Source organism: Erigeron canadensis, chromosome 2 (assembly GCF_010389155.1).
Source record: "Erigeron canadensis isolate Cc75 chromosome 2, C_canadensis_v1, whole genome shotgun sequence".
In the NCBI taxonomy this organism is placed as follows: domain Eukaryota; kingdom Viridiplantae; phylum Streptophyta; class Magnoliopsida; order Asterales; family Asteraceae; genus Erigeron; species Erigeron canadensis.
The window spans coordinates 30,939,486-31,067,707 of record NC_057762.1 but is presented as its reverse complement, the minus strand read 5'-3'; the positions used below and the strand labels follow the sequence as shown (position 1 = coordinate 31,067,707).

Here is a 128,222-nt window from a genome sequence, read left to right as displayed (position 1 = left end):
CTCCATTAGATTCAGATTTTAGTACTCATCACATGCAAGGCGCGCGAAGGTTGCTATCTCATAGTCTCTTATCTCCTTTTGTAGATTGTTCCTCCTAGAATTGCTTTAAAATGCACTTTTGAGTTTTCAAATAAATTGTTTTAATTTAAGTCAAGCTTTTAGTCACCATCCGCTCATTTACTTGCTAAGCAAAATATGGCACCTGTAATTCGAATAACATTTTTTTAACAGAGGTGATGAAGAATGTATACATTTTATTTGTACTATTACTCTATTAGATCGGATATATATAATATGTATACACGAATGCCTATAATATGTATAAAATGATAATCGTAATCATATATTGTAACTTTTACATTTTTAATATTATGTACCCGATCAATAAAAAACTTTTAAACTGACAACCCGACACTAGACATAACAACATGTGTATATATATATATATATATATATACCAGGTAGCTAGATAGACTTGAAGCCATTAATCCTATTAGTACTACTGTACCTTATATGAATAATTTATAATATGATCGATCATTCTACTTTGTCTTCTGTTGCCATGCTAACCATTAATTTCATGAAGTGTTTGAGCAGGTTCACATCCTGTCATTAGGTGCGCATAAGCTAGTCACTGTTCTGAATAAAATTTATTGTGTACCTAAGCATGACAAATAAAATAGAGGTATCATAGATATTAAGATAGGAGAGACTAATTAAGTTAACATTTTAAATGACAAAATTAGAGCACATAAAAGGAAAGGAAATAAGGAATCCTTTTCTATTGACAATAATCTTTATATATCAACTCGGCGGGTCAAAGACACTTTTGATTTTATTTAATGTATTGAGTTTAATTTTCTGGGAGGACAAGCATTAGAGTTTTTTCTACCAAATATTTGTAACGGCTCATGTTCAATATCTTGTGTAGGATATGTGCAAAGTTTATTATTACACGGTAAAGTTTTTTTTATGTCGTGTCTCAACCGAATGTTAGAAAAATAACTCGAATGAGTGTTGGTTGTATCGATCACCTACTTTAAAAAAGATCAAATTAATTGGGCAGTTACCTGAATCAAAAGTAACAAATTACTTTCTCCGTCCTATATTAAATGTTTAATTTTGACTTTTTGCTTGCAACTTTGATCATAAATATCTTTTTTTGTGTGTTAAAAGTTATATCAATAAAAAGTACATTGAAAACTCCATTTGTCCATATATTTTATATGAAGTGTTATATGATATAGACACATATTTTTCACGGTCAACGTTTGATTCAGAAGACTTGACAAGTTAAAACCGGACATTTAATATGGGATGGAGTTGATAGTACACTAGGTTATTTCAAAAGTTTTAAAATGGTAGCCGTGGGTTATGCTTTATATCACGACTCACGAGTAAGAAATAATCATGCTAATACACCAGCTCGACCCATTTGACTGAATACCAACTACAAATAGATTTTTTTAGAAAAAAGTATGACTTTGTTTATGATCCAAGTTATCTTGTCGGCGGGTTCTTGACGATTTTCCATTTACCTTGAAGCGCACAAAATGCTTTTTTGATATCTTTTCTTGCGAGATAATATATAGTCGTGCTCGTTAAATAGTCAGAATGATAGTATATTTATAAAGGTTTTGGGACGGAAAAAAGGCTACATGTATAGCACTTTTTTAGCTGTTACATAATTTTTTGCTTTTTTTTCTATTGTCAAATGTTAGAGGAAGATCAAAAATACGATTAAGCAAAATAACAAAAACAAAGGACCGAACTCAAGGTCCCAAACTCTTCCGTTAACGTTGTACAACTCAATGGTACCGAAGAGTCTCCGTGAAGGCCGGTTCACAGAAGGGGGCAATACATGTGAGATTCTCAATTCGTTATCAATGTTATGATCGATTTGATATAGCATGATATGTTAGTTGCGTGACATTAAAATTTCGACTTTATATGGTATTTAAAAGAAGCTTTGGTACAATGAATTTATTGTTGTAATTGCTCATGAGTGTTGATATAAGCATTTGAGCTTTTCCGATTTGATTGGCCATTTTATTGTTAATATGGGGTGGTCCAAAAAAAAGGACAAGGAGCTAGTCGGTTGTCCGCATACTTTTATTTATTTGAAAAAAAATAAATTAATTAAAATTAAAATACATATATAAATAAGTAACGTCGACCTTAACATACGTTAGGCCGTTCCCAACGGCATCTTTCTCAACTTTTTCTAGCTAACTACTTTTTTAAAAATGTGATTGACTTTTGAATTTTATTGACATGCTTTATGTAAAAAAAAAAAAGATGACTTTTTACTCATTAAAAATGTCTATCATGACTCATGAGAGAAAAATTAAAAGAGGTGGGTGGGGTTGGGTAAGTACAGTGATTTTTTTTAGCTAGTAATACTATAGAAAAGCGGGCCATGTTATTTTTGGCATATTACGAGTATAAATTATCTAATGAATAAATCTGAAAAAAAAGAAAAGAAAGATTGGTAGTGATATTTTTTTATTATGAAATAAGAAAGTGGTGATGTGAGAGTGACCAAAAAAAAAATGAGATAGGTTGGATAAGGTCTTAGCGACATTCTCAAAAATCAAAAGAAACCAAATTATGAAACAAAGTATTTAGTTACCTCAAGTTTTTTAACATGTACAGAAGTTTGTTTGATTTTGCCATTAAAATTCATCAACTAACACTTGAAGTCGTTGACGTTTAGTGGTTAACAATTCATGGTTAGAGGCAGAGCTAGTAGGCGGTTAGGGCCGGGTTTTTGCCTCTTTCCTTCAATACTAGTATACTACTACCTACTTATATAAGTTCTCATCACAATTCTAACTTAATATGACCTTTTTAGTATTGAAAAAAATAAAATAAAAAAATATGACCTTTTTAGTTGATCAGTCTCTCACCCAAACAACCCGACCCTGAATTTCAAATCCTGGTTTTGACTCTACATATGATTGTGACATTTGAGTTTACGGTGCATTAGTTCTGAATTCGATGATCTGATGTGTCATTTATTTGAGTTGTACTATAGAGGGGGGCCAGATATAGAGACCGTTTAACATTTACTTTTTTAAAAGTTACAAAAGATCCACGTCAGAGTTTCTATGGACTATAGCAGGCTGTTCAAATGATCAAATTATACAAATGGGATGAAGCTAGAAAAGTAGGTCCACGAAAATAGTTGGGAGGCTTTGTAATTACATATATCAGTGTTGGATAAGCTCTTCGTTTTTACAATAACGAGAGCAAGTACCCGCGTATTGTGGCGGTGAGTGAAATAGGTCATAGATTGTGCATAACCTTTTTATTATTGAATTCATTGAGAACCTCAAATTAGCATTGCATATTTGATATTCCATGTGCTGTCGTGCTGATGCATGTCTTTAACTGCCAAAACATTGATGCTAGCTATTAATTGGTATATATAATGAGACTGTCGTTGTACGTATTCAAACTTCATTACATATATAGAGTGATTTTTCAAAAAGCGTCATAGACATAAACTTATGAATATGAAAAGTGGTTAGTCTGGCTTACCAAGTGGTCGATATCTTTTGTATCACTTAATTTGTTGATCACTCGTTTAATCAAGTCTCATTGTGGATATCCATTAGTAATATATCATTTTTAAGAGATAGGTTTAACTGTTTTAACCTTATGAACCATTATCCGCATCAAATTAATTATTGTCTATATTTCCATTTTGATATGTTCTAATATAACTCTTTATTTACGAAATTCACCAATCAAAAGCTATTAATTAAGCCGTATATATTAAAAAAATTGGTGAAATAATGTAATAACTATCTACCTATACTACTATTTAAAGGAATTGAAATATACTCATGAGATAGAAAAAAGTTAAGTTGCCTGCCATAAAAAATGTTTTCTTATGTCATATTAATGTCATCATCCAGTAATTATTTTTTTTGTTTTTTTAGTAATATTTGTGTGTGTATATGTAAATATATTTATCATGTGTATGTTTATTTGTTTCTAAGGAAAAAAACTCAAAGGAAAAAAAAATAAAATCTACTGAAAATTTAAAATTTTCCGACGAAATAAAGTGATTGTAGGTCCAGATGAAAAGAACATATCCAGTTACAAAAATAAAAAACATTTTACTCAAATTTTAATTATTTTATCCTATCGCATTATTCAATAGACTCGCGTTTTAAGCGGTATCTACGTCTAGTTTCATTTATTAACTATGATTTTTATCTAGGGTATAATAATTCTAAGACCGATGGATCGAGTATTAACCACATGGTTCAAACTCTAAGATAAAAAGAGGTGCATATATGGTTCTAATTAAATTACTTCATGCAAATCCTTAATCCCTAAATTTCTTTGTTACAAAGATGTGGTTGGTTCGTTTTGTTAAAAGAGCAAAATTATCCTTAAATCATAAAATTATTTTTCTAAATAAATTGGTTAAGTATTTGTGCAGGGATTCAACACAGAGGGACTGATTATGCAATTCTGGAAAGTGTTTAAAAGAAGCTGGAATATGAAGATACAAGTCGAGGGACCAGAAGTGCTACTTTGGAAAGATGAAGGATGATATTGAAGGGATGCTAAACTGAAGATGTATATATACTACCCAACTGAGTATATGAGTTTTCAGTTTTACAATCGATCGATTACATTCATATATTTCTCTCAAATCAGATTCATATACATATATTTTTGTATATCACTTTGATATATTTCTGATTTCTGTATAACTAAACATCATCTGGATGTTTAGTATTTGATTCTTTTCTGTTCAATTTGGTTGTATTATCTCTATTTCAAATAATAATCAATAATAACAATATCATATTCTACTTAATAGTTGTAATTCGTTCATGGTATCAGAGCCAAAGAATCAAATCGGTGGTTATTAATTTCGTTTATTGTATTCGTTATTATTGAATCTAGAGCGTATTCCTCTTGGAACCCTAGATTTCAATATTTGGGGTTTTATGTTCTAAAATTAGGGTTCTAAGATACAAAAAAAAATCGTCAAGAAGGGGGCAATACATAAAATCCCTTTCACATTAATCTGAAAATTTGTATCTTATCTTATAACTAAAAAAGTAAGTAACTGCTCAGTGCCGTCTTTTGCGGGTTTTGAGCCTTAATACCTCGACGGTGTATGGGGAAGTTAAGATGTAGGCAGACCTTACCTCTACCTAAGTAGAGAGGCTGCATTCAGTTTCTACCTAAATGGTAGAAAAGGCCCTCCAACCTTTGCATGGGATGATGATCGAACCCATAACCTCAGTCTCCAGAGGCAAGAGTATTTACCACGGATCCAACCATGTTGCTTTATCTTATCTTATAACTCTCAAAGTAAAAGTATTCGTAATTGATTAGACATATAAATAAGCACTTCATCCTATATATTTGACTTGAAGTCATTCATTAGTTATATTATTGACTAGTAGTTATGACATATATATCTTAGCGAATAATCATATGGATTACAGCTAAGTAGTTACATGCCCCTTTAAAAACGACTTGGTGAGAATACCATTCAAGTTCGAATCTTTACAAAAACATATTTAACCAAGTATCAACCAAGATTTTTGGGGTCTTACCGCCAGACAACATTTTAGGTTAAGAAAAATTAAATAGACTAAAGGGTTTCTCTGACGTTTACTTTTTTTTTTTATATATGTTTTAGCGAATGGACCATGTGTTAATGGATATGAACATGCCTGTTAGACATTGAATAATAATTTGACTATTAATCTATTATTATTGAGTTTCTTTTGGTATTGGACAAATTAACTTTATTATATCTACTAGATGGATGTCCGAGTATTGTGGCGGTTAGACAGTGATAGTTTTGGGAATTTATGGTTGCGGTGGTAATGGACTATGATGATTGACAACAGTGTGTGGTTATGGTGTCTGTTTGTGTGTGTGTTTAGTGTGGGCAACGAAGAAGAAATGGGGATAATAAGGAGTGTGTAAGGTTTTGTTTGTGTATAAGGGTATTTTGGGTAGAAACAAAATGTTGAATTAAGAACTTGCAGCTTGTATTATAAATACTCCCTAATAAAGTAAATGTCATTATTTTTTCTTTAAACTTTTCAGCCTTTAAATTACCAAATATGCCTTTACTCTTATAATTATCACTATCCATTAATCGATTGAATTTTTCAAAATACCCTTATCTTTTAACCAAGGGTTATCTCTCACACAACAAAAAGCACAAACATCCTCTAGAGTTTTCACCATCACACACTCACCAATACAGCCGCCCTCTTCACTCAATCGGCGACGGATCATTTAACTGTCGCTTTTAAAAGATGTCATCGCAACGTGCGGGTATACTTCTATGCTATATATATATATGTGCTCTAACATCACGTTCTTACAATCTTAGCCTCATAGTCATAGGAAACAAAGAGCATGTTGTAAGATATGATGTTGGAAAAAATAAAAGCTATAACTAGAAGAAGGTACAGCAAAATCACCTTTGGAAAATGGAAGTTTTCACAAGTTTGGCCAAGACCAAAATAGAAACTAGTTAGCCTATTGGGCTCCTTGAAAATGGACCATTTACCTTTTTGTACATGTCCTTTAGGATAAAGCCATAAAGGGTACTTCACGTTAAATGTACTCTAACTGTAACACTTCGTTTACCAATACACCTTTAAAATACAATCTACACTAGTTTGAAAGTCTAGACATCCAATTTAACCATTCATAAATTTTACTCTTTCTTTTTCCTCATCTCCGCCTTCAATCTTATCATGTGTGTTGATATTTTTCTTAATCTGTTTTAACTTATAAATTTTAATCATATTGTATCATCTTTTTATATTTTTCTAATACTATGTGATGATGCATCATGCATGTGAATATCATGTATTCGTTGATCCCTCGTCAAATTTTTTTCTTGATTTCTTCAAGTGTCATAATCTTCTTGTTGGAGAAATATTAGAAGGTTACATCAAGATTAATTATGTTATTACCTTTATTAATATAGCACGTTCGTGAAACCTTGATTCTTTTGAGAAAGATAAATAAATACATGCATAATAATTGCATATGCAATAATAAATTTCTAGTCTTCACTTGTTGAAAGAAGGAAATTTATCTATAGCTAGAATAAGAATAGTTAGTACAAATAATTACTCACTTCTTGGTTGTGGTCTTTTTGACCTACGATCATTATGATTGTCCTAATTGGTGAAATAAGATGTTGTATATCTATCTACATTTATTTACATGAAACTAAAGTATGTTTAGAGATCCATGAATACATTGTTGTGAAAAGCCTGTCATTATCCAATTTTGAGTTTTATAATACATAAAGAAGAAATTATATTAGGATGCCATTTATAACTAGACACATAGGCTATAATATCAATCAAATGGCCGTTCAAACAACATCAATGTGCTATTCTTTGACTAATATATATAGAAAAGATATTGAGTCGTATTGTGTAGCATAATACTTAGGGGTCCATTAAGGGTGTCATATGCATGTTGGTGACTAAGTTCTTTTTTCTTATCATTAAAGATGAGAAAGATAACAGCCGTGGTATTAGGTTTGCCATTAAGAAGCCACCTACCCATACATTGTATAATAGTGATCCATTCACTTGATTGATTAGATGGACTAGCAACTTATATACACTTATATATTTGGGACATGCTCAAGAAAACAAAGTTTTGTGCCAAAATTAAGAAGTGGGGGTATATAATTAGTTTTAGTATAAAAATTAGATAGATCGACTACATTATTTGGATGTGACATTGATATAAAAGTTTACATTTAGAAACTTAACATGTACTAATAGGCGCTCCATATTGAAATAAGATAGAAATGTTTAACATGTAATATATAAGCCTTGCCTATTTTTGGGCTGTTAATATCTTTCAATATGGTTTTAATTGTCATTTGAATGTATTGGGCGGGCCATCTCGTTTTTTCGGGTTTTAGGGTGTTACAAAATGAGATCAAAACAAGTAAGAAGAGTTTATAATAACCCAAAACTTAGATTATTAGTGTTATATTTGTTTGACCCGACCCGATTAAGTGTATTGTATGACCATAATATAATACCCGAAACATAGCGATAGAAAAAAAATATAATTTTGGCCCCACCGATAAAAATTTTAAGATTCGCCACTGCGCTTTATAAGCTTGAGTTGTGGGTTCCTATAATAGTTTTCACCTTATAATTTTAGTTAAAATCTTTATACTAGCTTTGAGGCGTTACATAACAATAAGCACGACGGACATATATAGTTTAGTTATATTTAATAGCAGAAATAATTAATGGTTATCTCAATAGTGGTTGCACACATTGCTAGCTAGCAAATATATCGATGAAAGAATAACAGAAATTACAATGTTCTCGGTAATATATGATAAAATAATTTAATCCGATGGAAATTAAGCACAAAATCAGCTCAAATTAAGCTCTTATGAAGATTGGACAATTTTCTTTTGTGTGTGTTTATAATGTGTATGAAATGGGCCGGTGTGTTTATAGTGTGTGATTGGATTAAAAAAATGATGGAAATGGTTAGAATATACACGAGACGGGGTGCCCGTGCGATGCAGCGGTGATGGTGGTAACGACAAAGGTGTGGCTGCGGCAATTGTGGCGATGATGTGCGGCAGTAAGGGTTAATATGGTTATTTAAGGATTGGAGAATCTATGTTGTAGTTTATTTTATTAAGGGTAGGTAAAGATGTTTAAATTAATGAATAAATAAGAAGGGTAATATGGTCATTTCAGGTTCTTAATTACTTAAAGGGGAAAGGCAGTTTGCTTTATATAGTAGTATAGATAATGTAGAATTTAAGGTTAATAACATTATATACATGAGGTCTTATTTTATATTTAGACTCCTGAACTCTTCATCGTTTATAAATACATATAAAGAATTACAAATTGACACTATTTAAAGATAATTGTAACCACCTATAATCCAAATTGAAGCGTATACATATACTTTCATGACCCACCATTTTTAATCATCTATAACACATTACGAACGTTCCCTGTATAAGTTGACATCAATATATTACGCATTGTTATAGGTAACCCATTCACAGAGCCAGAAAATTTTTCGTATGAGGGGAAAATTAAGATTTTTAATTGAGATGGGTATCTATCTCATAACTAAACCAAACTAAATTTACTTAAGCTAAACTTGACGTGTTTTACTTATATATTAAAATAAAATTTGATAAGTACAAACGAGATAAAAAGAAATAAGCAGTTAAATGGAAGGTAGAAAAGTTGTTATCATAGAATTTTGTGAAAGAAAAATACTTTTACTTGAAGAGAAACAATAAAGTAAAACTTTATTGTATCTCTTTTATAATTTATTTAGTTATCATACAATTTCTTAACTAGGCAACCTCGCATCAATAAGAGTAGAATTTGAAGAACTAGCTAGCAAAGATTTGATGAAAACAAAAATAAATAAGGCAAAAGACAAAATAAGGAAGGTTACAAGCAGGGATCGAACTCTAAACCCCATACTTTGAAATTAAAATGAAAACCACTAGACTTCGATCAAAAGCATCATGTTGCATTAGACATCATTACTTATATATATGTAGGGGAAAAGAAAAGTTATTTGAAATATATACGTTACGTTTTTGAAACTTAACGGAGCGGTTGCCCCCGCTGCCCCCTAACTCCGCCCCTGCCCATTCGTCTAGCCCACCTGCTGACCCATGAATTCTTCAAAGTGGGCCGGCACCGCGTGTGACCCGACCCGATCCTGAAACCGGAACCAGTTTTATATCAATGGGACCAAAACCAGGTTTAACCCAACTTGAACCACTTTTTTTGTCAACGGGACCAAACCGGGTTTGACATAACCCAAACCGTTTTGAACCCGATTTGAGTCAAACATGTGTTTTTTTTACTAGGTTTTTTATGCCAAAAGCCAAAACTAGTCCCGATTTCAACGCGGTCTCAACCTAGTCCGAAAACTCAAAAATCCAAACCGGTTTTAAACCGCCGGGTTTTCCAAAACCCAAACCGATTTTGGTTAACCCGGGTTCGGTAATTTTGGGTTAAGTTTTTTGACCAACTCCACGCATTATTGGGAAAATCATAGCATAGATAGTGACTTGACTCTATTATAAAATCATTATTGTTGTGTGTATTCATCATCAATCTTCAAAATCTACTGTCGTACGTGTGTCATGATAGAGATATATGATAAAAGCATATATAGTTAAATGTATATACATTCGAGTGTAATAACTAATAACTGTCCAAAACTTTCGTAGTAAATTTCGCCCAAACAACTAAAGTTTCACGTACATAACGTAATACATAGTTATATACCTTTTATAAATAAAAAAAATGATTAATGTACCTAAATTTTAGGCCTAAAAGTATGGCTAAAAAAATATTAACACATGGCAAGATCAATGATAAAGATTAAAAAAAAATATGTCTTAGGTTCGAATTCTATTCTAGATAAATACATTTAATTTACTACATCAGTCAAAAAGAGACTCATCATCACAAATAACCCGAAAAAGCAAAACCTTCTTTATTAGTTATTTTAGCATATGCTTTAAAACTTTGATGTATAATATATAGACACTATAGAGAATACATACAACACGATAGTATAATTTATATAAAGTTGAATATATTTACTGCAACATATATATAGTTTTCCTGACCAAGGTAAAATGTGTCTTTTAATGTGAAACTAACCACCCTTATATAAAGGCAAGGCCATGGTCATAAACTCAACTCATTAAATCAAAATTATATCTCACAATGGGAACTCTCTATCAACCCCCTATCAAATCTTCTACTCCCAAAATAATTGAAGACCTCAAAGTAATCCTCCATGACACAGTCACTATCTTCCCACCTCAAGAAACCGAAAAACGTTCCATGTTCTTATCAAACATCGACCAAATCCTCACGTTTAACGTGGAAACGGTCCATTTCTTTGTGGCCAACCCTGAATTTCCACCAAATTTGGTGGCAGAAAAACTAAAAACCGCGCTAAGTAAGGCATTGGTGCCATATGATTTCTTGGCAGGAAGGTTGAAGTTTAACAACAACGAGTCACAACGGTTTGAGTTCGATTGCAATGGGGCTGGTGCTTTGTTTGTGGAGGGTTCGAGCGAGTTTGAGTTGGGTGAGATTGGTGACTTGGTTTATCCGAACCCCGGGTTTAGACAATTGGTTCAAAAGAGCTATGAAAATTTGGAAATGCATGATCGCCCTTTATGCATTTTACAGGTACTATACGTACATACATTATTGATCATATATTTTTTGCATCAGTTTAATTTGATTACTTTTGTTATAAACTTTTATCTATAATAATGAAATGATGATGACAATTAATACAAAAGGTATAAAACTCGGTTAAGAAAAGAAATAATTTAAAGATTAGTGGCGGAAAAATACATAAAGCTGATACCCAAAATGGGAAAAATACTAGATTTATTAGTCGACATTAACATGTCATAATATATTTGTTATATATCAACATGATGATGATGATGTTGATGCTTCTTAGCGAAATGGGTTAAATCATGATTTAAAAACGTACTTGAAATAAAACTTTGTAGTCCATATGCAATTAGGAGACAATTATTTTGGACTATATATGGTAAAGACATATGGTATTATGATTTGTTATTGAGAACGACATGGTGTCGCCAGCATCTACCAAACTCGATTTTGTAAATTAATTGCAGTCCTAATTGCAAAGCTCAAAAGTTAATTAATTGTTAAAAGAATGGATTTTATTAATAGTTTACCCTAAAATTCAGATGATAAACTTTTAGTATAAAAAATAAAAGTCTTTTATCCAGATTATTGACAAAGGATATACATTTTTAGTTTATTTTCTTTCTTTTTGTCCTATTATTATAATGTAATTTAGCTAGATAATTAATTAAGGACTTTTTAAACTAAGTTTCCGTACATGACAATCGTGTAAATTGCTGTCCATGTGGGAAGTTTCATGTGATATATACTTTTTAACAAAAATGTTTTTGGCAAAAAGTGGTACATATTTTCAGTAATCCTCTTTTAGAAAAAGCTTATTAGAAGAATAAATAATCGACGTGTGCTAACATCTTACATCATAGAATTAAGTTTCGGGTCCATTAAGGTTTTAAATGATGGTCACGATGAGAAAGGTACATAAACCGCAATATTAGCTAGGTGCATAAATGCATAGCCACCTGTCCCAATTAATTGGCTTTTGCCTTTTAAGTAACTTCACATGCATGTGCCAAGTGCCAACCAAACAGAGGTTACAGAATGAAAATCACAAAATATGTTTCAATGAATTTAACTAAACCAGTATATATGTCTCCTTTTCATTTTATAGCACCAATAAATTAAGTTATAATAAATAGCCAAATAGGTGTGTTTATATTTATGTGTACTACAGTTTCAAAAATCAAAATGTAGGTATTTGGGTCAAGTGACCCATAACTCGTAACGTATTTTAACTCGTATTCACATAATGTAACCCATGCTCGTTTTTAAATCACCAAGATGTCATACTTACCGATTTGACATATAAGTGTACTCTGAGAACCTTGTTACGGTTATATATTTAAGATAAAGTTTATGTAAGAAAGCCTGGCAAAATGGGCGGGTATGGGTAACGGGTTGAAACAGGTGTGGGTCCAAGTGGGTCATTTCAGGAATGTGAGTCAAACGGGTTCGTGTCAAAGAGGGATGGGTGCGGGTAACAATTCTTAAAATGCTAACAATTACTTGGTGTTTAATTATACAGCTGACATCCTTCAAGTGTGGTGGATTTGCACTTGGTGTAGCAACAAATCATGCCACTTTTGATGGCTTAAGCTTCAAAACATTTCTTGAAAATCTTGCTTCGTTGGCAGCTGACAAACCTCTAGCCACCATTCCTTGCAACGACCGCCACCTATTGGCTGCAAGAACACCGCCACAGATCCAATTCGACCACCCTGAACTCTTTAAAATCCCTAAAGGAATGGACATCCCAAACCCCACAGTCTTTGACTGCCCAAAAGGGGAACTTGACTTTAAAATTTTCAACTTGACCTCAGATGATATAGCCCATCTCAAAAATAAAGCCAAAGATGGACCTGGTGCAGCCAATGCGAAAGTCACTGGGTTCAATGTGGTTGCAGCCCATGTATGGCGGTGCAAAGCTTTGTCAGCAGAGCCAGAATATGACCCTGAAAGGGTGTCAACTGTTTTATATGCCGTGGACATACGTTCAAGGTTGAACCTGCCATCCTCATTAGCAGGCAATGCAGTTATTAGTGCTTATGCGTCTGCAAAATGCAAAGAAATTGAAGAGGGCCCTTTGTCAAAGCTAGTGGAAATGGTGACCGAAGGTAACAAGAGAATCACCGGTGACTATGTGAAGTCAGTGATTGACTGGGGAGTGGAGAATAAAGGGTTTCCAAATGGGGAGTTTATGATGTCATCATGGTGGCGGTTGGGGTTTGCGGATGTGGAGTACCCGTGGGGGAAACCGAGGTATAGTTGTCCGGTGGTTAATCATAGGAAAGATATAATATTACTCTTTCCGGATATTGTTGGTGCAGATAACAACAATGAAGTGAACGTGTTGGTGGCTTTGCCCGGCAAAGAAATGGAAAAATTTGAAGCCTTATTTCACAAGTTTTTGGCATGAACACTCGAGGGCTTGCATTATAGCTGGTCATATGAAGTGTTGCTGAAAAGTACTTAAGTTTGGTTTGAAGAATATATACAATATGTAATGTATGTAATGAAGTGTGATATGTCATTATATATCTCTATGCATAACTAGATAAACAAGCTAGAGTGTTGTATATGGTTAAAATTAAAAAGTTTATTTATGGGTGTCGCCTGTTATCTATTCCTTACAATCATGGATATATTGAATAAACTAAAATACATAAAATTTGTTATATAAGAGGTTTTTCTATCCATTATTAAGAACAGATTTAGATGGTTTGTTTTTACCATGCCATACGTAATAAAAGGTTTGTAGTGCATTTGGCTATAAAGTCAGATGCCATCAATTGTTTAAGAAAGGGAAGATGCCATGATATAATTTTGTTTTGCTTTTATCCGAGACTCATATTCATATCTTTGCCCACTGAAAGTGCTACTTACTGGCGAAGTTTCTAATTGTTTCTGGTAAAGTATTGGAATGGTATATACTTCAACTTTTTAATAATCAAACACTTTTCTGTCCTTGTTTCATCAGCTCACAAGCAAGACCCATACTTTGCAGAAAGCCATTTCAAAAATGCCCATTGGTTGGGTTTGTGTCTCCAAAAAAGGGTAAAATTCCCTAGAGGTCACAGGGGTTCAATTTTGATTCATTAAAAAAAGACACCCTAGTGGCTAGAGGCTTACCTGCTCTTACTCTAGGCTCTCAAAGCGAGTCAACTCGTGGGATTAGTCTGCTACGAGTAGGATATACATGATTACCAAAAAAAATCATTGCAAGAGCATTAAAGAAAACAGGTCTAATTGGATCCTCTAAAATAAGCTTGCTCCAAATTTCATCTCCAAATTGCAGAATGAGTTCGCCAAATTTAAAGTAATTGAAGAGCTATAAAACCAACCAATTTATGGGCCAAAAGATATTGGCTGATTTTTTGGACTCTGATTTGCATCTATGCCTTGCTAGACCAAAATTTTGTGCATTAAAGGTATCTAATTGAAACATTTTCTTTGTTGTCTCTCTATATATAGTTTGATCAATAAGCATTAGGAAGCCAAAATAATATATTCTCCTTTCCGTGACACTGATGGAGGTGGCAAAACGAGAGGGCTGGGTCGGTTTGGTCACGGGTTTGGGTTTAAATGAGTAGTTATTTGAGTACAGATGAAGATAGGCCAGGCCAGGGTTGATCCACAAACTTTTGTTTTTAGTTTTTAAAGTTCATAAGTACTAGTTTATGATGTGTTCAAAATGGTTACAAAAGCTATAGAAATATTATAATTCAAGTTTCTTACAAAGTGAATTTTCTATTTTAATGCATTAAGTTCACTTTGAAACCCATTTACCCATTTGGCATGTTCCAGCTTTAGCGAAAAAGTTATTGACCCGTTTGAGATAAAGTCAAAATTTACCCAAATCAACCTATTCATCAGTAAATGAGTTGAAAGTGTCCCCTCTACCCTCAGTTTTGCTTCTTTGAATTATTATTGTATATGCATCTGATCTATCATAAGCAAAATCTTCTACTCCCATAATAATTGAAGCCTCAAAGTAATCATCAATGACACAATCACTATCCTCCCACCTCAAGAAACCGAAAAACATTCTATGTTCTTATCAAACATTGACCAACTCCTCACTTTCAACATTAAAACGATCCATTTCTTTGTGGCCAATCCTGAATTCCCACCAAAATTGGTCGCAGAAAAGCTAAAAGCCGCGCTATGTAAGGCATTGGTGCCATATGATTACTTGGCAGAAAATCCTGCTTCGTTGGCTGCTAACAAACCTCTAGCCACCATTCCATGCAACGACCGACACCTATTGGCTGCAAGAACACCACCACAAGTCCAATTCGACCACCCTGAACTCCTTAAAATCCCAAAACGAATGGACATGCCAAACCCAAGTATTTTTGACCGTGTAGAAGAGCAACTTGACTTCAAAATTTTCAATCTGACCTCAGATGATATAATCCATCTCAAAATTAAAGCCAAAGATGGACCTGGTGCAGCCAATACGAAAATCACTGGGTTCAATATGGTTGCAGCCCATGTATGGCGGTGCAAAGCTTTGTCAGTAGAGCCCGAATATGACCCTGAGAGGGTGTCAACTTTTGTATATGTCGTGGACCTATGGTCAAGCTTGAACCTGCCATCATCATTCGCAGGCAATGCAGTTAAAAGTGCTTACCGACAACAAAGTGCAAAGAGATTGAAGAGGCCCCTTTGTCAAAGCAATGGTGACCGAAGGTAACAAGAGAATCACCAATGACTATGTGAAGTCGGTGATTGACTGTTTAGGGGAGAATAAAGTGTTTCCAAATGGGGAGTTTATGTTGTCATCATGGTGGCGGTTGAGGTTTGCTGATGTGGAGTACCCGTGGGGGAAACCGAGGTATAGTTGTCCAGTGTTTAATCCTAGGAAAGATATAATATTAGTCTTTCCGGATATTGTTGGTGCTAATAATAACAATGAAGTGAACGTGTTGGTGGCTTTGCCAGGCAAAGAAACGGAAAAATTTGAGCCTTATTTCACAAGTTTTTGGCATGAACACTGGAAGCTTGCATCATATATTTGGTCATATGAAGTGTTAGCTGAAAAGTACCTAACTTTTGAAGCATATATACATTATGTAATGTATGTATTGAAGTGTGAGATATGTCATTATATATCTTAATGCTTAGCTAGGTAAACAGAATGTTGAAGAGAATGTTGAATATGGTTAAAATTCAGATGTTTGATTATCGATGTCAGGGCTATTTCTTGCAATCACGCTTGTAAGCTGAAATACATAAAATTTGCTCTATAGAAGGTTTTTCTATCCACTGTTAACAGAGTTAGATGGTATCATTCAAGATCATATCCTCGAACTAAAAGACCCAGCTTTTGTATTTACCATGCAAAATCCCACTAAAAAATCTACCTAAGGTTTTGAAGTGCTTTTGGCAATAAAACAAGACCCCAATTCTATAAGAATATTTATTTACAAAACTAAAATCCTGAAAACTAAAACGATTGTTTTACAAAAAAACATTTACCAAAAGTTTCACCCAAATACAGCTACATACTTTGCCCATTTTAGTTGCGCCATTTGGTAGTGCACAACTAATAATCACTACTAAATGTTGGAGATTTATAATAAAATACGAACAGTTGCAGATATATGTTTAATCTCTAAAGGCGCGAAACTTTAAGATAAAATCAATTCGATAGTTCACCCTAAATTACTCATTCAGATGGTTCACCCTAAATTACTCAATCGGATACAATCAAAGATTCAAAATGTTGTGTAGGTGCTTGAGAGCGTGAAGAACCAGAGAGAAATTATGACCTGAGAATTGTTATGAACAAGATGAATGGTTTTGGGCCCATTAAAAGGAAGTTAATTTCATGGGTATCACCTCATGAATTTTGATCCCTAAGGCCTTTTATGCAGTTAATTTTGTGATTGTTGATGGCAGTTCAGGCGAGGGCTGCCACCCCTTGCACCCCGCTCACATGGGCATTACCCCTAAAATCATAATAAATTCACATAAGTGTGCATTCCACACCACCACACTTATATGATGTCTTAGCATGACTAAACTGGTCAAACAAGTTAATCCAATTACACTAAAGTATTCCAACACTAAAGATTGTGCACAAATCTTAAATGCAAAGTACACAGCAAAGATAAAACATAACACCAAACGAATGAACGATATTATAGTCCACGAAACCAAAAAATGATTTAGCCCACGAGTACAAGACTAGAACTTTTTACATGAGATGGCCAAAAAGGATCATGGTCATATGAAGATACTCATAAGGTCATAATCCATATGGCCAAGTAACCAAAAAAACATAAAAAGGTGAATACAGAAGACTAACTATTATATGTATTGCTCTGCATTTCAACAGCTGGTGAGACTTTTTCCATTGACAGTGGAGACACCTGATTCGGGTTTGTTGTTTTTCCAGTGGGCGGCATACACCTTTTTGAAAAGAAGGCAGCTATAGATTTGGTCCCTCTAGAAGTTTTTTCTGTTGATGTAATGAAAAAAAAAGTTAGAGAATAAAAACTAGAGGTCATCATTTACTTGTAGACAAGTTGCAAATAAGTGAAAGTCACCCAAATATATTTTAGTATAGAAGTATATACCCCTGAATCATAATACTCACGAGCTTGGACTGTTAGTAAAGAAATCATTTTTGTGAACATACTTGATATGCAATTTATCTTTAAAAAATGTCAGACGTTCTTAGACAATAGTGGTGCAGGCTAACTCGACCAAAGATGGCACATGACAAGCAAGTACCTGGTGAATGTGATAAGCCGTATTTTTCAAGAATATCTTTCTTGACCTGCAAAATAAAATTGAAATCATTATTTATCATCTTGACTCCAACAACATATTAATAAGCAATTTTCAAGTCCCAAGTTTTTGCCAAGCCTACAGTTAACATTAAAACAAGTGGCATTCTAAAACTCAATTTAATACTTCACTGAAGCTTAAGCATGAATAAAATACAATTGTTACATACCTGCCAGCGGTTGTCTGCAAATACAGATATCTCACGCACTTTATTTCCCAAATGAGTTTTTAGAATATTTGGGAACTTCAAACGCAATGATTCCACCACTTTGTTAATTCCATGTGGGCATGACTGAATGACAGAAACCTGAAATGTTGTTTCCAACTTTCCATTAAAAACAGTAAAGAACTTTCTGTATTAACACAGTTTATAACAAATGGTTTGAGCCAAAGGTGGTGACATCAATCCAATGATTAATGATTCTGGAAGTTGATTAAGTTTAACAAAAGAAATAGCTTAAAAAAACAATTAAGAGGGAAAAAATGTATATTACTGCAGTTATTAAAATTTTTGTAAAAGTTCTTTTCTTGAATGATATATAACACAGATGAATGTAATATCTAAATCAACCCAACCCAGAGACCCAGACCAGTCAATTTAGACAGATAGCAAAAGCTACCCGTATTAATTTTTCATCAGTCATCCAACCTGTTCAACCTATTCATTTGGCTCCTTCAGTTTAAAATTTAGAGTCTTTGCACTTACAATTTCAGGTAAATCTGAATCTGAGATTGCATTGCCACTTGTTGCCAGCACAACACTGCTTTTGCTGCTAGACGGGCAGTCGTCTTGTACTTCTTCTTGCTTATCATCACCAGTTAATATCTCAATGGCTGGGCCCACAGGGAAAGCACGGAGGCTCAGAGCTTGCAAGCATATTTGTTCACTTTCTGATGTATCTTGATTTGATAGTGTTTTTGACTTCAATTTTTCATGCATTAAATTTGAAATTACAAATGGCCTGTTTTTCCGAAGAGCATGTTCAGTCAAAGTATTAAGATGCTTAAGCTGTCTAAAGATTATAGAAAGCTCTTCAGCTTCTAGATGGGCACAAGTAGGTGAGCTCCTGGCATCCTCAACCAAATCACTGTGATCAATTCTCTCAACTTCAACACCCTGCAGTAATTTTTTTAGAACAGCATAAAATTACTATAAGGGTGAACTAGCAAGACACTAGTCGCCAAAAGTACAAAGAAAAGTACAATTACAAATGCAATCTCGAAAAGAAACTAATACAACGTTTTCTAGACCCTTCCCAAGACATTAACTGCGAGGCCTATAAAATGAGTGAAAAAACTCGTGCCATTTACCCAAAGGAGACACGAGAAAAACTCCCAACCAAACAAGGGACAAGCCACCAATTTTCACCTCGTGTTATTGATATAGACCCAACCATGTCTCAGGGACCTAAACTCAAAATACAAGCATCAAGCTGCAGTAATGAGCATTCATTTATTTAATACGAGTATTATCATATAAACTTTATTTCTTAGCAACATAAATTTAGTCTGCTACTATGTAACAAAGTAATGTTTCAACTTTTACTTCTGTTTAATGATAGATGAGTAAATTAACTTTCTTGGGTTAGCTTAATTGTTCAATTTTCTTCTTAGTAGACTTCAATCTCTTCTGTAGACATCACCAAAAATGCATACAGGAGTCACTTTGGCCATGTATAGCTAAATTTAAGGGGAACAACTTAATCAACCATTAAGAGTAGAATATTCCATCAGTAATTAAAGGACATAATAGTCATTCTAAATGCAATATGGGTGTGCTTGGTTTGAGAGCTTTGGAACAGAGGTACAGGTACGAAAGGGATTTGTAAATGTTTGTTTAAAAAAATAATGGGTATGTAAAACGGTATGTAAAACCCCTTGAAACAGAACTTTGTATAAACTGACCAAGTTGGTGGCTTCTGTAAAACCCATACCTTTCTCTCAGAAACTCGGTGTTTTTATTCTCTCTCATACTTTTTTTTTATTAACTGAAAAATAATCAACTTCACACTGATGTGTCTTTTGGGAAAAAACAATAATTAAATTTGATGTGGACCCATTAAGAAAGATATCAAATGTTATTGCATTTAAAATCACATAAGTAAACAATGACAATCACAAAAATGGAAGGAATGAAAGAGGTGTGAGGTATCTCTAACTAAATCAATAATTACCATCCATATCAGTTACCAAATGGCAAAAGCAATCCATGGAATATACCACATGTAAAACAGAACTCTCTGGTTCAATTATATGACATAACAAAATCAACTGTTAGAAATCTAGATAATGTTGCTACATGAAATTAACAAGTAAAATGAAATCAAAAGGGTTGCAAATGACAAAAATACCTCATTTTCTGAAAGATACCCATCAGGTACAAAAAACCCATCTTCACTTTCATCCTCATCGTCAGCTTTTGTTACATTTTCCTCCATACTTTCTTCTTCTTCCTTGTCACAATCTGATAAGCTTTCACCAGGATCCTCCTATGTCATTTATATTTAATTTAAACAATATATTTAACATCAGTAAAAGTCACATAAAAACAAAACAAAGATTATAAGTTAGAACAAATGTAAACAAACTATTTGTAAAAATAATTTTAAAAAATCCACAAAAATGCTTATAGCTATTTTTAAATCACTAAAGTTCTTTGTATATTTAAACCTTGCATGTTTTGAAAAGTGTCACAATGTTGTAACAGCATAAGCCAAAGAAATACATACCTCTTCCCATTCCTCATCACTGTCAATCTCATAATCTAGATCTGGGTCCTTGACAAGAGGACGACGAGGACGAACAACTCCACTGAAAAAAATTAAATGCAAAACCATAGACAATCAGCTCTCAGATATGACTTTATTTTGACATCTTTTCACAAACAATTACAATCTTTAACCTCTAAATCCCTAGAAATCAGAACTTCAAGGTTTATACATCAATACAATGTTTTTAGTACTTATGTAATATCAAGGATTATTTTTAAAGATAGTATTGATTAACAAATTGCAAGGGAAATATTGAATACTTCAAACTATATTAGAACTTCAGCCTATTATAAAGAGCTGGATGTAGCAGATGATTATACTCATCTGAAAGAAGTAAAACAAAATTTAAGCATTAACCAAGAAATAAAAAATTGAAGACATAGGTTTCCACTTTAAACAAACTTTGACATTCAAAGCCAAGATGTGCATTGTTTATATGTACCTTTTACATGCTGGCTACTTTGAGGGCGGAAAAGAGTGTGGCTCTAAAATACAAAGAGAGATACACCAGGGAAATTGGAAATTCTATAAACTAAATCAGGTTTTTACTTCTAAATCTTTATGATTCATCCCGGCCAAAAAAAAAAAGTTCAATAAAAATCATACAGGCCAATACAAATAAAAGATACTATCTACAACGGCACAACGCAGATACCAGGTATATCAAATATAAATATATACTTTAAAAGCATGTAATGCAGAGATTGGGCAATCAATAGATAGAGATTACTACAAAAACCATAATATACCTTTTCCTGGGCCAATAACCATAAAATGCAGGTCTGTGGCTCTTATCAAACTGCAGCAACTGTGTATGCCGAGCCACCTTCTGGCTACCTAAAAGAGAACTGTCTGGGTCTGTATGAGAATATCGGCAAGAGTCAGCCCAGATGTCGTCAAATTTCTCCACACTTGGATCCTCGTCACCCTTACTAGTAAGCTTAAGCTCCTTGACAACGACTGTCTTTGGGGTTCGCCGCATGCCCCAATGTCGTTTTCTATTACTACAGTGACCCAATTGATGCCAAGAGTCCAAATGTACTCTAAAAATGAACAAAATCCATATCAAGATTGAATTAAGTGGGTGAAGGGGGTAATTTCAACCAAAAATTTTATTAATGAGTGAACTTGTTATAAATTATCTCTAACAAGTAAATCAGAAAAAAAAATATACAAGTAAAATGGTTAAACAGGTCAAACAGCATCCAACAAGTATTGATAATGTATGAAGTCTCCAAAATAATGTAATTCAAAAACTTCAGATTGGCATTGAGGGATAGTTTTGATAAAGCATACTTGACGACAACTTATTAAGAAACTTTTTTGGAGAAGTATTTGTGTTGACCCATTCAACCACGTTCCAACCCTCACTAAAGCTTACATGCTTTGACCCATTACCCAGCCCACCTAACCTGCAAACTTTACCACCATGAGTTAATGACAACAAAAAGAGTATAAATATAGAAAATGGCATACTTCCATAACTCCGTTGCATTGAACTCTTCTTTTAATGAAAGAGCCTTGTCCATTGACTGGGTAACTGATTCAGGTTCAGATACCCTTTGCTCAGATAAAATTCCAGTAGCAGATGGCTTAATAGTTGACTTGTCACCCTGCAAAGGTGAACTACTTTTGCTTTTTATAATGAATCGCTCCAAGATTGATGCTTGTTTTTGCAAAGCCAGTTGTTTTTTATGTTCAGCTTCTTCTTTCTCGCGGCGCCGCTGTTCTTTCTCTGCTTTTTCTGCTTCCTCTTGTTGCTTCTTTAGCTGTTTTTTCATTTCAATATCACGGCGTTTTTCCTCTTTTTCTGCCTCATCTTGCAAACGCTTTTGCTCCTTTTCCTGCAGTCAGATTGCAAGGTCAAAATACTAATATACCAAAAGTTATGATCAACCATGGATCAGAAAACAATCTCATGAAGAGTTTACATGTACACAAATATTCACTTGTAAACTATGAGAAGTTTACATGACAACTATCTTCACAATCACTACTTTTAGAACATTGATCGCAGGTGCACAAAATATTCTCTTGTTAATTAAATAAGTAGGTAATCTATATGACCCATAGCAGATTAAACACAATTAATAACTCTGGTACATTCGTATTTGCTAAAATAAAATCTTACATGATGCAACTTTTCCTTCATCAGTTCCCGCTCCATTCTCACTTTCTCTTTCTCAGCTTCACGTTTGTTTTTCTCCAATTGTTTCACCACTAGCTTTTGTTCTTGCTTCACCTCTTTCTCAGCACTTTAAGCATAAAAGTAAAGATAGAAGCTTTCAGTCTTTCACAATATAGCATCATTGAATAATATAATATTGTATCAACATCACCATAAATACTTACACATCAGAGCCATTTTTCTGTTGCAACTTTTCAGCTAACGAACGTATTTCTGCTTCACTCAACACTTTACTAAGCCTTTCAGACGCTTTCATTACCTTCTGCCCCACATTTGAGGCGCTCTCGGGATTCATTAGTTCATTTATAACCGCTGAAATAAATTAATACAAAGATTTTTATTTCGGTTGGTCAATCGGGTGGGAAACAGGTCAGAACAATTTTTACATGTTGAAGCAGGCTGTATTGTTTGAATGTTAACTACTTAATACATACGCGTCACTTACTTCCTTTAAAAGATAGCTAATGTGTAAGAAATGATTACACAAAAAAAACAAAACTCTTAGAGCAATAATCTAAATTGCATACAAGCAATTTAAAAGGTTTTATGCTAAACTAAAAACAGATGGTTCTCAAATTTGACAAATTTCATCCACATCTGGATTCTTTATTTTCCCCTTTTGAAAATATATTTTTACCTTGGATCAGCCAATTCAAAAGTAAATGGGCCCAAATGCTACCTCTAATGTTAGCTTATCTTCCTCAAACATATACAAAGAAACAACAAATGACACACCGGACAATAGACTGAGCAGCATAGACGCGTCTTAAAAATTTATCAAATAATTTTTATCATTCTTTATTTAACAAGAAAACAAAGACCGATATGGCAACTTATGTTATTGTTCTAAAAAAATAGTCATTAGAAATAATGTGTTGCTTCCTTCCATGCCATAATCTCTATATGCTGTTAAATATTGCATAGTGATTAACCACTGTAATAATAATGATCTAGCACTAACCAGAAACCGCAGTAATTCTTTCATGGATCTTTTTGCGGCAAGTCCGTCGAATTTTAATTGCACCCCGCAAGAACTTTGGAAGTAATTTCACATCTCTTGTCTACAAAATTAATGTTGACCAGAAAATTTAGACCAGTTGGAAAGAAGAAACAAAGAAAAGGCAAAATCAAATAAAATTACAAGTTATGACCACAATTAAATCATATGCATGCAATCAAAGAACAAGCTGAGTGCAAGTTTATGACAAAACCTAAAATCCAGCATATCGCATTCTGAAGTAAATAAGAAATCTAAAAAAACTAAAAATAACAAATGTAAGAACTTATATAATTAAATAATTTGCAAATTTATACCATTCATATATTCCGGATAGCACTCAAACCAAGCAACAAAACTAACCCAACTCTACTACCATTGAATCTTAGCTTCAAATTATCAATAAACATACTCAAAATCAAAACTGCTTGATTCAATACAAACTAAAATGACCAATATACATTTAATACAAAATACTTAAAATGACAAATACTTTAACTAATTCAAAATGCACATTTAACGCTCTTCAAATATTTATATATAAGGCACTCAAAATAACTCGCATTAAGCCACCAAACAAATTGCATTCCAAAAACACAACTTCATCACCATATGATCCATCATTTTACTCGAATATATCAATCATAGTAACATTGATTAAATTAACTACATATGTAAACATATTACATATATATATATGAGGCACTTAAGATCACTCACATTAAGCAACCAAATATTTCATTCCAAAAACAATACTTTATCAACAAATAATCCATCAAAATACCAAAAACCAATCACATTAGTACTAACTAATTAACTATATATGTAAACAAAAGACATATATGTATATGTACAATTAATGTACATGTAAATAAAGTATATATATGTATATACCTCCCAGCACCAAAGACAAGAAGGGGAATCATCTTCCAAAACATCAGCATTCAAATTCTGAACACCATAAAAACACCTCTGACCAACAAGAATCACACTACTCTTCACACTAGCAACTGTCATTTCCCCATTTTTCTCTTTCACCTTGTCGAAAATCGACTCGACTAGTTTCGATAAAGGAAGATTACTTTCTTCCAATAAACAAGCAATAATCGAATTACTCGACACATTTCCTTTCCCCAAACCAGCATCTTGATCACTGATAAACCCTTTTCCATTAAACCCTTCATTATAATATTTAATTAATCCATCAATTTCTTCATTTAAAACCCTAATTTTTTCCTCTTTTTCTTTCTCACTCATTGTAAACTCACTTCTTTTTCTCTTCATTGACTTCTTTACTGCATCTATTACCATCGGATCCCCCATTTTCAAAAACCCTAATTTTTCAAAAATCAACAAACTTTAGTCAAATTCGATCTTAACACCGCTTAAATCTAGTGATTTCGGATCCAAATTCAGGGAAAAAACAAAACTTTTTTGTAAAATTGGAAGGCAAAAAAAACCCTAGTTTTTTCAAAACCCTAATTTGTTCAGAAATTGATGAAATTGAAATGTGAAGATGAACATGCACAGTATCAATTACGTAAAATCAGATGAAAATAATGTAATTATATAGGTGAAATTAGGGTTTTAATTGGGGGAAATGAGAGGAGATTAATGGGACAGATGTGAAGTGTGTTTGTTTGATTTTAGTTAAGCGGTGGATTCGAATACATACAGTGGTTGTGTGTGTGTGTGTGTGTGTGAGGGTGTATCAGTGTGTGTGTTTTTTAAGTGGGGGAAATATAAATTTTTTTTAGGGTGATTGATTTTGATGATTTTCCCGCGTGAGGAAAAAAGGAAAATAGAAAATTGGGTGGGAAATAGATATGTGTTTGCCGCTTCGTGTTTTGGATTTCGAGGTTGGCTGCCTCCGTGTCTTGTCTTGGGTATCCGTTTTATGAAAATGGGTATATGGGTAATTTATTCAATTCATTATTCGTAGTAAATAATTGTCTTTACATGCATTAAAAAAAAAAATCACCTCATTATCCAAATTTTATTGCGATTAAACCAAATTAGCCAAGTTTTTTTGAATTTTCACAAAATAACCAACGTAATCGCAATAAACTGATAAAATCACAACGATAACTTCAAAATCGCAACGAGATTCTGATGATCTCGTAGAGATTTCGCAGGAGAATCGCATTCTCAAGATCTCGTTTCGATTCTTAGAATCTCATTGCGATTCTTCATAATCTCATTGCGATTCCGTTAATCTTATTGTGATTTGATGTTCCCATTGCGGTTTTATCAGTTTATTGCAATTTTGTTGGCTATTTTATGAAAAACCAAAAAAATTTTGCTAATTTGATATAATCGCTGTGAAATATGGCTAATGACCAATGTTTTAAATACCGGCCGGTATTACCGGTACCGGATACCACACCGGTATTTTAAGTCCGGTATTTTCACTATTCAATACCGGCCGGTATTTCCGGTATTCCCGGTATTTTCCGGTATTACCATACCGGTATTTACGATATTTTCAAAAAATAAATTTTGATTTTTTTAAAAAATTATTTTTATGATACTTTAATGTTATTTTTTGTTACTTGTGAACTTTAAAACCTATATTTTGTTATGAAATACATATTTGGTATTATTTTTGAGTAAATTATAATTGCATTTTGACTATTTTTGTTATATTGTAATAAGTTTTGTAAGATTTTTACACAAAAAAATATAATAAATTAAAAATAGTCGTACCGGCCGGTATTTCCGGTATTACCGATAATACCGGAAAAATTTTCCACGTCGGTATAACTAAAATACCGGTTTTTAAAACATTGCTAATGACGTGATTTTCTCTTAAAAAAATAACACTTATATGAATTATTTATGATTTAAAAAGTACATATGTTTTAAGTTTTATTGACGTTGTTATTTTTTATGTCATCTAAATTATTTTTAAAAAATGATCAATTGTTTTAAATTACTCGGAATAATCTAAAGATTTTCTAACCATATAATCATAGCATGGTATAATCAGAAGGGAATATTAATTCTTCTAATTAAATAGCATGAAAATCCTTCTAACCATTAGATGATGACATGTGTAAAAATCAGGAGGGTAAGATTATAAAATAAAAATAAAAAACGCGGATACCACATGTCACTTTCTTATAGTTTTATAAAGATTTTTAGGCTAACTTTTAAATTGATGACGTAGCAAATGAGGTGTCACATGAGCACTAAAAAATACAGGTTTAAATATCAATATATCTAAAAAAATATTAAAATTACTAGAAAATGTCACCTAAACAAAAAGCTTAGTTGACACAAAAAGAAAAGCGTCACGTTATAAGTAAGACTCTAATGGCTTGCATGGTTTGAAAAGTGGATGCTTCCATATATATATATATATATATATATATTTTACAACGCAACAATTGATCATGATAGTTCGTACCCAAAACAACTATATACAAAACTCGAAATAAAAATTTAGATGTAAAATACCTAGTACATACAAAGCAACAAATGATAAAGGCAATCCCACAAAATACAGAGGAGGGCTAGAAGCATAAATAAATTATACGAGTATTAAATTTATGTAAAATAGACATATTAGTGGAGAAAATGAGAATAATACCTGATAAAAATATTATTGCTAGTGTTGTTATGTCAGTTGTAGAAGAGGACGTGGAATCATGGATATATAATGTAACCTACTATAGATACACTCGTTTTCTAAAGGAACTCCCTATTACTTATATTATCAATCAAAGTTTTAATTTATTTCATCTTTTAATACAATTAAACATTAACATTTAATAACTCAAATTAATTGTAATTAATTTTTACAGTAAATGACAGTGGGTTTATATATATGTTTACATTAATAAATCAACCAATTCATTCACAAGTTATCAAAATTTAATTATATATGTGTTATATTATCAGGAGTTATATGTTTTATTATTGTTAGGTTTTTAAATTAATTGTTACGTCGTATATTGTTACACATCTATTATTATTAAATATATTTACTTTTTTTTATAATAAAGTATAATGTTTATCGCTAACTTTTTGCTAATCTTTATTTTCCTTTACAGCTAATTGGAGTGTTCATTTTTGGTATATTTGGCAAAAGTAGTTGTAGCTCATAATTGTAGCTTTTAGTTTGAGTTGTAAGCTGTAACTTTTAAGCAAAGGTGTTAGATAGAGCTTTAATTTTTTTTAAAAGTGTTTGGTATGGTAGTTGTAGTTGCAACTTCAAGAGTTATTTATGTAACTTTTAAAGACTAAAAGCTTCATCGAAAAGCTAAGCTCCTGAAACGCTATTTCAAACGTTTCATTTTAGAGCTTTTTATTTCAATTAAAAAGCTAAAACTAGTTGCATCTAAACAAAACTTTTAACATTTTAGAGCTTTTAATTTAAAATAAAAAGTTAAAACTCTTAAAAAGCTATTAAAAAGCTTGTTTCAAACATAACCTTTGTTAGCTCATTAGAAGCTTATCGGTGAGAGAGTTTTTCTTGATATAAATGATTAGATATATTTTTAATGTCATCATATTAGTTATTTTTATTAGAATATATCTTCATTAATTATGTTATTTTTGAACTTTTAAATAATAAATAAAATTTTTTTGTTGTCAATAATATTTAACAACAATTTATAAAGATAAATAAATATAAATAAATTTGATTAAAAGATATAACTGTATTAGTAAAAATACATTTAATGTAGTAGATAGATGATAAATGACATGGTTAAATAAACACATCTAAGAGATATTTAATGATACAATTAATTAATTAATGATTATATAGGTGTATCCTTAGCATATATAAGGTAACTTTAGACACCCCTATATAATATAATAAAGATAAAGATGTAATTGTAGATAAAATTTGGTTGTTAGGAGTTGGAGTCCTTTTCAATCACTTCGAGGAAACAAAAAGGCATACAACTTCCCACTCTTCCCTCATCTCTTTTCATTTCCTTTCCATCATTTAAAAAAAAAAAAAACTTAACAATACATTTTTAATATTTCCCTCATTAATTTTTTCCTTTCTCTTTAAAAAAATAAACTAAAGAATATAGCGTTATAATCTAACTAAAGATGGTCTATAAAACTTTGACGAGATGACTCAAATGTTTGGCTAAAGGAAAAAAAAAAGACCTAATGCTGATGACAAATAAAAAGTGATAGATTTAAAATTAATTGAATACTTGAGACATTTACTCGAAGTCTTAGTTTAGATGGAAAATCAATTATGTCAAGTTAGAATACGAATAAACAAATAATAAATGTAAATTTAAAAATATTATTAAAGAGACATATGTGACAATGCTACTCCAGTAGATTTCACAATTAAATTTGTAACTTTTTAAAAATAAATAATTTATAGTTACACAAGCCGATAATTCCATAAAAAAACAAAAATGAATTTTTTTTTTAAAGATGTGGATCATTTGCTCGCAACAGAGGATCTAGCTTACAATGTCTTAATCGGGTCCGCGCTAAAGAGCCCCCTCACCTTCAATACCTAGTAGAGGTGAAAACCCCAACTAAACCGCCTGAAGGCACGACATTTAATTGGGATAAAACTTTACTCCCTCTGCATGACTCAAACCTGCTTCATTAAAGGACTTTATTTGTGAAATACTTTGAAATGTCTTTCTCATGTCTCAAACTCGAGACCTCCATCATCAATAGCTGGTGTTCAACCATTGAGCTATAAGGGGAACCATAAGCATACAAATAATAAACTTAAATGAATAAAATTTTTAAAAAACGATATGAAGATTAAAAGAAAATTTTGCTAAATGTAGTTTTAATAACTATAGTTAAGGTGCATTAAATAGTTGTATATTTGTTAAAAATTTACGTGGTGGACTTTTGATATGAAAAGTATAAACTTTTTATGCACATCAAATACAATCTGACTACATTTTGCATTTTTTAAATAAAATAAAATAAAACAAAACAAATAAATATAACAAGTTAGACAAAACTATCAATAAGGCGCGTTTGGTTCACGGAATGTTTTTTGATGGAATGGAATCTATTGAAGGAATTGGAATATGATGGAATGGAATTTGATGGAATGTTTTTCATTTTTTGAAGATTTAAGAGAGAGACGGAATGAGATTCCTTCCCCCATCCATATGAAATGGAGATTCCAACAAATGAGGGAATGTTGACATTCCAACGGAATGATATTCCTTCATCATTGAGCAACCAAACGCACTAAGGAATGGAATTCAATTCCAATTCCATCAAATTTCATCAGACTCTGCGAACCAAACGCGACCTAAGTTATTGTTAAAAGTCTCCAACTCATCATTTCATTGTTCACTCCTGTTCAGTATTAATCTTAATCACAAAACTTCTTAATAAACATCACAATACAATACCAAGTTTTCAATTTCTTCTTCTTAGCAACATCATCTTCTTCTAAAAGGTTTTTTAAACTTTTTCTTAAGTCACGTTTTTAAAATAAGTTCTCAAATATATTTTTTTTCGTAAAGGTGGTCATATTTAAAACCTACATAAATCCTCTACAACTTTAAACGACATGTATGATCATTGACCTTTGAGAAATGTTGCGAAACTCGGGAATCGAGATTGGATCGTAAAGGGGGGGGGGGGGGAGAGTCAGAATTTTTTAAAAATTTGATCGGATCGGTGAATAGTGAGTTTTTTATGTATAAAATAATAGTTTAGCAAGTTATATGTAAGGAAAAATTAAAAATATATATAAAACTTCAAACTTAAACATAACATAATTTTTCAACTTAAACATAATTGTCTAGAAAAAATACATAATTCATAAAAGCTTTAACAAAATTTTTTTGTTGACTTTTGTGACCCGATCCGAAACGGCTAAGGCTTGACCGATACAATCCAGTCTTGACCGATACGGTCGAGTCTGACCAAGCTGACCCGAGTCTAGAACCCTGGCAGATTTTCAGACCGAGTATGACAAACTCGTATCGCCAATCGGCCGATACACGATCCGACTCGACGAAATCGGCTGTATCAACCGAGTTTCACAACCTTGCCTTTGAGACAAACATGCAAGCAATAACCGGTTGGACAATGGGCGTACCCATGGGCAGACTCAATGCATTAGAAGGGGGGAGATAGAAACTATTTGTAGTCCGACAATGGAACTTTGATATGCTTTACAAATTACAATTGATCTTGACTGAAATTAAAGAAAGAACACACCCCTAAAAGGAAAAAAAAAGTCCAACGATAAAAAGAAAAATATTTCGCCTCAACTCGTTAAAAGTCTGGATCCGTCACTTCACTTCCAGTAGTGTCGTGATGCCCACATTGGCCACAACCATTTTAGCATTGCCCGTACCTGATTGAACCATACAATCGGTGGGCCTACATGACCCTTTTGCAGCATCCCTCACAATTCCGCCACACATATATATGCATATTGCTGAGATGGAGATGCAGCAAAACTTGCTCAAGCAGGTATAGCAATATAGAAGCAACGAAATGCAAGGCCGAGAGGCATTGAGTAAGATTAGTGTTGTGGTTGCTTACAATTGCATGGGATATAAAACAGACTATTCACATACATAATGGTCTAGTTTATATACGTTGATAATGTTCTTATGCATTTATAGTGTTGTAACCTTAATTTTCACTGTACTCCAAACAATTCAGACAGTATAAAACATATATGTCTGTAGAAACCAACCAGGTAATTTAAACAAGCATATATCCCATGCCACTTTCATTTCGATCTTTAGCACTATACTATAAATCAGTTAAAACAGGAAGTACTGCAGAAAAGGTTTAAAAAAAAAACACATAACAATAATAAATTAAACTGAAATTTTGAAGTTCACAGGGTAAATCTATATGAACAAAGACCAACTAGTATGTCAAGAAATGGTGACATATACCCTTGCTAATAAGACATTTTTAAATTTTTGTTTCTCAAAAACTGTTTCAAGATGAAGAAGCTACATTGTCGTGTTTAGATTTGTTATGCTAATACTGAAGCTGCGACAATCTTCAATGATTCACACGCTTTCTGCAAGTCGGATTGTGTGTGAGCAGCCGAGACATACATTCTAATCCCAACAGGAAGATTGCATTTATCAACTACGGATCGTTTAGAAGCTGTTACAAAAACTGAGTGTTCCTTCAGTACCTGCAATTTTACACACGCAAACAATTAAAACATCACATCACTCAAGGTCTCAACCTCATTTTATATCATACTCTATAATTGGAGTTACTGGACCCACACTATGGATGTTAAATGACCTATAAAGTATACAGCATAAAGTAAATTGTTACCATAATGCACATATCAAATGTGTGCAACCTAACAATGCATCCTGGCAAGACTTTAAGGCGAAGGTCGACACTTACCCGATCAGAAATATCTTCAAGTAATTGAAGATCACTCTTCAAGGACCCAGTTGATTTCTTGAGCCGGAGGAAAACAAGGGGCGACATTATATCACTCGCAAGTTCAAGGCCATGTATTCCTGACAATCCTGCAATTGCCCAAATAATTGGCAAGAATACTTCACATTAATAAAAAATGAAATACATATTAAATGAAGTCAAGCACCAAATCTAGTACAAGATCATTGTGGTGAATAATATGCAAAACTTCCTTATACAGGGATTAAAAAGAGGCATCTTGCTGTTCAAAAAAAAAATTAAAAAAAAAGAGGCATCTTGCAAGAAAATATAAATGATATTATCTATAACTGTAATTGATCTCAGTGAAAATTCATACATTAGTTGTCATTTCCATGAAACATCCCACAATGAAAATATAGGATTTTGTTTTCTTCAGACAAGGAGAGTAGTTCTAATTAACACCGGAAACCAACCTGTGCTTAATAATTTAGAATTATCTCGTAACTTTGATATTAGTTGAGGATTTTCGTCAATGACATCGATAGCAGCAATTGCAGCACTTGCCAAATATGGAGGGAGAGATGCAGAAAAAACGTAGCCTGAGCTGCTAAGGCGCTACAAAAACATACAGGACATTATGAGCTTCAGAACATCAATCATACATACTGCTTTTTCTTAAACTTCATAAACCCAAATAAAATTGAAAATTTAGTTTTATGTTGATGTAATGGATGGATGCCATAGTGCGAGTACATACTTGGTGATCAATAACTCTGTGACTTCCGGTGCAGAACCCACCTTCTGAAGCCAAGGCATGTCCCATAGCAGCAGTTATGATGTCTATCTTATCAATCTGTAACAGTAAGACCAACATCACCTTTTTCCAGTTATAAATGCATACTAAACACCGAGAAACCGGGGAGGGAGAAAGAGAAATAGGTTGAATACCGGAACTTGGTAGTGTTCCGCAAGACCTCTACCAGATTTTCCAAGCACACCAATAGAGTTGCTCTCATCTAATAGAACACGGAACTTGTACTTCTCCTTTAGTTGGATAATCTCATCCAATGGAGCAATCTGACCAGAATTCTGAACATTGCAGACAAGTTTTATTAAACATCATAATCATATCAATGTTTCCATAAGTGGCTGTAGACAAGATGAGCTGGCTTGTGAACCAACTTATCCAAAAAGCTTGGTGAGCCCAAGTGATTTCATTTTCACTGTCCAACCCCACAAATCCAATATGAGCAGCAACATAATCTAAATTAATTAATCTGACTAGTCTTGGCCTCTTTAAGATTTCTGCTAGTAAATTCTAATTTGATTAATGTATTTACTTCATATAGCCTAGCTAAGAGCCAATACAAGTTAAACCAAACCTGGAGCTCATACGGACAGCTTAACTGAACCAGAACTGAATTCGAGTAAAAAGGACCATAACCATGACCGACTAGAAATACCTGGTATACAGCTTCCACAACGATGTAGCGTCTCAGTTTTTTAGCTCGCTTGTTGTCTTGAGTGACTTTCTCTAGTGTACTTTGTAGAGACTGCATGTCGTTGTGCTTGAAGTAGACAATGGTACTTCTTGACAAGTATAAACCATTCTGTATCCCCCAGTGAACGCCTTCATCTCTAGATTAGAAGTGAATTGTTTAAAGCAGAGATTATTACACAAAGTTTTGCTGAGATGTTTTTTTGAGTAAGCATGGTGAAAATGATAGAACCATAAAAGCAAAAGGCAGCAATTTTAAACAAATTACCTATTGGATTCAGGTTATATTTTAACTTTAGCAGGTAAAACGATTAAAATAAAATTAAAATAGCAAGGGAACAGGGGTAAAGGGTTAAATGAACCAGGTTGAAAGTCACCAAAATGTATTTTTAATGCTCTGGGTCAACTCAAACCGATCCGTAACAACAATACACGGTTTACCTGTGCCCAAATCTTCCCATCTAATATAATAGGCGTTGTTCTGTGATTATGTGCGAGAATTTATATTTCAGTTGGTATTAGGCTAGTCCCGTGGTCTCCAACTCTCTATGGCCAACTTGCTATGTTAACAGTAAAAGAAAATTATGATAATGGCTTCTAGTAGAACTATGGAAGTATTATCAATAACATAATTCAACGCCTTCAAAACACATAAATCAAGCCAATTATGGAAATGATAAACAAACTTCAAAAGTTAGATTTTACTTTGAAGGAACAGAAATTAGTGGAGTATAGCAATGAACAAGAAATCAAACTCGAAGCAAAGAAAATAACAAAACTTACGCGAGAATAAGATCTCCTTTCTTACAAAATGCTGGAATTGCACTGAACATAGTTGAGAGTCCATAAGAATAGAGAATGGAATCAGAGGTACCCAAAAAGTTTGCTATTCTGGTTTCACAGTCAAGGTGAACATCTAGGTGAAAAGAAAGAGTCAAAAGAAGTTATGTAATGGCTTTCTTAAGCTAATAACTTATAAGAGCTTCAAAATTAGTCAAAAAAGGCCTGTAGTGGCTTTTTACAACTTATACCAATGGTTCCATAAAATTGACGAGGACCACAAGAACCAACACCATATTTCTCCAGTGCAGCAGTACATGAATCCTGACATATCGAATTTAAATATAATAAGATTTGCAAATGAGTAAAGTAAAGTAAATTATCAAGGTAGGTTTACTCACAAGTAATTTCTCGTGTCCCATTAATCCTAGGTAATTTGCTGAAGCAAAATTAACCACTTCTTTGCCATTGATAATTGCATGAGGTCCTGCCGCACTGTATATAATGCCAACTATTATGATTATGTAGGGGTTCAACTTTTAAACTTTTTTCGTGTGTATGTAAACGGCATACAAAATTTGTCAGAATGTAACATAAACGAATCATAGAAGTCATTTTGAAATATATTTAGCTGAAAATACAATATGCAATCAGTGTCATAGAACTTGCACAGCTTGTCCGGGTACTCGCGGAGGAATCGCCGCTCAGAGCCCAAGCGAGAAGATTTTTCTCTTGGACTAGAAACTCGGACAAAGGCAGGTCAAAACTTGGAGTCGGACAAATCAGGTCAAACTTTAAAAAGAAAAATTAAAAGAAATTCCAATGAAGAGGAAGTGTGAATCTAGTAACTAATAATTTTATAAATGTTGAACACTTGAACTAGGAAATATTATGTTTTATGTTTGTAAACATTTATGTTTAAGTTTAAAGTTTCTAGTCAACTTCTAATTTTCTATCACATGCTTCCAATGACTCTGAACAATTTTTGCCATAAAGGGGACTAGGGGAGCCCAAATTGCGAGTTTCCCAACCTTACATGCAAATTAAAGTTTGTCATTGACATGATTCACTCTCACAGGACAGCATTTTGGTTGATTAACATCCTACAATGTTATATTGTCTTAAATAACAAGAGGACAGACAAAGTAGTAAAAGCCAGAAGGAAACATAGGGGAACATGGATAACAAATGACATCAAATCCAACCTATAATTTTAAAAACATTTCTTAAGTGGTGGTAGTTCCACAAGGATCCCGAGTCAATAATCAAGATATTAAAAAGAATAGAACCTTGAAAAAATGGACATTTGACCCAAAAGGTCTGCATTGGACCAACGATTGAAAAGATATGTGTGTGTATGCATGTACACATATGCATCATGGCTATAACACATAAAAAACTTACTCAAATACACATACATGTATATATACTTATGTTTCTACATACACGAAGACATATGTGTACATGTATAGTTTAAGCACATGTGTGTGTGTGTATATGTCTGTCTATATGTGGGTATAGAGAGAAAGAGGGAGAGACACCTTAACAGTACTGGAGCTTCCTTTTTCATCTCTTCTGTTACAGGCGGTATAAGAGATTCTGGAACCCAGTCATCACATAGCTCATCCATCTCCTACAAACATCATAACACAAAGTTAAAAACACCAAAATGAGACGCCAGCTGTTATTAAAAAAATAAATAAATCAAACCTTGGTGGTTAAAGGACGTTTAGGTGGCTTGTAACTCTTCTGAGATAATAAAAAGATAATGACAACCAGGAGTAGACCTTCCACAAACAGATGTCCTGCAAGTCAACGTAAATGGGCATAGTCAAACTCAGATTCAGAAGTTTATTGTGACCAGTTAACCAGAATTTCCGTAGTATACATACCTCCAATATTCACACCAAAAACAACAGCCCGAGCAAAAGGAGCATCATATACAAATGTGATCAGTTCAGACGCATTTTTCAAGGAATTCATGACAGCAGTCGGAAAATAATTTGCTAAGTCCATTTCTCAAGTACTTTACACAACAAATGATATCTCATGCACAAAACGCACGTCTCCTTTTTATTGCATCATACCGTGAAAAACAGCTCCAGCTCTTATGACCCGTCAACAAGTTTACTTAATTGTAAACAATGGCGACTGCATAAACAAGCCACGACGGTTAGTAAACGAGATATCTTTAATAGCAAATTCAGTATTGTTATTAGTTTCAATACGTATCTTATCGTTTCTATCTTATAAACATTGGCATCTTATGTAACTATAGCACCACTGGATTTGCACGCAATCGCTAGTCACGTGATCTAACTAACATCGTAACTCTAGAGCTACCACGAATGCTTCATTTCATTCGGTTTGAGATCAACATTAACAGTCATCATATATATAAATATATATCAAAAGTTAACTAATTTTATATTGATCTCAACTCATGGAGATCCTAATTCTGCATTAAATTAAATTATTAATTAAAAATAATATAAGAATAAACACAAGATAAGATCTGCAGTGTCATGATCCATTTGTAAACACTATGAAAATTATATTGCTATTTTAATGAAATAACTTAATTACAGATGTCAAATTATTAGATTGATTATATATGATTTATGAAAGAATCAGTAATTATTTTATAATTATTATTATAAGATAAGATAGAAAATTTGATTAAGGTAGAAGCATCTAAGCATAACAATCATAATTTAAAAAAAAAAAATACAAAAAATCTTACGGTTAACAGGAAAACAGAAGAGAAGATGCCGGTAGCTGGATCAGTAATGGTCAACGGCGATTCGTCGCCGGAGGCTGGCTCAGCGGTGGCTGGACTTGGTTGAGTATGGGAAGGAAGGAAGAAGGTCTGCAAGGGGGAAGATGAGAGATGTGTGTTGTGTTTTGTCATCAAGCATGAGATTGTTTTTTTAAAGGCCTTCATTTTAGTCATCATTTATGAAAAAGGAAAAAAAGAAAAAAGTTAATTGCAATTTTCGTACCCGCTTTCGAAGTTTGGGTATGTTTGGCACCGAAACTTCGATCTGGGTGGCTAGGGGAAGTTGGAGCTTGAAATGGGGCTAGCTAGGAGTTGGGGTATTTATATTTTAACTTTACTTACACAAGTTTTTATTTAAAGATCTTAGAAAATGCTAAATACAGCCGGCACTATTTAACGTGCATAAAATAACTTATATCTTTCATATTAAAAGTCACCCTCTGATTTTCATTGTAAATATACAAATAATTTATACACCTTAAACACAACCCTAAGGGCTATATTTAGCAAACCTCAAAGATCTTTTAAGGGTTTTTTTTTGCTGAGGCTTTTGATTTCAAATGCATGTTCAAACATGGAGACTATTTTGAAAATAGGCTTATATTTAAAAGCTTGAGACAAAGCTCCTAAAAGTCGCTTGCCAAATAGACACTTTAGCTTTCATTTGTCAAAAATTTGGTCTAAATTTTTTGTTCCGTCAATTCTTTTAATAGAAAGAAACTCACCTTACGTGGTTTTGAGCTCCAATACTCTAAGGGTGTATAGAAAAAGCTAAGATGTAAACCTTTACCTAAGTGGATAGACTGTTTTCATTTTCAATCTAAATCATAAAAAGACCTTTCAAACTTTGCATGGGATGGTGATTGAACTCATGACCTCTATCACTAGAGGTCAACGAATGTTAAAAATGGAAACTAAAGATAAAATCTATAAATAACGGTCGACGACATGGACCAAAGTTGTAATTAAGTAAAAACGATTTTCAAGATCAAATGAATTCTATAATCAACTTAACACACAATTTTTATTCATTTATAACAATACATGTTTTATAAATTATATATGTGTATATTTGTTGCAAATGATTAAAAAATTGTTATAAATGTGTCACTACTCATATGTGTATATTACTTTGTAAAGCATTCATATGAAATATTAGCTTTACGATATTTATGCGTTTTTTGAAGTGTTTTTTTTTTCCAAAACCATATCTAAATTAGTACTAATTGGGTCGATTTTTGATTCACTTGTTGAAAACATCCAACCTTAAGACGACCTAATTTTATGGTCGTGTTAGAAGACTTAATTCATAACCACAACCTGCTACCTCAAACCTTACCCACTATCTTTATTTAAAACATGTTGTCAGATTCACGAGTTAGTTTTACGTTAGATCTGTTGGTGGGTTAGCAAGTTGGCTTTTAGGTTAAATATGCTACAGTATAAGATTTAATGGATTCGTGGGCCGGTAGGTTATTTCATGTCAACATGTTGTTATGCTGTCATGATCGTTAAATGAGTTTGTAGGTAATGAATTTCACATCAAAAAAACTAGCACGTAGACATGTTCAATTATTTGTATATATTTTAAAATTATTTTGGGGTTAGCAGATCGACTTGTTAATTTAAGTGATCAACCCAAACCCAACTCAAAAAAATCATGTTGGTGAGTCGAGAAAACACAATCAACCCTTTTTTCTATTTGTTTTAGGTCGAGTTTCGGGATGAACTAGTACTGTCAACCTTGATTGAAAGAATACTTATTTTTATACATGGTTTATTTTTTAAAAAAAAGCTTGAGGTTCTTAAGTTCTAAAAGTACATACTTGACTTAATAAAGATTATTAAAATATTGAATGTCAAGTAAACACTATTCACATCGAATAAGTTATCGGGGAAATAATTCCAATAAGTTGTAAGTCAAGATGCATTTAATTTGAAAGAATAATTTATGCTCCATAAAAGAAACTAAAGGTGTAAACGAGTCGAATTTTCAATGATATCTAGCTTTGTTCGTTCAAAACTTTGTTTAGTTACTCGAGTTGAACAGGCTATTCGAACTTCACGAGTTACATGACCTCAACGTGCTTATTTAAGGTTGGTCGTATGAGTTTTTTTTTCCAACCATAAGGTTAGCTTATTCATGATCATAAAATGAAATAAATCGAGTTGTTTATGGAGATTAAGTTCTTAAAATAAAACAAATTAATAATTCTAAAAAAACATGAAAATGTATATCGAGCACGAATATTATCTCAAAAGGCTAAAAAAACATAAATAAGTGTTGAGCAAATAACTAAAAACATAAAAAAAATATATATAAACAATGAGCTCGAACAATAACAAAAAACACTAAACGACATAAATCAACATTGCGAGCTACCATCTACACGTCAAATGTGAAGCTATATCCCATCTTATACGGAAAATAGAAGCCTACATAGAAAGGGTGGTGATATTTGTACTATTCTTTTTAATCATGTGTACAAAGTCGGGGTGAGTACGGTCCGGATTGAGTCGATTTATGACTAAATCTGAAAACCAAACCGCTCTAATTCGGTTTTTGAAATTTAAAACCATTGAGTTTCAGTTTTTTAAGTTTGGATTCTTTTTGATTTTAGTCGTTTTTTAACCACTTGTTGGTTTGGGTCAACTTGAGCTAAAAATAGATTAAAGTTTATACAATATGATTATACTAAAACTTCAATAACTTATCCAAACAATATTAGTAACAAAAAAAAAAATACAACAATGCCAATAATTCCATCAAAATAAGTTGAATAAACTTCAAATATTTATTTCAAATAACCTTCATATATAACTATTTATATGTTCACGCATTGTTTCAATATGCAATTCATTTAAACCAAATCGATCTTGTTGTGTATTTTGACATAAATGAAATGACTCAACCCAATTAGACTTTAAATATTGAAACACAAATTTTTTATGTCTTATGCATAGAAAAATACGGTCATTTTTTTGCGAAAAATCAAGATGTTCAAAATCAAGAAAAGACACTTGAAATGTTCTTAAAATGATGTAAATAGATTACCATGCAAGTTTTAGGACCCAAAAAGGTAAAACGAATGTTCGGCAAAAAGTAAGCGACGAAGTCCGTAGAGCGCATTCGATGGGTGACTACATTGACCGCGCTTTGTGTCTCAGCGAACGCGCTTTTGACATACAACATGCGCTTTCTGCTGAACTTTAAAAAACTTCCCTTTTTACATTTTAAACATTTCGACTCAAATCCAAACTTCCCATTACCAATCGCTGATACAAATAGGACATAACCACTTCACTAAACATTTCAAAAGCTTTCAAAAAGTTCAAGAGCGAGTTTTACAGTGTATCGGGTCATTTACCCATTTTGCCAATCATCCAAAATCATCAATTCCTTTAAGTTGCAAAAGACCATGACTCTATACTACTATTTTGCAGAAACTATACATTACCAAATCTTACCAAAACAATCAAATATACCATGAGCCAATAGTTCAAAGGGGTTACTAAGGGTTTTATCATCAATACCATTTTACCTCGAATATGATATGTTTCTAGCTTTACAATTCAACTTCACTCTTTATACTCGTATTACTTAGCTTTATTTCCATATCCGAGACAAACTATAAAAAAAAGGTAAACAACTAAAAGGTAAACAAAACTTAGTGAATAATCTTGCATTCGTTTATACATACGAAGAAGGGCAATGCAAAAATGTCTATTGCATGGAGCCTATGGCACCGTCGTGGCATATTTATAATACTCACATTTGTGCCAACACATTACATGGATCCATATAAGCAATATCAACACAGTCAAATGCCACATGTAAATCATAACAATATTTGGGATTCTTAGGCCTATACTCAAAAGATTCTTAGGCCTCATACATCACATCTCAAGAGGTTCTTAGGCCTCATATCCCAACTAGGCCCTACTTAGGCTTAATGCCAAATCGATTGTCATACACGGAATCCATTATCATATGGTAATCGACCCAACGTATATATAAAAGTATTCAAGAATACTCACCTCCTTCGCGACCACAAATCAACAACTCAAACTAATCGCAAGTGCATAAAACAAGTTTTCAACCTATCATAACACAATTTGCATATAAGACAACACTTATATTCTTGGCTAACTCAACTTAGTCATGCTATCATATCACTAGCCTTCCTAACCCGTAACCAACCCATTTTGTCATTGAGTTGCTTTATTTTTTCAAAACTTCATCTGGTTAATTTAAATCATCATCAATATCATCATTTAGCAAAATCACCATTCTTTCATAATATGAATTTTGGTGCCAATACTCATATTCTTAATTAAATTATCAAATAGCTCAATAACAAACAAAAATATACAGGAATTTGGGGAAAAATCATATATAAACTCAATTCTAGCAAAATCCCCAATTGGAATTCTAATGAACCCTAATTCATAAGGATGAATAAATTTAGGTTATGGAATCCTTACCTTGAAGAAATAAGAGCTGAGATTATGGGTTGAAATCACTAATTTTATTCCTCATCCTTTATAAATGTCGACACACACATCACACAACCCACACATTCCTTCATTAGAATTATTAATTGAAGATTATGGTTATTGATATTTCATTTGGAGAATTCTTTGAATGAATTTGAAGATTGTATTCTTATTTTGGAATGAGACTTACAAGAAGATTATAGAAGAAAAAGAAATTAGGAATGGTGACTACGGAAGAAAAATGGGTGGCTGCCTGGCTAGCATTCTCCCCATGTGCCATGCCTCATTCAAACTTTGTGGGTAAATTTATCTGCTATTCGTTAATGTTCTAACTAAATTAACCCATATATAAAAATAAAATATTAAATAATTATTTTTTATTTCAAAACTACAAAAAAACGTTAATTTATTTACTTTAAATTTTTGGGGTGTTATAATAAAACATAAAATCAATATTGTTTAGTACACTAACAAAAGCAAAATATATATATCTATCAATAAACTAAAACAGGATTGAAATGTTCTTGAAATGATATGTGGCGTAATCCTTGATCGACATGTGTTCTTTTAATTTTATTTATTTTATTAAATCTTTTTTAATTTTTTATAGATTCAATTTTCTTATTAGACTTAAAATTAAACCCTCACTTTTGGCTTATTAATACAAAAGAAATTAATAAATTGTCTATTTTTTTCCCTCAATTATTCAACTCCTATTACTTATATTATTTATAATTAGTTATAAAATAAAGACTTCAAAAATTTGAGTTTACGATATGAAATCACAAGACTATTTGTCGTCATCCACTATGCTTACAAGTTCTAATTTTGATATGATTTAAAACTCAAACTAATATGTTATATTTATCATTATTGTTTATCATAATTAAGCTTTGATCATCGGTTTACTTTAACTACAATATATTTCATACATACGAATCATGTACGAGACACATTCAAATTTATTCATGATACAATCTATATAGCCACCATACATCGTACGGGTATTAGGACTAGTTGACATATATAATGAGAATCTTAATCTTAATCTTAATATATACTAAAAGGCAACTGATCTAACTTCAATTGACTAATCACAACTTTCAATTTCTCAAAATTAAGTTATTAAACATGTGACTAATTATATTATTTAAAAACAAAAACATAGATATAAATACAACTTACTTGACCACAAAATTTTTATCATTAAAAGTATACGAAATTAATGAATAGTTAAGAATTCATGAAATAAACCAACTCCACTTAGGTGGATTGGCCAGGGGTATCTTTTAAATCTACTATGTGGGCCTCGGATGTGAGTTTTTTTTCAAGGTCTCGGGTTCGGGTATTGAGTTTCTCATCTCAAGGTATTTTTCATGAAGAGGGGGTTGGGGGTCCAGAGATTTGTTAGTTAAAATTGTCTACAGCACGTCTAAATCGAAACTAACTTTACAAAAAAAAAATTAATAAAATACAAAATAATATAAACAATATATATCTTGGTTCAGTTCAGTTTTTATGGTTTGGTTAACCAAAACAGAATGAAAACTATTGATTTATTCGATTTTTGACTTTTTTTGGGTTCAAATTTTTGTTTATATGTTTTTATTTTTATTTTTTTGTTTGTTTTTGCTCACTCTTAATACAAAGTTAAAGAAAGTGAATGATGCCTAAATAATAAAAGGGTTTGCTAAATACAACCTTTAGGGATATGTTTAAGATGCATAAATTGTTTGTACATTTATCATAAAAATCAAAGGACAGACTTTTAATATGGAAAGTACAAGTTGTTTTAATGCATTTCTTAGACAGGGTATTTCCGGGACAAGACCCTTTCTTTTTCCTCGTATATACCCTTTATTATTGTCTTAGCCACGTGTCTCTTTCAGTTTCTAGGCCCATTTTAGACACAGGTAACCTGGTGACTATAAGATAAAAAAATAGAGAATCTTCGAGCGTTGTCGTCGTCGATTAACAAAATAAAAAGGTATAGCCGCCGGTCAAATTTCCGGCTTATAAACCCTAACTCTTACCAATTACATATTTTCATCAGTATTATTATATACTTTTTTACTTTATTAATTACTCTTACTTTTTGTTTTGCACTATTACATATACAAGCATTTAAACGACATCGTATTAACAAGTTTTTTTTTTAAAACCTAGTTCTTTCTCTTTCTGTAATCTATACATATACATAAAATACATGTGTATGTAATGTTTCTAATTATATATATATATATGCATTACTAATTGAGAAGTGTTTTTATTAGGCTTGATTTGTAAGCGAAGTTTGTTATGGAGAGTGAAGTTGGATGGTATATATTAGCTGAAGATCAGCAAAATTTGGGACCATATGCTGCTTCTGAATTAAGAGGTCACCTTTTTTTCATTTTTCTCATGATTATACTTTATATATATATGTCTGTATGTATCTATATGTATCAGTTACGTATATATGTATTTGTTTATGTATGTATATGTTGCAAAGTGTCATGAGTATATTATGTGATTAGGCGACCTGATGTCTTTACACGAGGTCTCAGGGTCGACCTACGTAGGTATAATATTGGGGTGACCAGGGAAAGGGTTCAAAAACGGCCACGGGATACTCTGGTTAGGCTGCGTGCATCTGAGTGAGAATACTTGGCCTTCTTGGTAACCTGAACAAGCAGAATTAACCCCTTCTACTAGTATTGTTCTACTAGAACGGTACTCGCGCGATGCGGCGGTGTAATGGCGGCGACGATGATGGAGGTGGCAGCGGTCGTGGCGATGTAATGGTGGTGGTGGCATGCGGCGGTGGCGGTGACAGGTGGTGGCGGCGGAGGTAGGCAATTATTGGTGGTGATGGTGGTGGCAGCGAGTAGTTTAAGTTATTGATGTAATGTGGTTTTGATGAATTGTTGAAACTTAAAATTCAATGTGAAATTTAAAACTCAATGTTGAAAGGTGGCGGTGATTGGTGGTGGTGGTGGCGGTGGGCAATTATTGGTGATGGTGGTGGCGGCAACGAGTAGTTTAAGTTATTGACGTAATGTGGTTTTGATGAATTGTTGAAACTTAAAATTCAATGTGAAATTTAAAACTCAATGTTCAAACTCAAAATGAGATTTGCTTTATAATATAGTATGGAAATAGATATAGATGTTGGGTTAAGTGTTATGAAATGTATCTAACTTTGCTTAGAATGACATTGAATGTGTACAAGTATCCATACTATCTAATAAAGCAAACCACCCTTTTTTCCCCTTAAACTTCCTGTTTTTGAAAAACCAAAAATACCCTTCTCCTTTATTCACTAATTTAAACATCTCCATCTGATATTCCTATAATATCCTTTAATGAAATAATTTACAGTTAGATCCCTAACACTTAAAATAACTACACCTTTAACATCAATTACTTTTATATTCACCACCATCATCGCCCCCATCACCGTCCCACTGCCGCCCCCACCACCGTCACCACCACCACCTCTGCCATTACTACCCCACCGCCGCCGCATTGCGCGGGCATAAGTCTAGTTCAACAAAAAATATTGCTATTGTGTGTATTGAACTTTGAATTATTGCCATGGTATGTATCTGGTGACTTCTTAATTATGAGCCGATCTACTTTTCCTATGGAATTTGGTGATTTGTTTTTTTTCCTGACATTTCGACCATTTAAGTTATCACATCATCTAAGTGATGCTTTATTGCCGATTTACTTTTACAACTCTTACAAAGTCAGTGAAATGCTATAGTAACTATTGAAATTTTGACACATTCAACAAAATATATGAATTTGGATATACGTAAGTAGATATTGGGATGAAGTTTGATTTATTTAGACGCCATTAATCCTATTATGTTATAGTTGATATTTCTTTAATAATGTTGAATATTATGTGATGTGTAATTATGTAAAATTTATATTAATATATGATTGCCTAATTTTATTTGTTCGTTGAGTTTTTAAAAGCGTAAAAAGGGATTCTGAATGTTTTGGTGAAGAAAAGTAGAGAAGCCCTGTGCTTATTTTATGGTGAAATAAGCAGTTTGAGATTGCTTATCTTAAACTGATTATTCTTGGTGTGTTTCAATTCCAAATTTACTGCTAGGGTGAAACAATCTATGTGCATAAGTCGTGTTTACATAGTAAAGCACAAAAAGTATCGACACTTTTGAAATTAGCCATGTAGGTTGCTGTAACTTCTGTTTAATGGGTTTGAATCACCTTCAGACGTGTGTTAGTTTATACGAGATGGGTTCAACCAACCGTAAATGTAAATCTTTTTCTATATGATTTTTACATTTTTAAATATTTATTTCCGCGTTTTTTTGAATTTCAGTTGTACCAATAGGCATGATAACCTTGGTTTGAGGATGACAGATCCAAATAATATCGTATTCAGATGTTCATAGAAGCTTTTCAATCATCTACTTAAGATTGTTTTCTTCACATCCACAGAGCATTTTTCTAGTGGATATATTACAGAGAGCACACTTGTATGGGCCGAAGGACAGAGCGAGTGGCAGCCGCTGTCTGCTGTTCCTGGGTTAATCACTGACATTTCTGAACAGGGTACCTTATCTATACTGAGGTTTGTCGTTTTTTATTCACATATGTGATGGTAAGTCTCTTTTTGGGTGAACTTTGCAGTGCCTACCTCAACAGTTGATGATGATGAGTTTGAAAGGTGGCAAAATGAGGTGAAAAAAGCAGAGGCAGAAGTTGAGGCAGAGGCTGGGGTTGTAAACCATGAGCTTGCTTCTGATGAAGGGAGACCTTCAACTCCCCCAGATGGCGAGGAGGAGTTCACTGATGATGATGGGACTGTCTACAAGTGGGACAAGAAGCTTAGGGCTTGGGTTCCTCAGGTTAGTCAACTACACTTTATTTTGCTTTACATAGTGACGTATTAAGCTTATAGGCTCAAACAATAACAAATTTAAAACAATAGGATTTTTATAGTTCCACACAAATATTTTCTTTTTTCTAGGTACGTGTTGTTTAATTTTGTTTGCCAATGTTCCGAATTTTTTTTATTATTTTTTTTTTCAGTTTTTGAGATTTATTGCTTCTTTCATATTAGCTGAGGTAAGATTATTCTGTCATGTGACAGTGTTTAGGACAGGGTACCGTAGTTGTTTTAGTTTCTTATCTGATGATCTAGTTTCTAAACATTGTGAATATAGAAACACTGACAATGAGAACAAATAACCAAAAATAATATAGTCCAAACTAGATGAGCTCCACTTGTATAAAGGGAAGCAAACTAGGACTCTAGGAGTAATATATGCCACATCTCATCTTAAAGACCATGGGCCATTGTTGGAAAAGGTATAGTTTTAACACACTAAAAGAGGCACTTAATATGTGATGGAAAATGTTTATTTTTGTCTACTACTATTCGATAACCACTAAATACATCTTGGCCTCATTACTTCAATCCAGCTTAGAAATATAATTGCAGTATCAAATGCATGTTTCTAGCTTATATGCAGGTGCTTAGCTTACAATTCGTTTTCTATATCAAATTTGAACCGTTACCTGATTTCCTTTTTATCATCTGGATGCATAACCTATGAGCCCATGACAGGATATGGCTGCTGCAAGTGAGCCTTTTGGTGTTGAGATTATGACATATCAGCAGGAAGAGGAGCTTTTTCCTACAATTGGGGCTGATGGTGTTCCTTTGAAAGATGGTAACGACACTTCTGTAAAAGTGAATGTAGCTGCTTCTGCAGAAAAAGATGCACTTAATACAAGTGAAGCATTGGAAGCAAATGGGAAGAGGAAGCTGCCTGAGCAACCTGCTGAGAAGAAGGTTAGTTGAATACAGGGTCTCTTTGCTTTTCTAACGGGTCGTGTTCCACTACCAGTTTTATGATTTCTCGTTTTCAGTAGTTTGTTTCTGTATGCATTGTCATCAGATGTGCATGTGTGATATATGTGTTCTCGTTTATTTTAATTGCTAGGTGGTTGAGGTGGGAAAATGACTGGGTATTATAGAAGGTTCATATGGGCCTGTCAGATTGGGTGACACAGACAACGTCTTTCCTATCTATTGTTTTGAATTTTTAATTAATTACCTCTTACTGTTATGATTTCAATGATCATTCTTTTTAATAAAGTAAGTTTAGGAGGTTTTCGTTCTATCTGAATTTACTTCAGATAAAGTTCAACTCGTTTGATCCATCTAATCAGTTTTTTTCTTGGTAAAATTTTTAGCTTAACTCATTTCAGCCCCAAGAGATTAAACATAATCCAAATCTACCATTTGTACGTGAATGGGTGTAATTGCCACCTTTGGTAGTAGTTGGAGACTAAGACCATGTAAACCTTTATATAGGTTTATAATCTATATATGTTATCAACTTATAAACCTATTGAGTGTATGAACCTATATCCACTAAGCATAAACCTTGCAAAGCTTTAAAAATGTTCTAGAAATAAAATTATTAAGAAGTTCGTAATCTTGGACCTTTCTCATGCCATGTCACGTTGGACCTTTTTTTACTATGTAAATTTGGTTTATAGACCATTTCAGCCCGTTATTAACCTTTTTCATGAACTACCTTTGTAGATGCTCTAATAGTAGCGTTTGGGCTTCTCTATTTTCTAGAATATCTAGTTCATGCTAAAACGTCGAGGCTTATAACTTTTCTTATTTTTCATCTCTAACGAACCTTCTGTGTTGTGCTAGACCTTTCTCATGCCATGTTATGTTGGACCTCTTTTCACTATGTAAATTTGGCTCATAAACCATTTCAACTCGTTATATCCTTTTCATGAACTACCATTGTAGATGCCCTAATAGTAGCTTTTGGGCTTCTCACTTTTCTAGAATATCTAGTTCAATGCTAAAACGTGAAGGCATATAATTTTTCTTATATTTCATCTTTAACGTACCTTCTGTGTTGTGTGTCTCAGGTAGCCAACCAACCTCCTGACAGCTGGTTTGAGTTAAAAGTTAACACACACGTGTATGTTACTGGATTGCCAGATGATGTCACCTTTGACGAGGTGAGATACAATTATGAACTCATTCCATGCGTTGGTACTCTCAATAGAATAGAAATTTGAGGTTTCAGATCTACCCGATTGCCATTTCAACATTTTTGTATTTGTTGTGGATGCATGGCACAGTAACCTAACCTTGGGAGCCACCTATTTTTTATGTATAGCACACATACATATATTTGTGTGAACGATAGTTTTTTTCTCTCTTTGTGTAACGATAATTTTATGGTAACATGCTTCAGGTTGTGGAAGTATTCTCCAAGTGTGGGATCATAAAGGAGGTTCGGAACTTTTAAGATTGTAATCCGTGTCTGTCACTTTTGTTTGCATCTAGTTTTTTAGTATAAATATTGTTATGTCTAGATGTACCAAATTTTACATATTCTCTAGTAGATGTGTTCTCATACGAAATCATGTTTAATGCCGGTGCAACACCAATTAAGTGATTATATGCTCTAAAAATATAGGATCCTGAAACAAAGAAACCTCGTGTGAAGATCTATGTTGACAAGGAAACTGGAAGGAAAAAGGGTGATGCACTCGTTTCGTATATGAAGGTACTTTTTGTATTCTTATAACCATTGTTCTCTTGTTACTTGTCATGCAAATATCACATTTTTGTGCACAATGAGGATGTTCAGCACGTACTTGGGACCTTTCATTTTGCTTTCTCAGGAACCTTCAGTTGCTTTGGCTTTGCAAATTCTTGACGGGTCTTCTCTACGGCCTGGTGACAAGCTTAATATGTCAGTTACACCTGCTAAATTTGAGCAGAAAGGTAAGATAATAAAGGTAGTGGGTCGGGATGGGCAATAAGCTGTACAAGGTACTAGCCAAAACAGGTGTGATTTACCTTACACACCTTTGGTCTTATGATCTTAATGCTCAAGTGTTTCTTTTGTGAAATATCGTTACTAAAATGCTTTTCTAAATAAAAATCAAAATTTTTGAATCAAGTGTATAGGAAGTTCGATGCACTAAATCAATCTAGGGGATGCTTGGCTTGTTTCATAGATTGGATTTGTTGCCTTTCAAATTACTTTTCTAGCTCACTCGTTTAATAGTTTAGAGATAAAATGCAACCTGAATTGATCCATACATAAGTAAATGAGTCGAAATTGACATATTTTGTTAAGATGCATGGCTGTTTGCTATAGCTGTGAAGCATTAGGATTTTTGATGATTCATTCTTGTGTATCTGGCCTGGTGCGGAGTATATTATGTATGATATACATAACACCGTTGTGTAAGTTGCTATAGTATGTACTTTTTCTTTGCTGAACTTGAATTGTTTCTTGCAGGGGAGAAATTCATAGCAAAACAAGTAGACAAGAGAAAGAAGAAGAAACTTGAGAAGGTTGAAAGCAAGATGCTTGGTTGGGGTAGGTTATTCAAACAGGCTCTTTTGCTGGTACATATTTGAGTGTATCCAGATATCTGTAGGAGAAACATATGAGTTGATGTGCTAGTTCGTTACAATCATAATCATCGTTTCATTGAATAAATGCCTTTTTGCATTAATATAGATTTTTTAATTATTATTTAGGTGGCCGTGATGATTCAAAGTTGTTGATTCCAACCACCGTCGTTCTCAAATATATGTTCACTTTAGACGAAATGAGGGTAATGTGTACTAGTAAGGTTGCCTCTTTTAATGTTTTTACCGCTTGAAATACTTCCATTCGCCCATGTCCGGGTGATCATTGGCAGGTGATGGATTTGTATGTCTGTGTTGTCAATTTCGGTGGGATTCCGGTTTTCGGTCCTCTTCTAGAATTTCGGTCCAAATTTTGGCCCTGATATTTTCAGTGAAATTAACCAAAATCCCACCAAAATCGGTCCAAAATTTTGGTGCTATTTCGATTAAATCTATTTTTATCCAAACTAAAACACAACATAATAAACACTATTTTTTGCATGTATTAACCCTAATCTATCAAATATTGACACTTTCAAGCTTGACTTATGAGTTATGATAATTTTATTAAGTATTAATTATTATAACTGATTTTGGACTGATATAACTACATAGTTTATAGTATACCCTTGCTGTCATGACTTCGGAATTTGGAGCCTAAATCTGAAATTATAACCACATTACTCTATCGTACATGAACTTACAAACTTGACACATTAGTTTGCTCAATTCTGGCAGGCTGATGAGAACCTGAAGACCGAATTAGCAGCGGATGTTCAAGAGGAATGTGCAAAGCTTGGCCTCATTGAATCAGTGAAGGTAACATGAGCTAGTAACAGGATTGATGATCTAATAATACTTTCTTCTTTCTTTTATAGTTTAATTGTGATCGCCTCTTAGGTAAGGTGCTAACTGAGACGGACATAGTGTGAGCTCCAAGTTTACTCTGTTCTGAAAAGTAGGCTCGATATTGGCTTTAGCCCTAGGCCTGTCTTGGCAAAACTGACTCTTGGGTGCTGGCTCAACTTGTATATGCTCTACTTTATGGGCTTGTATGGTCTATTATAATTGGAAGCCAATGGTTTGTCCTTGTAGGGTCCTGGTTCTTGTGTTATAAGCTTGGGTCTCAATTGCAATATGATTTTAAGAATTGCATTCTGACGTGCCCAAGAGGTTAATAAGTAATACCTGCACATATGGGCGCATCCGCGCATACGAGAATCAGTTTCCAAGGGAAGTGGATTGCGAAAAAAACATAAGGTGCCATAAGGGGCATGTACTTTTAAAGTATGATCATATATATGTTACATCAATCCCAGTCGTATTATTTGAAATATAATCTGTAATAATTCCACTCCATGCGTAATCTAGTTCCTTTCTGCAAAGTACTACCCCAGTCTTATCTACTAGTCCCTGCTAGCAGAAATTGTTTAATTGTATTTAGGGATCAAAATCTAGTTATACAATGAAGTTGTCTTCATATCTTGGCATGTTTGTCTTTGCAGGTGTGCGAGAATCATCCTCAAGGGGTTGTCTTGGTAAAGTTCAAGGACAAAGCTGATGCACGGAAATGCATAGAGCGGATGAATTCAAGATGGTAATTTTTTCTGTTCTTAGCTTCCTTTTAATGTTCAGAATGGAAGGGAAACCGGTGGGCTTGTAATTGTGGGTAGCTAATAGCATTAGCATCTATGTGTTTGCATACAAATGGGTCAAATTGGGCATGCTTTTCTCTAACAGTTGAAGTGGGGTTTGTTAAAAGATTTGACTACACTGCAACTTGTCAAGTTGGTTGAGCAGGTCAGGCTGGTCGGAAGATATTTTAAATGTACTGGAATGCACAAAACCTCATAGAGCAATTTTCTTTTCTCTAAGAAAGTAGATTGTTTTGCAATAATATCACAGCTTTGTAAAAATTCATAACAATTTAACTATTTACTAGATTAGAATAATGAACTGGAGTTGGTCGCCTGCTGAATCTGACCCAACATGTTTAGAACATGTTCTGACTTCCCTTTCTGCAATGAGTTGTTAATATAGGTTTTTAAATTATATCTGACTTACTAGTGTATTGTAAAAAACGAAGGGACAAAAATTGTTTTGTGTCGACGCAGCCTGACTGATTTGTACCTAGATAATCAGATACGAGTTTTTGACCCAAACCAGTTTTGAATCAATCTGATCTTTTGAATTCCTGTCTCTTATTGAAAACAAGTTTCACTTATAATCTGTTAATTATTGCTGTTTAGGTTTGGAGGTAGGCAAATACAAGCTAGTGAGGATGATGGGAGAATCAAGCATGCTGAGGTTCGGGATACGCAATATGATGATGAGCGGCTTCACAGATATGCAGAAGAACTTGAGGGATGACTGGCTCAACTATTTTAGGGTATTGCATATACATTCTCTGAGTAGAAACAAGTTTTGTACTATCAATGCACATAAATGATCCTACACAAATTGTTTTCCTTACGTATGATATCAAAGAAGTCTAATTGCAAAGAAATCTTCTGGTAGCTTTCTTATCTAGTTGATTGTGATCTGAGCGTTTATTTCTGTTTCATTCATTCCATGTAGATACGCATATGATTGTGCCATAACTTTACGTAGCTTATAAATGGGCCCTGTTGGGTTCATTTGGAGCAACTTACAATTACTAATTAAGGTCCTCTCAAGGTTTGCTAAAACACCACAAGTCAGGTTACGAGTTTTTATGCGTGATCATTTTCTAGTTGGTCAATATGACCAATGAGTTTGAGATGGTCGTACTTTGGTCGTGGATCATAATGACCCGTTTTTCACTATGTGTCAACATGGATTGGACCGGCCTTGACTTTTTGTTCATTAGATGGTTGGGAATTCAATGCACATTCAAAACATGCTCTTGCAAATGATTTTTCAAAAAAGTTAGCAAAAAATCTAACAATAATGTTATCAGAAAAACATATGAAATGAAGTTAACTAAGACGTTTTAAATCAAATGGGCTTCTGTTCATCTTCTGCAGAGTGAATAGTATGCCCCTCTTCTTGGTCTGAATATCCGTTATGTAAATTTTGCATCCCAGATTTATTCTGCCGGAGTAAGTGCTATGCATAGAGGTGCACTTCTTGTGGATTACACCAGCATCAAAAAACACAGCCGTTCCTAAAAGGTTCACCCGAGCTGTCAAACCCAGAGTGTCAGGCTGTATAACCTTTAGGAATATGGATATGGCGTCAGCAGTTCCTTTCCTTACGTAGTCTCCAGGCACACTTAGGAATACGTTTTTAATGGTGTTATTATCTCTAATTTGCGTCTTACATAATACATGAGGTATCCTATTTAATACGAGCTTTTGTGTACATAATAAAAGAAATCCTGTTGAATTCAATTCAATATATATATAAGAGACTATATATAATGATCATATGATAACAACCATAAAAAATAAATGTATAAGTTTTAGGTAAAATAAAACAACTAAATAAAAAAGTGATAATCACCGTGCATCATGAAAATCATCGTATATCAATTGCTTCATGAATCTTCGTACATCAATTTAACCATGATCTAAGGGTCAAGATCTTATTTGTTTTACTTTAATACTTGTTTTATAATACTCAACCCCTGTATGTATATATAGAGATTACCATAACTATTGTTGAAAGTAGTAGAAAACCCACGCTGATGATGAGCTAACTCTTGACGGAAGGGGAAGAAGGATCTGCTGGCCAACTTTGAAGAAGCAAGGAGCAAACATCTAGGATGATGACGATGATCAATAAACTGGAATTGGATATGCAACCCAAATTTACCGTTAAAAACAAAAATAAATAATATTTTAGGTGTTTGGATTTATATATATATTTTTAAATTGATAGGTCATATGTGTTTGGATTTATATTAGAGAATCAGGTATGGTTATAATATCAAGAACCATCATCAGTGCCACATCAGCTTTAAATATTTCACCACTTATTAGCCGTTATGGATGCTGAACAATACAAAACACAAAACACCACTTTATTTAAATTTCTTTTATTAACTTATATAAATTATATAGATTGAGTTCTAAATTACAAAAGTACAATTAATAATGTAATTATACAATTAATCTAAAAAACATAAAGAAATACTCGGTGCCCCATTTTTCCATTTTTTAAAATTAGTTAAATTAACACACATCTAAATTAATTTACACTTTTTGGTTTTCCATCACCAATTTATACTTAAATCTAATTTAAAAAAAAATTAATTCTTTATTGCATAATGTCTGTCTAATAATAAAATATAGCTAAACGCTAAAGAGGTTACAACATTTGGATTAATAAAAATTAATATTTATATCAATATTTTATTTTATATTATCAATTATGATCAAATGTAATCAGGCTATAATTAGAATAATCAGAACCAAACTATATTTAGGATACAAGTTTTTCTTAAATAAACTGTACCTTAAAAATAAAATCTCAACACACGAAATCTTTGAAACCCCACGAACCAATCACTACTTCTATTATTCTTAACAACAATGGTTAACGAAAATAAAATTATTTTTTTGTAAGACATCAATGAAAACTCGGTCAATTGTGTAATCAAAGTTAAGATGCTACTTCCTGGAAGACACACGAAATCTTTGAAACCCCATGAACCAACCACTACTTCTATTATTCTTAACAACAATGGTTAACGAAAATAAAATTACTTTTTTGTAAGACATCAATGAAAATTCGGCCAATTGTGTAATCAAAGTTAAGATGCTACTTCCTAGAAGACACACGAAATCTTTGAAACCCCACGAACCAACCACTACTCCTATTATTGTTAACAACAATGGTTAACGAAAATAAAATTACTTTTTTGTAAGATATCAATGAAAACTCGGTCAATTGTGTAATCAAAGTTTAGATGCTACTTCCTGGAATAGTTTGTATAAAATAAACTTCGATACATCATCCAACCTTGATATGATTTAGCATTCGGTATTAATATTTGAATATCTCAATTCTCTTTTAAGCATATTTTTATATTTAATCTATAAGTTTTTTTTTTCATACTAAATCTTATATTAATAATATTGTAAAATACGTGTATTTTACGCGGGTCTAAAATCTAGTTTCATATATATTTTCGTATTTGGATAAGATTCGTGATTTGTTAAGAACGGGTACACATTTAAGCTTTTTTCAGAAAATTCGTGATTTGTTATAAAACGATCACTCATATCAGCTTTTTGCAGTTCAAAAAATTCTCTTACCCAATTCACACACATTTTCCTCCCTCTAATTCACATTTTGTTCATCCCCAAATTTCATTTCATACGTAAGTTCACAATGTCTCCTAAAAATGAATAACATTCAAGCTCGTCAATTTAAGGCATCGATCGAAGCGTAATTCTAGACGTTAGATGTTTTAAAAGCTAGTGTGTAAATTGGAGGAATGAAAAATCAAAAGAATTTAAATATTTTAAAACATGCAAACACATTTTTTTTAATGTCAAATTATATTTTATTTTTCTTCCTTTTCATTAAACTAAAAAAAAAAAAATAGAAAAAACAAAAAGAGATTATATTATGCTAAATTATATACCCTACTTAAAATACGCATAATAATTCTTTTATATTTTATAATAACTAGCACGTTATTCGCGCAATGCGACGGTGGTCGTGACAATGTCGTTGTAGTGGGGGGCCGAGTGTTGGTGGTGGAGACGGCGTCGAGTGGTGTGGATAATTGATGTAAATGGTTAATAAAAATATATTAAAGAATAAAGGATTGGTAGTATAAACTAATCATTAATGTTATGAGGTAGTGTATGTTGAAATATTTTAAGAGATGCTAAGTGAAAATATTACATATTTTCAACACTTCCATAAATAAAAGGAGCTATTTTCTTTATAATATAGTATAGAAGTATAGATAATAATAATTTGAGCACAAACTTTTGATGTAAAATTTTGGTGTATTATAGTAATTGAGATGAGATAAATAGTAACTTTTGATGCTTTATATTTTGTTTCAAACCTTTGATGTGTTATAAACTTTGGTCAAATTTTTATTCTTTTATTTATGTCACCACCAGAGTTTGGTATTTTATTTTGGTTAGCAAATCACACCCTTCCATTCCAATTGACTGCAACAAGTCATAAAAAAAGACCCTCTTGTCTACATACAGTTTGCTACTAAGTTAAGTAGTTGTTGTGCAGTTGACATTCAGCATCAGCATCAGCATCAGCAATGGAGGATGAGAGAAAGAGATTGAGAGAAGAAGAATGGAAGTCAATGATTCCGGTCAATCACCGCCTCTCTCTTTCTGATTTCCCTTCCGATTTCCTCTTTGGTGTTGCTACTTCCGCTTATCAGGTCCCCCCTTTCCTTTCCTTTCCTTTCCTTTCCTTCCCATTCATTCATTCATATATATATATATATATATTGATTCATAACCTAATAAAATATTCTAATACTCTTCACTTCCTGCAACCAAAATGAGCTGATGAATCACGATTTCAGATTTGTCTCTACTAATTACTTAGTTTATGAATGTTGAAATGCAGTACTGTTTATATTGAAATAGTTAACTGATAACTGATGAATTCACGTTTTTATAAGTTCATATACTAATAATTAAAAGTTTAGAGAAACTGCTATAAGCTTATTGGAGCGGGATACTTGTTCGAATGGCGGTGGCAGTAAAGTAAATAGTTAGATACGTTAACTGATGTACTTTTACAGAAGCTAATACTAGAAGTTTTTTTATATCGAAATGGGTAAACATGTACGTACAAGGGCCATAGATATAACAATTCACGAACAACTGTTGGATATCTAATCTGATGTAAAACACTAAAACGTTCAATCTCAACTAGTCTCTTGCTCATACTTGAGGTACTTGTTATGTATATCAGTATATGTTACACTTCATGAGCAACGCTTGGATCAAATGGAAAAGCCCTTGCCTTTGGAGGCAAAGGTCAAGGGTTCAATCTTTACTCCTTGCAGGCTAGAGGTCCTTTTTCTGGAAGCAGCCTCTCTACCTTAGGTAGGGGTAAGGCTCCTTTCATCTCACCTCCCCCATCCACCGTCAAAGACGGTATTGGGTCCCATAACCTGTGGAAGACGTGTGACTTTACTTTACACTATATGATCAAATAGAGGTTGTTAGAGTGGTTGTTTATTTTCCACATTTGGACCCATATGAAAATTGTACCAATCTAATTTATATTTGTAATTAGTTGTAGTTAGTACTCAGCTGACACTGGGTTGGTATGCATAAAATATTCTATACAAGTTTTTAGAAATCTAATGTGTCTATAGGGCATGCCAATCACATTATCTTGGTTTTTGAGGGAAACATTTGTGAGCTTATCACGCCCTATAGGGCTATAGACGCATATGGATTATGCAAGTTCTAATAGATTGGAAACACTGTCATTCCCTTTGGTGATCAGAGATATTTTGTTTCCTTACATCTTCTCTTGTTTGTTGCTGTATTGTAGGTCGAAGGAGCTGCCAATGAGGGTGGCAGAGGTCCTTGTATTTGGGATGCTTTTTCTCACACAAAAGGTTTGCTGTTTTACTTGTTAACTATAAATGTTTAATGGGCCACGCTAAAACTGCCAAGGAAGTTTATTTTGCTTTTCACTTCTCTTGGTCTACCAGGCAAGATAAAAGATGGGAAAGATGGAGATGTGGCAGTAGATCAGTACCATCGTTACAAGGTTTTCTTTTTGTTTTTTGTTTTATCTTTGTAGCATTGGTATTTGTGAACTGTCGCTCATTTAGGGTTAAATAACTCGTAATTTTATCTTGTCATGAGTCCTTGAGCTTTTTAAGAAATTTGGTGCAACAAACTAAGGTGGTCTTCTTTACTTTTGCCCTGCCATGAGAAAGGCTGGTTAACTTACACAGGATTTGCATTGCGTCTTTCTTTTCAGGATAAGCAGATTATTAACACTCTAATTGCTTACTTCAATAAGATGTTATTTTAGCCTCTTTGTTTACTATTGAGACAATTGATACATTTGCTTACTGATGAGTGGTCAATAATTATGCTATCTACACTTCTACACTATATAATAAAAGAAATAGCCCCCCATGTTGAAAGTTACATGGGGGAAATGTCTAAACTACCCTCCCCATGAAAAAAACCCTATATCTAAAACATGGCAGCCATGAAAATTCTCTTTTTCACACACACCGGCTCCCTTACATGATTTCACACACACCGTTCACACACAAGCTTGTACTATGATATCCGTTGCAACGAGCGGGTACCATGCTAGTTTTAATTTAGCAAGATATGGTTATCTATTAATCACTCGTGTCCTTTTACTTATCCACATTTACATCACTTAAATACAGGAAGACGTTGACCTTATTGCCAAATTGGGGTTCCGTGCTTACCGTTTTTCTATATCCTGGTCACGCATCTATCCGGGTAAGTCCCTATATCATTTCTCAACTATGTCTGCTGTTACCATAATAAGTGAAAAACCGGCTTAAGTGCTTGATTCATAGATTATTTCTCGTGTTGGGTAATTAATTTAATAGTGGGAGTAGTGTGTCTAGATGTTTTAACCAGGACTCACTCTTGACAGATATAAGAGGTCCATTTAGAATAACTTTATACTTGTCAGAACTAAAGCGCATGGATTTGCTATTAACTAAACTCCAATCTCTGGATATAAAGCCCAATGTAGTTTTCAGTTTCTGTTTCTTTTTAAATAAATGCTTGTGAAGTGACTAAAATACAAAAAAAATACAGGAAGCCAACTGGTTTGTAGAGAGAACTTGGTGAATGCTTCATTGTCTTTGTTATTTGAATTGTTTACAGTTGAGGGGGACCTACCCTGATCATAGGGGCTGTCACTTCTCCAAAGATAAGGCATAATAGCATATTGTTGCATAATGTATCTAGGTTATACTCTGAAGATTCTATCTAATGTTAAAAGGGGAGCTCAAGTGGCTCAAACACATATAATTTATGTGGTCTAGATGATAGCGGCCCTTTTCAAGTAAATTAGATTCTGTGCTTAATATAAGTTAGAAGTTAACTAATGGTACCCACATCTGTTGTTACCTAATTAGATCAAGTTTTTGCTACATGTTCCTCTGTGGAGCGATCCCCTCTTAGTTTTGAAAGAAGTGCAATACAGCAAACTGTCAGGCATGGATATCTACCAGAAATTTAAAAGCATGCCTAAGACTGGATTAGTCCTTTCCCACTAATGTTCTACTTTCTTAAGAAAACTATGTTTATGCTGTCTGTCAAACTATTGTTATTAAAGATATTTCTCATACCAACTATGCTCTAGTTATAAGGATCTATGGTGAAAATGGATCCAATCATTATATTGGCTGTATGCTGTCTCTTGCACATACTTCTTCACTTTAGCTGTGTTAATGATGGAAGTGGATCCATGAAAGCTATCTCTTAATTTACAGATGGCCTGGGAACCGAAGTCAACAAGGAAGGGATCATGTACTACAACAATCTTATAAACTACCTTCTTGAAAAGGGTATTGATTAATTAGTTGCTTTCCCTTGTTTTCTGAGGACTAGTTATTTACAAGTACGTCACTGCAGGAGTCGAGCCATGTGTAACATTATACCATTGGGATATTCCTTTGCATCTTGATGAGACGATGGGAGGGTGGTTAAGTGAGTCAATACCGTAAGTTTTTGTCTTTTGTCCTGTTTGTTTTTCTATGTGAATGTTAAATTATCAGAATATGTACATTGTTGTCATGAAGAATCCTGAATTGTTAACATATCTGGCTGACTTATGGCCCAAAAGGACTATAAATAAATAGGTTATCTTTTAGGACACCTCCTCAAGTCTCAAGTGAAACATGGATTGACTTTATAAAAGAACTGAAATAACAGCTGAAATCAGTACCAAAATTCTCGAAAGCATGCATAGAAAGCTCCTTTAACAATCCAAATCTGACCTTGAACTTCGTAACCTTTTCAAAATGCGTCTTTAGTTCTACAGGATGGCGGTTGACTTTCTGGATGCATGAAATTTTCTAAACTTTAGATCTGACAAAAGAAAACTAAACACGCCACAATTTGAACCACGATGACATTTGATAAACAAAAGGGAGAAGAATAGATTGGAAGTCTAGATTATGATGTGATATCTAAGATGAAAGTTAGAGCCATGTTATCATTATTTTTACAAGAAAAACATGGTTATGAATTATATAAGGGCTGGGTAACCATGCCTCTAATTGCAAATTTTACTTAGTCTTCAAAGAGAGCTCTCTTACCGTCATCTATTCATTTATCATAATCATTTTATCGATAATATTATCATTTATATTAATGTATGCTTATGCGAAACATGCAGAAAGTATTTTGCCATTTATGCAGAAACTTGCTTTGCAAACTTTGGTGATAGAGTAAAGAAGTGGATTACAATCAATGAACCTCTTCAGACAGCAGTAAATGGATATTTTACTGGTGTATTCGCGCCTGGAAGATGTGACCGTCAGTCAGCTGAACCTTATTTGGCTTCTCACCACCAGCTTTTGGCCCATGCAGAAGCTGTTTCAATATATAGAACAAAATATAAGGTAACCATTAGACAGTTGTAATTTTTAGTTGTTTCACAAAGTCACAATTATTTGTCAGTTGTTCAAACATTGATAATCAATGTTTATTATCGATTCAAACTTCAATATCCATCTATTCTAATCAGCTTTGTCAGGCTTAAATTTACTTCAGATGCTTACGGTAATGTGTCTACTATAGGACCTTCAAGGTGGTGAAATAGGGTTGGTTGTTGATTGTGAATGGGCTGAAGCCCTAACAGATAAAGAAGAAGATATACTTGCTGCAGGAAGGCGTATTGACTTTCAGCTAGGGTGGTAGGTTCACTGATATTTTATCCCTGTGCTGTTGTAATGTCACACTGTCATCACCTGCCTCCCTTGGTTCTTTATTTGTATTAAATGTTTCATTATGTGATTTAGGTATTTGGACCCAATCTTTTTTGGAGAATATCCCAAATCTATGCAGGAGAGACTTGGGGACAAGCTCCCAAAATTTTCCCAAAAAGATAAAGATCTGCTGAAGAATTCACTGGATTTTGTTGGCCTGAATCATTATACATCAAGATTTGTTTCACATAAAACAAACAAAGATGAAGAAAATTATTATAGAGCACAAGAGGCGACAAGAATATGTATGGTACTTCTATTGCCTAGTAAACGTATGTATACATAAATTATTGTAGGTTTACCTTCCCCCTTTAATTTTGTTTTTCAGCTGACTGGGAAAACGGAGTGATTGGTGAAAAGGTACTCTACTTTTGTCTTTATTCTCAATCTGTCAATAATGCATAATAGTATTTAGTGCCTTGCATAGTCCAGAGGTGTGAAAATGGACGGTCAAGTGGGTCGAGTAAGGGGTCAAAACAGGAGGTTAGGCTGGCCCGCACGTTTATCTTTAAGTTTTTCGAATCACTTACTCTGTTATATAGGATTACAAAATATATAACAATTTAAATTGTTCTTACTAATGATGTCTTCCAAATACACTTGTGAAGTCTTACCACCTGTTTGACTCATTTTCTTTTCAGCTAGTTTACCCATTTGACCCGTTAGAGATAACACGTAACATGAGTCAACCCATTAAGTAAATGGGTTGAAATTTCTACATCTGGGGCATATCATAGTGGTATTATTGCCACAATCTTCTTAGAGACTCGTATCAGCTCTTTCTTTTTTGACTAAAGCAGCACTTGACCTTACATTCTACCCTCTTACAGAACTAAATTTCTTGAACTTTATCACTTTTTAACAGGCTGCATCGTCGTGGCTGTATGTTGTTCCATGGGGTCTCCGGAGAGTTCTTAATTACATAGCTCAGAAATACAACAATCCACCGATATACATTACCGAAAACGGTATGTCTATTCAGAAACACTTGTACAAATTTACTTTGAATATATGTAATCTAGTTAATTTAAAGGCTGAAGCTTTGGATCAAGCAGATGCGTGGGGATAGATTTACTGAATGCTTTGTCAACCATCTACAGGTATGGATGATGAAGACGATGAGATATCTCCCTTACATGAAATGCTGGATGACAAATTGAGAGTCACTTACTTTAAGGGATATCTTGCATCTGTTTCTTTGGCTATCAAGTGAGTTCTACTTGTTAAATTTTCAGTTTTGATGAAATTCCGTTAATTGTAGAAGGGAATTCCGTTCCGAGATGACTTATTATGGGTCATTGGGTGGAAAATTATTTTCAATGGGTCTGTGTTTAAGGTTAAAAGGTAGCTTGACATGAAACTTAAAAGTTGTCCACAGTTACTCAATATTTACAACCTATTGAATTAGTTTTATAAAAATAATGGATTGTTATATTTAATATCAATTAAAAAAAGGAAAAACAACATTGTATTCAACTCATCGTCATGTCTTTCTATGAACAAATAATTCATAACGTATGTAACTCAAACAATCTTCTGCATTATGTTAATCATTAGCTTTTTGGCAATTAACATTTCTTCATTTGGTTTGGTTAAGCCTATAGAGATGAACAAGATTCATTGGGTTGAGTAATTGGTCAAAACCGCTTTAATATTAGTATCAACTAAAATCGCTTGGGTCTGGCTGACCTACAAATACTCCTTTGCTTAATTTTTCTGAAACTTATATATAATAAAATGCGTAGTATTGTTTAGCAAAGTTTGATTATAACAACAATAGTTTACAAACTTATTTTAGAAGCTTATTTTAAGCAACTGCTTTTAAGATATTTTGTGCTTTTATAATTTTGAATAAACTTTGGATAACTTTCACTGGTTGGAAATAAAGAAATACACCAAGTCCATTTAGGTACATGGCCAGTATCTCCATCTTAGGATTCCTGTATATACTACAATTGGTGCTTACAACTACAAAAATCTGATGTTCAGAGAAGGAGTTGATGTGAGGGGATACTTTGCATGGTCATTGGTGGACAATTTTGAGTGGGCAGAAGGTTATACAAAGCGTTTTGGTTTGGTTTATGTTGATTACAAGAATGGTCTTGCTCGCCACCCAAAGTCTTCTGCATATTGGTTCCGAAGGTTCTTGAAAGGGGAAGATGGAAAAAATGGCAAAGAAAACTAACCGGAGCTTGCAAAGTTGAACCATTAGTTGTAATGAAGTTCACCCTGGATGACTTCCTAAATCTCTCTTTTGTGAACCTGACTCGGTGTTCGTATCTAGCAGCTAATGGTTTCTCCCCTAAACATGTTTCTTAAGCTTAGTTCAGTATACGATATACTTTAATAAAGAAAGAGACGATCCATGTCGTTTTTGCAGTTGGATTCGCTTCTTCGGTTGCATTGTACCAAACTCAGTGTTCTAGCAGCTAGTGGATACTTCAAAATTGCATACTCAATCTACTGATATGGTCCATTTTAACACACTTTGTACACGGGCTTCTCTGACTACATGTGTTTCGTCTACTGTTTTAGTTATTTTATGATGATAAATTTAGAAAGTTTAAATACTACCGAGCATTATATTATAGCTAGTCTGATCTAGTAATTGGATAATGGTTGGTTGAAAAAACATGGTTTGTCCACCTCAGATCATAAACTTTTACGAAAGGACAAGTCATGTATTTAGGTTATCAAATTGCTACATATGGTCAACAGGCCAAGAAGAAAAGTCTTGTTGAAGTGAAGGTGATAAAAACACTCGCAAGAGAAGAAAATAAGGTTTCCTTTGGTCGTAATGATCATTTTAGTGGCATCCACACTTTTTGTGGTATTATGTTTTGTTTTTAAACCGAATTGCCAACCATCTCAATGAACAATCTCATACGCAGGTCGTGGTAAACTTAATTGATTCTCATATGCAAATTTTTACTTTGTAATATTACCATTTTATAGAATCAGTGCTCATTATAAATTGCTGAGTATGGTTTGAGTAGTGAGATGACGAGTAGTCGGGACATCTTACGGCTTTGGAATATTATTATTGTGGGTTACGACATGGAAAAAACCGACAGACAGATGACATAATCGATGAAGACTCGGCATTCATTAGTTTGATCATGTGTGGCCTTGCTAGACCAAGTAATCGTCAATTTATTGATAGTGATGTTTTTATAAGTACCGAAAAAATTGCACACAAAATTGAAAGAATGTTTGATTTGAACTTCCAAGATTGGAGTATACTACTACTGCAGTATTGCAGCTGCCATTGCTCCTTCTGCTGCTGCTGCTACCACGTGAAACGAAAAAGTCAAAAGTCACTTAGACATTTCATCAAACAACTTACATGCATACAAACCAAGAACCTAGCAAATGGTTCAGTAAACCTGACAAGTATTCAAGGCTATAATTATTCAAATTACAAAACTTCTTCAACAAGCAAAATTGAAATAAAGCAAAGAAATGTGCTTGTTAAGCATTTTTGTCTAAGGTAGAAGAGGCAAAGATCTTATCATCATCAGCAATAAAGGAATCAGTTGTTTTTGTTTGTTGATTATTAGTATCAGTTGAAGAAGAAGAAGATGATGCTGATGATTCAGATTCAGATTGTTGTTGGGTATCATTGAGGATCTTGTTCATATCTCTGATTCTACTTGTAGCAACATTTGCAACTAGCACTGTTTTTTTTTTTTACATATATACACCGATAGTTAGATAGATACAACATAATTAGTTAGATATATTTAAAAAAAAAGAAAAGAAAAGATGGATAAGGTGGGTGGGGGGTGAAAAGAAAGAAAGAATGAAATGTACCGGCGGCGGTGCCGATGGTCCAAACCCATAGGATCTTCACTCCCGGGCTCTTGTCTTTCCACATTCTACACTTTTGTTTTTGGAGAGTGGGATGTGACTTGTTTTTGGGGTGTTTTACTTGCTAAGGAAAAAATTAAATAAATTTGGAGTATCTTTCAAAGTTACGTCCTTTTTTATTTTTATTATTACTACTATTTTTAGTCTTCAAGTAATATAGGGGGAACAAATAATTCCATTCACTCGGTTCAAAATGATTAAAATCATCAAATTGGACAAAAACCGAATTGGAAAATAAAAGCTGGAAAAAAAAAATTAAAGAATCAAAAACCAAACCTTGGGCACCCATAATTGAATGTATACATTGGATCTTTCGAATATCAGAGGACATCACCTATAATAGATAACCTATCATAGATGTTGTCGGCAGTATACCACCTTTGCTACTGTATATTTTTGTTATGGGTTTTGCTACACAAAACCTTAAGGGTCAAGAGTGTAGTCGGCTAGTTCCTATGGTTCCTTTCATCGGCTCTTTTTGGCCTATCTAACCGACTACCCCCTTTCCATGGCTTTTAGATGATGATCGGTTCCACGCAGCTAATATACATGACCATTAGTAGCATCTAACTTGCAAGCTTTTTTTGTTTTTGTTTTTGTGTTGTCTCTTTTATTGGCAAAAGCTAACAAACTTTGTTACTACACTCTTGCCCTAAGAGTTGCATATAAGGTGCATTTAATAGTTATACACTTATTAAAATTGTGAGACTTTGATATGAAATGTACAATTTTTTTTATATACGTTAAGTTCAACCCTTAACATTTTTATTTTTTTTTATTGATTAAAATATCTATTGAACTCTTAAAATTTGTTTGTCTTGCTGTTAAGAATGAAGAAATTACGAATGGGCTAAATTTGTTTGTCCATGGACTTGTGTTAGATTCAAAACAATTTACATGGACACACCTTAAATCGAATTGAAGAAGTTATACCCGTTTAAGTGGTGGAAAATTTGATCTTGAACATATAAAGAAGATGAAATGGTGAATTGGACCTAAATACATGTTTTTATAAATATAAAAACTAGAGCTGGCTGCCCAAATGCATTTAATCAGGTGATTTTCGGCTATCATTTTTATGAACTTTTGATATCTTTGGGTGGTGGTAGTGATCTAAACAGGTCCATTTGGACAGATTGGAAATGCATTTTTTAAGATTTCCAGGTTAATTGGGTGTAGGTCAAGTCATTGAACGAGCGAGTGGGTGACTGTTATTTCCAAATGAAAGAGAAAATAAAAAGAATCTGTTTTGACCATCAACTTGCTAAATTTTTCCATTTGTATTTCATGTTAAATCTCATTCTTTTAGTCTTGTAGATTTGTTTTAACAACTTTGTACCCGTGCGATGCGGCGGAGCATAAGAAAAAAAAGCTGGTTAATTAGCGGTACCAGCACGATTACCAGATCACCTTACCTATGGCTATGTGTGTTTTAGACGACGGAGACGACGGCGGTTATGGGGGGGGGGAGATGTATGAGTGTGTGTTTTGGTATAATATGTGAGCAGCTGCAGGAGAAGGAAATGGATTGGGCGTAAGGTTTTCTTAAGAGTATTTTTGATATTTCAGGATTAAAGTGTTTGGTGGTAGTGTAAATTAAAAGGGTAAAATAGGGAATTTAAAGGTAGAGTGTTTAATTTGAAGAGGAGTAGTTTGTTTATATAGGGAGTATAGATATCTTATTTATATTCTTTTTAAATTTATTTCAACAATATCAGAATTAGCGTTTGTTGTAACTTTTCGGCAACTTAATTATCTAAAAGGGGCTAATTTTTTTTTATTAAATTAGCATTTTTCTGTTATACAATTTATACTCAATTTTATAATTTGAATTTGGTGAGGTTTAGTAAATAATAATTTTATAGAAGACTATTAGTCTAAGTTAACTATTTATGTTTTGTATATGTCGTTAAATTATAATTTTTTCAATGGCATGAATTCGTTTGATGTTAGGTCATTCATTTTTTCCTTTTTCATTTAAATTACATCATGTAAGTGACCCAGTCAAATCTTGTTATTATGAAACTTGAAAATTTACCGTGATCGACTTTTGGTTGATGAATGCTAATTATGCAAAACTAAAGTTTTGTTCGATATAAGAAACAAATTAAAACGTAAATTTAATTTTTTTTTTTTGAAAGGTAAAAAACGTAAATTTAATTAACCCCAAAAAAAAACATTCAATATATATACAAGAGTAAATAAAATAAAATAAAGAGAAAAAGTACAATTTCAACACAATTTATAAAATAAAGAGAAAAAGTACAATTTCAACACAATTTATAAAATAAAGAGAAAAAGTACAATCCGAACCCAAATCCATCCAATCCGTTTTGACCCGAACCTAAATTGACCCTTTACAAAAATAGCTCATTTCAACCCGAACCCATTTTGACACGATACCCAACCCGATCCGCCCCTCGTATTTTGCCACATTTGGATCCATGTAATATTGTAATCTACTCTACTATTGATCACTAAACTAGAACATGTTATTTGTTTTCTACCCAAAAACATACATGCAACAAATCACTTATATTTCTTATTAATAAATTGTCTGTGACAACCATTGCCAAAATTGGTGACACAATCAACGGGAAAGATACATACCCGCCACATTAGTGAGGACACCGTGTAGCTATATATATTTTATATTTTTTTTAAGGTGTGAATTACTAAAAAAATATCAAAAGTCTAGCATACGTTAAATAGTGAACCCCATAAAGTAAGTTGCCAGCAGCCACAACTATAATATTTCATATACGTATGAAGTATTTCAACTTCAATAATGTTATAATAATCTTGACATCTACAGAACCAACCTTTCTTCATTTTGATTTCAGTTTTTTTCTTCATTTTGATTTCAGTTTTCTGAAAGAATCTTCAATTTTGTATGTCATTCTCTGCTCTAAATTCTAAAAGATCAAACCTTTCAGCATAGTCTCAGTTGGCAATTTGTAATGCATGCGCCATGAACACTAAGTCTTCAAGGAGCCAACACGTATTTTCTCCAAAGACAACAGAACTTGACTTCATGTTCCCGCATAGGTATCTTCTTGCCAAAACATAGCTAATATATAACTAACCTATGTAACAAACGATGCAACAGGGAGGCCTTCAAGCATTGCTCTCCTCATGACCTCCTTCTGCCCAATTACAATAATTCTGTACATGTTAGAGATTCATAACCAAGAATACGGATGCAGCCATTTTGCGACTAAAAGATAAGACCCAAAGAAGAAAAGAAGCATAGTTTGTTAATGCCTTCCAAAAAAGTACGAGTACTAAATTTGTTCCAGGCCACATAAGGATATCATAACCACCTTTATATCTCAATGATTGTTGTTCTTTATTCGATCAAGAAAAGTTTCAAAAACACATAATTCACTGGGATTTTAAATTAGTAATATACAGAGTTATTCTAAAGATTTATATATTTCATGATACTATAATTTCATTCATTACCGACGATTCATACATTATTAAAAAATAATTAGTCCATATTTTACCTGAATTACTGTGGTTACGCTTCCAGGGCCCTCCTGGTGTAAGAAACAACTTTTTCATGAGCAAGAAAATCTAAATCCTCGTAAAAGAAGTCTATATTAACAATAAGAAATTTACACACCTTAAATTGTTTCTCTACCCACGTTACCTCCTTCCAAGTTTTAGAACTCAATGAGTTCCATGAATTTGGAGCTCGAATTGTTTCCACATGCTGCAAAAGCCTCAACCCATCTACAAAAAAAAAAGGTATATATTTCTTTATCAGTCATGCCCCCACTTACAGTGCCAGAATGGGCGGTTTGGGTAACATGCCAAAATGTTTGATATTTTGTCAGGTCTAAACACACTCAGTTGACCCGAATCACTTTTTGCCCCAAAAAACTAGTGGATCAACTATGATCACAAAAAATACTTTATTCTATAATAAAGTAATTATAAGATAAAATAACTTAGAATACATAAACGACATCCCATTGACCCGTTTCACTGAAAGTTATTTCACTTAAAACCTACGTGTCAGAGATAAACCATAACCTAAACAAACCCAGTAATAAGTATATGGGTCCAAATTGCAACCTCTAAAGTAGAAGGCATACTTGTAACAAATGCTTCTTCCCACAAGTAACGCTTTGACCATGATGGAGCAACTTCTCGTACTGGGATTCCAATTTCCAAACATACCCTGCACAACAAGAGATCATATTCATACATCCTGTGAACTACATATGATCTCCGCAAGTTAATAGATAAAAATATCTGGTCAGTCCACTAGATGAAAACAGGGTTATATGCTTACGAACATCTGAATAAACAAACTATAACTCAAGGCAGCAGTAAACTAGTGGATATGATAAAGATAATTACTTTGTATAAAAAGCATATCACATCTAAAACAATAACTTTTGATTGCAATAGATCTTTGACTTTCGTACATTGCAAGGACATTTTTTTACATATAAAAAAGTAATAGAAGATTAGATAGACTTAAGTGACTAAATAGTTTGAGAAATATACGTATACCTCATTACCATGGATGAATTTAGTATAATGCTAAAAAACATTGAATGTTATGTTCTATATATAAAGAGAAAATAAAAAACTTTTTTCAAGTGAAAGGAACTAAAAGTAGAAAAGAACTAACTCAATGACCACTTGGCGTACTACTCCTGGAAGAACACCATCACTTATAGGAGCCGTCTGTAATTCAACGGAATGGCCAGATTTACTTATTAACAGTTTTCTCTCTGCAGATCCTCTGTCTTCTTCTATATTATCCTATAAACATGTCACATAGGAAGATGATAGTTCAGATAGAAGTTGCACAAAATTACGGTAGCTGAAGTCTCGAATACAAATTACGGCTATAGATGACAATGTCGACCCATAACTACAATTAGTTGATCTAACTCATTCGAAACTTAAATTGTTTGATGAAGAAAAAAAAAGTTGGATTACTTTTGTATAATACAGTTTTTTATTATCATGTTCTACAAACTTTTGAAAGTCAACCCGACATGTCCCGTTTTGACCTTAATAAAATAATACATGCTTTGACCCGTTACCCATCTTGCCCTACCACAAAAACTAGCATACAGTTGTGATATCTGAAGCATTTCAAACTTCAATAATGCCCAGTGGATCGTTGACTCACTATATCATATACATTTCATTGCACTACCTCAGCATAGATGCTAAATTAAAAATATCTTATGGAACGTCAATCCTAGTATAAGTACACAAAGTATTCATTAATCTGCAACCAGGTTACAGAAAATACTGTATGTGGTTCCACTACCAGGGCCCACATGAAATGAGAATAATTACCACAAAATAGCAGTAATCAACCCACACAGTTGATTATTGCAAGCATTATCAGTAGCGGTTGTAAGATGGAAGGGGGGTCCGGTAGTTTCGCTGGAATTTTGAAAAGAGGTTAAAGTGAGGCGGGGTTGATTCGCCACCATTATTTTTAATTACTTTCTGAACATTATACATAATCTATGTACTATATACAGTAACAGTATCTAATTTGTTCAAACGAACCAAGTTTAGAGATTGAGTAAATTTGAATAACATTTTGGTCTTAGCCCATTTAACCCATAAGTCCATTACTCTGTTAGAGATGAAAGCTAATCCAAACTGATTCAGTTTTAAGTAAACGAGATGGCTTTGACTTCCCTATTTAACAGCATACCTTATGACAGAGAACGAAAAAATTAGTCAAACAGCCCTCAAGAATCTGATCTCCATCACTCGATAGCAATAACTCAGTAGCTGATGGAGGCCTCAACTTCTCCAAAGGTTTCCTTATCCTGCTTAGCAATGATACCTTCAGATTTTCCGCATCCTGGAAAGTAATGCGTAAACTATGCATAAATCTTACTAGCAGAGGTGGCAAAATAGGGGGTCGGGCAGATTGTGTAACCAGGAAACTACGGTATGGGTCAAAACGGATTGGATGACCTGAAATACTTTTCGTCTGCACCAATTAGTTTATAAATAATAACTAACTTGTTAGACAGATCACAAAAATTATTTTTTTAGAATAAAATCTACTTTCGTGCTAAAAAAGATTTAGAAGGTTTAAGATAAAAAAAACACTTTGGACGACTTTTAACCAATTCGTCCCGTTTGCTTACAATCTATATTACTTTTCGCCAGATAGAGCATATAGCCCCAATCGACGCATTAAGAAGCAATTTGGTCGAAAATGCCACATCTACTTTCTAGCATATATTACCTAACCCAATCTGAGTACTTGGCATTTGCGATATCCCTCCGATTGCCCACAACAGCCAGATGGGCACCATTTGTCTGAGCTCCAAATGCGATAGGAGCATATGAACTAATATGTAGACGGATATCAAAAACCCTACGGATGTCTTCTTCACCTACATTATCAGAAACCAAATTCTCCAAGTTTCCACTAACAAGAGCGGTGACTGCCACTTCTGTTTCACCTTTCCTCTCTTTTAGCGCATACGGTATTGCTTTTTTCATCGAGTCATTAACAAAAGATGGAATCATGGAATCCCAATTCATAACTTTCATTTGTTGCAGGGATTCTGATGACAAACTGATTCCTGGCTGGAAAAGAAGTTTTGGACAGGTATCGAAAAGGATCCTTGCAGAACTAGCCAGCCTGCGCAAATGCCGTTCCCAAAACAACAGCGCTAAGCCGTTGTTATGAGTTCTAAAGGTAGTGTAAGCACCTGAAATGTGTACCACGAAATCATTACTTATAGAGGTGCGGTGGTTTTAACTTTTAACCCATTCGCTTAGTAACGAGCTGATTTTATATTTTCTTTTTATCTCATACTGGTCGAAGGGTCATGTAAAGAACCTGGCTAATACAGAAAGCATCAAACTTGTTTGTTAGGGAGTATCATTTATAAAGGCTTGTGTTTGGACCTATCAGATTTAGTCCTAAGTATCATTTTTCTTATGTTCATATCTTAAGGGCTTAACTATAAGTTGATTTGATCTAGCCTAAAAAACACATTTACAACACACCCAAATACCAACCAATCAGCAAATAAAGAAGATATGGGGGTGACAAATTACCAGGGTGAGATTCAAGCAATGTTGTCACTGGAGGAGTAGGGGTAGGTGAAACGACACCGTTTACAAACAAAAACATCGGACCAGACATCTTCATGCGGAAATCATGGTGTTTGTTTGAGCCTATTTGTTTCTTTTAGGGAGGGGTTTTTAGATCGTAGTAACTAATATTTTCTTAATAGATTTTTTTCTTTATTAAACCATTATTAAAACAATATAATTTACAAAATCTCTTTCCCTTTACTTTCTTTAATTATAAGAAAAAAAGTTTTTGCTTTAATAGGTTGAAGAATGTCAACCTTTTGAAGAAAATAGTCATTACTTTCACTCTCAATGATAAAAAGCTTTTCAATAGCTTTTTTGTATAAGAAAAGTCATCCATCAACCTACCATTGTGGATGCCCTAAGAAAGAAAAAAATAATAAAGACATTGTTAAGTTTTAAAATGATATGGAAAGAAAATGAAAGGAGAAGAGAAGTGGGGGAAGTGGTAGTTATTTTTGCTTTAAAAGTTTTCTTTTTAATTTTGAGGTGATTAGGAAGAAAAACTTCTTTTCACTCTCATTTCCTTTCCATTCTTTAGTTAACTAAAGAATACAGGGGATAAATAGTAGTTACAACGGGGCGATTTGCGGTTTATTTATAAAAGTGAGTTTTTTTTTTTAAATGGCGAAATGAAGAAGAGGAGCTAGCGGGATAGAGATCCGGTAAAGTTTAGAGAATTTTTTACATTTGATTAAAATCAATGGTTAAGATTTAAAGATGACTTTTTAATCTTAACCATTGATTTTAATACAACTAGATTATTTTCCTACGTCATATGCGAGATAAATGTATTAATTATAAATAATATAATTAGCAGTTATAGTCTTAACCAATGTTGTGAAACTCGACCGATACAGCTGAGTCAGATCGTGCATCGGTTCACTGACGATACGAGTTTGTCATACTTGGTCTGAAAATCGACCAGGGTTTCAGACTCGGATCAACTTGGTCAAGACCCAGTTTTATCGGTCAAGACTCGGTTGTATCGGATCAGGTCAACCAAAGTCAAACTTTTTTTTTACTTTTTTTTTAAAGTTCTTATCTATTATATTAGTGTTTTTCTAAACAATTATGTTTAAGTTGAAAAGTTAGGTTATGTTTAAGGTGTAATGTTCATTTGAAAACTAAAATTTCTGTAAAACCTATAAAACTGACCAAAACACACTGTGATCTGAATCTAACACAATGTGTTTTTATTGTGTTATCTAAAAAACATTGTGTTAAGTTTTAAATCACATTGTGTTTTTGATATCATGTGAAAATCAGAAAATTGTTCAAACACAGTGTGATATAAACTTAACACAATATGTTTTTTTAAAAATACATTAAAACACATTGCGTTAAATTAAAATCACAGTGTATTTTAGTAATTTAAACTATATAACATTTATTTATCTAAGTAACACTATAATAACCAAAGTCTCTAAATATTACCAAATCTGTCTCAAAATAAATGCTCATAATCTTATATACATATTTACTGGATGAAAAGTTAACCATTAATTTATATTCATATTTATTGTTTAAAATTGATGATGAATTTTTATTTAATATTTATAGTTTGCTTAGTAAAAAAAATAAAATTGAAACTCATCCAATAATATTTTTTGAAGAATGGATATACATAAAAAAAAAATACATATTTTTTTTCTTTTAATAAAATTGGAAAAACACAATAGTAATAATGCAATTTGCTTTTTCAGAATATGAGGGCAATGAATTTAAGTTTATATCATCGTTTTCTTTACCTTAAGGAATTTGATAAAGATTCTTTGGACATATTTTCACGTATTAAGTCTATATCTAGTGCACACTAAATAATGTTAGGAGTGATACTCTTATCTTTCATAGAGTTTGTTTTTGTATTAAAAAGAGATTGCGAGCACAACTTATATCTAGGCTCTCATTCAACTTCTTTCAAACATAATTTATACGAAAAGAAGATTATTATTATTTCATAAATAATAATAAATAAAATAGTTATTATGATTATTAGGAGTGGATTAGTAGAGAGAGTTTTCAAGAGTCGTAGCTTTCATCCCAGACATGCGTGGTTCCATATCCACATACTGCGCAATAGGATGTCACTATAGTCCCTCGAATGCTAACTACTAACTCGTTGCTCAAAATCTCTATCTCTATATATAATAAAACAAGATTGTTTCCTATAATTATTTTTAGAAAAATTTTGATGTGCCAAATCCATATTTCACCTTAAATTTTTATTTATTTAATTATGATGTCAAATATATATCTATATAAATATTAAAACAGTAGTTAACCGAACGATTTTAGAGCCTCTTCAACTAAAAGAATTATTTACACATTGCCACATAGGATTTTAGCCTATGTGTCATCTCCATACATATTTTTGACATATATATATATATATATAATACTAGGTCTTTTACCCGCACGATATGCGGGTAATTAAAATATCATTAATGGAATATACATAAGAAAAATTATCTAGCTAGATGTGGATATTGATAATTAGTATAAGTGTTTTGTGTTAATTTATACAACCTTATCATTCGTTGGATTGGTAAAAATGTACAGTAATTACAGGATTTTCAATTTTGGCTAAAAAGATAAATTTTTACCTAAAATAAAAAATTTTAGACTTAGAACCGTATAGCTTCAAAATTATAAGCTTTTATGACTTAAATGTATGATGATTCAATATTGGTAAGACACAATCTAAAATCGAGCAAGTTACTATACTTAGACTTGACCATAAATTGAAAAATAATAAAACAGCACGTCTTGATTTTGAATGTATAATATCTTATAGACTATCTTATCAAAGTTTAATATAATTCTAAAAATATATTGGATGGAGTTATTAATTAGTTTTTTAAATAAATATATTGTAATATTTATTTGATATAATCTTTACCTAATTAATTAATTCAAATGTATTTAAATTAAATAGATATATACAAATAAAATATAGAGTTGCCACATAGGATAAATCCTACATGGCAAATTTTTAGCATAACTTTGACTTTGAAAGGTGCTTCATATGGCTCGATTAACTACTGTTTTAATATATATACATATATAATATATAATATAATATATTTAACAAGTTTTAAATGTTGGTAAGATATTCAAATCTATTCACTATGATTAATAATTATATTGGCATATCTTGAGTTTATATTGCGTGAACTTTAGTAAAGTAAATCATGGTAAATGGCTTTTTAATAATAACTAAGATATATAAACATCGAAGAATTTTTTAGATGAACACGGAAGATGTATCTATGATATTAAGATTAAATATTTTATATTTTTGCTCACATATCTATGTTTACAAAAATATATAAGTTTTTATATTGCTTTCTTAATTATTCAAATTGTATGTAATCAGGTTTTTATATTTTATATATTTTTCATGCAAAATAGTTTACTATATTGGTATGAATTGGTTGTATATATAAAATATAGACATCAAAAACCATGCTTCTTGGATGTTTTTCGAAGCATTGACATATAGTTGGAGGTTTAATGTGTTTATATAAAGTTGTGTTCTTGAAATTGGTGGGTTTATTTATATCATCTTCCTTTTTTTTTTCTTATACGCAATTCTTTTTTAAGGGATGAAGATGTCGATTTTAACATAAATAATGGATATAAACAATAAATAGACATAAAAGATGAAGATACTTGATGAATATATATATTTTTTGAAGCATCACTTTAAAAAAAAATGGATACACTCATTTTTGCGAGTAATTGATGTGAAGTTTTTTCTTTATAAATTTTTTTATTTAGTTGATTGTTCTATTCCTTTACATTGTAAATTGTAAAAGTAAGACTCAATTTTTTATTATTATTTTTTTATTTCTATTCACGTAGCTACAAAAATAAACAACACGTTCAAACTATATATTAAAAATTTTTAAAAATCAATTCAACAGTCACGCATCGCGTGGGTAAAAAACCTTGTATATATATATATATAAATAAAATAGAAATAGCCCTTTACATGTTTAATAAAAGATTTAATCATTTATTTAAAGGAAAAAACATTTCTCTTATATAATATTACAAACAAAATGTCTTTTTTTATTTACTTAATGCGTTAGTCATTTCTATTTTAAAATTTTTTATTGTGTTAGTTGATTTATTAACTATATAATTATTGTGTTAGTTAGATTACTATATTTATATCAAGTTATAATGTTTTAATAACAAACATTATATATATTTTTAATATATTTTATAACTTTAAATTTTAATTAACAAGCTCGGGTTAAATCCGGGTTGATTAACTAGTAATAATAATAATAAGTAATGAAAAAAAGGCTGTTCTAAAACATATTAACAATCAAGTAATCAACAGCATTAAGTTTACTAAATTATCTTTTGTTTACATATCAAATTTTGCTTTGGTAAATATTGAATCATAGATAGATGTACGTAATTTTCTTTTTAATAGCCTATATCAACAATCAAAATGCAAAGTTAGGAGATTCTATATTGAATCTTCGTATATCTCTTACGTGAAAGTATTAGGTGTGTTAATATTGAAAAAACTATATGTTAATTGTATAAAGTAAAAGGACTAATATTGTGTTTCTTTCATAGTAAATTTAGTAACAATACTATTATTTTGATCTTAAGGTAGTGATTAAAAGTTTAATCTTATCCAACGATCCTTGTTTCTTTATAAAAGAATTTATGACCTTGTTATATATAGATTGGTAGATGGTTGGAATCCCTCAACTTTACCTATGAAGTACATTTGAACTCGAGAGGATCTTAATCCGAGCTAGCGTTGACAATTTCTCCAAAGTAAATTTTTTAAGGCCTTAGGAGAGTCCTTCAGCTTCTTATATGCTACATCAGTATCACATCACTCAGGACTTCCTCAAGACTCTCTCTGTCTATAAAAAAAGCTTCTTGAAACTTCTTTTTATATCATCAATTATTTTATAATTTTTTTCCCATTCTTAGATGAGAGCCGATCTACTTTTCCTATGGAATTTGGTACACACATATACGAGTATAAAACAAAAAAAAAAGGTGCCGACCCCACCTCCTTGCGTCTTACAACTTCTTGGTGGAGACTATTGGCCAAGGACGCAAGTGAAGGACTCTTCGTGTCCATAACGTCGAGCGTCCTCAAGCACAAGGACTTACCTCCAAGACTCCTATAAGCACCTGTCTAAGAGTTCTTTTTACCTGGAAAAACTACTGTAATATTTACTTTATTTGTTTATTTATAAAAAATGTGTTATATTATCTTTATTAGAACAGGGTATTTAATACTAATGTAACCAACTAACTACGAATGGTTATTGTGTGTATCGTATTTTAGTTTTATTCCTTGTATGAAGAACTTGTTATTTTGTCGAATTTGTATAAAAATACGATGTATATACATATCATGTTTAGTCTGTGTAGAATTGTCGCATATTATTTAAGTATGTTAGTTTGAGACCACAATGACTCTGAACCTTCCCATCCGACTGAGGTAAGATTTTTACATGAATGTATGCTTGTGAATTATGTAGCTAAAGGTAGCAAGGCGGCTCTATAGTCATAAGTGGCTAAGCAATTGCTTTAGACCGTAAAAAATTTAAGGCCTGATTTTCTTTATAATAAGCTTAGTGTTTGCACTTTATGTTAGGTACCATTATACAATTTGCATTACAATAACGCACTTATTCGTTTTTGAATTAACCTCTACACTTTTTTTTTGTTTACTTGAATAAGTATGTTAATGAACTAGGCCTCAAGTTCGGTCTCGCTTAAGGCCTCCAAAAACCTTAAGCCAGCACTGCAAGATAATAGGGATGGATTATTGTTGGCCTCATTGAGTAATTCTGTGATAAAAAGGGATGGATGACAACGACGATCTACAATGGTGACTCTCGCATGCATCATATTGAATGAACTCTTGCTAGCTCTGAAAGTTGGTCTTTGACAATGCGACTTTTAAAAGTATAAATGACTTCAATATGATCCATCATTCGTTCGCGCAGAATTGATGAAATCAACACTTTGTAAACACCATTTGTTTGGCAGATCCGAAAATAGTTTAGAATTTTGTTATTACGTTCTTTTCCCCTGCTAGATACTTTGTAAGTTTGTATTTTCTAATTGAAGCTCTTAAATTTTGTCTAGGATGATGTTTACATAGTCAGATAACAGACTTGAATACAATTAGTTCATAGTGGCTCCGGTGGTGCAATGGGTCAAGTAATGTAATTTTAAACTACAGGTCATCTCAGTTTGGTTCTGGGCTGACTACACTGTTTTTACCTATTTTTTGTTTTGCTATTCCTAATGCACATCCTTATACGATTTGTTGGACACCATTCAAGAAAACAACAATTTTATTGAAGATACATTCGAATTACAATAATTAAATTACAAGTAAATTAAGTACTACTAAACAATACAAGAATACAAAAAAAAAGAACATAACAGAAATAGAAAGAAAGGCAAAAAACGGGCTGAGGATATGGTTAAACCAAGGTCCTTTAAAACTGATTTCGGGCCACCCAAGTGAACTCGACAGTTTCCCAGGGTACAACAGCCAAAGCAGATTGTACTGCCGGAGTTAACCATAACCCGGAATTATACCTTCAAGAACAAAACGAAATGAAGAAAAAGAAAGAAAATCTGGTTGATGATCCAGTCTGAGAGAGTGTTTCTGTAGTTGCTAAACTACCAAAACACCACTAAGTATAGTTTATATACATATAAACTGGTTAGTGGATGTTTTAGTGGGACACATGTTGGTTTGCATGGTTAAACAACATGTGTTACACTTAAGGCTAAGTCAAGTGTCCTGCCAGGTGCAAGGCCTGGAATAAGACCACCCACTGAGCCATAATCAAGTGCAAAGTGCGCCACTAAAACGCCACATTACGCCTCATCGCCCACGCCCCCGGTCCCGGTCTCGGGCACGGGCGCGTCGAGTGCTTCGCACCCTTCTAGCTCACTTGGGGTGTAGCCCCTTATAAGGAATTATAATTCCTCCAACACTCCTCCTTATAAACATGCTTAATGTTTATTCTTCTACCAATGTGAGACAAACTCACATTAGTTAATTATTCTTTCAACTCCTTTTAACATATCTATTAACTTGGATATTCTATGTTATTACATAAAATTTCCAACACGATTTACATTTTAATGTTTTCATGGTCCATGTTTGACATGCGTAGGATACTTGGAATACTTCAAAATGGTATGCAGCTAGCGAGTTATGTTTTTGAAACTAAAGTCATGTTGGATCCTATTTTTAAGTACAATTCGGGTCTTTCTACTAGATCTCTTATATGTTCGCAACAAGCCAACAATACACGAGCACACTACCGCATATATAATTTAAACGAGTCTCACCCATAGTTGTTGAGTCGCAATTTTTGACTTGACTAGATAACATGATTTTTTGACTGGTGACTTGATTCGTAAGAGTCGGGAGACTTTTAAGTACTACATAACATAGTATAACTATATATGTGTGACGTCTTTAGAAGCAAAATAAAAACCGTTATCTAAATAAATTTACCAAAATATTACATATTCAATAGTTTTGAGACATAAACAATTTATCTTTAAATTTGCAATAAAATGATCAAAACTACATAGATAACACACAAAATAATGTAACAAATCAAGTATTATATAATACAAACAAAAATATTTATGGTCAAAGTTGAAACAAAAATACTTTGAAAGTCATTACAAATAAAATGAGACATAGGGAGTAATATATAACCGTAATGTCAAACTACAATAGTTATAATTTTACGACTCGTGACTCGATCCAAGTTTACACAGCGACTCGTAATAGTCTGGACAAAAACGAGTCACCTAACGAGTCGACTTATTTTTGGTGTAAATTGACTAGACTCGTAAGAGTCAACTCGTGAATCGTAAGAGTTTAACAATGGTCTCACCAAGTTTTCAATTTATCCCATTACTAGGTACACATGCTATTTGCAAAACTACCTGCTACTTGTTGTCAAATATATAGAAAGGTTAATGATTAATCAAACCTACCTCATATGCTTAAAAATCAACCTAAAACCTTAAAAATTTGACATGTGAACTCCACTAATTCTCTTTCCTAATCTTGTCTCCTGATTTTTTCACATGTCATCATCTTATTATTAGACCTATCTTTAGGCACACCAATTAGGTTAATTTATCATTATCCATATACAAATTAATTAACAAGAGGGCCGGTGTACTTCCGATACATATAAATATACCTTCTAATTTTGAAAACTTGAAATATTGTATTAATGCACCTAGGAAGGAAACGTTGGTCAAAAATAACTTAAGAACACAATGTAATGTTATTTGACATTATGCACCAGTATGAAATCTTATGATATGGTACATATCACAAGATAGTATTGTACAATTTAATCATAAAATATGTACACATGGAAACTATCATTCGAAAGTAATTAACAAAACACATTCCGACTAATTACTCACCACTTTCACGGACTATACCTCATTGACAAACTGACTCCGAGTCTCCGACCTCCTCGGTAGCTACACTAGCATCTTCATGTCTTGTTACACTCATGCTCGTCGCATCCGACCCTCCACCCATAGCCTTTCTCTTGCTTCTACCTTGTCTCCATCGTTTGAGATTCTCTGAAGTCGGTCTACCTCTTGTGCCAAATGCCCGTGGTGGCTCTTCTAATGAATCATCCGAAGTTGCCAATCTTTGATAGCCAGAGAATGTCGTCATGGCAGGGAACCTGATTGACCTAAAGCAAGATACGAGAAGTACAAGTAGCGTAAGGTAAACATATAAAGATGTCCAAACGTAGAATGTCCACTTCCAGTTTCGGACTAATGCTTTTCTCCATGGTAGCTCGGATCTCACAGTTATTTTTGCTTCATATAATTGTGGAAGAAAGGGCGTCCCTGCCCTCGGAATTATAGAAATTCGGATGGCTTGTGTTCTGGGATGGTAGTGTTCCTTGTATCTCAAGAGGGGCATGTTTACTGTTTGGATTTCGCTTCTGAACCCCAACACTAATGGCGCGCTCCAGAGCAATGTTTGCATAGCTCGGATAGGTTCGCTTCGGAAATGTGGCATGCACGGGTGGCTTGTTCTAGCTATGACATCCCCGTTTGATGATACAGACTCGGCAACTACCTAAAAGACACATCAATGAGTTACTAAAATACGTACAACCCAGGTCGAATAATGGAAACTTGCGGACTAATGTATTTGCATTCATAGTCCAACACGATATGCCAACATATAAGTATTTTCATGGAGTCTTCCACGACATAACCGGCACACCCAAGTGAGATGTTAATTGCTCATACAAGCATAATTACAAATCATATTGCTTAAAAGTTATTCATCTAAAAGACTTGGACATAGTAGGCCCATTATTCTAGTAGGCATGTTTGTAGGATATCAGGAAACTCATTTGACAAATCGCCATGATGCATTCTTCAATAAACTTGACAACTCTTGAAAAACTCCTAACATAGACTACATAGTAAGATACCCCTAAATCCCTTGCAAACTCCCGCAAAAGAAAATGCAAGTCGATGAACTCTACAAATGACCTGTGTAACTTAGTGTGGTAAGTTCCCGAACAAGCCTTTAATTGATGGTCTTTAAAGTTAACAAGCTTACAACAATTTTGGTAGTATCTCCCAAAAACAATGGTTAATTATCTAATATAGCAATCAACCATCAAATAGGGATTGGTATTTGGTTCAAGGCCCAAGTTAAAATCTTGGTGTGAGCAAAGTTCCCCCAAGAATAGAAATGGTGTTTTTTTTTTCCTTTCCAAAAGTGAGTGTTCTCCAAAATTGAAGTTGAGTATACAAAAAGCGAAAAAGGTTGACGTTGAGCCCAAATTTGTCATTCTAAAACATATTATATTACTGAGTAAATAAGAGTCAATTTCTAATGATTTATCTTTTGTACTCCGTATATCTCTAGAGCATTGTACCTTTAAAAGTTGTGTTTTTCAAGCAACATGTGACCTCATAACTAGTAAAAAATTCGATGAAACTAACTAGATTTTTATATTCAACATGACTTTAGATTTTATCTACCTGTGAATTAATTAAAAGGAGAATGATGAAATTAACCCCAGTTTTTGTTTATGTTACCATAATGTACAACTTAAACATAAACAACTACAAGTACCTAGGCGATTTGGTCAGTCGGTCAATAAAAAAAAAATTAGGATACAAAGATTCTATAGATGGATACCTGAAACATGCCAAGATATCGATTATAATCCGAATCGGGCATGACAAAAGCCAAACGAACATCACACATATGTCCAACAGGGATACCTTTCATCATCACTTTATTATTACCATAATAATTATTATAGTTATCAACAAATAACCCAAAATCCAAAACAGCATAAGGATTCACATCAGTATAATCAAAATACAAGTTTTGTTGAACAAAAACCGGTTCTTCAACCCAAAGCCGAACCAAAAACACCCCCAACACAACCGACAACATCATCAAACCCATCAAAAGTAGACACATATATCCAGCAGCCAGAAAACCCATCATTGCTTTCTTGAAAAGCATACTGATGCTGATATTGTTTTCTGAATAGTAATTAGGGGTGGTGGTGTCATCAGAGGTTTGTTTGGTTGCAGGGGATGATGAAAAGATTGAAATAAAAGGTAAAATGATGGAATTAAGTAGTGTGTTTGGTTGTTGGGATAATAACCCTCCTGCAGGGTTTTGTTGGTGTTGGTTTTCCTGTGGATTCATGGTAGTGTTGTTTGATTGTGGTTTGGGGACTAGCAGAGGTTTGATAAGCATGCAATGCAAAGTGAAAAAAAGAAAAGAAAATGAGATCAGTGGTGAAATTTTGATACGTGGCATGCTGCTGTTGTATCATGTGACACGTGTATGTTCCTCTTGGATCACTTTTGACTATGTAGTTTTTTAATGTATTTGTTGTTTGAACATTTTATAAAAATACGCATAATAATGAATAGGGTTAAATGCAAATTTCGTCCCGGCGGTTATTCAAAAAATGACTTTTCATCCTTCTGTTAGTTTTTGAGTTTTTTTCATCCCTGTGGTCAAACTTCCGTTAAAAATCATTCATCCCTGTTGTTAAATCTCTCGACATGAGGGCATTTGTATCATTTTATCCACCTTCATCCTTGTTCTTCTTCAACTTTCAAACACATTTTTCAACCTTCAAGCACAATCCAGAAGTTCTTAATTTGCCAAGATCCATATATTGAATGGATCTAAAAGTACATAATCTAGATATTATTTCACTTTTTTCATTACTAATCTCCCAATCAAATCAATAAATTGAAAGATATCATAAATCTAATACTACGTATATACACATAATTAAAATAGTCTTCAAAAACAAAATACTACGTATATACACATAAACAGTCACAAAGCAAACCCAGTATTATGCTATCAAGATCTAAATCTTATATATATTTACAAACCACTCCCAAAATCAAAATACTAGTCAAAATCAAAAAGAGAAATTGTATGGAAAGGAAAGATTGACAACACCAACCGTAAGTCAGACCACCACTCTATCAACCTACATCCGGCCACCATGAGCATCGAACCTCCTTTCTTGGTTACTATGGCCGGCCACACCGCCGTCAACTACCACCGTCGGTAACCACTCAGATCTTAACACCACCGATAACCACCTTCTTTCTCGCTTCCCGTCGCTTCCATAAGTATTTCTTCATTGTTGAGAACTCCGGTGACAAAGCTTTACTCATTCATATCACTATTAATCATTAGCAATTTATAGCCACAACCGTAAGTTTTGTTTTGATCTGATACTTAATTTAATTATTTTTCAATGATGATTCCAATTCAATAGTGTTGGGCGCTGAGTTAGTTTTTTTCCTGGTGGTTTTATATATATATATATATATATATATATGATTTTAAAGGGCATTTTTAGATGGGAAATGAGATATGATGATATTAAAGGATCTTGAAGAATATATATATTCGGGATAGATAGTAGATTAAAGGGTGTAGATTTGTAGGTTGTATTAATGTGAATTTGGAAGGGTGGAACACCAATTTAAGTTTTTGTAAGTGTGAGTTTTAAGAATAAGTTACAAATTATGAACTACTCGTAATATATATGGAAGAATATATAGATTTAGATCTGGAAAAAGTTTATGGGTTTGGAAGAACATGGATGAAGATGGGTAAAAAGACGAAAATGCCCTTCACGTGACTTGCACGTGGGGGGAGTTAACAAAGACAGAGACGAAGTGTCACCACAGGGATGAAAAAAAATAAAAAACTAACAGAGGGATGAAACATTCATTTTTCGAATAAGCATAGGGACGAAATTTGCATTTAACCCTAATGAATATATATATTTTTTATAATTTTTTTTTTTTGAAAGATAGGATCGTGCATGTACATAACCGGTCTCCATGAACTTTTAAAGTATATAGACCAGTTGGTTTGTAAAACTCATGATTTCTTTTACGTGAATGAAAGTCAAAGAAATTGGGTTGTGTTGTAGTTTGGTTGAAGAAATTGACTAGTCATGTGATTCCAGTTTATGTCAGAAGCTTGAATTTACAGTTTACCCCCTTGCCTTTTTTATTCCCAAACCCATAATGAATTTGATAGTAATACAATAAAACTCATATAATTATCAACCATCAAGTTTTCTACTGAAAAAATATCCTTTTTCTTGAGAAAATGACATGAGAAAATTTGTATGCCTTCCCAAATTCTAAAAAAATACCCAGATAATAGTAAACAAAATCCCCGTTGGGAATGGCCGAAGACACAAATATAAATTTTCACAAGTAGATAGCCAACTTATCTATACAGATAACCTATTCTTTTAAATATAAACGATAAGAGATCTGTCTAAATATTTCACTGGAACGCCAAGTATCAAACAATTAATATCAAGTAATGTTTAACCTTGTGATACATTGGTGGCAAACCAAGCAATTCTGAGCAATCGTAGAGACCAAACACATATTCATAATTACTTCTGTTGACTGCCATCCAAGTCATACTCAAAATAATCACCTAGCAATTCAAATTGCTTATAAAATTTTGCATCTCAGCTAAAAGAGAAATAGTAATATTAAAATCATTGGTAACAATTTGATCTACAAAAGTAGTAACAAGAATGAAAGTTAAATATTGATGATGAAGGAACCAAATTTGTTTTTCATATTGTTCATACACAAACAAACACCAAGTTGAAGGCACTAGAAGCAAGAGGAACATCAGAGCAAAAAAGTAAAATGTTACATATCTGAAGTGGAAACACCAGGGGGCCTTGAGCCGAATGGTATCAAATAAACAAAAGGTCATTTTAGGACATCAGAATGTGAGCTTATTGCACATTTAAGGAAACAGGTCTAAAAGAACGAGGTTACAACATCACCAAGCTCAGCAGCGCAAAAAGGGTTTTGTTCAGTTGCCCTAAGACATCAAATATCAGACTCCATAAACTATCTATCGATAGGGGACCAGAAGCAGATCGACTATAGAAAGAGGGCTTCTTGTGGTGCAACTCGATTCTCATCCAGCCAGACCATATGATTAGGGCTTTGGGATTTTCAGATGGTACACATATAAGACTAGTATAAAGTAATTTTTTTTATGTAACATGTAATCTAGTGCTTCACAAGAGATCATATAATATAATCATATATTGCATCATGTGGCTAAGTTATACAGAACTTTGTAAATCAATCTAAAGAGATCATCATTGGCAAATGTAGAGAAATTATTTAGGAAGCTAATCAAAGAGTAATAAGATAGAGTCTCAGGTTCGGCGACTCAATTTTCCTGAAAGATATTTATTATCTTTGTAGTTTCATGAAAAATATCCTACATCATTTCAGAGAATACAACACTGAAACTAGTCATGTCTACAAATCATAACAAAAAATGATGAAAATGAAACACCAGAAAATACTCTTATCAGATTTTCTAATTGAACTTTGACACAACCAAAACATCGGTTAAGTATACTATCAAAAAATTGAATAATTGCATCAGAATTGATACTGGCAAAAAAGGTCGATATTTAATATCAGAAAGGTAGGAAGGGCCGATATTTTACATCTCTGATTTTCAATGAAAGAATTTTGACACAGAACAAACATAGTCAAAAAGATATGGTGAATCATCAATGTGATTACATGGTGTAAAATCCATTAAATATGATCCTTAGAAGCATACTAGCAGGAAGTGTTGACAGCCTCGAGTCAACTGCTTACATCAGAAGCATACTGGTAAAAAGGGACGACTACTTGCATCAGAAAGCATAATGGCAGAAAGAGTAGATACTTCACATGTCAAATTCTCAGAACTTTGACTAAACTACCATACCATCCTTTTAAATAAATAAAAATTCTGATTACGATGTTGTAAAGATCAATTTCTGACGGAAAAGGTCGATCTTTGCATCATAAAGCATGCTCGTGAAAAAGAGGTCAATTCTTACATCATAAAGCATATGACTAAAAGGGAGTATCGTTTACATCATAAAGCATACTCGCCAAAGGGGTGATCATTTACAAGTCAAATTTATCAGTAGCAGAAGTTTGAAACGAATACCAAACCATCTGAACAGTATGAAGTAAATTATCAATGTGATAATCAGTACTACCATCAAACATTTTTCTCGAAAGCATACCAACAGAAACAGTTCATTGTTAACATTGGTAAGGATACCGTTCATAGATTATATTGAAAAGCGTGCTAACAGAAATAGTTCATCAATTACATCAGAAAACATAGTGACAAAAAGGGTCCATCACATATGAAAGCATACTTGGGTACAGGGTCCATAATTACATCGAAAAGAATACTGGGAGGAAGGGTCTATAGTTGCACCGGAAAGCATACTGACGAAAGGGTCAGATCAGAAAGCATACAGACTGGACGGGTTCACAATTTACACCGGAAAGCTTACTGATGGAAAGGGTCCATAAATATTTTGGAAAAGCATACTGATATAAGGGTCCATATACTATATTAGACAGCATAATGACAACAAGGTCGATTTTTTACACACCATATATAGCAGAGTTTGGACATAGATGCCATACCACCAGTTAAAAATAAAATATAACACTTCATTAGCGTATTTACGAAGTAAACACCATCAAGAAAAAAGGGCCGACTATTATACACAAAGCATATACCGACTACTACCAATGGACCAATAAAAACCAGATACCCCATTAATTTCAAGATAACCAATCAACTATCAAAAGCCTTGGATATTTGGCGACTTCGCTGCTAGACATTTTGATGGTATATATGAGAAAAGATATGGTTGTTAGATACCTAAGCTTGGGTGCAGAACCCCTCATATACTAATTTTTTAATATTTATTGTATAATATATAAATGATTGGCCCCCCATGTTTTTACGGATTAAAAAAAATCAAGATGTGAGGAGTTCTACACCCAAACTTAGGTATCTAACAGCCACAAATTCCCATTCCTCTCTCTCTCTCTCTATATATATATATATATATATATATTTAACATAGATGGTGGGGGAACAGTTACCAGGAAAATTGGACTAAAAAAGCCCTAAATGATGAAAATTTGACAACAATAAATGGTATCAAGTTAACAAACTAACTTTGAAGATCCATACACTTAAAAGAAATCAAATTAGTTACCTTTGACCTCAGTGATAAGTTTGTAACCCGAAAAATAGTGATAAGTTTCTCATCATCCTCAATTTCCTAGCCTTTCATCCTTGACCTCATGAGATCAGACAACTAAAAATGAAAAATGAACCACAAAATTCAATGAGAATGTAACCCCAGCCATACACATATACAAAAAGGGAAGTCCTCAATATTATTAAAAAGCCACAACATCCGTTGGAGGGTACCAAATTTGCTATTATACGCATTGACTAGACAGATACGGACATCAGCACCCCCGTTAGTCATCATAGGAAGGTATCTATGGGATAGAGAATATTATATTACCTAGTTTATTGTCTTTCAGAAACCTTTTGGTAACATCTCCACCAAAAGAGAGGCCCACGCTACGCTTGCTTTGGTCCTCTACCCGGATTAGGGAGTGGATCACTTCATAATATCTCACACCTTAACCTTTAAATATAATAATATAGCACAAACATTAAATTAATGAAACCTTCAATTACAGGTTTGTGAACGGTAGTCCAGAAAACTCGCTCCCTCGATCCGTACCTTCTTCTGGGGGTTCACAAAGCCGTTCAATTGCTCAATCACCACGGCATTTCTGAAAAGTCCCCCATGAACCACAAATATCTTCTCCTTAATAACATGAGCAAGAGATCAATGGCAGAAAACGTCAGCAATGCACTCCACAAATGTATCACTAAACTTAAATCTGACATCCCCCCAAACCCTTAAATCTTGTTCACGTTTTTGCTAACATGATTCCCACGGCAAGATGCATAGCTGAAAAGATCAAAAAAATGTACGTGATTACTTACAAAGGAAAAGATGAGGAAACAACCAATAAGAAGGTCAAAGATATCCTTACCTGACGGGAGACATACACTTGAATGCAAAGAATGTAAGTAACAAATGGACTTGCTAAGTGAACTACCTGACCATTTGTCAACCAGAGATGGCGAAGCCTTTTAAATTTCTCGATGCATATCTAAAACACATTTGATTTGAATGATGTTAAAAGGTCAGTAATAGCAATAAATACTAAAATGAATTAACAATTATAGCAGTAATTCCAAAACTTTTCATATAATATACCGTTTATGTAAAACATTTCTGGTTCTTGAAGTCATCCACCTTTTTCTTCACAAAGTTTAGAGCTATAACTTCCTAAGCTGGTAAATGGTACCTCAACTATAGTGGACAACATACTGACAGAAGGGTCCAACACCAGATATAAGAGAAATTGAACACAAATAACATACCATCGGTTCAAAATAAAATAATAGTTCATCAACGTGATAACCAGCTCACGCTGTAAACACAATCAAGGAAGGGTCGGAGGGTCGATTATTTTACATCAAAGCATATACAGAATGCTAAAAAAGGGCCAATAAAAAACTTTAAAAAATAAAGGAAAATAGGAATCCAGAACCAAATGGCTCACCAAAAGCAGGGATAAAGAGTTCAGTACAGTTTCTTTAAGACGTTGAATAGCAGACCCTATAAACTATCTACGGATAAGAAACAAAAAGCAACTTTGCAAACCATATAATAAATTCTTCGATCAGGTTAAGTTTCTAAGTAACCAAGAGCAACTTTTACAATGATGTACGCATCAGAATACTACTTCGATCAGGTTGAGTTTTTAAGTAACCCGTCTTCGAGTACTTCACATAAGAAATTCATACATTGCATTGTGTGGCAAATCATATAGAACTTGGCAAATCAACTTTCTAACAAAATTTAATGCGAAAATAGCGAGATTATCTAGGATTTACACCCCTTGTTAGTTTACATAGCAGCCAGGTCAGAACTGGTCAATGCATAAAGGTTCGTGAATAAACCATTCAAATACCCAACAATCAGTATCGTTCAGGACACGATGACGCAAGACTAACTCACTCTACAGAATAAATTAGAAATTTTATTTATTAACAAGAAGCGAAAGGACATAGTTGCCCAATTAACGTTTGGAGGTTGACCAAATTACATTATCTCAACCACAGCACGGCCTATAATACTTCCCTTGTTTAGATCCTCGTACGCTTTCCCTGCCTCCTCAAACTTGCATTTTCTCGAGACAGCTGCATCGAGATTGAAGATGCCAGTCTCTGCCAATTTCACCAGCTTTGGAAGATCGTGTCTGGCCCTACCTCCATAGGAGCCCATTACTTTTATCTGTTGCCAGATATAAGAAGGTAAGAATCTATGTAATCAATTTCGGTGGGATCCTAGTGGGATTTTGGTTTCGGACCTAAGGTGGGAGTGGGATCCAAATCCAAAATTGTCAACATTTCCGTCAACGAAATTTTGGGTCCAAATTCCGAAATCATCCACTGTTTTCGGTCCAAATTTCGGTTAAAATTTCCGTGGGATTTGGGTTTGGTTTTTTTTTTTTTATAATAACTTTTTTGGGTCCAAAGTCTAAACTTAAACACAACAAAATAAACACTAATTTTTACAAGTAGCATCACTAATCTATCATATATTGACACTTTGATGTTTGACTTTTGATATTTCTATCAAGTATTAAGCATTAACTATTTATATATATATATATACTGCATAATATTCAATCAACGAAATTCCAGATCCCATAGATATTGGTCCTTGAACGAAACACCAAAATCCCGGTCTTTAACTACTAAGGTAAGAATACAATCATCAGTATGATGCTTTCCATGTAACAAGGCTACGTTTTAATCAGAAATCGAATTTTCTCTACAATTCTGATAATAAGGTTAGGTTCATAGTTAAACCATTGCAGCCAAGCCACTTGAAAAACCCAAATTATCTAAGTGAATACACCAAAAATTGATATATATATATATAATATATATATATTACAACTCATTTTTTCATGCCGTCATATGAAACTTACAATAATTTCCACTTTAAAATGTCTAATAGAACTGAAAGAAAACCGTTACAAACTGATATTACTATCTTCTCTATTAGTCTTGTATTAAACAGAACTTAAACAAAAATCACCATCAGCAATTCATAACTTAATTTCCACACAGAAAGAAAAGAAACTTCAAGCAGCTAAAGAAGCACATGCACATCTCTTACCAGATTTAAAGTATATGTGTGCAGATTATATCAGAAAACATGAAATATATTGGGATATTGGCTCCGTTACCTGTCTACGGACCAAATGGTTTATATCTATTTCTCCTTTGGCTCCAGAAAGTGTAAGACCAATCATTACCGCTTTTCCGCCATCTCTTACACTTTGTACGCACTGCATGAATGTTTTCGGATTTCCCAATGCTTCAACGCAAGTATCAACACCCATCCCTCCAGTTATTTCCTGTCAAAAATATTAGAATTAGATTTCAAGGGAACCAACAAAATAGTGAAAATACACGGATGCTGCCTCTACTGTTACAAAAAATGATTAGAAGAGACGCACGAAACTCTTTATGGTTACAAGAACAAGATTCTGTTGATAACTGAAGGGAGAATGGTCATCATACCGTTTCCAATCAACATTTTGACTGTTTCTGGGTGACTGGTTTTGCTGTTTTTAATAGTTATCATCCAACATGCTAAATGACACATCTGAATTAGTTCAAAGGCTTATAATAAGAAAAGGATATACTTACTTTGATCTTTGCGACTGCATCTTCTGTTCGAGAATTTACAACATGAGTGGCTCCAAACAATTTAGCTTTCTCGAGTTTCTCATCCTGTATATCCACAGCAATAATCTCAGATGCACCAAATGCGCGTGCTATCTGCAGGCAACTGCAACATTTGCCCATTTATACTCTCAAGATAAGATACCGAAGGAAACAAAATTTGTAACCTAATACTAATAGATAACTAATTGAGAGATGTAATATTATCAAAATATAGTTAAGATAAACAAACCCTAAACATAATTCTGCCACGCAAGCCAAGTTTGGGGAACTGTATTTAGATTGTTGAATATAAATTGAAGTTTATTAGTTAAATATAAATTGTTGAATGCTTTGTTGTATACAGAATGCCTAGTTAAATCGTGACTACTCATTATAAAACTGGTAGTCAGGCTGACGTATTCTTTTGTTAGGAACATCCCTTAGCCGTAGCATAGCGGAAGCAATTAAACAACCAGAAAATAGTTAAACAGACACAAGAATTTAACGTGCTTCGGCCCCCATGGGGGGCCTAGTCCACCGGCTGCAACTAGATTATATTATTGATGCTCTGAACCATTTGATTACAATTACATATGAGGGATATATATAGATGACAGATTAGGGTTAATAACTTGGTGAACAAGTTAGGCTTGAACCGGCCTGCTAATCATCCAATAGACAAGCCCATATAGCTAGGACTTCAAACCCAACAATCTCCCACTTGAAGGCCTTGCGATAAACTCAGCCCGCCATTCAAGCAAACAATATCTCGGTTAAACAGTAACTCCAGTAATCTTCATATAACAGAAATCCTTTAAGCCTCGAGTTCCAAGAACAAGCTAAGATTTTCAACAAAAAAGTAGGAACAAAAGTATTCACTCGTCCAACTCCCAAGAACAAACCAAACTTCAATCCATGCATCCCATGTGTACCTAGTTGCAGCGGCCCTTTTCATCAGTCACTCAGTCACCTAAAAGGCCCATTGAAGCTGTAAACCGTCCCAATACCGTTAGACACAGCTGACCAGTCATGGAAATGATCACCAATAAGTCATCCTCAATCTCAACCGGCTCCTACCGATACGAAATACCGGCTCCAGAGATTCCAGAGGAACAACAACACTCTCCACTAGCGGTAGCATCACAGGAAAGATTTCATTCGGAACCTTGGTCTTCAGAACTCAAAGTTGATCTCAACATATGTCCACACACTCCTCATACTCATTGTTACAAAATCCCGTCCAAGTTCAAACCTCCGAATACGCTCAAACAGATTACCTGAAAGTCCCAGAGTCCTCTAACGCGCACCAGACTCGTATAACTCTCGAATCCTTGAGCCTAAGACTTTTCTCTGAAAGTTGGTTCAATTCTTCTGGTAGCGCAGTAATCTGCACACTCCACAAGTCTAAACAACAGACCAGGCTTCACTACAGTAGGTAACATAAAATGAAGCAAACCAGAATTTGTAACAAGAGTCTTCACTGCCTTCTAATGAGCCCCAATGTATCAACCCAGACACATTCTCATAAGTAGAATTTTTATCAACCTCGGGCGACTTTAAAATTCCCACAAGTCAACTAGGCATTGCTCCCACTATCCCTCTTATTCCAAGTTTTAAAATTTCAACCCTTGCTAAACCAGACTTCATGAGACGAACCTCCACTCGTATTCAACTAGTGAAAATCTTCGCTTAATACCAGTACAAAGATCCACTCAAAAGTCAAACCACTGATCAAAACTGAACAAGGAATAACATCCACAGTTAATGATAGCAGTAGAGAAAACAAGCGTTAGTTCCATGACTTGATAGAAACTTTTTTCACTCGTGTCGACACCAACGGAGCACGAATACTCAAAACCGAAGTACTCCAAACCTTCTAGTTCTATTTTCTTCAAAAAACGATACCACATCCAACGATCAAGGTAATATGACAGCAAAACTTAGTAACAACCACCCGCAAAATCACACCCTAATCGTGAATCAGAATAACCCGAGATACAACTCAAACAATAAACTGAACAGAGACAATACCTCAACCTAATCAATGACGAACAAGAATGTCACAGTGGTAACCAAGAACAATAGCTAATACCTCTCGAACAATAAAAACTGAAACAGTGCTTTTATCATCTTCTAATCGATCAATAACACCAAATAACCCCAAAAACCAAAAACCCTAAGAGAGTTCCAAACGGAGGCGGTAGCTGACAGCAGCAAAGGCAGCTGCAACAGCGGCGGCAGTTAACAGGTGATGAAACGCGGCGGAACAGCAGCACATCAGCTGCAAACCAGCTGCAAACCAGACCCAGATCGAAAAGAAAGAATTAACAGCAGCAACAGCAGTAACCAGCAGTGAAACGGGGGAGAAAAAAACCCAAACGCGGCGGCTTGCGGTGGTCTTGAACAGCTGTGATAAACGAGCGAACAAGGAAAGCAAAACGAGCTCCCTAAACGCAAGATCAGCAGCCTCAAGACACACTAGTACAGATCCAATCAGATCTGGAAAAGCAGTAACAGCAGCAGCGAACGACTGCTGAAAACTGTAAGAAAAGCGGCAAACAAAGAAGCATAAACCAGCCCCTTAAACACAATCAACAGCATCACATCAGCAGCGAAGAGCTGCAAAGCAGCAGCAAACCAGATCCGACCAGCAACCAATTCGAACAGCATCAAAATCGAATCAATTCGAACAGGATCAGCAATTGAATCAACTTGAACAGCAACAGCAATCAATTCAATTCGAACAACAGCAATCGAATTAAACCGACCTTGGATCTCAGGAACCAACTGCCTAGCTCTCATGCCATTTGTTAGGAACAACCGTTAGTCGTAGCACAACGGAAGCAATTAAACAAGAAGATAACAACCAGAAAATAGAAAAACGACACACGAGATTTAACGTGGTTCGGCCCAGTGGGGGGCCTAATCCACCGGCTGCAAAATAGGTATTTTATTAATGCTCTGGACCATTTGATTACAATTACATATGAGGGATATATATAGATGACAGATTAGGGTTAATAACTTGGTGAACAAGTTAGGCTTGAACGGGCCTACTAATCATCCAATAGACATGCCCATATAGCTAGGACTTCAAACCCAACATTCTTTTTGGGTAAGAAAGCAAAAATATGCCCTGGTTAGCTGTATTATACCCAAAAACTATGAAGTTCAGGTGACATGACTAAGTGCCATATCGACTATTACATGTACATGCTTAAAAGCAACTGCCAACAAAACAAAAAGCGGGTGACAGGCCACCCCTAAACAAAGCCTATACAAGTAGATAAAACGAAAAGAGTTACTTGGGACTGAGATTTATTATAGCTCGAACTAGCTGGACATGATCAACATATATGCTCCAGCTTAAGCGGTTTTAGGTTGTAGATATACAGCTCTATTTTCATTATTTTCAACATGAGAAACATGTATCTTGAAAGTAGGATTGAGGTTTCCAAAAATGATCATGCTATAGAGTAAATAGATAACTTCATTTTACTTCATATTCCAAATTTGACTATTTGACCCTTAACTGATTATGTATATATTTAGCTCCAAGTGCAACTCCAAACACTCCCAAAATCCAACGAAAAAAAATTGAGAACATATACCACATTCTCACCTTGATCCTACACCACCAACACCAATTACAGCAACAGCATCACCTGGGCGAACCTGGGCTGCATGAGCCATAGCCCCATAAGCAGTAAAAACTGCACAGCCGATTACAGCAGACTTAGAATAAGGAAGCGAATGAGGTAGGACGGCCAACGCATGTGCTGGCACTACAGTATATTCAGCAAGTCCACCCATACTATACATATACACTGGTTTTCCTGCAAATATGACACCAGTCATCCATCCATACGTCAATTATATAGTAGGCATTGACTAAAATGAATACAAAAAATTAGTAAGGGGATGAATAAATCGGCATTGGAGTGGTATAGGCATACAATTAATATACATACAAAAGAAGAACCAGCCATCATGAGAAAGGTTCGATTTCGTACCAAACTTCGACTTTGAGGAGGAATTTGGATGTGCAACATAACACTGATTATCCATTTCTTACTACGTTAAAGTTGTAATATACATTTTCCTTAAAGTTTGGATGATTCTGTTATGATTATCTAAATATTTAGTATTTTACTGGTAAAAGATAGAGTTTTGGATGGTCACTTTTGGACCTACCGTCAAAAAACTGATTTTACAAATTATTATTAATTTATTATCTCTCATTCTCACCCACATTTTCCTTGTTTTAATTATATCACAAAGAAAAATATATTATCATTGGAGTTATATATGATCAGCTTGCTTAAAAGAATAGACCATGTAAATGATAAAATAAGAAAAGTTAGTTATTATAAATAGAGGAAGGGTTATATAAGAACTTACAAATAAAAAAAAAACGCGAGAACAATTTTGGACCACATATTTCTCCCACCTATCTCTCTCTTCAATTAAATAAGAAAATTCATCCAAATCATTCAAAATGGTTTATCTCACAAAATGTAAATCATTAGATGAAAAAAAAAAGTATGGGTAGTCTTAAAATTTCGTCCTCTTTCATTAGGGATGCAATTCGATATACTTTTGACGACTTTTTAGGTTTCGTTTTTTTCCCTTGTACTTGTGTACCAACACATGTGTAGGATCTTTGTTTTCACATTTAAAATAGTAAATAACCATATGTATACAACAATGAAGGTTAAAGGCAGAGCCCGTTAATTCATGGTGGCCAAGGGCGGAGCCCGTCAGTCCATGGTGGAGCCATAGCGGCTAAGGCGGAGCCCGTTAGGTAGATCATCCATCACCGATCACCCCCTATGACCTATCACACTATGACCTATCACCCTCAAGGACCTATCACCCCTGTCAGCTACCCTTTATCAATATCCTTAAGGGCGAAGCCCGTTCCGAATCACAATTTTCATTCAACTTACACATACACATGTGTAGGTTATGTTATGTGTAAGTATCAAAAAGAAAACGAAAATTAAAAATTCGTCAAAAGTATATTGAATTGCATCTCCGATGAAAGATGACAAAATTTTAAGACTACCCATACTTTTTTTTTTCCATCTAACGATTTACAGTTTGTGAGATAAAGCATTTTGAATGATTTGGATAAATTTTCTTATTTAATTGAAAGAGAGAAAGGTGGGGGAAATATGTGGCCCGGAATTTTTCTCGCGTTCTTTTTTAATTGTAAGTACTCAAAATAACTCACCCCATTATAAAAAAGTTTAAACTTGAATGCTTCACATTATGGAAAAATGTGCCTTTTTGGTCATTTTATCCACTAGTTCCTTAAATAATCTGTATAAATGAAAATTATTTTCTGTAAATACAAAAAATTTGCCAAACACACAAACAACTGAGTATCTGAAATTTTCAACTTCAAACTGTATATATGCATACATCTATACATCCTGAGAAATAGATATCATACTTATTGTAACTGCAACATAAGATGATCAAATGAAATGATATGTATTGAGTATTACCACTGCCACGGAGAAAAAGTCGTGTTTCCCCATCATAGAGTGTTCCTTTTGCTCGGTTATAGGCAAAGAAAGCTTCACACAAGTCATCTTGGCCCTATATAGTAGGAATTAGTATCATGGCAACATATTTTGGGTCGAAAAAGGATGAATTGCAGAGGCATAAGTGTATCAAAAACCATTAGGCGGCTCTAAACTAGTGTGTCTGTGTTATTCAATTGTACAGGTGGCAATGTTGATCCATTAAGTCGATTTGGTTTATTTTCATTTCTAATGGGTCAACTGGACAAATTTAAATAGTGGAAATGCATTAAACAGATAAAAAAAGCTACACAAAGTGTATTTCAAATGCTTAGAGCCGCCTAATGGTTTGTTAGAAAAAATTCATAAGTTTTCTAACTGAACTAATATAGGTTTTTGTAATGAAAGCATTTTCGCATAAGTTTTCCATTTTTTGAACTGAGCATGGACATTTTGACACCCTAACCCTACACAGTTACGAATAAAATAAGGTATGTCGGGTGTCACCTTAGTGCAGAAAAAACAGTTACCACAAGGCATAATGAAAGCACCCACAACACGAGCTCCGACTGGAAGCCTGTAGAATAAACATACATCATCATCATGAGATACATATTCAAGAAATAAAGCAAAGGTAGTGTAAATTAAAAAAAAATAATAATAAACCTTTCAATTGTTTTAGAGTCAGTCAATGGCCCGTGTTCAACAACCTCACCAGTGATCTCATGCCCCAAAACGCAGGGGCTAGGAAACGGGAGTTCACCTTTGAGCACATGCAGATCAGAGTGGCAGACACCACAAGCTGTAGATTTAAATGATCTGACATCAATATCTTATCTTCAAACATATATACAAACCTTTTCAAATAAATGCAAAGTATAACAATATTTTCCACCATCAGACCAGAATAAACATTATATCCATGAGAATGTAGGGGGCTTCAAGGCACCAAAATTACATACGGGTAATTTCAATGCTGAATCTTTGAAACCCAATACCCTATAAGGGTTTAAACAAGTTTTTAAAAATGATCTAGTTAGTTTAAGCTGCACCCAATGCATCACTAGCACAACTTAAGCATTTGCATAAGTTGTACTGTGATGCACTTATTCAACACTTCGTATAAAAGATGGTTTGGTGGTGGTGGTGGCGATGAGGTGATATGGGCGGCGGGTAGCGGTTATTAATGTAAAAATAATTGATGTAAAAGGAAGTAATCTAATTATTGTAAATAATTTAATTAAGGGTATTTTTGGTATATAATGTGAAGATATTTAAAGTTGTTAAATAATAATAATAATAATAAAGTAGTTTAGATTGATCAACTTTTTATTTGTTTGGGTTGGGTCAAATCCTTTATAATGTAAAAAATAACAAAAAAAATAAATATAGATATAGATCTATAGTTATATATTATTATATTCTATCTATATCTATATCTATATCTAAAAGCATTTTTTTCCCACTAAGTAGTCATTACCTTAAAATACATCTCCGTTCTATTTATTATTTTACAGATAAAAATATCTTCACTTGAAATAAATGTAATAGTATAATACCATCAATCAATGAAAATTATATACCTTTAATCAATAACCACTGCCGGCACCACCACTTCACTATCCGTCTCTTGGTAAATATAATAGGTGTGAAAATAAATGATAAAAGAATAGAAAATTAAGATTAAATACCTTTGGTTTTGATAAGAAGTTCGTTGACTTTGGGTTTCGGCATTTCAAAATCTTCAAAAGTCAAAGGCTTATTTGGTTCCCAGAAAACAGCTCCACGCATGTATGATGGTCCACCGTTCAAATGATACGATGAATTCGAGATTGTTGAAAACGATGTCGTTTTCATACCATTTCTATTTCTATATCTCATTTCGTTACACCAAGTCTTTGACCGGATCATTACATTTCGGACTAATTTGTTGACACCCATTTCCTGCTCTGCTGCTTTTTACTTTTTAGATGTCGAATAGTGAATGAGTATCAGTTATGTGTTTTTTTGTTTTTTTTTTTCTTTCTGCAAACGACTCAAGTAGTAGAGGAATAGATGATATGTCGAAGAATTGAAAGAGGAGAGAGAGAAGAGAAGAAAGGTAGGCGATATGTTTTAAGCCGAACTGTTTTTTTTTTAAACGTGGAGTCATGGAAATGGATTTATAAACAATAGCCCAAATCTATTTACATTAATTAGAAAGCCCAATCCTGCCACTTCTTCCACCGAACGGCAGCAACTCGAAGCCCTTTTATCTTTGATTTCACGCACGCATCTGACAAACTCTAGTGACACCTGGACATGAAAACTTGACCCCTCTGGATCCTTTACCACCAAGTCTATGCGATGCTGTCTCCAAAATGCAACTTTTGGACCGAGAACCTGGCTTTTTCCATGGAACCATTTGGCACCTCTCAAAGTAAATATCCTAAGATGACGTATTGAACAAAACCGCCTGCCCACGAAAGATTTGCTTCTTCAACGAAACATCGTTGTCGCCTCGCCATCCTGCCCCATTTGTAATAACCATGACGAAACGGCTGCTCATCTATTCCTACACTGCCAACTTGTTGACTCTATATGGACATTTCTTTCCTTATGGTGCCGCCTCTCCTTACCAAAGCCATCCAATCTCCGAGAGCTTTTTGATCTTCACAAGACAACTGTAATTGATACAAAGAAGAAGAAGTTCGTTAACCTTGTAGTTCTCGCCTACTGATGGATTGTGTGTGGAAGACCCGGAATGATATGGTTTTCAGCAATAAAGTTCCATCTCTTCGTTATGCAATTAAAGAACTCAAATCCCTCAGTTACCTTTGGATTGCTCATAGGTCACCAAACAATACTATCGATTGGCATAACTGGAACTCTTTCGGTATGCCCCTTAGCTTACCCTTAGTTTGTAATTTCGCGCTTTATATTATACTATGTACTCCTAGTTTCTCGCTAGTCTTTCCTTTATTAATAAAATATCCCTTTTGACTGTTCAAAAAAAAAAGAAAGCCCAATCCATTTTATTTTTTTTTTATCATTTGTAGTACTCCGTATTTCATTACAAAAAATTATTATTATTTATATATTATAGAATAAATTAAATTATAATTTTTTGTTTGTGTTTGTTTATATTTTAATAATTTATTTTTATACATATAATTTTAAAAATATAATATTCTTTATAATATAAAAAAACCCAATCCGATTTATTTACGATCCGAGTATTCAAAAAATCCTGACTTCCCATCTCGTCGATCCGATTCCAATTCCCGAGTTCCGCAACCTTGTCTAGGAAGCTAAAACTCTTATAGGAAAAAGTTTCACATATGGCGAATCAATTATTCTGAAAAACAAAGTATCTTTCAAAAAGCATACCGACGAGAAGGGTCCATATTTATATCATAATGCATACCAACAGGAAGGCTCCATAATTACATCGAGAAGTTTACCGATAGGAAAGGTCCATAGTTACATCATAATACATATCACCAAGGAACCATAGTTGCATTGTAAAGCATATACATACTCCTAAAAATGGACCATAAAAACATTAAAAGGGAAAAATAAATTAAGATTCAAGAAATAGATAGCTCACTAAAAAAGGGCTAAAGGGTTTGGCTCAGTTATCATAAAACATTGAATATCAGTTTATCAAACCCCATAAACTATATATGGATAAGGAACCAAGACTATGAAAGAGGCTTTTTAATGGTGCATTAACTATATGATTAGGGCTTTGGGGTTTTTTTTCTTCTAAATTTCTGGGTGTAAGAGTTTCTCATCAAAAAGTTTAAATTAAGAATATATTCAGCGATAGGATTCTCCACCATGGCTCCGATTAAGACAACGTATGTTATACCTCCCAATATTTTGAGCAAGTCACACCTTTTAAGTAAAAAAAAAAGGCCCATTAGGACGATTCCATCTAAGACGGTTGGACAGATACTTCTTTATAAGGTTGCACGAAACGCCCTGGTGACCAACTAGGTACCTATATATTTAAAGGGTGATGAGCTCAGTGACAACGGTGGTACCTAGTGATCTCCTCACCATCTCACTCTATATTTTTTGGTTTTGTCTTTTTTTAATCGGAGAGGACATGATATAGAAGTAATGAGACGATTCTTACAAGTATAAAGGAGATGAGAATGGATAGAAAAGGTGAAGAGTAGTAGTGAGTCACTCCCTCCACCCTAAGAAACTTATCGATTTGATCTCCCTAACGATGAATCCGATTTCAACCTTTTGGAGCACATAACCGCCTCGTAAGCTTTCCAAATAAGCCAACGACCAACTAAACAATTGTGTGAATCACCTTAATTTTTCTCTTTAGGGAACCATCCACATATCATGATGGTTTAATATATCAAGATGAGAGAAAACGTAAACCTACAGAATATGACACCATGACATTACAGTGCACCAAATTAAGATGCCGTGTTACATAACGATACAATTAGAATAGCCACCTTACAGTCGGTGATAACTTGATACACTGTGAATTTTCATCCTCTGAGAATCCAAGGATCAACCCACATTTTTCTGTGTGCCTTCCCATATTCTGAAAAAATAGCCACAAAATAGTAGAGAAAATCCCCATCGGGAAAGGCCGAAGTCTTACATAAAGATAATTTTTCACAAGTATATCGCTGACTTATCTACGCAAATAACCTATTCTTTTAAATAAAAACGATAAGAGATCTGTGTAAATATTTCAATGGAATGCCAAGTATCAAACAATTAATATCAAGTAATGTTTAACCTTGTGATACATTGGTGGCAAGCCAAGCAATTATGAGCAATCGTAGAGACCAAACACATTTTCATGATTTAAATTCCATTCGAGAAAGTGTCATGGTTAATGACTTCTGTTGACTGCCAATCTGCCATCCAAGTCATGCTTAAAATAATCACCCTCTGTGCAATTCAAATTGCTTATGGAATTTTGCATCTCAGCCAATAGATAAATCCAAATACTGAAATCATAGGTAACAATTTGATCTACATAAGTATTAACAAGAATGAAAGTTAAATATTGATAATGAAGGAACCAAATTTGTTTTTCATATTGTTCATACACAAACAAACACCAAGTTGAAGGCACTAGGAGCTAGAGGAACATCAGAGCAAAAACGTAAAATGTTACATATCTGAAGTGGAAACACCAAGGGGCCTTAAGCCGATTGGTATCAAATAAAAAAAAGTCATTTTAGGACATCAGTATGTGAGCTTATTGCACATTTAAGGAACAGGTCTAAAAGAACGAGGTTACAACACCGCCAAACTCAGAAGGGCAAAAAGGGTTTTATTCAGTTGCCCTAAGACTAATATCAGACCCCATAAACCATATATCGATAGTGGACCAGAAGCAGCTCGACTATAGAAAGAGAGATTTTTGTGGTGCAACTCAATACTTATCCAGCCAGACCATATGATTAGGGCTTTGGGATTTTCAAATGTGCACAAATATAAGACTACTATAAAGTAATTTTTTTTATGTAACATGTCATTTAGTATTTCACAAGAGATCATATAAAATAATCATACATTGCATCATGTGGCTAAACAATACAAAACTTTGTAAACCAATCTAAAGGGATGATCATTGGCAAAAGTAGAGAAATTATCTAGGAAGCTAATCAAAGAGTAATAAGATAGAGTCTCAGGTACGGCGACTCAATTTTCCTGAAAGATATATATTATATCTTTGTAGTTTCAAGAAAAATATCCTACATCATTTCAAAGAACACAACACTGAAACTAGTCATGTCTACAAATCATAACAAAAAATGAGGAAAATGAAACACCAGAAAATATTCGTATCAGATTTTCTAATTGAACTTTGACACAACCACAACATCGGTTGAGCATACTATCAAGGAATTGAATAATTGCATCAGAATGCATACTGGCAAAAAAAAAAGTAACACAAATCGATGATAACCGAAAACAAGATATATAGGCAAAACACGCTAAAACTTGTATTGAAGAGATCTAACTCAAAACTCCAATATTCATTGTACACAATCCTTAACCCTAACCCGGTTCGGTGTTTATAATCCCTACCCATAACACGATATATATAGACTAACCAATACATGTCAGACTATAACTAGGATTCCACTAATTATCTAGACACATAATTAGATAAACACAAATAAAACCATTAACAAATCCTATTTGAGTTAAACTTGGACTAAACTCCAATCCTTATTGTCGTAGAACTCGATCCACGCTTCAAGCCATAACCGAGCTCAATAAATTCACCAACAAAAAGGTCGATATTTAATATCAGAAAGGTAGGAAGGGCCGATATATTACATCTCTGATTTTCGATAAAAGAATTTTGACACAAAGAACATACAAAGTCAAAAAGATATGGTGAATCATCAATGTGATTACATGGTGTAAAGACCATTAAATATGATCCTTAGAAGCATACTAGCAGGCAGTGTTAACAGTCTCGAGTCAACTGCTTACATAAGCATACTGGTAAAAAGGGACGACTACTTACATCAGAAAGCATAATGGCAGAAAGAGTAGATAATTCAGATGTCAAATTTTCAGAACTTTGACTAAACTACCATACCATCGTTTTAAATAAATCATCATTCTGATTACGATGTTGTAAAGATCAATTTTTGATGGAAAAGGTCGATTTTTTCATCATAAAGCATGCTGGCGAAAAAGAGGTCAATTCTTACATCATAAAGCATATGACAAAAAGGGAGTATCGTACTATCGTTTACATCATAAAGCATACTCGCCAAAGGGGTGATCGTTTACAAGTCGGATATTTCAGTAGCAGTCTAGCAGAAGTTTAAAACGAATACCAACCCATCTGAACAGTATCAAGTAAATTATCAATGTGATAATCAGTTCAACCATCAAACATTTTTCTCGAAAGCATACCAACAGAAACAGTTCATTGTTAACATTGGAAAGGATACCGTTCATAGATTAATATTGAAAAGCGTGCTAACAGAAAGAGTTCATCAATTACATCAGAAAACACAGTGACAAACAGGGTCCATCTAATACATATGAAAGCATACTTGGGTAAAGGGTCCATAATTACATCGAAAAGAATACTGACAGGAAGGGTCTATAGTTGCACTGGAAAGCATAGTTGCACTGGAAAGCATACTGACGAAAAGGTCAGATTAGAAAGCATAAGACTGGAAGGGTTCACAATTTACAACGGAAAGCTTACTGATCGAAAGGGTCCATAAATATTTTGGAAAAGCATAGAAAGCATACTTACAACAAGGTCGATTTTTTACACGCCATATATAGCAGAATTTGGACATAGATACCATACCACCAGTTAAAAATAAAATACAACACTTCATTAGCGTATTTACGGAGTAAACACCATCATGAAAAAAGGGCCGACTATTATACCCAAAGCATATACTGACTACTACCAATGTACCGATAAAAACAAGATACCCCATTCCTCTCTCTCTCTCTCTCTCTATATATATATATATATATATATTTAACGTAGATGGTGGGCGAACAGTTAACCAGAAAAATTGAACTAAAAAAGCCCTAAATGATGAAAATTTGACAACAAATAAATGGTATCAAGTTAACAAACGAACTTTGAAGATCCATACACTTAAAAGAAATCAAATTAGTTACCTTTGAGCTCAGTGATAAGTCTGTAGCTCGAAAAACAGTGATAAGTTTCCCACCATCCTCAATTTCCTAGTCTTCATCCTTGACCTCATGAGATCAAACAACTAAAAAGTAAAAATGAACCACAAAATTCAATGAGAATGTAAACCCAGCATTACACATATACAAAAAGGGAAGTCTTCAATATTATTAAAAAGCCACAACATCCGTTAAAGGTACTAAATTTGCTATTATACGCATTGACTAGACAGACACGGACATCAGCAACCCCGTTAGTCATCATAGGAAGGTATGTATAGGATAGAGAATATTATATTACCTAGTTTATTATCTTTCAGAAACCTATTGGTAACATCTCCACCAAAACAGAGACCCACACCACGCTTGCTTTGGTCCTCTACCAGGATTAGGGAATGGATCACTTCATAATATCTCATACATTAACCTTGAAATATAATACTATATTATGGTTTAGCACAAACATTAAATTAAATTTAATGAAACCTACAATTACAGGTTTGTAACTGAACAGTAGTCCAGAAAACTCAGTCCCTCGATCCGTACCTTCTTCTGGGAGTTCACAAAGCCGTTCAATTGCTCAATCACCATGGCATTTCTGAAAAGTCCCCCCTGAACCACAAATATCTTCTCCTTAATATAATAGCAAGAGATCAATGGCAGAAAACATCAGCAATGAGCTCCACAAATGTATCACTAAACTTAGATCTGACTTCCCCCCAAATCCTTAAATCTTGCTCACGCTTTTGCTATTGTGATTCCCACGGCAAGATGCATAGCTGAAAAGATCAAAAAATGTACGTGATTACTTGCAAAGGAAAAGATGAGGAAACAACCAATAAGAAAGTCAAAGATATCCCTACCTGATGGAGACATACACTTGAATGCAAAGAATGTAAGTAACAAATGGACTTGCTAAGTGAACTACCTGACCATTTGTCAACCAGAGATGGCGAAGCCGTTAAAATTTCCCAATGCATATCTAAAACACATTTAATTTAATGATGTTAAAAGCTCAGTAATAGCAATAAATACTAAAATGAAATAACAATTATAGCAGTAATTTCAAAACTTTTCATATAATATACCGTTTATGTAAAACATTTCTGGTTCTTGAAGTCATCCATCTTTTTCTTCACAAAGTTTAGAGCTATAACTTCCTAAGCTGGTAAATGGTACCTCAACACCTACTTTTCACAACGGAAGAATAATTAATTCAACTATCTAGCAAGAAACAAATACAAAAAATAAACATACACACATATTCAGTTAATGGCAACATTCAGCCACACTAGCCAATGTGTTGACCTCATTTCTCAAAACATCAAATTTATTCACTTACTTCATTTGCTACTTGTTCTTATACGGTAACTTTTAATAGTTTAACAGCTTCTATATCGTATTTTAATTAAATCTGTGATTTGTTATGATCCTTGCTAAGTTCACACCTATGTTGGTTAAGAAGCCATCAGTAAAGCCAGCCCACCAAGCAGTCGTTTTGACCACCAAATACATTGGTAGTGCTTCAAATGCCACCAAAGTGGCCAATAGGACCCACCACCAGCATCAACATAGCCACTAATGCTACTGCCACAGCTGCAGCATTAACATGAGGGAAATGATATGATGAGCCTGTTCTCGTCCCTAAAATGCAGAAGCATCAACATTTGACACAAACTTATACGAACTACATAAAATGCTACTAACCAAACATGACCAGCTGCCCTATCTGACAGCATCCTACAGTCACGGTGGGCAAGGACTAAATCAGACAATTAGCAAATTCCTCTGAACTTAAATAATAAATGATGTTCGTTTGAAGAGCAAAACACGCAGCAAGAGGTGAGATTTATAGAGTTTAAGATATGTACACTACAACTCAGTGTGAGATGGCTGTGAACTACTTCTCTGTAACAACATGAATCCAAGTGGATCGATAGTTGGTGGAGCACATATAGAACCCAAGAAAGAAAACACCCCCACAAGGTTTCTGCAACCATGAGTACTAAAAGAGCATGATGGGATGACAATATTCAACAAAAGTATATGAGAGCTTGCATAGTGAAGCATGAATGGTCCAAGAACTATGGAAGCTTTTTAAAAAAGATATATATATAAAAAAAAAAAGTGACAAAAACAGGGCTATCTGTTATACCTGAAAGCATTTGTATTAGCAGACATTTTTATAATTATGACTGCTTGTATTTTGAGGTTAAAAACTCTAAATTCCTCCAATCTGCCTTTCTCCGTTTTTACCTATAAAATAAATTTAACCATCACTCAACAAAATTCTAAAATCTGCTTAACTTTGATCATATTAGCAAGAAAGAAACCACAGTTGAATAAGATCCTTATCAAATAAGTCAACAACACAAGCTAACTTGTTTCATAAATGGTCATGTTATATTTCAGATATCTCGATATCCCACTAGAACGACCAACCCGTTACTCGACTATGACTAAAACCGGGTCGCCACATGCTAGCAGTGTGAATACCTTTTAACCAAAAAAATAACGACTCATCATTTTGGGACTAAACTGGATAGGGTCAAACACAAGTGTGTATGGTCTGACATGTCTCATCACGGATCAGAAGTTAGGCTGCCTCTCCCAACTTGCCATTAGTATATGCTAGCATTGCGGATAGTTTTAAACCAAACAATAGTAATGCTTCTTAATACAATATAACTTTATAAAGCCGGGTCTCTTGTCCATATAGAATCTGATCCATAACAGTTATGCTTCGACTTTTAGAAGCTACGTAAAGCAATTCATATACCAAAATCGTTAATGAGAAAATGGTAATTTCAGATAAGGAAAAGAAAGTGATCCCCAGTTAACTCACTTTCTTAATTTGTTATCATTGTATCAGTTAGGAGGCATTAGTAAATTCTAGCATTGTGGATACTTTTAAAGCTAACAAATAAATGACTTACTGTTTTGGGACTAAACTAAATAGAGTTAAAAGCAGGACCAACGTCCAAACGATCTGAGATGTCTGTAACGGGTCAGAAGCTAGGCTGCCTTTCCCAACATGTCATTACTCATTAGTAAATGTTAACATTGAGGAAGACTTCTAAAACAAACAAATAAATGACTTATCGTTCTGTAGGAAAAGAGAGATAATCTAGGAGGCTAATCACTTCATATGAAAGAGTCTCAGTTGTGGCGACTCAATTTTTCTGAAAGACATTATTATTGTAGTTTCATAAAGTATATGATACATCATTGGCATCTTATCAAAAAGCACCGACAGAACGGGTCCATAGTTACATCGTAAATCATACCCAGAAGGGTCCATAGTTACATCGAGAAGCATACGGGACAATAAGGGTCGATAGCAACATCGTAAAAGCATACCGACAAGGAAGGGTCCATAGTTACATCGTAAAGCATACACATCGTAAAAGCATACCGACAAGGAAGGGTCCATAGTTACATCGTAAAGCATACTGACAGAAGAAGGGTCCATGATTATATGAAGAAGCATACCGACAAAAAGGGTTCATAGTTACATCGTAAAGCATTCTCACAAGAAGAGTCCAAGAGTCCATAGTGACATCGAGAAGCATACCGAAACAGGGCCCGTAACTACATCGAGAACATACCGACAAAAAGCTCCCATATTTACATAGGTAAGCATACCACTAGAAATGGCCCATAAGAAAGCATACCTACAGAAAGGGCCCATAGTTACATCGGAAAGCATACCCGCAAATAAGGTCCATAGTTACCTCAAAAAGCATACAACAGAAAGCATCCATCATATAAGATAAAGGGTCCATAGTCTAACAGGAAGGGTCCGTAGTTACATCGTATATAATACCGACCAGAAGGGTCCATAGTTACATTGAGAAGCATATTGGGCAGGAAGGGTCTATAGCTACATCGTGAAAGCATACCGACAAGGAAGGGTCCATAGTTACATCGTAAAGGATACCGACAGGAGAAGGGTCCATGATTGCATGAAGAAGCATACCGACAAAAAAAGTTCATAGTTACATCGTAAAGCATTCTGGCAGAAAGGGTCCATAGTTGCATCGAGAAGCATACCGAAACAGGGCCCACAATTACATAAGAGAGCATACCACTAGAAAGGGCCCATAGGAAAGCATACCAACAGAAAGGGCCCATAGTTATATCGGAAAGCATACCCGCAGAAAAGGTCCATAGTTACCTCGAAAAGCATACAACATAAAGCATCCATAATATAAGAGAAAGGGTCCATAACTTTGGAAAGCATGCGGCAGAAAGGGTCCATAGTTACTTTGGAAAGCATATGACTGAAAGGGTACGTGATTTACACCTTTAGCTCACTGGTGAAAAGAGTCCATAAATTCCATCAAGAAGCATATCGATCTATGGGTTCATAGACTATAGTGGACAACATACTGACAAAAGGGTCCAACGCTAGATATAAGAGAATTTGAACACAGATAACATACCATCGTTTCAAAATAAAATAATAGTTCATCAACGTGATAACCAGCTCACGCTGTAAATACCATCAAGGAAGTAGGGTCAGAGGGTCGATTATTTTACATCAAAGCATATACGGAATGCTAAAAAAAGGCCAATAAAAAAGTTTTAAAAACAAAGGAAAATAGGAATCCAGAAACAGATGGCTCACAAAAGGCAGGGCTAATTCAATTCAGTTTCTTTAAGACATAGAATAGCACATCCCATAAACTATCTACAGATAAGGAACCAAAAGCAACTTTGCAAACCATATAATAAATTCTTCTATCAGGTTAAGTTTCTAAGTAACCAAGAGCAACTTTTATAATAATGTGCGCATCAGTCTACTACTTCGATCAGGTTAAGTTTCTAAATGACCCGTCTTCGAGTACTTCAGATAAGAAATTCATATATTGCATTGTGTAGCAAATCATATAGAACATGGCAAACCAACTTTCTAATTAAATTTAAGCGAAAATAGCGAGATTATCTAGGGAGCTATACTCTTAGAGGAAAGAGTCTCAGCTATGGCGAATCAATTATTCTGAAAAACATAGTATCTTTCAAAAAGCATACAAACGGGAAGGGTCCATATTTATATCGTAAATCAAACCGACAAGAAGGGCCCACAATTACATCAAGAAGCATACTGACAGGGAGGGGTCCATAGTTAGATCATAAAGCCTATCGACAAGGAAGGGTCCATAGTTGCATTGTGAAGCATAAGACAAGAAGGGACCATCGTTACATCAAAAAGCATACAGAGAGGAAGGATCCATTGTTACCTTGGAAAGCATACCGACTGAAAGGGTCCGTAATTTACACTTGAAAGCTTATCGATGGAAAGGGTCCATAAATTCCATCACAAAACATACTGATTTAAATACATTGGAGAACATATTGACAAAAGGGTTCAACACCAAATTTAACAGAATATGAACACAGATAACATACCATCGGTTAAAAATAAGATATTAGTTTCTCAGCGTGATACCCAGCTCAGATTGCAGACAACATCAAGGAAAGAGGGTCGATTATTTTACATCAAAGCATATACATACTGCTAAAAAACGGACCATAAAAAGATTGAAAGGAAAAAAGGAAAGAGGGTCGATTATTTTACATCAAAGCATATACATATACATACTGCTAAACAAGAAGGGTATGTAGTTTCATCGTAGTTTCAAGAAGGCCCATCAGAAATCTTACCAGTAAACAAGAAGGGTCTGTAGTTTCATCATAAAGCATACCAGCAGGAAGGGTCTATAATTACACTGAGAAGCATGCCGATGGGAAAGGTTAAAAGTTACATCATAAAGCATACCAACAAGGAAGGGTCCATAGTTACATTGTAACTTTTGCCGACAAGGAGGGGTCCATAGTTACATGGTAATGCATACCGACAGGAAGGGTCCATAGTTACATCATAAAGCATGCCGACAAGAAGGATCCATAGTTACCTTAAGCATACCGACTAAAAGGGCCATAATTTACATTTTAAAGCTTACCAATGGAATGGGTCCATAATTTCCATCATAAAGCATACTGATCTAAAGGGAATATTGGACAGCATACTGTCAAAAGGCTCCAACACCAAACTTAATAGACTTTGAACACATAGAACATACCATCGGTTCAAAATAAAATAATAGTTCATCAGTGTGATAACTAGCTCACAGTGTAAACAATATCAAGAAAAGAGGGTCGATTATTTTACATCAAAGCATCTACATACTACTAAAAAAAGGGCCGATAAAGTAACATTAAAAAAAAGAAAGAAAATAGGACTCCATAAACAGATGGCTCACTAAAACCAGGGATAAAGGGTATGTTTCCGTTTCTTTAAGACGTTGAATATCAGACCCCAGAAACTATCTACGGACCAACTGCAGCTTGACTATAGAAATTAGAAAGAGGGCTTTTAATGGTGCATTATTAAATGCTCATCTAGCCAGTCCATATGATAAGGGCTTTTGAGATTTTTATGATAATGTACAATTATACACATACGACTACTTCGATCAAGTTAAGTTTCTAAGTAAACTGTCTTCAAATACTCCACAAGAGATCACATAAGAATTTCATACATTGCATTGAGTGGCAAAACCATATTTCCCAAACCAACTTTCTAAAAAACAATTCTGTGAAAATAGAGAGATTATCTAAGAAGCTAATTAGTTAATAGGAAAGAATCTCAGCTTTAACGACTCATTTTTTCTGAGAGACATATTAACTTCGTAGTTTCATGAAGCATATGCTACATCATTAACACCTTTTCAAAAAGCATACAAATAGTAAGACGAGTTCATATTTACATTGTAAAGCATACCAACAAGGAGGGTCCATGGTTACATCGAGAAGCATACCGACATGAAGGGTCCATAGTAACATCAAAAGCATACCGACAGGAAGGGACCATAATTACATCGTAAAGCCGATACCGACGGAAAGGGTCCATAGTTATATGGTTAAGCATACCGACAAAAAAAGGATCCATAGTTACATCGAAAAGCATACCACCAGGAAAGGTGGATAGTTGCATCGTAATGCATACCGACAAAAAGGGGCCTTTTTTACATCGTAATGCATACCGAGAAGGGTCCATTGTTACATCGTAATGCATACCGACAGGAAGGGGCCATTGTTATACCGTAATGCATACCAACCAAAAGGGGCCATTGTTACATCATAATGCATACTGACACGAAGGGGCCATTGTTACATCGTAATGCATACCGAGTTACCGACTAGATGGGTCCATTATTACATCGTAATGCACACCCATAGGAAGGGTCATGTTCACATCAGAAAGAGCATACCGATAGGAAGGGTCATAGTTACATCAGAAAGCATACCGACTCAAAGGGTCCATAGTTACATCGTAATGCATATCGACAGAAAGGGTCCATAATTACATCGAAAAGCATACAATGGAAAGAATCCATAGTTACCTTGGAAAACATACCGACCGAAAGGGTTCGCAATTTACCCCTGAAAACTTACCGATGGAAAGGGTCCGTAAATTCCATCAAACAGAATACTGATAAAAACTTTTGTCACAAAAGGGTCGATTATTTTACATAAAGCATATAGGCTGCTAAAAAGGGCCGATTAGAAACATTAAAAAAAAAAAAAAAGAGAAAGAAAGAAAGAACGATACCTCCATATACACCATCGAATGCTATCGATTTTGAAGTGGTCTGTGCTGCACCACATTGTTGATGGTTTATATATATATATATATACATATATATATAGGTTTATATATATAACATAAATGGTGAAGACTGAAGAAGGACAATATGAACAAAAAAAGCCCTAAATCATTACAACTTCATATTGATTACAAACAGATTTTGAAGAACCAATATGTAGAATAAAAACCCTAAATGCGATTACTTCTTTGAAAAAAACCCTAATTGCAAAGAATGATAACGGAGTTGAAGATCAGAACACTGATATAGATAAAAGAAATCTTGTATGTAATAATATAATGTTTATATGAAATCGAAGTCGGTTAATCACACGCGTCAATTTAAAGCTAACGTTATTGACTTATATTTCACGCGGGTTTTAAAACAAAAAATAGCAAATTTCAAATTAGGATGAGTCTTTAACATTTTATTATATAAATAGTTATTGACTCTACGCGTTGCCGAGGGTACGTTTTTTATACGATAAAGTTTTGGCAAATTTATGTCGAATATTCGAACCCAAACTTTAAAAGCTAACCATCTAGCAATAACATTAAAAATTATTTTACAAAAATAATAAGTTGTATAAAAACACAAACAATAACTATATTAATGTTTTAAATGTATCATGATGTAAAACCTAAGCATGATAAAAATTATTATATATTATAAATGTTACATATATGTATAAAAATGGAAGAAAAGTAATAAAAACCAAATCTTTAAAAGCAAAACCATAGCTGTGTGTAAATTGTATGATGAAAAATCTGAGAACCTAAAAGTTTAGTGTCAATAATAAAAATGAAAACGAAAATTTTTGTGGGATACAAGTTAAAACTTAAAAATGAAAATTTTTAATTAAAAAAACAACGTACTAAACATGTAGCAATACAACAAAAATAATGTAAAAGAGTATTAAGATGTATAAAAACAACATGAACGTAAGACGTAACGACGATAAAAGTTATTGTATAATGAAAACGCAATATGTATAAAAAGACAAATGAAAATAGTCAAAGACCAAATGTCTAAAAGTAAAACCGTAATTATGTGAAAATTGTTTGATGAAAACGTGATTAAAGTTTAGTGTGACGAAAATGAAAGCGAAAACTTTGATGTGGGGTAAATGGTAAAAAGTAGAAATTTTAGGGGTTAAAACGAAATTTGGTTAAAATTTAGGAAGTTAAAACGAAATTTAGTTAAAATTAGTATGTGCTTTAAAAGCTTGTACATTTTACGCATAAAGTACTTGTACATTTACATAAGTTTTTAGTATATATATAATAAATTGGAGCGAATGCATAGTTTTTTATATAAAAAAAAAAACTTTAATGCATAGTATTTCTTGACAGAAGTACCAATTTAGAGCATCAAGTATGGTCACATGATGCATAATCATCCAAAATGTCACTTCAGCGGTCAGCGTATTTTCATCATTTTATCAATTTTGGGCTACTATGAACGTAAAACTATCCAGAACGCATAACAACATTCTTTCATATTTATTTACTTTTCTTTATATAAATTAGTTTTCAAACTATTTTTTTCAACACTATATTAATAGAAAGAACATTGATAATAATAAAACTAAAAGACAATAATATCATAAAAAATTACGGAGTACATTAAAAGTTTGAAAACAAAAACTTAATAAATTAAACTTAAACATTTTTAAATGGTATGGAAGGATTACAGCAAACATAATCTATTTATAATAAAAACAAAATAAAATGATTATTTGATAAAAATGAAATAAGTAAGGCTTTAAACTCAGAATATCTATTAAAAATGAGTGTATCTCGATTAATAGTTTATAATACCCGCATAGTTGCAAACCCACCTAAAAAGGTATCACTCTCATATTTACCCTGCTGTACAATATTTTACAAATACATAAAATAGATATATATCTATGAAAGCGACTTTTCACATTAAACAAAAAAAACATGAAAGAAAATAAACCACGAACGCATAACCAAGAATGAAGAGCCCGGTATGGTAAGTTGTTCTTTATCGAACTGCCACATCATCTCCGGGGTCGATATCGACTCCCCATATCGTATGTTCTTATATGTTTGAAAAGATTTTAATAAAAACTATTATGTTTTTGTGGATTAAGAGATAAATTAAAGCATCTAAATATAATTTTGTTTTTGCTTCTTTTAATAGTTTTTATATATATCATATTTTTTAAGACTGCTTTATAAATAATATAAATATAAATAACAATAATAATAATAATAAAATTGATATTGCCAAAACAACAATGAAAAAATATTAAAAAAGTGAAAAGTATAAAAGTATTATCAAAACAAATTAAAAAAAGAACGTCTTGGAACTTATTATCAAAACAACAATAGTATATTGTATTTTTAATAGTTTACTACCGTTGTTACTGTACTGGTAATTAACTCGTTATTGTTTAGAAATATATATGGTAACATCTTTAATAGGTTATTATCAAAATGTTTAGAAATATAGTGACATCTTTAATAGGTTATTATCAAAATATACTTTTATCACTTATTTACACAAGATATATAAGAACAGGACTGATGCAACAACATATAAATTGTCTTAATTATTAATTAAAATAAAATCTATTCAATAACACATTATAGCTTGATTATTAATATCTATTAGCTAAGTTGATAAACTCTGTCCAACTAATTCTATATTAATATCTATTAGCTAAGATGCTAAAAAAAAAAAGTTGATAAACTTTGTCTACATTTTTAACTCCCCCAAACACGGCTTTTGCCGGATTAGGTACCGTTGTTGTTATTGCTATTGTTAGTATGTAATTTGTTGTCGACACATTATAATTTTTGATATGGAGATAGCAACATATTTATAAAGATAAACATTAATATATAAACCTGATTAGGTGATAAAAAAAAGTAAAAATAACTACCATAAATCAGTGGTAAATATAGAATTAAAAATAAAAAGAGCTAGAATACAATCGATCATTTTTCATATTAATTTAAAAAAATTTAAGGTTACAAAAAAAAAGTAAAAAAATAAATAACATAGGGCCTAATATATAAAAAAAAAGTTTTTGAGGTTACAAAAATAATATGTAAAAAAATACTAAATAACATAGGGCCTAATGTAAAAAAATAGTTTTTTGAAAATAAAAAAATTTTTATGACATCATAAATTTGTGAAAAATAGCTTAAGAGAAAATATGAGCATACTACATAGGAAAAAAAGTTCTAGAAACAATTTTGTTTTATTTATATAAGATATTAGCCCAAATATCTATAATACTAAGCTCACTCTACAAAATATGGAGGCCCAACAAAAATGGGGGCCCAAAGCAGTTGCTTATCCAATACTAGTATTAAGTCGGCTCTGTTCATACATGCGATGCCGTTTAAAAAAAAAAAAAGTTCATACATGTGACAAATCCGCATGTATGTGTACCAAACAATAAAGCAATCTCCCTACAACTAATTCTATACCTTTTGTGAAAGGTAGTAAGTATGAGATTATGCGAGACTTGTGTTCAGCAAAATGCCACTCTTTGAAAATACGTATAGATTAAACTCATGTTTGATATGCTGAAATCAGTGATGTTGTTCGTCGGTTGTTAGAATGGAATGTATAATGACATGGAAAGCTATACTAATAATTACAATTTTTTTTACATTTGGGAGTATGTTTGATTAGCTTAAATGGAATCACTGATATATATATATGAATTAGATGAAATTCATACAAAATGACAATTAACTCATCATTACTTGAAGTTTAGTTTATAGGGATTATGGGGGCATCATGAGGAATTCTTGTTCAAAAGAAAAATGAAATTAAAAATAAGAATATAAATAAAAATAGCAGAGTGGTAGAAATGATATTAATATTATATACTCTAATAGTATACAATTTTGATATAGATGTAATCCATACACAAAATAGCAATTAATATATTTTAATATTTTCTTTACTAGCGATTTTACTTGGATTCAACCCGGGAAATTTAATTAAAATTATAAAACTATAAAATATGCATGTAATTTTTGTTATTAATTATAAATCGATATGGAGATAGATGAATTGAAAAACATAATAAGTATAAAAAAAATTTAATAACATAATAGTTATAAAAAAATTTTCTTTGTTTGTAATAAAAGATTAGAAACTTTAAATAAGTATTTAGTGGGCTATTTTTAATTAAAAATATTTTAAGTTATTTATGATATCATAATTAAAATAAAGACCCTTTTTGAAAAAATGTAGACTTGCCACATCACAATTTTTCTAAAAATACTTTTGAAAGACAATTGTCTTTTATTTAGTATAGAGATAGAGATTACTTCCATTTTTATTTTTATTTTTAACATTATTTTGGTTTTTTAAATTTAGATTGGATATAGTAATTCAATATTGATTTATAATAATATTTATATCTTTTTTATATTTATATTATTTATAGCATATTATAAAATAAATTCATATTTGATTTTCAACATTGAACTTAAAATTTCAATATTGATTTTAAGTTTCAACATTTATTTACTCGTCTCTGCTATCTATTCTATATTTACTTAAAATAGCTATAATTTTTTTCTCTCTCTCCTCAAATCTCAACGAATCATTTTTTTTTCTCTCCTTCATAAATCATTTTATTATTTTAATTCATTCAAAATCTTTGATCTCAAACACTGTACATCGATAAATTATAAAAATTATATGGGTGTTTTTAAAATTTCATGCTCTTTTATTAGAGTGGTTATTCGATATACTTTTGACGAATTTTTAAATATGAGAGCGGAGCATGTACGACAAAGGGCGGAGCCCGTCAGGTAGATCACTCATCATCTCCAACGCCGCTATTACATCACCACCCCGCCATCACCTCTATCACCACCACAATGTGTGAATACCGTTATGTAAATAGGTAGACTAACAATGTCATAGTTATATACACACGTTTTCTTAAAAAAGTGAGTTATATACACACGTTTTCTTACACTATATAATTATATATATTATTGTCATAGTTATTAAAAATCCCTTAGCATCATTAAACTTTTCTACCTAATCATACACTAAATATAATTTTTATGCATGTAAATGTATGTATTTGATATTGTAAATTTTCATTTTTGATTTTCTTGCACAAATTAATGTATGTATTTGATATTGCAAATTTTTTTACTTGGTTTTCTCGGTTTTCTAGCTTAAACATTTATGGTTTTCTTTAGGTTATTTTTTTTTTTACATTTTCTTTCTTTTTTAATTTTCAAACAAGTTTAACGCAAGTGGGCTATTATAACAAAACCATCTCAACACGCAATTTAAACCGCATAAAATAGGTCCCAAACCTCACTGGTTATCGATCATTATTACGTATGATTAGTTAGTGTATATATAATACGAATGTAAAATTGTGTATAAAGATAAAAAAAAAAAAAATCATTCCCTATAACAGCTAGAAATTAATGCATATGCACAAATAAATCCAAACCTCCTTTCAATACTTCCCGGGCAGCCATTATCGCTCCATTTATCACGCTAACTGAACACTTCATTTTCTCTCACTGATATCTTTATTAACGTCTTTTATTTTGATCATCATATATTTTTCATTCATACACACACACATTTTTATCCATCTATCTACATGTGCGTGTGTTGAACTTAATTATAATAATTGAGCTAAAAATATATTTCTAAGTTTTTGTTATAATTATTATATATATAGGCCATGCATGCAACAAAGTGTTAATTAGTCAATTCCTTTTGAATTGATGCATGCAACAAAGTTTTTGATTAATTTACACTAGCTAGGGGTTTTGATTTAATAATGTCTGAGAATGAACCAAAATTAATAGGAATTAACAACGAATGTGGTGGTGATGACGACGAATGGGCTGGTGATCTGATCACTACCCCGAATCGTTTGATCTCTGATGAGTTTTTTGTGCTGAAAGCTGAAGATGATGTTATTGGTGATGATCAACAAAATATTGTAGAGAATAGTACATTAGTTGGTGTTGCAGCCGGTGGACCGGTTTCTTTGCTACCACCGGCTAGTACTAATTCTTGGCCTCATCCACCGTATGGACTTGAAAACGATCCGTTGTTTGATTCTCCGATTATGCTCCCTAATTCTCAGGTAACTAATTAGTAAGCTTTAAATTAAAATGTAATTGGCAGGCTAATGATGACATGTAATAAGAATGTACCTTTCACTGATTAGTGTTTAATGTGTTGTGTAAGACAATGAATTTTCACAATATGATATGTTTTATGCAAGATACTTCATGAACTAGTGTTCTATATGACATCTTAATTAATAACAACTAATTATCACTTTCAAAAATATGTTCAAATTTTTATACATGTAAACTCAAGGAATTGGAATAGCTTGTTAATTAGTCCCTTAAACCTCCATCTCATCATTCTAGTTATTTTGATCTAAATAGGTAGAAAAGTCCGAATCATGATCATTTTTGGTAAATGTTTAAGACTAACTATCGCGAATACAGATCAGGAGATCTGAACATAATTATTCTTTCTTATTAAATCTTCCAATCAGTCAATCCTAATATCTGTTTTTGGTTAATTAATATCTGTAAGGTGTTTTAGAGGTTCACATATCATAGAATTGATATCCGGCCATATTCTTTTATTCTGATCAAACTTCTCTGCAACGTAGCCAAACACGTTTTAATATTGTGCAAACTTTCATTTTTATAGGGATCTCCTACCACTGGAAGTTTTCCGTTCCCTCCTGTGAATCATGAAACTTTTGGGATGAATTCTGTATTTGATGACAGTAGCTGTGATAGCAATTCTTTTACGTATCAGCCAAATGGAGGTTCACTATTATGGCCATCCATTTCAGATCTTCAAAATCAGGTTGACATCATGAAAGCACTTGTAATACATAATACCTTTAATGTTTTGTGCATTTTTCAATTTCTAAAATTTTGGTATGCAGCCTGCATTACTCTCTGAGTTCCCTGGAGCGTTACCAAAAGAAAGTGTCCCAAAAGTCTCTGCTAAAGATTTACATTCTTTCGAGAAGAAGGAAGTTTTGAAATCTACAAGTCATAATAAAGCCAATGGTAAAGATAACCCAACGTCACAACCTACAATGCAATCAAGAGACATAGCCATGAGGAACTCAGAGGATGGATACAATTGGAGAAAATATGGACAGAAACAAGTCAAAGGCAGTGAATATCCGCGAAGCTACTACAAATGTACTCATCCAAATTGTCAAGTTAAGAAAAAAGTTGAACGTTCCCATGATGGCCATATCACCGAGATCATATACAAAGGTGCTCATAATCACCAAGGCCAGCGCGACGTTACTGGGTCAACAGAAGCTAACGGGTCATACCTTAAATTTGAAGATGGGGAATTATGGGAAAATATTCAACAAGGAGGTACTAATAATGGTGAAATTTGCCGAACTCCACATGGCATAGAGTTGCCATCTTCAACTACACTTATAACTGATAATTCTCATTCGCTTGTCCAAGGAAAGTCCATGGGTGTTTTTCGTAATCCACAGTTTTTATCGTCGAACAATAAAAATGATGTAAATGAAGATGAGACCCACATAGGAAAAGCGTCACCTGGAGATGAGGCTGATGAAGATAAATCAGATTTGAGAAGGAGGTGTTCTTTCTGAGACCCATGTAGATGCACTTTCTCAATTTGCTTTGTTGATAGAAAAAAAATTGGCACATTTTTAATGTTTGGATGAATATTCATTTCAGGAAGAAAGGGAACTTTTTTATGGAAACAAGTTTGGTAACGAGAGCTATGCGCGAACCAAGAGTGGTGGTTCAAATTGAGAGTGCAGTTGATATACTTGATGATGGTTATCGCTGGAGAAAATATGGGCAAAAAGTTGTCAAAGGGAATCCAAATCCAAGGTAATTGGTTTAAATCTCAGATGATGTTATAATCATATATATATCTGTCAAATTATTGAGTTTTAGTATAAGTGTATAACTCTAATTTATATGGTGTTCAAGAGAATTTAGAGGTTGCTAATTTTGTACTTACAAATGGACAGACTTGGTTCCATCTAATGTGTCAAATGTATAAAAAAAATAAGTTACTAAAAGGGTACAAGTCACATGGGTCGTATGGGTCAAAAGTCTCAAGAACTGTATTTTTAGTACATTAAAGCTCGTAAATCACTTAATACAAAGAATTGGATTATTCAAATAGTATATGATATACTGATGCTAATAAAGAAATATAAGTTTTGGACAGAAAGGGATTGGGTCAACCCAACCTAGTACCAAACAACTACTCGTTAGTTGTTACCAAGCTCGTGCATCTTCCTACCTCAATCAGCTTGCTGGTAGATATTATTGACTGTCCTAGAAAGAAAAATATAAAATGGATACCCTCCTGAAGATGGATAAACTAAGAGGTGGCAAAATGGGTGGGTTTGGTAACGGGTCAAACAGGCAGGCAGGTTGACCAGAGATACTATGCGTAAGAGAAATTCAATTTTTCAGTAAACAAGTATTTCGTCATATATGATTCCGTATATTTTATGTTATTTCAGTAACACAGTAACATAGTTTTGTACTCAATAAAATGATTTGGAAGGTTACCTATTACACTTTGAGTGACCTTTGCTTCCTTCGAGTATAACCATTCTGTCCATTCCAATCTATGCTATTCATAAAGTACGAGTTTGGCTAACTCTAGATAAAAGTCATAAAACATAACCAGATCAACCCATTCTTTAGTGAATGGGTCTAAATGGCCACCTCTAGATAAAACTTTATTGCCTATCAAGGCATTTTTTGTAACTTTAACTCTTCCCCATTTTGATCCATGTACTATTACCTACAGGAGCTACTACAAATGCACAACTAGTGGATGCCCAGTGAGAAAACACATCGAAAGAGCCTCTGATGATCTAAAATCAGTCCTTACAACGTACGAGGGAAAGCATAACCATGAAATACCCGTAGCCCGAAACAGCAGCCATGCCAATATGGATGCTGGGCCCACTTCCAACACACCTAACAACAACAATATACCATTATCCAAAATACCCAATGTACCCAAACCCGAGCCACAAAACCAAGATCTTCCCATAAATTTTAACAGAAAGCTCACCAATAGTTACATGCCTTCCAGTTTTGTTGGGAATTTTGATACTGAGCCCGCAAAATTTGAATCTTCCCCTATTTACCAAGCTAAATTATATCCATTTCAAACTCTATTACCTTTTAATTCTGTACTACCCGATTTCCCTATTTCACTACCAATGAACTTGCCACCACCTGCAAACATGGTTCATAACAGTTTTGGTTGTAAAAATGGTAAACGTCCCCATGAAGCTCAGTCTTTTCTAGGACAACAGTTGAGGGACAACAATGGAAGATACCTTAGACCAAAACTAGAGCAGGATGACAGTTTCTTTGAAACTTTTCTCCGTGCCCCGAATCATGTAACCGATGCATCCTCAAGGTACTGTAGCGTAATTCCAAATTATCAGTCATAAGTCAGAAATATTCAAAAATTACTAGTATTTGTTATTTTTTTTAGAATTGGACAGAGTTCCTACTCTAGCTTAAGAGGTCTAATGGCCAATATTCTTTTGATTTCACAGTACTGTCATTTATTCTGCAGTGAAGGAATTATAAAATCCTTCATACTTTATTAATAGCATAAACTGCAGTTATTTCACTTGACTGGATTTTATTCAGATTATATATTGTCTTTAGTAATTATAATAATATGAGAATGTTGCGCGTGTTTTATGGACCAAAAGGTTCAAATCCACTATATACATGTGTTTTTTAAACCAAATGGACATGATAGCAGACTTGGCATACCGCCGATTCTCTCCATTTTAGTATCAATACATCTTACTTTCACAGAAAGGACTATAACTTTCTGTACGTGAACTGTCATAACAGAGTTTCAAACTTTGGATTTCAGTACCGTTTTAGCTCATATATTATGTAACCATCACCAAAAAGCAAATGCTACAAAGTTATTCTTAAATGACAGAAGAAGTTACTTATACACCATTTTGGTAATTTCACGCTTACATCCATAGTTTTTTTTCTTTCATCTCAAAATTAACTCAAGTTCTTCTTTGAAACATTAGAACAAATCAGATTACACTCAAGATGAATTGTCTCATAAGAACCTTAAAAATCAATGGCTCTATGGCATAATCTTCGAACCAAACTTAGCATTACACAACATCGTCATCCTAGCAAAGTGAAAACCGTTCTAAAACCCCCACCGTAGGTGATGGATCTAAACTGAAGCTACATCTGATGTGTGTGGGCCTTCTTCTCCAGAGAGCAATCTTCTTTGTTTCTTAGACCCGTATCCATGATATTGGTATATAACAGTGTGAAGACACTGCCTTAGATATGATACATCATAAGTCTCCAAGAATTTCAAGTCTGTATCTCTTGATTTTACCCCTGCGTAAAGCTTGTACTCTTCTAATACCAATGGCAAACACCAATTTTGTAACTTCCTTAAGGACCCAACAACACAACCGGTACGATGCTGCCATCACAAGACAACTTGTCAGATGTTGAAATCGACTAATGTAATGGGTGTTTGGATATGTGCTTTGAAAATGATTATGACATACTAAATAGATAGAATCAGATCAAATTCAGCAAGTTGAAATGGTGTAATAACATAGTAAAACTAATTATTTTAACTACACGGCAAACTAATACAGCTCCCTAGAGCAAACCCCAAAACCCTCTCTGAGTCAGGAAGTAGAGGTGGTGGGTCAGCCAAAGGGTCAACTTTAGTATGGGTCAGGTTGGCCCGAAAATGCTTGTGTGTTCATTCTTGGAATTTTAAACAATATTCAATTCTTATTTTACATAATAACCATTTTAATGTGTAAAACTTTTTAGGAGGTCATATGCATAAAAAATATATAATCCGGTTGACTTTCAACCCGTTTGATCAGTTTAGCCCAACTGACCCGTTTCAGAGTTAAAAGTAACTCAAATCAACCATTAAAAAAGAAACTGGTTCGAACTTGTCACCTCTACAAGAAACATATCATAACCACTACGCAATTTAAATCAAGCCCAATGAGCTAAATTGTATGCACAGTAAGAATGACCTTATAGAAACAGTTTTAGAGGTTACATACCTTTCCTCGTTTGCAATGTATCAACACAGGATGGATTCTAACATCTGGGGAAGAAAACACATATGTACTTAATGACATGCTAATTCAAAAACGGTTAAGGGTTGTAAGTAATACTTTCTATTCCAGATTCAAATACCAATCAAAATTGTGAGAGCCTCTGTTATAATATTCCTTAGAACGTCTACAGAAGGCTCCTGCAGTTATAAATCATACCATAAATGATATGAACAAAGAGCGTGTAAACATATATCATGCACAATGTTGTTCCTCTAAGCGAACATAACATAACGAATCTTTTTTCAAATATCAAATGCATCAAAAACTTGAAATAAACATGAAATTTTCAATCAAAACCAAAGTCAATTAATAGGTAAGTAAACACCCAAAAGTATACTTGTAAATACATACATTGGTACTAAAGTACAAAAAAAAAAAAAAAAAACCAATAAATATATGATTATTCTAGACATCAAGTCATTGACTGACTAGAGGACCCAATGTACATCAACGTTTATACACAAGAGTGACACGACAACAACAATGCCTAATCTCACCGGGTCTCGTAAGATGTAGGCGGTCATACTTCTACCGAGAGTCTAATTCTAACAAGATATCCGACTATACATGTTCATATGAAAAAGAAGTGGATTCGAGATTAGAAAAACTACCTTAGTGCCATCGATTCCAAATTGAAATAGACGAATATTGTGTTCTTTTAAAAATTCCAAATTTTCCTTGGGATATGGTTCAGGACACAAATATCTACACAAACAAATAACCAAATTCATCATCAATTTTAATCAAAATCTAATCAATAAACAAACCAAACTCACAAAATTTTATCAACTTAATAACATATACTTTAACCCGAATTTATTTTTCTATATATTCTACTATATATTCTAGTAATTATAAGTTTTCAAACGTGCCAATGACATGTTCCAAAACTTATAGCTATCAAAAAATAATAATAATAATAATAATAATAATAATAATAATACAAAACACTAAAAGGAAAAGTACTTTGGCATTGTATGGTAGAGATTATAAGACCAAATAAACTCACATGACAGATTTAAGTTGTAACGTTTCAAGAAAACGAAAATTCATAGGTTGGGGGAATCCAGATCGATAAACACGATCTTCAACATTCGCAAAATTAATCGGCGGAACGATTCTTTCTTCCTCGCCACCACCATTCTCATCATCATCATCACCATCCATAATTACTTCTTTCCCGCCATTTTTCATGATCATTATAACCATCCTTTTTAAAAATTCGTTAAAATTTAGAAACAATTATACAAAAAAAATAAATAAATAAATAAAATGGAATCAATTCATGATTGGGGGATCAAAGATCGAAAGGAAAACCCACAATCGTTCTTCTTTCCCCCAATGAATTTATGATTTTTTTTTTCCTTTTACATAAAACGAATTTTGGAATTTTATAAATTATCATTATTTTAATTTGTATGGAAATAGTTAGTTTGTTAGGATTCTAACTAACGACCACATGGGAATGACGTGGATAGATTTGTGTTTTGTCGGGTTGTAAGATGTGCAGGTAGTGTTGTACGTTTAGTTTAAGTAGAATTATGGTGGTCATGTGAGTCGTAGGTTTGACTTTTGTTTTATTGATGATAACATTTATCTGCCGATATATTAAACGTTTTTTCAAGCTGTATCTAGCGTAAATTTTTTTTTTTTTTGTCAAACCTGTCTTTTTATCTATTCGTTAAACTTTTAAACGTATGATAATTTTAATCTACTATAACTATGATATAATATATATAATATAATATAATATACTAAAACATAGTTGATCCAATAGCTAATCAATCAATCATCATTTAAAAAAATTGACTTTTGATTTTAATTTATATTTTTTTGTTTTATATCGTAAATTTACATTAGTTATTAAAAGTAACAAAACAGGTATGAAACTTAAAGATCACAAGGTATTTGATCCCGTCTAGGCTCTAACAATCCTAATTTCTAGTTCCCTCCGAGAGATCAAATCCAAAGAGAAGTTATGCAATCCGTCTTTACTATTTCAATGACCATAGTTGGCCATTTTTCCTATACTTCTATATTTTGTTGATGTTTCCTATACTTGATTTATTCTCTCGGCATATGCTAGCCGATATGTGCAAGTGTTGATTACACTTTTTCTATTTCTTTTTTTTTACTCTCGTTTGGTAGGAGGTCCTTATGGAATAAGTCTCCTTACCTTTGCGTATAGGCATGCCTATGATCTGAATGAGGTGCGGTCGGTCTACAAGGTAATGTATTGAAGGGTTACATTATATTCGAGGGTAGGTACCATTTTGCGAGGGAGGAGCTGGGGATACTTGTTGATAAAGCCAATGCTGATGGCAACTGCCACATAGCAGATATTTCAGATGGATATGTATCTTCTATTGAAAAATTGCTTCATTCTATATTGGAAAAGCATACTAATTACCTAAAGAAGAAAGGGGAGAACAATTTATGTGAAGAGGGCAGATGAAAGTGAAAGCGAAGGAAAATGTTCAAAAGGGAAATTGGATGTTAAGAGGAAAGTCACCAAAGAATGTCAAAGTTATGGGGTTGAAGAACTATGACATTTAGAGAGGGTGTTAAAATTAAAATGTCATAGTTTGTATCTTAATATTATATTATTATAGCATTGTACCCGCGTGATGCGGCGGCGGTTTGGTCGTGACGAAGACTGGTGGTTGTGGTGGTGACGAACTATTGTTGGTGGTGGGTGTAAGTAATTGATTTAATGTAATTGATGTAAAGGTATAGTGGAGATATTTTAAAAGATAAGGGATTGATGATGTAAATTAATTAATCAAGGGTAAAGTGGTAATTTTGCATCTAACACTTTTATGAGAGGGAAAGTGATAATTATTATAAGATAGTATAGAAGTATAGATGTGTATTTGCTTTGGTCATTATTGTTTAGTTGGTAATTAAGAAAAGGTCTTATGTTGACCGAGTTATTAGGAGCAGTGACTTACTAGGTTAGTGGTTCCTAGTTTTTAGGCATGAGTTATGGGAACTTGGGATAACTAACAATATTTGTTTTCTATTTATATGTATCTGTATTTTAGTTTTATGCAATCAGAATATTAGTGAGTAAAACATTGTATTTGTTTTCTATTTATATGTATTTGTATTTTAGTTTTATGCAATTAGAATATTAGTGAGTAAAACATTGTGTGTTCAAGTGTGAGTTATATAATTGTTGAATCAGAAATTATACTCACACACTTGAACACACAAAGATTTCTATGTACCTTTTTTATTGCATAAAATGAAGTACATAAGCAACACAAAAACTAAAAATAACATGTACTACCACTACTTGGTCAACTATCTCAATACCTCCTAAAAATCAGCAACTATCCTATGGAATAGGTAAAACACGACTTGTTCCTAACAAGAAAAATAAAGTAGATAATAATCTAAATAAACCAACTTAACTATGACATTTATTTTAACAAATGGTGAACTGGTGAGAATCAAAAGGTGAAGTTAGAAGCTGCTTGCCATTCCAAAAAAAGAAAAAAAAAGTTTAGAAGCTGCCTCAAGCATGCATGTTGCTTATTAATTATGTTTTTGCGTCTGCTGATATGTTTGTCTTCACAACAGAACCATACTGTGTTTTAAGTTTATGTTCTCTCCATGAATTTGTTGTATTGCCACTTGTGTTTTGAATGACTTATTATGCATTTCATGTCCTCGCATTTATGATCTTTTAACTGTAGCCGGTTATTTATTTTCTAATATACCAGGGTCTTGTACTCGTGTGTTTGTAGAGATAAATCCAAACAGATCAAGCTAAATGTTGCTCAATTTCATTTGAAAGGAGTTTCAGATGTACATTTGCTTCTTCAAGACATTCAGATCATTTCATTGTGAAGCTTGAAATATTGATTTTAAACTTTACAGCATATCATTTTCAAAGCTAGATTTATATCCCTCGTGGCGTGAATGAGGAATAACATACATGATCAAACAAGAAAGTTAAAAAGGTCCTTAGACCAACTTTAACGCCAGTGTATTGCACAACGTATTCACTCCAATATGCCGAGATTTAGGCGCGGTGGATTACGGCCAGCGGCATATTGGTCGGCGTTTTCCTTCGGAGCGACGGCCACCATGGTGATGATTCCAGCGTGCTGATTGTTTATTGCTTTAGTTTTTTATCCTGGAATCGGATGGAATAAGTATATATATGTGTGTGGTGTTGATGCTCTTGAAGATGAATAGGAGTTTAATTTATTTTTTTAAATTAAAACTTTTAATCGGAACTTGCAGATTGCAAATCTTGAAGATGACGAAAACTATTTCCACACTTTGACTATATATTACGAGTATATATTTAACTCAAGTTTCATTTTAACCCCTATATTATTAATATGTGTTCAAAACTGTCAGATTAATTAAAAGTTTTCTCTTAAACCTTTTTTTAGATGTAAAGTATATTTTACTTAAATTTGCATTAGGTTTATTGTTACTATTAAGAAACTTTTTAGTTTATTTAATGAGTTTATTAATATCAATATAAATATGACATGGAACTAATAAACTGGGATTTCAGTGTAAGGGTTAATGGTGAAAATGATTCAGTCAGGGTTAATTGTATTGCTGACATGACACAAATAACCTGAGTTTTAGTGTGGTGGGTTGAAGATGGTCTTGATGCCCACGTCTGAAAGTG

General features: G+C 33.4%; 10 protein-coding genes, 3 long non-coding RNA genes and 1 pseudogene across 19 annotated transcripts; 5 read left to right on the top strand and 9 right to left on the bottom strand.

Moving 5' to 3' along the window:
- The first annotated feature begins 10,761 nt into the window (after positions 1-10,761).
- On the top strand, positions 10,762-13,846 carry LOC122587598 (rosmarinate synthase-like). The gene is made up of 2 exons (XM_043759775.1): positions 10,762-11,249; positions 12,769-13,846. The coding sequence occupies exons 1-2, from the start codon at positions 10,776-10,778 to the stop codon at positions 13,657-13,659; spliced, it is 1,365 nt and encodes a 454-aa protein (XP_043615710.1). The 5' UTR covers positions 10,762-10,775; the 3' UTR covers positions 13,660-13,846.
- Positions 13,847-15,291: 1,445 nt separating this feature from the next.
- LOC122588072 lies at positions 15,292-16,336 on the top strand (annotated as a pseudogene).
- A 1,024-nt stretch (positions 16,337-17,360) lies between these two features.
- On the bottom strand, positions 17,361-25,711 carry LOC122590247 (chromatin assembly factor 1 subunit FAS1). The gene is made up of 12 exons (XM_043762578.1): positions 24,892-25,711; positions 23,962-24,061; positions 23,165-23,312; positions 22,944-23,067; positions 22,289-22,656; positions 21,562-21,855; positions 20,771-20,852; positions 20,393-20,530; positions 18,748-19,158; positions 18,211-18,348; positions 17,985-18,030; positions 17,361-17,709 (listed from the first exon to the last, which is right to left on the bottom strand). The coding sequence occupies exons 1-12, from the start codon at positions 25,318-25,320 to the stop codon at positions 17,552-17,554; spliced, it is 2,436 nt and encodes an 811-aa protein (XP_043618513.1). The 5' UTR covers positions 25,321-25,711; the 3' UTR covers positions 17,361-17,551.
- A 6,052-nt stretch (positions 25,712-31,763) lies between these two features.
- On the bottom strand, positions 31,764-37,540 carry LOC122588945 (long chain base biosynthesis protein 1b). Its single transcript, XM_043761165.1, has 13 exons — positions 37,371-37,540; positions 36,520-36,778; positions 36,338-36,432; positions 36,169-36,260; positions 35,029-35,122; positions 34,879-34,951; positions 34,631-34,763; positions 33,813-33,987; positions 33,298-33,438; positions 33,107-33,202; positions 32,823-32,964; positions 32,350-32,477; positions 31,764-32,125 (listed from the first exon to the last, which is right to left on the bottom strand). Exons 2-13 carry the CDS (start codon positions 36,641-36,643, stop codon positions 31,958-31,960), a joined length of 1,461 nt encoding a protein of 486 aa, XP_043617100.1. The 5' UTR covers positions 36,644-36,778; positions 37,371-37,540; the 3' UTR covers positions 31,764-31,957.
- Positions 37,541-43,794: 6,254 nt separating this feature from the next.
- Positions 43,795-52,837, top strand: LOC122589056 (splicing factor U2AF-associated protein 2). The gene is made up of 14 exons (XM_043761299.1): positions 43,795-43,890; positions 44,177-44,280; positions 46,359-46,472; positions 46,551-46,768; positions 47,491-47,718; positions 48,825-48,917; positions 49,157-49,195; positions 49,382-49,471; positions 49,590-49,692; positions 50,216-50,296; positions 50,461-50,537; positions 51,070-51,150; positions 51,837-51,928; positions 52,581-52,837. The coding sequence occupies exons 2-14, from the start codon at positions 44,202-44,204 to the stop codon at positions 52,699-52,701; spliced, it is 1,416 nt and encodes a 471-aa protein (XP_043617234.1). The 5' UTR covers positions 43,795-43,890; positions 44,177-44,201; the 3' UTR covers positions 52,702-52,837.
- A 3,584-nt stretch (positions 52,838-56,421) lies between these two features.
- LOC122588991 (beta-glucosidase 42) lies at positions 56,422-63,826 on the top strand. Its single transcript, XM_043761218.1, has 13 exons — positions 56,422-56,677; positions 57,811-57,877; positions 57,974-58,032; positions 58,676-58,751; positions 59,759-59,833; positions 59,901-59,988; positions 60,667-60,892; positions 61,071-61,186; positions 61,292-61,503; positions 61,587-61,618; positions 62,124-62,226; positions 62,359-62,467; positions 63,248-63,826. Exons 1-13 carry the CDS (start codon positions 56,552-56,554, stop codon positions 63,441-63,443), a joined length of 1,485 nt encoding a protein of 494 aa, XP_043617153.1. The 5' UTR covers positions 56,422-56,551; the 3' UTR covers positions 63,444-63,826.
- Positions 63,827-64,586: 760 nt separating this feature from the next.
- LOC122589983 lies at positions 64,587-65,271 on the bottom strand. The gene is made up of 2 exons (XR_006322384.1): positions 65,072-65,271; positions 64,587-64,935 (listed from the first exon to the last, which is right to left on the bottom strand). It is a non-coding gene; the product is annotated as an uncharacterized LOC122589983 (long non-coding RNA).
- Positions 65,272-67,648: 2,377 nt separating this feature from the next.
- LOC122589365 lies at positions 67,649-72,367 on the bottom strand. 2 transcript variants are annotated; one of them, XM_043761652.1, is made up of 8 exons: positions 72,200-72,367; positions 71,376-71,847; positions 70,830-70,947; positions 69,777-69,910; positions 69,232-69,317; positions 68,757-68,866; positions 68,638-68,670; positions 67,649-68,274 (listed from the first exon to the last, which is right to left on the bottom strand). In XM_043761652.1, the coding sequence occupies exons 1-8, from the start codon at positions 72,291-72,293 to the stop codon at positions 68,215-68,217; spliced, it is 1,107 nt and encodes a 368-aa protein (XP_043617587.1). In that variant the 5' UTR covers positions 72,294-72,367; the 3' UTR covers positions 67,649-68,214. The 2 variants fall into 2 exon arrangements, with proteins under 2 accessions (XP_043617587.1, XP_043617588.1); XM_043761653.1 differs by lacking the exons at positions 67,649-68,274; positions 68,638-68,670 and having other exon boundaries at positions 68,774-68,866; positions 69,212-69,317.
- Positions 72,368-80,677: 8,310 nt separating this feature from the next.
- LOC122588071 (seipin-1) lies at positions 80,678-82,997 on the bottom strand. Its single transcript, XM_043760215.1, has 2 exons — positions 82,473-82,997; positions 80,678-81,389 (listed from the first exon to the last, which is right to left on the bottom strand). Exons 1-2 carry the CDS (start codon positions 82,995-82,997, stop codon positions 80,733-80,735), a joined length of 1,182 nt encoding a protein of 393 aa, XP_043616150.1. The 3' UTR covers positions 80,678-80,732.
- A 2,148-nt stretch (positions 82,998-85,145) lies between these two features.
- LOC122590080 lies at positions 85,146-89,338 on the bottom strand. The gene is made up of 6 exons (XR_006322397.1): positions 89,002-89,338; positions 88,775-88,894; positions 88,456-88,689; positions 88,231-88,356; positions 87,913-88,014; positions 85,146-85,289 (listed from the first exon to the last, which is right to left on the bottom strand). It is a non-coding gene; the product is annotated as an uncharacterized LOC122590080 (long non-coding RNA).
- A 285-nt stretch (positions 89,339-89,623) lies between these two features.
- Positions 89,624-99,194, bottom strand: LOC122588709 (all-trans-retinol dehydrogenase [NAD(+)] ADH1B). The gene is made up of 8 exons (XM_043760879.1): positions 98,755-99,194; positions 97,730-97,865; positions 97,571-97,640; positions 97,046-97,139; positions 95,155-95,368; positions 91,515-91,656; positions 91,049-91,219; positions 89,624-90,084 (listed from the first exon to the last, which is right to left on the bottom strand). The coding sequence occupies exons 1-8, from the start codon at positions 99,002-99,004 to the stop codon at positions 89,893-89,895; spliced, it is 1,269 nt and encodes a 422-aa protein (XP_043616814.1). The 5' UTR covers positions 99,005-99,194; the 3' UTR covers positions 89,624-89,892.
- Positions 99,195-101,497: 2,303 nt separating this feature from the next.
- Positions 101,498-112,373, bottom strand: LOC122589179. 6 transcript variants are annotated; one of them, XR_006322232.1, is made up of 7 exons: positions 112,338-112,373; positions 105,808-105,906; positions 105,583-105,701; positions 105,266-105,498; positions 105,021-105,146; positions 104,705-104,805; positions 101,498-102,033 (listed from the first exon to the last, which is right to left on the bottom strand). It is a non-coding gene; the product is annotated as an uncharacterized LOC122589179 (long non-coding RNA). The 6 variants fall into 6 exon arrangements; XR_006322231.1 differs by lacking the exon at positions 112,338-112,373 and adding an exon at positions 106,591-106,787 and having other exon boundaries at positions 105,808-105,909; XR_006322233.1 differs by lacking the exon at positions 112,338-112,373 and adding an exon at positions 106,168-106,518.
- Positions 112,374-118,186: 5,813 nt separating this feature from the next.
- LOC122588070 (probable WRKY transcription factor 20) lies at positions 118,187-121,870 on the top strand. The gene is made up of 5 exons (XM_043760214.1): positions 118,187-118,498; positions 119,083-119,244; positions 119,327-120,012; positions 120,114-120,272; positions 121,213-121,870. Exons 1-5 carry the CDS (start codon positions 118,187-118,189, stop codon positions 121,868-121,870), a joined length of 1,977 nt encoding a protein of 658 aa, XP_043616149.1.
- A 507-nt stretch (positions 121,871-122,377) lies between these two features.
- Positions 122,378-124,928, bottom strand: LOC122589723 (tyrosine-protein phosphatase DSP3-like). The gene is made up of 5 exons (XM_043762049.1): positions 124,575-124,928; positions 124,177-124,270; positions 123,645-123,702; positions 123,509-123,552; positions 122,378-122,898 (listed from the first exon to the last, which is right to left on the bottom strand). Exons 1-5 carry the CDS (start codon positions 124,772-124,774, stop codon positions 122,638-122,640), a joined length of 657 nt encoding a protein of 218 aa, XP_043617984.1. The 5' UTR covers positions 124,775-124,928; the 3' UTR covers positions 122,378-122,637.
- Between the last annotated feature and the right edge of the window lie 3,294 nt (positions 124,929-128,222).

What these genes read in the sequence shown, in the direction of transcription:
- LOC122589056 (XM_043761299.1), top strand. Translation starts at nt 44,202, where the DNA reads ATGGAGAGTGAAGTTGGATGGTATATATTAGCTGAAGATCAGCAAAAT. An exon ending in CACTCGTTTCGTATATGAAG is followed by an intron (nt 49,472 to 49,589) that starts GTACTTTTTGTA and finishes TTGCTTTCTCAG; the next exon opens with GAACCTTCAGTTGCTTTGGC. An exon ending in TGCTAAATTTGAGCAGAAAG is followed by an intron (nt 49,693 to 50,215) that starts GTAAGATAATAA and finishes TGTTTCTTGCAG; the next exon opens with GGGAGAAATTCATAGCAAAA.
- LOC122588991 (XM_043761218.1), top strand. Translation starts at nt 56,552, where the DNA reads ATGGAGGATGAGAGAAAGAGATTGAGAGAAGAAGAATGGAAGTCAATG. An exon ending in ATCAGTACCATCGTTACAAG is followed by an intron (nt 58,033 to 58,675) that starts GTTTTCTTTTTG and finishes ACTTAAATACAG; the next exon opens with GAAGACGTTGACCTTATTGC. An exon ending in GATATACATTACCGAAAACG is followed by an intron (nt 62,227 to 62,358) that starts GTATGTCTATTC and finishes AACCATCTACAG; the next exon opens with GTATGGATGATGAAGACGAT.
- LOC122588945 (XM_043761165.1), bottom strand. Translation starts at nt 36,643, where the DNA reads ATGGACTTAGCAAATTATTTTCCGACTGCTGTCATGAATTCCTTGAAA. An exon ending in AACGTCCTTTAACCACCAAG is followed by an intron (nt 36,261 to 36,337) that starts GTTTGATTTATT and finishes TGATGTTTGTAG; the next exon opens with GAGATGGATGAGCTATGTGA. An exon ending in ACAGAGTTATTGATCACCAA is followed by an intron (nt 32,965 to 33,106) that starts GTATGTACTCGC and finishes ATGTTTTTGTAG; the next exon opens with CGCCTTAGCAGCTCAGGCTA.
- LOC122590247 (XM_043762578.1), bottom strand. Translation starts at nt 25,320, where the DNA reads ATGGGGGATCCGATGGTAATAGATGCAGTAAAGAAGTCAATGAAGAGA. An exon ending in AAGAATTACTGCGGTTTCTG is followed by an intron (nt 23,313 to 23,961) that starts GTTAGTGCTAGA and finishes AATTTATTTCAG; the next exon opens with CGGTTATAAATGAACTAATG. An exon ending in GTGATGAGGAATGGGAAGAG is followed by an intron (nt 20,531 to 20,770) that starts GTATGTATTTCT and finishes TAAATGACATAG; the next exon opens with GAGGATCCTGGTGAAAGCTT.
- LOC122589365 (XM_043761652.1), bottom strand. Translation starts at nt 72,293, where the DNA reads ATGAAGATGTCTGGTCCGATGTTTTTGTTTGTAAACGGTGTCGTTTCA. An exon ending in ATTGCTTGAATCTCACCCTG is followed by an intron (nt 71,848 to 72,199) that starts GTAATTTGTCAC and finishes TACACATTTCAG; the next exon opens with GTGCTTACACTACCTTTAGA. An exon ending in GTACGCCAAGTGGTCATTGA is followed by an intron (nt 69,318 to 69,776) that starts GTTAGTTCTTTT and finishes CTTGTTGTGCAG; the next exon opens with GGTATGTTTGGAAATTGGAA.
- LOC122589723 (XM_043762049.1), bottom strand. Translation starts at nt 124,774, where the DNA reads ATGGTTATAATGATCATGAAAAATGGCGGGAAAGAAGTAATTATGGAT. An exon ending in TTACAACTTAAATCTGTCAT is followed by an intron (nt 124,271 to 124,574) that starts GTGAGTTTATTT and finishes TTGTTTGTGTAG; the next exon opens with ATATTTGTGTCCTGAACCAT. An exon ending in TACATTGCAAACGAGGAAAG is followed by an intron (nt 122,899 to 123,508) that starts GTATGTAACCTC and finishes TTGTGATGGCAG; the next exon opens with CATCGTACCGGTTGTGTTGT.
- LOC122588709 (XM_043760879.1), bottom strand. Translation starts at nt 99,004, where the DNA reads ATGGGTGTCAACAAATTAGTCCGAAATGTAATGATCCGGTCAAAGACT. An exon ending in ACTTCTTATCAAAACCAAAG is followed by an intron (nt 97,866 to 98,754) that starts GTATTTAATCTT and finishes TTAAATCTACAG; the next exon opens with CTTGTGGTGTCTGCCACTCT. An exon ending in ACCATTTGGTCCGTAGACAG is followed by an intron (nt 90,085 to 91,048) that starts GTAACGGAGCCA and finishes ATCTGGCAACAG; the next exon opens with ATAAAAGTAATGGGCTCCTA.
- LOC122588070 (XM_043760214.1), top strand. Translation starts at nt 118,187, where the DNA reads ATGTCTGAGAATGAACCAAAATTAATAGGAATTAACAACGAATGTGGT. An exon ending in TTATGCTCCCTAATTCTCAG is followed by an intron (nt 118,499 to 119,082) that starts GTAACTAATTAG and finishes TCATTTTTATAG; the next exon opens with GGATCTCCTACCACTGGAAG. An exon ending in TTTCAGATCTTCAAAATCAG is followed by an intron (nt 119,245 to 119,326) that starts GTTGACATCATG and finishes TTTGGTATGCAG; the next exon opens with CCTGCATTACTCTCTGAGTT.
- LOC122588071 (XM_043760215.1), bottom strand. Translation starts at nt 82,997, where the DNA reads ATGAATCCACAGGAAAACCAACACCAACAAAACCCTGCAGGAGGGTTA. An exon ending in GATATCTTGGCATGTTTCAG is followed by an intron (nt 81,390 to 82,472) that starts GTATCCATCTAT and finishes TGTGTCTTTTAG; the next exon opens with GTAGTTGCCGAGTCTGTATC.
- LOC122587598 (XM_043759775.1), top strand. Translation starts at nt 10,776, where the DNA reads ATGGGAACTCTCTATCAACCCCCTATCAAATCTTCTACTCCCAAAATA. An exon ending in GCCCTTTATGCATTTTACAG is followed by an intron (nt 11,250 to 12,768) that starts GTACTATACGTA and finishes TTAATTATACAG; the next exon opens with CTGACATCCTTCAAGTGTGG.